This window comes from Platichthys flesus, chromosome 13 (genome assembly GCF_949316205.1).
Source record: "Platichthys flesus chromosome 13, fPlaFle2.1, whole genome shotgun sequence".
NCBI classification, from domain to species: domain Eukaryota; kingdom Metazoa; phylum Chordata; class Actinopteri; order Pleuronectiformes; family Pleuronectidae; genus Platichthys; species Platichthys flesus.
The window spans coordinates 23,131,893-23,276,071 of NC_084957.1; the positions used below are offsets into that span (position 1 = coordinate 23,131,893).

Below are 144,179 nucleotides of genomic sequence, written 5' to 3' on the forward strand. Positions count from 1 at the left end.
ACAAAGCAACTCAGAGGGCCTCACTGAACAACATATAATAGATAGGTAATCAGGGACAATAACAAGACTAAGCTAAAATAAAAATAAACTTTTAGAAGGGGGCAACAGTACAGTATATACAGTATATTCACTAAGAAATGTCACCAAGCCTGATTAATGCTTTCTCTCCCCCTTTCAACCTATTCAGCTTCTCTCCATCTATGCATTTTTCTATTACCCATGCCAGCTACCTATCCTGTGCCTCAGGCTTCCTTTTTATTTGTCCTCCTATCCAATCATTCATCTCCCCATCCTCCCTATCCATCCTGGTAAGCATGCATCCATACATACAATGGTTTACCCAATCCCTCAATCATTTTCTAGCCTACAACACTGCCATCTAACCGTCCGTCCATCAATCCAAAAACCTTGGTGTCTATAATTCAAACAATCATCTCTGGCACAATTTTTTAACGTATTTGCTTTAAATACAACTGCTAAAAAAATTAGGGAAATACTTAATGTCACAGTATAATAAAAAGTTAGTTAAATTTCAGGGATATCGATCTTTCCATTTAGGAAGAACAAGGGAATGGTTTTGCATGTGATGGCCGCAGGCAGCTGCTCTTTTTTTCCCTTTCAGACTAATTCCTCTTTAGTTTTGTGTTCTGCTAGTCTAGTTGACACTACTGCTAGCATGAAGCGGTACTTGCAGCCCAATGAGGATTCACAGGTAGTCCAGCTCCTCAAGGATGGCACATCCATACGGGCGGTCGCAAGAAGGTTTGCCCTCTCCCAGTGCAGTCTCAAGAGCATGGAGGAGATACCAGGACAGCAGGAGCAGCACAGCCAGCCCAGGCTACTGGTGTTAAATTTTCTGACCAAACTGTCAGAAACAGACTCTATGATGATGGCATGAGGGCCCCACAATCTCTAGTAGGACCTGTGCTCACAGCCCAACACTGTGCAGCTCGATTGGCATTTGCCAGAGAACCCCGAAATTGGCAGGTCTGCCACTGGCGCCCCATTCTCCCTGATTAGAGCAGGTTCACACTGAGCACATATTAAAGGCGTGAACGAGTCTGGAGATGCCGTGGTGAATGTTATGCTGCCTGTAACATCATCCAGCATCACTCATTTGGCAGTGAGTCAGTGATGGACTGCGGAGGCATAGCCAACGGTACCCTGACTGCTGTTAGGGACCGGTATGAAATCCTCAGAGAGACCTTACCCTGCTGAAGCAGGCCCTGGGTTCCTCCTGGTGAAGGACAATGCCTGGCCTCATGCGGACAGAGTGTGTAGGCAGTTCCTGGTTGACGGCTGGCCCTCACTTTTCTCACTATCCGCCAACTCATCAGGAGCATGCCCAGAAGTTGTCAGTTGAGCATACAGGCACGTGGAGGCCATACACAGTACTGAGGCACATTATGAGTTGTTTTGATGAAGTCAAGCAACTTGCATTGTAGTTTTTGTCTTTGATTTTCAGTATGATTTTGAATCATAAATAATAATTAGACTGATGGGAAATAACACCTAAGTTTCTTAGAATTATTTTTAAAGAAAAGAAAAACATCTGTCTATTAGTCTTGAAATATGGCATATTACAATTATCACTTTTGTCTTCTAATTATTTAGGCACTATAGTTCGATTATGATCTATACAGTAAAGGACCTAAATATTCAGAAAAAAAAAAAACAGAAGTTCTTTTACACAAAATAAAAATGGTATGGAGATGAAATCATTGCATGATTATACCTCAACTGTCATTTGCTTTTGAGGTGATTTGGAGTCAGAGTCTGTGCAGTAAAGACCCTGGTGTGGGGCTTGGCCATTAACTGAATTTCTATTACGATTCATATAATATTTTCCAATGATTATGAAAACAAAGTCATCGACATAAAACAATTATAATCAGTGTTTTTTTTGCAATGAATTTGATTCACTGTAGAGTTTGTGACATGTATTTAAACCTGAAGTCCCACATTTTGCGCTCACGCGGTTCAACTATCGCAAAACATGAGAAGAGACAGGACATGCTAAATGGTCTGCATATATTAAGTCACTTTTCTACTCAAAGCACTTTACAGTACAGCTTATTGCCATTCACGGTCTTCAGTCTGGGTAATAATACTGAAGTCAGTTTTTGCTACACTTTAGCTGTACACATTCTTAAACAACTTTTTAGTTAATGAAATTACAACACATTTCACAGTTGCCAGCTTTGCAGAGTTAGTGAGCTTGAAGTAATTAAAATAAATTATAGCCTGTTCCTGTTTCAGGAACAGCCCAATAAGATTCAAATTCAGTATCATAACAGTAATTTTCTTCTTTCCTCATTGTATGGCTTTCATCCCCTTGGGTCATTGCAAATGACCGGAGTTACATGCGATCACTTGTTTAAGTTTGGTACCAATGACAATTTCACTTTGCCGTCTTTCTTCACCCTGTTTGAAATCTGTCGGGAATGAATGCATCCTTGTTGTGTATGGTAATATAAAAGAGGATTTAACCAGCAGTGAATACAGAGTTTGAGTAGGGTAGAGAATCGAACAGACGGTAATACTGACTGACACAGAGGGAGGTTACAAATGAATAAAGAAAAGAAAAGAATGAGTGCATAGTCTTGTGAACAGAAGTAGAGTGTGTGAGGGTTGAAAGAGGCAGACACAGAGACAGAGGACGCCATATGAGGGCTCAGACTGAGCTGACAGGTGTAATTGGAATCTAAATAGCGGGGACTGACGTTGACTGACAGCAGCTTAAACCCTTCTAGAGACGAGCCTCCCTCCAAGTCTGCCACAGTTTCCTAGATACACAGCGCTCTTATTTTATCCCACCGCAGAGAGACACAACAACGCCCCTCCTTTTCAGGCTTTGACACTTTGCACTTCTCTTCTTCACCCTGTGCCCTGACATTAACAACGCAGAGGATGTTTTGTGCTTTGCTAAAGCTGAGTGTGAGTTTATAAAATAAAACCAATGTATAGTGTTGTCCACTTTCCCTGTTTATGAGACCTCTGATTAACCTGCTTTTACTTGTTTTCTTCACGACTGTTCATCATGTTCTCTCTTTCATTTCAATAGTACACCTGGAGCCTACAAAAATCTAGCTATAGATGCAATAACATGTAGCACAGTGGACACTCTAATGTGGGTGTACAGGTGGCAAGTTGCTAGAGCACTGTTAGTGGGGTAACGGAGCAGGAATATTGCCATGGCAACTGCATTTACACACATGCAAACCACAAGCACAGACGCCAATGGGTGTAATTAGCCCAAAAAAGCTGACAAGGAGATGCTAACGCTGGTAATTGCTAGGAACAGACGGTTTGGAGATGGCAAAGTTTCATGCTCTTGATCTACGTCCTGTTTTCTCTCTCATCGCTGTCTCTCCCACCTCCTTCTCTTTCACTGTCAGTGGAGGCCCTTCACTTCGGTAAACATGGACATTATTAAAGCCCTTTGAAAAGACTCAAGAGCTGTAATATTAATTGAGGATGTGTGTTGATGCGTGCTAGCCCCACAGAAAGAGCTATCGAACATAGCACAGGAAGCACCCACAGTACAGAAGCAGAACCTGTAATGTCCATTAGTATCAGGAGGGACAGAAAAAAAATTTAAGAATAAGCTGGTATGAATAGATATTTTCTGTTGTGCATTTGGTTCGATAATAAATCCATGAAAAATAAAATTGTTCTTGTAATATGAATGATGATGACAACCGTAAAAGATAAACATCTATCTATCTAGCTACATATATATATATGTGTGTGTGTGTGTGTGTGTGTGTGTATATTATTCAGTAAAATCCAGGCAGGAGCATATGGTTTTAATGTACCCCTACAGAGCAAAGGGCAGTAACCATCATTTTGGACCCTCCATTTTGCACCCAAATAGTCACAGGCAGTTTGCAGGACCCAACACTTCTCCAATCAATGTTCTGTTCTGTTATGAATTATGTTGTCCAAACTGCCTCACCTCTGACATTTTCTTTCTTTAGTCCCTCCGGAGAAGAGTAACATCTCATTTTCTTGGAACAGTCTTCATACAGTAATAACCATAATTAACATGCCATTGCTGGTTATTTGGGCTTGATTGCCATGGCAACTGATTCACCTAAGCTGGTTGGAGTAGGTAGTTCTCAAGACCCCTAAGCTGCCACACAGTAATCTATGTGAAGGAGAAGGAGAATAAAAGACAAAGAATGTATGAGGGAGGGAGAGCATGTGACAGGCATAGAGAGCGAGTTAGATTAATATGGTGGAAAATAGAGAGAGATATATGAAGAAAGGGTCGACCATAGCAGAGCGAGAAATAAAGAATTATACATGATGTACAACCTATAACAGAAATGTTAGATATATTGATATATCAAATTGCTCAGAATGGGAATTTGCGTACATATACAATGAAACACAATCTTATCCATTTTATCCTGCCGGAAACACACACTAGCTTTGTTTACACTTGCGTTTGTTGCCAGATATTAGAAGAGACGGTTAGAAAGAAAGTGGATAGAAGGAGATAACTGTGGCGTCTAGCCTTTCAATCAATGAGAGCTCTGTGTTTGCTTCTGAGGAAAGTTGTAAGAGTAGTCAGAAGGTTGGATGAAAGGTTTTCTATTCAGATCTTTGATATGGTGTCCGTAGCACCGCTGTCCTGGGGCCACTGTCCGTCTGTAACGGATAACGGAGTGTGATCTACGAGGCATAGTGGGAGCAGCACATTGGCAGAGTAGGAGTAATTCTCCTTTTGTTTGATTTCACAGTATCTACTAAGACGCAGTAGTGAGTGTAGATCATCTGTGCTTTAACAATCCTAATATCTTATTGGATCTAAGCAGGGTCACATTTATGTCTATATTCCAGATTGTCTTGAATACTAGACCAGCTTAATGGCAAAGGAATATCGCAGAAATGAAATACCCAAGCAATGTCAAAAGTGAATTAATCATAAAAGTCACAGCTAAGGGCATTGGAACAGGGATCAATCAATCAATCAAATTGTATTTGTATAGCCCATATTCACAAATCACAATTTGTCTAATAGAGCTTTAACATGATGTGATTTCTAACTTCTAAAAGGGACAGCACACTGTTGTGAATTCTCATAGAGAAAGTGCTGCACTGTATGAATGTCTGTGAGAATGGATAAATGGCAAAAAACTGTACTGTAAAGCACGTTGCGTGGTCATCAAGACTAGAAAAGTGCTATATAAATACAGACCAATTGCCATTAATTCTGGAACATCCAGCTGAACAAACCATTTCAAATGAACAAAGCGTATCTGAAATCTTGAAAAGTCCCCAGTTTGACTGCACTGGCCTGGCCTGCTTAATTCTGCCTCCCTGCTTTTAGTGCAGCTTGGATCACCCGGGAGAAAAATGCTCCCGCGAAAACATGCATTTCAATTTACAGACAAAACTGATCTCGTTGGTTGGATTACCCTCATAGTCACAAGCATATGCAAACCCATGCAAATGGGTCACCCATACAATACAGTGGCCATAGAAAATACAGAAACATCAGACTTCAGAAACTGTGCTGTATTCAGGAGGATTAGTAATAATATTAAATATGTAGTGAGACATTGTGTGCTGAAATTAATTGCAGCATTTAAACCAAGACCATCAGAAATAATTCAGAAACCCAAATTAATTCAAATGAATAAAATATAAAGTTATGTGGTATACTTGTGGATATTTTCCTAGAATTTTCAATTAATTCATAGTGTTTTGTTTTTGTGTCATGAACACAATTATACACCATATGTAGTACACTCTGCTTTTTGTATGCTTTGTAATATTTATGTGGTTTACAGTATGTAGGAACTGATATCAGTTTAGATTTATTTAGTCCAGAAGTTTGCTGCTTTGATCCACTTCTATTTTTCTCCTAGCTAGTTATATGTTGATGCCTTTTTGACCAAAATAGTGCATATCTTTGTGTGTGTGCGCGCATGTCTTTCTAGGGCTATAAACTTTTAACACTGAATATATTAGTCTATTATTTTATTCAATTTTTTTTCTCTCCCAATGTATTTTTCTGAATTTCCCTCGGGATTAATAAAGTATCCATCTATCTATCTATCTATCTATCTATCTATCTATCTATCTATTGCATGCTACTTATTACTTTACCGATGTCTACCTTTGACTGGCCTCTTGCTGCTGTAATGTTGCAAATGTCCCCACCATGGGACTAATAAAGGATTGTTATATCTTATTTTATATAATCATTGGCAACACAATTTGGCTCATCCCCACAATTCCAAAGGGCCTATTGGGGGTTGTGCCTTGTTTTCTTAAAATAATAAAAAAAAAAGAAAAAAGGCTGGGATGGTATGGGTTAAGGTTCATGTCATTTATTGTTCTCACTACTATAGAGAAACAATAGTCTAGGGTTTTTTTCAGAAATGACCTGCGTATGAAGTCCAGAGAATTGGCTATGGAGTTTACTCGCCGTTTGCGTTTCACACATGCACAACGCAACGGGAGGTTCCCTGCACAGACGCCTTCAAATCAGCAACAAATCCTCTACATCGTTCAGGTGGAAGCTGGGTGCAGCAGACAGAGACTGGTGTCAAGTCTTATCACCACACACTCTCTATACATCATCGTCTGTGTCTTTTGCTGTCTGGTATCACTTATCATTTATCTTCCCTTTTTTTCTTTTTCAATTATGTGTCTGTTGCATGTTAGAAGCGGCCTAAACCCCTGCACTTGTTGCCCTGAATCCAGCGGGGGATCCCCTGCCGTGTTCTCACATCAGACCTCCTGGCTTTCTGTGGACTTTATAGTAGCAGAGAAAGTCTGCAGATAATTCAGAGGCTCTCACTCGAAATTGTCTGAAAGCAGTTTGTGTGTTTTTTCAGTGAATAAAAGCCAAATCTGATGGAAAAAATGACAATTTAGGCGGTTCATTTTTTTTAATGCTACTGTTATTGTTAGCTAACAAGTGATAAAAATAAGGAGAAGATAAATTGAAGATGCATTAACGTGTATTTGATTGTTCTATTTTCACTTCATGAATATATTTTGAATAGAGTGAGGTCTGAGAGGAGGACTGCTTCCTGTGTCCTTGAGCCTCACTGGAGATGCTTGGTAAGATCACAATCTGTCCTCAATGTGTATGTACATCTGTAATGTGGTCAAACTCTGTTCCAATGCAATCACCCAGAACGCATTTTAATGCAGTGTAGTCACACTGGTGACATCTAAATCTTCCCCTGTATTTCTTAAAGAAATATTACTCTGCAACAATGTTGCTCTTTGAGCTGCGGTTAAATCAGTAGGCTATCTCTTCTGCATTTTTTTGTCTGACAGAACAAAGAAAAGGACATTATTAATAAAAAAAAAACCATCATGAGGATTGCTTCCTTAAAGCAAGATCTAAATCTGCATCACCATTTGCAAATCTGCATAATTGGAAAATAATAACAGGCAACTTTTATTAATGACATCCATTTACATGCACAAGTGAATTTCAGGCGTCACCATCCTAGATGCGAGCCTTGCAGAAATAGACCTGGCACATAGAGAGGTGATAGACAGGGACGCAGTGGGACTCATTTTCAGCCAAGCTTTATGTACATGCCTCAGACCACACCAATTATTTCACATCTGATCATTCCGGCGTATTGCACCATTCTTGACAACCACTGTGTGTTTCTGGAGATTACTTCAGCAATTAGCATTGGCAAAGTTGCTAGCATGGATAATTCCCCATAGGCCAAGGAATAGCTATTATTGATTTGACTTGTCATACAGATCTCACTCAGAATATGTTTTACTGATTTCTGTTATGACAATATCAATTATGTCTGTGCTGTGGGTTGGCAGCTAACATAGGATACAAAATGTAGAGTGATTAATAAAGATGGTTAATCTTTTCATGTGTAAATACGATGATTTATACATGAAAAAACAGCATGAACAGCATTTCACAAACAAAAGGCTAAATAAGACCATGTTAATTTGCCAGGGCTGAGCAATTAGATGGAACACAACGCTAATTTCATATCTCTAATCCTCTGGGATATGATAATGTACTATGCAGAGAAGCATAACATGGGTAGGCACTACACGTTCATGCTTTCAAGTGACTGTTAATTATTCATTTAAAAAAAAAAAATTCTAACAATGTCCAACAAGGATTTCAGCCAACAGCAATTACCCTAAATTGCACCACTATCTCTGACAGAGATCTAGAGACATGAGACAAAAGTACAAACAAATAAATGTGTTGTTTAATCAGACGATATCTCCGATACCACTATATTTGTGTCTGCTTTCATCTGGTATTTGCACATGTGTGTCATCCTGACCACCCAGCCTGTCCAAAATCACTCCAGCTGAATGAAAAAGCTGGCTCCATGACATATATAGGCAGAGCAGGATTGTCACTCAGAAGTGGCTCAGTACAAAAGCTATGATGGACACATACAAAATAGGGGAAAGGCCAGTGAACATCACTGGTTAATGCGACATGACCTTGTCAGAAAATAGCCATGATGATGGAGCGGTGTGCACACTCTCAGCCAATGGAAGGGCTCCGTTCCTTGGCTGCATAGCTGAGGCCCCAAAAAGTCCTTAGGCCCTTTGGCTTGAACTTCTTCATTTATCTCAGATAGAAGAACGTTTGGAAAAGGGGGTGGGGGTGAGAGGTGAGGAGGTGGGGGTAACATAGCTGTAGAGAGAACCTTCTTGGGAGAGTAATGAGAGGCACTATGGAGCTAAGTGTGTGAAATGGAAGGGGAAGGTAAAGCAATTCCAGCTGGGAGGTTCCTTAGGATCAGGACCCAGTGGCTGATCCCTTAACCTTTGGTCATGCAGATTAGTCTCAGGGGCTTGGAGCTTGATATGGACACTAAAAAGGGGGCTAGACTGCTCAAAGACAACCGAGAGATTTCTAAAAGGGGAGACATAATTTGGAGAGAGTTATGCATTTTAAGGAATATGTGCGTTTGACTTTCGACACCAGACAGAAACTGCTAAATTTCAGGACTAGACTAAAGCTGTTTTGTTTTGCTCTCCAGGCTATTGAAGCACATTTTATGCCCCACACCCATGGTCAGCACATCGAGATATAGATAGGCAATACATTTAAAAAAGTACAACTCTTGACCCCACAGCTCACAGAAATCTGATGGATCCCAACAAGTATCTGAGCTTTTTTATTGTGTTGTTTGACCATTTGGGCTGAGGGTTAATTTAAAAAGCTGGTGGCACACATCAGTTGCCTTGCATATTTACATTTCTTATTTATTTAAATCAAAGGGCTTGTCACTGAGTAACTTCAAATTGAAGAAACACAGACAACATCCAGTTAGAGATTGCACATAACGGCCTGGTACCAGTCTGTGGACTAAAAATTTAAAATCACTGCATTGGGATTTTCAGAGATATCTTGTCACCGTACAAAGATAAACAGACAATAAAGATGAATGCACTACAGGTCCAGAATGTCCAGAAGGCCGTTTCATGAATAACCCATGCAGATACAACCACACCTGTATTTATTCACAACACCCACATTACTTATTATCAATGAATCAATGAACAGGAATAACACAAGGCCCATCAGTGTTTCTGTGGAGCCCCCAGAGGTGATGCGCGCACAGGATTTTTTTACCGTTCAAATATCTGGTTGATGTGAACAGGAATCCCATTCATTTCCCATTCCCGTTTCCGCTACCCCTCTGATGCTGCAACAGCCTACAATTGGGAATGATGCTTTACAGGAGCTATAGCAGGGAGTCAGTGACAGCAAAGAGAATGGCAGTCAACAGCCAAAGGAACATAACCAGTGGAGTCGATGAAGCTGAAACAGCCTCACATCACATCAGTCTAGTAATAAGCAAATGCCACCCCTTCTCCTTTTTCTTGTGTATCAACAGCATTAATGATGACGTGCACCGCTACGGCCTGACAAGTGACATTATTAAGTGACAATGGAGTTTAAAGGTCAAGTAGCATATGGTCAAATGCAGTATAATCTGGTAATCTTGTATTGAAGTCTACCTCCACTCTGCTGCATATGACTACTTATCATTTGAAAATGCATCACCTCTGCTTCAAATTTGCCTGAGTCCAAACTATCCCAGAGTTTTAAAGGTACTAAACATGAGAAGTTAAGAACCACTACTGCCTATTTATAGTTGCTAAAAAAGCTGTGTCTTAGTCTGAACAACCGGGAACTGAGAAGATTGGAAACAATGAGGATCAATGATGACACTCAACTGCTTCTTGTTTACACTGGCACACACATGCCCAGTGTACATGAGGGATCTGATCATATGAGTTTACAGGCATATAAGTATGGACGGGAATGGGATGAAAACTGATGCAGAGCCATCATGCTTGTGTGCACAAAGACAATGTAGTTTAATAATGCTGCTTTGAGAAGCAAGCCTCTATCACCCTGCTTCACCAAAGGGACGTTATTAGCAAGGTGACAAGAAGTTCTTGATGTTCCTTAAAATGTTGTTAGGCAGAAACTGTACACTGCATCTTTTGAATTATTGCTTTTTGTTCACAATAAATATATGTATGGGCAAATGTGTGTGACAGAGAAGGGAGGAATTGAGAGGGAAGGCAATATGAATCAATATACTGTATCTCCATAGCTGTTGAAAAACATGATAGAGAGGGGAAGGGATGAATGGAAGAGGACATGCAGGGGACTGCGGGGCAGGAGGTAGAAGGACAAATACTGGATAATTCCATCAGATTTTTCATGCAACCCATGGAAAAAGAGGCAGAGTGTGAGCAGTAGCAGGAAATGACAGCCGATAAACAGGCTCGGCTGTTGCCTCCATTAGTTTTTCATTTCAATGCCTACCGTGGGACAGGATACCATTTTCAAATGCTGCTGAAATCCACAGAGAATAAGAGGCCCACAATTATTATAGACATCTCATAAAGAGACATGTCATATCTTTCCAATCACTGTCTGGAGGGAATTTATGAATTACCTCTGACCATTTGCAGGCAAAAACCTCTGAATGGTACCTTCCTTTTTATTTATTTTGATTGCGCAAAAATAGATTGCGTAAGATGTCATGTGTGTTCGTGGAGGTGCTGCATTTTCAGGGGGAAAAAACAGGAATACAGTGTATCTCATGTACACAGATGTGTACTTTTTTGAAGTAACAGATATAGTGATTTATTTAGCAGCTCCTCACTTGGAAATGAAAAGAGATGAATCCATCAGGTGCTTTTATATGCCTGGGAGAGGCCTGGAGGATGATCTCAAAGGAGGTAGGGAATCTGACAAGATAAAAACTAACTGAAAATAAACATCAAACTTTATTTGAACAGAGCAGCTGTCAACCGTTTGACCTCTATATTAGGCTGTGTGTGTGTGTGGTTGTTTGGGGGGGGGGGGTCCTCAGGATGGAAATTGCCTCTCATTTTTCACTGTAACGTTGTTTTGCTGAAGCCGTGGTGGGGATATGACTGTGCACTCCTTTATCGTGCTGTAGAGGAAGAAGAAAAATCACCCCTCAGAAAACAATGCATGCTGCAAAGTGATAGAGAGAAGGGGGCAGAGAGTGAGAGACAGTGTGTTGAAATGGCAGTCCCTGAGATGGATGACGATAAATTCCCTCAGCTTGCTTTTTCTATTTATTGCTTTTTTTCATACATCTTTTGGAAAAATATGACCCAGCAAAGGCATTGCATATGCTCTGCTCCTCAGCTCTTTGTTGGTGTAATTGCTTAAGTGCAGTCCATTACCGTATGCTAAGAAAAGCAGGAACAAATCCACAATACATGGAAGTACACCCAGACAGGAAGGGATTATAAGTACTTTTTTTCATTTGGAGGCAATTCTTGTGGAAAATAGTGCAATCGGAACCAAAGAGTAATACTTTTTGTAGGGGTCATAGGGATTATAGCAGTGAGTTTGGTGCATTTTGGACATAGTGCATGTTTAACATTAATAACAAATGAATAAAGAACCAACCACGCTTTGTAACTAGCAGTCTGTGTGTGTGTGTGTGTGTGTGTTTGTGTGTCTGAGCAGGTATTAACAGTTAGTCTCTCTTAGTTGAATCTTCTTTTACATCCTCTGATAAACTACAGCAGTGGTCGGTAAATGGCTCAAACTGCAGATTAAAATTGTAGCTATATTGCTTTGATGATTTGTATTTATTTATTTCACCATATCCAACTGACACATGGGCGTAGTGACTGCTGAACTCCGCCATGGCAACAACATTCAGAGAATCCCTTCCTGTTTGGCAAGTTTTCTTCAAGGTAAATGAGTAATGTTCATTTTGGTTAAATAAAGCTGAATCACAAAGCTTTTATGAAGACTGTGTCAATTGCTTAACAGACCTCTGATATAGCTGAAATGTAATGTATAAACACATTTTTTATTCATGTATGTGTATTTACACAAACAAAAATTATATTTAATTTACTACAAAATCCTCATTGTAGATGAACTAGATAAAACCAAACAATGAAAAAGTGACAGTATATTGTAGAACTGCTTTTGGAGGACTCACTAATGACCATGAATAATTGTGATAGCTCTATAGCATTACCACAGGCCTGGCATACAGCCCACTTCAAATAGGCAGGTTTAGAACAGGCTAGTTTTATTAAATTCATAAAACTAGTCCATGAAATACTATTTTGGAAAATCTCTAGGGTGTTTCTGTTCATAACAATTTGAGTGAAAACCAAAATACTTCTCTACCAATTCAATGGTAAATAGAGCAAAGTGGTGAGATCAATGTTATCAACTAGGAATTAAAGTTAAAGAAAATGTTCATATTGGAAAAAGTGCATGTTTGGATACTTTCTGAATCACCAGAGCTCTCATCACTCACTCATCGTCATCCGCTTATCCGGGGTCGGGTCGCGGGGGGAGCAGCTCAAACAGGGGGCCCCAGACTTCCCTTTCCCGGGCCACATTGACCAGCTCTGACGGGGGGATCCCGAGGCGTTCCCAGGCCAGTGTTGAGATATAATCTCTCCACCTAGTCCTGGGTCTTCCCCGAGGTCTCCTCCCCACTGGACGTGCCTGAAAAACCTCCCAAGGGAGGCGCCAAGTGAGCATCCTTACCTTTCTAAGTAAAGGAGCAGCGGCTCTAATCCGAGTTCCTCACGGATGACTGAGCTTCTCACCCTATCCCTAAGGGAGACGCCAGCCACCCTTCTGAGAAAACTCATCTCGGCCGCTTGTACCCACAATCTCGTCCTTTCGGTCATCACCCAGCCCTCATGACCATAGGTGAGGATAGGAACGAAGATCGACCGGTAGATCGAGAGCTTTGCCTTGCGGCTCAGCTCTCTTTTCGTTACAACGGTGCGGTAAAGCGAACGCAATACCGCCCCCGCTGCTCCGATTCTCCGGCCAATCTCACGCTCCATGGTACCCTCACTCGCGAACAAGACCCTGAGGTACTTGAACTCCTTCACTTGGGCTAAGGACTCATTTCCTACCCGGAGTAAGCAATCCATCGGTTTCCTGCTAAGAGTCATGGCCTCAGATTTAGCGGTGCTGATCTTCATCCCAGCCGCTTCACACTCGGCCGCCAGCCGATCCTTTGAGTGCTGAAGGTCACAAGCCGATGATCCAATGAGGACCACATCATCCGCAAAAAGCAGTGACGAGATCCTCAGACCACCAAACTGCAACCCCTCCCCACCATGACTACGCCTCGATATCCTGTCCATGTATATCACAAACAGGATTGGTGACAAGGCGCAGCCCTGGCGGAGACCAGCACCCACTGAGAACGAAACTGACTGGCTGCCGAGGACCCGAACACAGCTCTCGCTTTGGGAGTACAGAGATTGGATGGCCCTGAGGAGAGACCCCCTTACCCCATACTCCCGCAGTTTCTCCCGGGGGACCCGGTCATATGCCTTCTCCAGATCCACAAAACACAAGTGGACCGGATGGGCATACTCCCAGGCCCCCTCCAGGATCCTTGCGAGAGTGAAGAGCTGGTCCGTAGTTCCACGTCCGGGGCGAAAACCGCATTGTTCCTCTTCAATCTGAGGTTCGTCCATGACTAGCACAGAAGTCCAATAACAAACGACCGCTCGGGTTTAGATCAGGGAGGCCGTTCCTCCCCACCACGCCTCTCCAGGTGTCTCCATCGTTGCCCACGTGGGCGTTGAAGTCACCCAGCAGAACTACGGAGTCCCCTACTGGAGCCCCATACAGGACTCCATTCAGGGTCTCCAAGAAGGCCGAGTACTCTGAGCTGCTGTTTGTGCATACGCACAAACAACAGTCAGAGTTTTCCCCCCTACAACCCTTAGGCGCAGGGAGGCGACCCTCTCGTCTACCGGGGTAAACTCCAACACCGCAGCGCTCAGCCGGGGATTTATGAGTATCCCCACACCCGCCCGGCGCCTCACGCCCTCGGCAACTCCGGAGAAGAATAGAGTCCAACCCTTATCCAGGAGTACGGTACCAGAGCTGAGACTGTGCGTGGAGGTAAGCCCCACCAGATCTAACTGATAGCGCTCCACCTCCCTCACAAGCTCCGGTTCCTTTCCTCACAGCGAGGTGACGTTCCACGTCCCCAGAGCCAGCTTCTGCAGCCCGGGTCTGGTCCGTCGAGACCCCTGACCTTCGCTAGGGACACGCAAACCTCTCCACCACGATAAGGTGACGGTTCCAGGAGAGGGGAATTACACATATGACGTGGTTGTGAGCTTTTCCATGTGTAAATTTAAGCAAAACGGTGACATTTTTGTTTTTGCAGAAGAATACATTAAGGATGATAACATACACCAGGGGTGCCCTAACTTTATAGGCTTGTGAGCTACTATTGAAATGACCAGCTCAACATGATCTACCAACCAAATAAAACATATTGGCATTGCTGCCAACACAAAAATGTACTGAAATAAGAATAAATTAAGGTTACGCTACATTGTTTTGAAATCTAATAAGAGATTTATTCATAAACTAAAGGTAACATGGAGCTATAGTTGTAACTCTTACTTAAATTACTATGTACAGTAGGCTCTCTCTCAAAGTTCTTTGCTTTTAGCTGTAAAACTGTTTGTAGTTCCAGTCCATTTGTAGAAAACGCAGGTGTGATCTCCCTAACCCTCTCTCATAGATTCAGAATGTCCATTCACTTCCCTGCAGGTAAAAGGCACAAGAAGCAATCGAGCTAAGAAACCAAACTAACCAATAGAGCCGTACATATTCTGTGTTGAGCACACAGCAACACAGCACAATAGCCTACATTTCCACAGATTTAGCACAGCAGCACATGCACCCTTACACCGGGTTCACACTGGAGCACCGGTCAGCCTGCGATTCTGCTTTCTTGGTTTGTTATTGTTTGTAACCCCTTCAATGTACTGGTTTGGGGGTAAATGATGATGATCTTAATTGCCGGATCGTCCACTGACTGCCTCTTGTCCAATCGTGCATTCGTGATGCGATCTGCCCACACTACCTTTGTGATCGACCTGTAGATCGTGATCGATGTATTGGGCCCCCCTGCTATACACTTTACTACTGTACACACCTTATGGGAAGACATCAGACTGGAAGGTCTCTGGTTCGACTCCACGGAGTAACAACAAAAAAAAACGTACCTGGACGGAGTAACAACAAAAAACGAACCTGGATCTGTCCAAAAATCCAAGAGGATTCTCCCTACCCCACTGTCTAGTGCCCCTGAGCAAGGCACCTAACTCCCCCAACATCTGCTCTCCGGGCACCAAACATGGCTGCCCACTGCTCTGTGTGTCCTGCACCAGATGGGTTAAAAGCAGAGGACCAATTTCCCTCAATTGCATGAGACTGTCTGTGCATGTGTTTGGGATAAATAAATGTATCTTGTTTCTTGTATCTTGTATCTTATGTAAAAAACAAAAGGTATTTAGATGTGTATATGTGAACAAGTGTTTGGGCCAATGATGTAATCCAAATAAAGTCATTATAATCACGTCTGAAATATGAGTTGGGGACAGCTTCCTGATCCAACAGTTTTTGCCAAGATGCTTTGTAATGTTGAAACTCTGTGCTGATCAGGCAATGACTGTGGACTATGGTGGCATGTGATCTTGATGGTGGATCCTGATAGTGCTGGCTGCTGACCATGGACTATGATTGAAACAAGACTGCTTGATATACAATATTTCTATTCAGATACTCGACCATTACTGATAATAATTCAACAATTCATGTTCCTTACATTATGCTACAAACTGTCTTTTCTAATCAATGCTGTGAATACCCTTATCTTTCCGATGTTCTTTATTACATGTGGCACTTCTGTCCGTCATGGGAGCGGCATCCCTCACATGTGGCTCTCTCTGAGGTTTCTAGTTTTTCTTTTAACCTGTTAAAGGGTTTTCAGTTGTCTTTCCTTACTCTTGTTGAGGGTAAGGTAAGGTGTGATTTGTATTCCCCTTTGAACAATTCCCCCGAAGAGACACTCTGAGAACAAAGAAATTTGACTCTTAATACTGCAAATTCTGAACCGTATTTTTCATGACGGTGCAATGGTGACATTAAATCACACATTTTTAACCAATAACAGATACTGATCTCATGAATAATTAATCAAATTTGGTCATTATTAATGGTTGGAATTAAGATTAAGATTTGTTTATTTATACCAAACACATGCACAGACATGCACAACACACTCATGCAATGGTAGGTAAATTTATCCTCTGCATTTAACCCATCTGGTGCAGGACACACAGAGCAGTGAGCAGCCATGTACAGCTCCCGGGGAGCAGATGTTGGGGGAGTAAGGTGCCTTGCTCAGGGGCACTAGACAGGGTAGGGAGACTCTTGGATTTTTGGACAGATCAATCCAGGTTCGTCTTTTGTTGTCTCTCCTTGGAGTCGAACCAGAGAAGTCATCAACTGTGTTGCCAGACGAAGGCCTTGAGAGCTGCGTCGAGGCGAAAGGGACATAGCTGAAGATGAAAAATCCTTGCACGCTGGAGAACACTGGAAGATATATAGCAAAAGTTTGTTTAAAAAAAATCTTATGGATAGAATTCCTGCCTTGCAAGCCATCATAAAAGTCTTCTCCAATAACTCAGGTGTGGCCTTTTCTTAAGCCTGAGAATAACTGTACACCATAAAAGAGAAACATGGCTTCTTCTCTTGCAGGCTTTGTTTACCTCGTTTCCTCTGTGGCTCTGAAGCACAGAGAGAGTGATGTATCTGTCAATGCTCTGATGGTATGTTGGGGAATGTGGCGGATGGAGGTGAGGGAAAACACATCACAACAACAAATAGGAAGTGACACGCATGTGTGCAGACGAGGATGTACCAACAAACACCCACTCGCACAGACACTTAGAAACATGCTCGAGGTCCCAAAGACACATTTACTTTCTTGTTCCATCACACCCTAGGAACATTCGAGAATTTCAGGAGTGTGTGTGCCGTCTGTCAGCGTAGCAAGACGGCCGGCTTAGTGTGCTCCGTGGTGTGTGACTACGACTGCCTGAGCCTCTTCCAAGTGTGTTTGCATTTCTTATCTCAGTCAGGGGCCAGGTTAGGAGGGGTCACAGCTCTTATTTGCCATGCTGATAGACTGGGTAATGAAAAAGCCTCCCAGCAAAGAAACCACATACTGGGAATAATTCCACAATCGCATGCTACAATGCATTTCTATTTGACTTCATCCTCATTCACATCTCCCAAAAGCTGGTTACTTCCGATTTTCAAAGTCAACTAAACCTCATTAAGAACAAAAGAGGAAATAAAGTGGACCACTCCAGTCACACCAAATAGGTTACGAAACATTGGGGTAATTTTTTAAAAAGTGCTTTGAAGTCAAATATAACTGAACAGAGTTACTGTCTGTTAAAGATCGGTGATGTTATTGTTAGATTCAAATTTGAATTACTATTGTTTGTCAGACAGGTGTGAAGGGATAGTAGGCTCGACTTATTTTTGAAATGGACATTTCTGCAAAGTTAACACATATCTTGTCATTTGGTGGCAGAAGAAAAATGAACACAATAGGCGTACTGAGATGAAATAACATCCAGCCGAAATGTCAGTCTACTATTCACTCTAATTCACAACTATATTTTCATTTTATACTATAAGAAAATAACATCTAATCATCTTACATCTAAGCCCCCAAAGAACATTAAATATCTCCCGGTGAAGTTGTGTAATACACATAGAAGAGACACTGACGATGTCAAGAGAGTATGTGATGATAAGAGCCGACAACGGTGTCGGGGTGATGTCAACTCACATGATCTCAGCAGCAGAGTTATATGTCACTTCCTGCCTCTGTCTGCTGCACCCGGCTGCTCCACCTCTAACCTAAATGTTTGTGCAGTGAACATTTTGCTGTGGTGTGCATGTGTGAAAGGTAAACTCTGGGTAAACTCCATATAGCCCATTCTCTGGGTTTCACTGTAGTTCATGTCTGAAATGGTTTATGATTGATGGATGATGGAGAAGAGAGAGAGCTGCACAAACATGCACTAAATGATTGTGAGTGTGATGGCATTTTGCATCACTGTAAGGTGCCTTGAGTGGTCATCAAGACCAGAAAAGCGCTTTATAAATACAGACCACATATGTTATAATAATATAATATAATAATTAAATAATTAATGCACTATAACCCGTTCCCAAAATTAAATCACTTGCTATTTAATTAACCTCTTCTCCGGCCTCTGCTCTTCTTTCTCCATATTCCCTCTCTTGCTCTTCCTTTGGGGAGATTTTGGCCTCTCTATCCATCACTGCAACTATAGTGTGACCTTCTGCCCTTGTGTAAGCAATAATAGCACCGACAGAGCTAACACTAGCCAACCAAAGCCCAGCTCATTCAATCAATCCCGATATGAATCTGCTTAAAAACTCAGCCATCGAACACTCAGCCAAATCCATCAGTGCAGGCTTAAGATCGGTGGCACACGCGGTGCTGATAAGACGTTCTCTGTGGTCAGAGCCTTGTGATGAGGAGAATGGTAAAAGCTGAAAAGCTCGGAGAGTTAAACAGTGGTAAAGAACAGGGGACCATTTGAGGAATGCTTGTGGTCATGGCTTTGGTTTGTTTTGCTGCTGTGGGAGCCAAATACTTAGTTTTTATGTAATTGGAACGGAGGATCTTTTTTGTCAGAGATCGTATATATGATATTTTTCTTAATTTGTTTGAGGACTGAGAGCTAAATTGGATGCCTGCCCTTGATCCCTGCTGTTGTCTTTGTTATTTCTGTCTTTCGCACTTTTAGTCCCCTTGACCATTTCAGCGCACAAGATGGAGAGTTGTTGCTTTCTCCTCAGCGCTACATGCTTGGAGAGCATACCAATTATTTGTGTGCGTGTATGAGGTATATATTCTGTGGATTAGCAATGTCAGCTAAACCCATACAGCTTTATAAACGGGAGGAAGCTCAAGGACAGGTAGCTTATAATAGAGCACTGGGTTCTATGAACTCAAGCCTCTGCAGATGGTGAGGGTCAGGGTGCACAGGCCTGCTGGGAATCCAAGTCAGGGGCTTGATTAAACACTGCCCCACTGCAGGGGATCCCCAGAGGGGTCACATTAAGGAGCCTTGCTTGCCCTGTTTCTGCTCTATAGCCTCCTGGCTCAATTTGGAAAGTTTGCATTAACAGGTTCGGGAAAGAAGAGATAAAAAAAGAGAACAGGAGCAAACAGCTTTTGAGATACTGGTCTTAAGTCTATGTATTTTAATGAGAAACAGGATATTCTGGAAAAAGATCCAGGGAAGATGGAGATGAAGAGGCAAGAAAAAGAGGACAAAGGTCAGATAAAAATAATACAAGATAAAAAGGGCAAAGATGACAAGGGGAAAGGCATTAACAGAGTAATAACCTTCTGAGTTTTTGCAAAGGCGTGATTATGGTCCTTCTCTGTGTCTTTGCAGGTTAGCAGGACTCAGGCAGAGTGGACGTAGCTGCAGCAGCGTGGAAATGGAACTCTAAAATTATATTCCGTTTGTCTTCCTCAATACTTCGATCCTTGCCATATCTCTCTGATGCATCTGCCGATTGCCACATCTCCACTTCACTCTTGTAAATACATAATTTCCTCTCTTGTCCTCTGCTGCATAGCCTAAAAGAAGATTAGAAATTATTCAGCCGCTCATCTATCTTTCACTGCCAAAATGAATAAAACAGGGGGGCTGTTATCTGCTTGCCGTCTACCCTGAGACATCGCCACCCTATCGCATGGTTTTAGTTTTCCTAATCTCTCTGCTCCAATTTCTTTATGGCAAAGCACTGCTGCTCGCATTTTTCCACTGTGATAGGGCAATCTGCTTTATTTAATTATTCATAAAGCAATCTACCCAAGGTGCAGATTGTGGACAAACATATGCAGCTGAATTGAGGGAATAAATACACTGCACTCAGGGGAGGGCAAGAGACATTTTTAGGACAGGCAGATATCTATTTCTGTGTGGTATGGCACATCACCCTAAGGATTATGAGATCTACTTTACTTTAAGACATCCATTATGGACACAGTTAAACAAAACGGGAAGCTTTTTATCCAAAGCAAGTAGTTTAGAAGGTAAATAGACGAAGCATTGCACAATCTTGTGCTTTCTGCTCATTTCTAAGCAGCATAGTAAAATTCTCCCAGCATGGGACATTTCTTAACCTAGCTAACAAAGTGTAAATGGGGAAGGGATTAAGCACAAAATAAATTAGAGACAAAAATGGTCTTTGGGTGTCGGTTTGTTGACCAGTCCACTACCTGGGATAAAGGACAGCAAATGCAAAGGCTCCTTATGTTTACAGTGTTGAGTGAGGTAGGCTACAACTAGCATGCCTCATCTTGAGGACCCGAAGGGCCTGACAGACTGCATCATCACTTCTCTGATATACTCAGGAGCAAGATTATTAAAGACTGTATAAATTAAACAAAATTAAATCCTCAATTTGATCAGAGTCCAATGCAGGGACATCATATCTTGCAGCAGAGATTTGGGCTGACTCTAAGCGGGTAACAGCAGCTTGGCAAAACTAAAGAGCACCACAGTGGTCTAAGCAAGAGGACACAAAACCAATTACTAAAACTTCTTCCAACTACTCCAAATTTCCCTGAGGTGCAAGTAGCGGGACTGAATGACTAGAAGTGTTTATCAAATTTCAACTGGTCATCAAAAATTATGTCTAGGTTTTTGAAAAACAGAAATAAAAATCTATTAGTAGGTAATGAGCTGAGGTGTTGGAATATGTTTGCATGCGGAGTGAATCCCATAATCTGATTTTAATGTGATTTAGTTGAAGTAAGTAGTCAAAGTTGAGTGGCTTAACAGATATATAGAGCTGTTTGTCATCAGTATAGCAATGTCAATGTCAATTTTATTTATACAGCACATTAAAAACAACTTGGTTCACCAAAGTGGTAGGTATAAGGTACAACAAGAAAACAGCAATATGCAATAAATCATATACCATTACTAAAAATAGAACAAGTTAAAAATAGAATCAAATGAAAAATATATGCTGGGATAAAAGCTTTCTCAACTCGAAAAGAAGGCCAAGGAGAAGAGATTGTTGATTTATCGATTATTTGAAGTGTGCTATAGAGGCGGCAGATCTATTTTACAGTGGTGAGCTGTTCTATAAGTTTTGGTGGGCAAATGCAAAGGCTCAGTTGCCTCTGGTTATGAGCCTCGTTGTAGGTAAGTCCAGGAGCTGATGAGTGGCTGACCTCAGGTCTCTAACTGAATTGTGAACATGTGCCATTCCATTAAGATATTTAAAAGTTAAAAATACAATTTTAAAATCGATCCGGTGACGAACAGGAAGCCAGTGGAGAGACCGCAACCAAGGAGTGAAGGTCTCGCTAGCGCGGGCGCTAGCGCTCCCAATCTGGGGTCTTTAAAGATCCCATATCACTTAACAAGAGTCAATTTTAGGCAGACCACTTCTGTAACGGGACGAGAAAAAGTATTTTTAGTTCTGTCCTTGGAGACCTCAACCTTTACTCTGAGAAATAGTCCGTCCCTGCCTGGAAAAGTCCATGTGATGATGGCCATGGGCCATTCGTTTCTCCTAGCCTGATAGTCCCCGTCTTGAATGTTTGACCTTTGCGACTGCCACTTGTGATGAAACTGCAGGGTCTTGAGATATGCACATCTCCACCTACTCCAAAAGGTGTCGGCCAGGTTTTGAACTTGCTTCCACTGCTCTTTAAAGAGGTCCGCTCCTCTAAAGCTACCTGGTGGAGGTGGTGTAGAGACTGGTTTGAAGGTCAGAAGCATTGCTGGGGTAAGGATGAGAGGTGATCTGGATCCGATGATACTGGAATGAGTGGTCTTGCGTTCATTATTGCTGCCATCTCGGCCATGAGTGGTACCAGGACTTAACTAGTCAGACACTTTTTGTGATCAGGGACGCATGTGGCGGGTTGAACACCCAGGTGCAGTTCTGCGTACTTCTCCACATTTTTGAAGCTCAGACATGTGGTGTTCATCTCTAACTCTCGAGAGGCGCCTACAAAGTTTGTGCCACAGTCTTTGTTTCGCTGGAACCCTGACTGCGAAGAATCTCCCTAAGGCATTGATGACGCTGCTGGCACTCATTGCTTCAATAACTTCGATATACACTGCCCTTGACCACATGCATGAGAACAATACTGCCCATCTTTTAGAATTGGAATGTCTGACTCTTGTGCGTCGTGAGACAACTCTCCATGGTCCGAAGACATCAACACCAATGTATGTGGAGGGAGGTGCTACCTGCAATCGTTCCGCTGGTAGGTCAGACATCTGTTGATGCTCTGTCTTTCCCCTTAACTTCCTGCAAGTGACGCATTTGAAGAGCAGACTGCTGATGCAGCGATTTGTGCCTACCAACCAGAATCCCGCAGCTCGTATTGCATCCTCGGTACAGCCGCACATTGTTCTAGACTCGGGATTGTAAATCCAGGCTGGGGAGCAAACTTGGTTTTCCCCAAAACAAAGCCGACTTTACTGTGTCCTGCATGGCTAGTGACCTTAATGTAGGCCACAGCTGCAAGTACTTTCACTGACGAATCTGCAAAGACACATAGTTCTTTTGATGTTGCACCTGCAGTAGAAAAATATGCATAGGGACGTGGTATCTGGAGTTCTTGTAAATCTTGCAGTGACTTTCTCCACCTAATCCAGTCCATTTCCGTATCTTTGGGGAGTGGCGTGTCCCAGTCTTCTGCTTGCATGGTTAGGTCTCTGAGTATCAGCCTTCCACGCACTGAGAATGGTGCAAAGAATCCAAGGGGGTTGTAAAGACTGTTTACCATAGACAATACTCCTCTGCGAGTGAACGGCTTCTGAGCATCTGCGATCTGAAACGTGAAAGCATCTGTGCGCATGTTCAAAGACAACCCAAGGCTACGTTGAGTGCAATCTTGTGCAACCTGAGGTTAGAAGCTGCAATAATTTTCTGTGCTCGCCCGAGTACACTGATGGCCTTTTCCTCAATATCGAAAGACTTTAGAGCATCATCAACATGAAATGGGTCTTCAACTGCGGCCCTTTTTCGAGTGTGCGCCGCAGTGACACAAGGCGGTTGTGTGCCTGTTTTTTATTATTGGGCAGTCTCTTTCTTGGTGACCTGAAGGGAAGTGGTCCCACCCAGCTGTTCGAGCTGTCTTGATGGAGCTCAGCTTCCATGATCTGGAGAAACATCATGTCCTCCACTGATGGAGCAAGTTTATGGTCATCAGCAGTTCGAGTGAAGATCGTCTGTCCTAAGCTGTCATCACAATGTGTCGTCGAGCAGTATGTGGCGGTCAGTGCAGCCTGATGTGAATGCTTAGGTGCTTGACTAAGGATCTCTTTTACCCTGATTTGGCTGTTGCATGGTTGCAGATGACTGGCCCGATCATTATCTAAAATGGACGTCTTGTAGTTGCTCACTTCTGCTGGTCTGTGGGTTCCTCCAAGGCACACGACACCGATGACAACCCATCCAAGGTCCAGCCTTTGAGCGAACGGAACGTTATCTGGACTACTTATCTGTTCCCGGACCTTGTGGACCCTGAGAATGCCTCTGCCCAGTAGGAGGAGTATGTCGGCGTCCGGATTGAGGGGTGGTATCACGTCGGCGATGTGCTTCAGGTGAGCGGGACAAGACAGATGTGGTATGGCTCAGTATTGGAGCAGGGCAGGCTGAAGGGCACAGCAGATGTTCTTATTCTGTTGATTTTATCTGCAAAACGAGATAACAAACTTTTCACAATCTTCCACCAAAGGTCAGAATGTCGATGGATAGAAAAACTAGGATCGTTTTTTGTGGTGGACGGTTATCATTGACATAAACAGTATGTACATTTCTTGTCTGATTCAGTAAGTCTTTCATTTGAATGAAGTGTAACAAAAGTCATGTGATTTTGCACATACACTCTGCTTGTCCAATTTCTCTTTATACATGTCATAATGTATCTAGTGAGAAGAAGATTTAGAAACAGATTTGGTCCTCAGAGGGGCAGCAGCTCCCTGAGGAGACGCACATATATCAATGCAATGGTTCACTAAGTAATCAAAATGTAAAGATGATGACCCACACAAACAGGAGATGAAAGGAGCAGTCAGGGATTGGAATCGAGAGCTGTCGTGGAGTTAGTTCAGTTGCGCAGGGATTTAAACATGTGAGTCAGTTGAAAATAATTGTTCAGGTCTGATATTTACCATTTACTAATAAATATGCAGATTTGTTCATTGGTTTTTGGGAAGACGTATATAAATTCAGTCACCCCTTTGCTACACATCTGTTATTTTTTAAGGAGTGTGACATCTTTTATTGGGTTTAAAGATTCTAAAGATTACATTGCACATTTAGTGACTTTATAACAAGACTTATTACACTCAGCAACTATGGAACACAGTTGTTAAAAATAATCACTTTTGATCACTAAAATGTTTACTAATGAAAATTGAAAATAAAATATTACACCTACTTATTGAAAAGAAACTGGACTATTAAACAAAATCTAAAGAAATGTCTCAGAATTTTAGACAAAGGAAATGATAATTGATTGAGCTTTTGAAAAAGCCAACAGAAGAGATGGTTTAGAAGTATTGAAGCCTTCCCCTAAAAAAAATTCTAAATAAGAACAACCCTTGTACCTGGGCATTGAATGTTATCTGGATAAATTCAACGCATCAAAAGTAAACATCAGAAAATCCCAGGATCTGACCTGAGATGAGTCATAATGATTTGTTATGACCAGTCACAAACTGCCTCAGCACTGTTCACGGGTAGAGTAAACACAATGGAACAAAGCCAGAGGGATTTAGGAAGGGTTCGTAGAAGTTTGAAGGCGGCCATCTCCAACAAAGTTAGCTGTGGACATGAATTGGATCTGGTGCAAACCCCTGGATCATATGGTACCATTGAGGTGACCATCTTGCAGAATACAAGTGGCAGAGACTGCTTCCCCCGTAGCTGCCCACTATCTCACCAGTGTAGTGCCAGACAAGGAAGCATGGCAGGGAAGTTCATCATGTACAGAAGCAGGACTGCACACAGCAACAGACTTAAAGGGGACATATTATGAAAATGCCACTTTTGTAGTGCTTCTACACATTGATTTGGGTATCTGGCATGTCTACCGTCCCAAAAACTCTGGAAAAAACAACTCCTGTTGTGGTTCCTCTATGTCAGAAACGTTAGCTAGAGTGCGTCGAATGGGATTACGACCGAAATAAACATCATAGTCACACTATGCCCATGTAGGGCATGTTGGCCTTGGACGCATAAACAAGGGACCCCCCCACATAAACAAGGGACCCCCGGGACACCTCTAAACGTTGACTCAACAGTGTGGAAGGATGCTGCTGCTGCGCCAGCTCAAGCTCCCACTGCTCCCACTGCGGGGCTGCGCAGGGGAGCTGGGGCTCTCGCAGCTAGGCTCACTGAGAAATCGTATGTAGTACTTATGCATACACATTCCATACAGTTAAATTATCATTACATTTGCATCCTTAAGTATCACACTGGACCTTTGAATAGTTATTAGTTTTGTATTGTATAAGACTTTTTTGTGTTCAAACTTTACACTGCTGAGCTGATCTGTTTCTTCTTGTTCAGCACCACTCATTCTACTGTTGTGTTAACACTTGGAACTTGGCTGCAGAATTCAAAACCATCAGGAAGGTGGGTGATCAGGGAGTGGAAACAGAGCAAGTGGAAGACAGCCAGGGCAGCAATTATGACGATAAAACAATTGTGAAGATATAAAGCAATTATGGAGAAAAAAAAGATGACCAATTAAAAGTAAGGGTTAGGGTTTGCCTTACCCTTACATAGACCTGGGGCTTCTAGGAAAAAAGCAAATACAACTACCTACATAGCACACTGTGGTAAGAACCAAGGATATTAGTACTTGATTGTTACAAGACTCAGTCTTCAATAACTGAAAACTTTTTTCAAACCTTTTGTCTCATTCAGAAAAAACGCTGTCACATACATCTATTAAAAGTCAAACAATACTCTGTATGTTATCAGTATTGGCTAAATGTATATTATTCAAAATCTTCTCATTGGCAGCACTATGGACAGTTAATTACAATATGAATTCAAACAGGCATCATCAGATAATTTTTTTGCCTGTTCCCGATGTTTAAGACACTGTTCTGAGATAAGATGTAAGGGGAGATATTGGTTACACTTTGGCACCGTCTAATTGATGTCTCATTTGAACAGGTTGAGCACTGCTTGCGTTGCTTGCCCTGACGGCATGTCACTGCTGTGAGGCCATTTTATTCATCCAAACTGTTTACATTTGCTGCCTTTGAAGATTCAATAAAGAGTAGCAAGCCTCAGGTTTAACATGTTTTAACCAGGTTTAATCATCCACATCATACTGTGGATATTTTGTTAAATGGTTTGTCCTTGTTTAACATTGGAAATGACCTACAATTTACAACCATTTAGTTTTTATAAATCATTAATTTGAATATGAATAGCCATTCTTCTGATTATCATTTCATGCCCTGGTCCACTCAGTTATTTACTGCTATTGGTTTTAATAGTTGCCTCAGTCTAACTAGTCTAAGAGAGTGCAGATGGCATATATTTGCATCATATTTCATAAATGTTCAGTTGTTTAAGCAATAACTTAATAAACATATATTCCTGGAATGTGGCAACAGACACTCAACTTCTAAAACTGCAAATATACATTGCAATAATGTCACTAATATCACTGGGCTATAGGCTCAACCCCCATTGTTTGTATTATAGAATTAAAGAGGCATTACCTAAGCAGCTTTTTTATAGATATTGTTTTCGGGCATAAACCTCTTAAAGTAGCCTTTTTCCAACCTGCCAACAACCAATACAACTCAAATACCAGGAAAGACACATAACAAAGACATTTAAAAAGTGCTTGTGCTGCTCAGTGGCCAGCAGCATCAGCAGCACCAGGTGCTCTGGGCAGGTGAAACTACCTGAAAACGAAGTAGGCCGGAGCTAAAACAGGAGCATGCATGATCAGCAAAAACCTACAATAGAAAAAAGTGCAAAAAGGGCCAAACACAAAGTCTCTCTTCGTCTTTACATGTAAGTCACATCTCAGTGCTTCTTCACATTTGCTTCAGACTCCACGCAAGTTTTGATTGACACATATCTGACTCATCTGCATCACGTGACAATCACAGCTTTCAGATGGCTTCATTATTAGCTTTCAGAATGAGTTTTCCCACTCCCACAGGGCAGCAAAACGACAGCAGATGAGACGGGGTTTACTACCACTGGAAGAGGCTGGCAAGTGGGATTATGAAGGGGCGGACAGTTCTCCCCAAAATCTCTTTGTGAAGCAATTTTTACCCTTACACCTGCTCGCATCATCCCTGTTAATTAGGGATTTGTGTGTTTGGTGTGATTGTGTGTGAGAGGGCAAAGTATTTCAGTTTTCAGTGGTTGGATTACAGATACTGAAAAAAAAAACAATTTGTGATTGCTTTGGAACAATAACATGATAAAAAGAAGATCGTGAGGAGAAATGAAAAAAGGAACCCAACCTGTGTGGATGTGGGATGGGGGTTTGTAAACCGCAGTGGGGCCAAAAGTGCAGGTAGGGTGGGGCTACAGCGTGTGTGTGTGTGTGCAAGCAGGTGTATTCATGCCGGTATGCGTGGGTGCATATTTTATGCGTGCATGAGTGAGCATGCTGATGTGTTTGACTGATACTGTGTATTCATGCATTTTAATAAGACTCTTTTTGGTTCTGTGTTTCTTAAGATCTCACAACTTCACCCGCTTGCACCCAAGGGGGAAGCCTCGCCCTCAAATCCAGGAATGCTGGGAATTCTGTCTCTATCTCCAACCTCTCAAAATTAAGTGCTATACACACACCCCAGAAAATGGAGTTCATGTGATTGTAACATTCGACTCAAACCAGCACAGAGGTAAAAAGTACAATTTGCTGTAAGACCTCCTCCTACACAACTCCACACACACATACACATGTTCACCCACACAGGGCCAAGGCCCTCTACTTTGACACATTACGTTTTTCAGGGACATGAATATACATTTCATTGCAACATGAATAACTAGGGTGAGTCGAGTGGCACAGTGATGAAGCCTAGTGCCTACTGTGGCCTCCCCTTTAGTTAAACAGCATTCAGCATAACTTATGCGAGTGCCAATCACTCCAAATGAAAAGTGCAAATTAAACTCTCACGCTCAAATGCATAATTAGACCTCTGACTTGGCAGTGGAGCATAAACGATAGAGGGTGGAGAGATGAGTGGCCTTGCAGTTTTTCCCCCCTAGTAGAGTTAGGTACACACGCTTATTAAACTGTGCTGGGAAAGTGTCAGTCTCTCTCTCTCTATATATATATGTGTATATACATATATATATATACACATATAGGGCGGCTGTGGCTGAGAGGTAGAGTGGTCGTCCTCCAACCTGAAGGTCGGCAGTTCGATCCCCAGTCTGACCCATCTGCATGCCGAAGTGTCCTTGGGCAAGAAGCTGAACTCTGAATGTCCCCCCATAGAATAACAAAGTGCTCTTAATAGATGCACTGTGTGAATGTGTGTGTGAATGGGTGAATGTAAAAACTGTACTGTAAAGCCCTTTGAGTAGTCATCAAGACTAGTAAAGCACTATATAAATATATATATGTATAAATATATATATGTATAAACACATATATATATATATTCTCGGGCAGATGAGGGGCAACATTTTCTTAGGCCTGTAGAAACTTTTCCAAAATTCAAATTGTACATTTTGAAAGTTTTGACTTACCAATTCACTGCAGATATGACTACTGCATTTTTAATAGAATGACCTTCGGTAGCAAACAGTTCTCTGCTAGCATACTTCTTGTCATGTTTCTATGATGAAATGATACAACGATGCAGGTTATTAATGTATTAACATTCTTTGCATTCTTCACAATCACTCGTCTGAAATCTGATCACCAATAATAGGAACATATATTTCAAAAATATATTTGATTGCAAAAATAATTTTTAATAATTAGTTTTTCACCCAAAAATAAGCAATATGAGTACTGTACAAATTATAATACATTTTTAACCAAAATACATATAAATTTAAGTAAATAATAAAAATAGTACTTTAGGTATAAACTGTATCTACATATGTTTTGACCATCAGCTTTCACACTTATTCTGGTATAATAATACACATTATCAAACAAAAACACATTCTGACCAGACACCGGTGCTCTGTTGGTGGACAATTGTTCCAATAAAAGCTGCCATGTGAAAAGCAGCTGATGTTTCTCAGAATACACAATGCACAATAAATAAATAATAATAAAAGAGCTCATGCATTACCATCCTGCTGCAACCGATAGATCAGTGGGTGCATTAATACTGATTGCTGAAGTAAGATGAAAACAGAGAAGAATAGATAAACTATGCTACACACACATTTTGCAAACCACTGCACAAATAGAAATATTTATTTCAATAAACACCACAAAAAGTTGTGGATATAACAACCAGACCTTGACTTGAGTTATGATCATAACTGTTTTCATATTTTTTTTCATCCCTTGCAATGTTCCCAGAGACTCTCTGTCTCAACCTCCCTGCTGAGGTTTAGACTTTGGAAAGTCTCGAAAAGCCATAAGATTAAATCACTTTTATTACATTCAATTTTTGGAAGGAGCCATCAGGAAGTCAGCTGGCTTGGACAGTTGCGCATATGTTCACAACTGGCTTGGCTGGAGAAGAAGTCTAGTGTGCAGGCTCTGTGGGCCCAAAAACGCTGAAGCATGAAGAGGCAAGTAGCAAATGCATTCAGTCAGCAATTTTCCTAAGAATGACTGTTGTATCCAATTTTCTGTCATAATACACCCATGGGTACAACACACCAAAATATTAGGATTTATGGAATGAAATTCATGTACTGTATCATCCTAAATTTCATGGCGAGTAGTTCTTGAGATATTGCCACAATAGGAAATCATTGAAATGCTATTATGCATGTAATTTGATATAATTTACAGACGCAATTCTAATTTTAAAGACAAACCCACACTGTCTCTGCTTAACACTGACAATATTACTTTGCATATTTCTGCAGCAGAGTGAAACTGTGAATAGCCCACTGCTGCCTTGGAAACAAAGGCTCTGAAGAGAATAGGAGCTGATTAGAGAGAGGGAGCTTGTCTCCCATCAAACACAGTGTCTTGTCTGCTACAGAGAGTTCTCTGCTCTGACAGTGAGGGTGTGAGGTGTCTAGTCCACATTTGCAACTGGTGCAACAATCCAAAGCCAGTTTAGATGTAGACGTTTATGAGATAGTGTTCTGTGTAGTAGGTCCTACACAGACTCTGTGGATCAAATTGTGCTTGAATATTATGCTTTACCATTGTTTTAACTGGTTTACAACATTTGACTGAAATACCAAATATGTCAAATTCATATTGTATGATTTATTTTTTGATTGGCATATTTAAAGGAAGTGTTGTCACCTGAAATCCCCTCAGCCATGTTGTAAAGCGAGCCGGTGACAGGGTCAAAAACCCAATTACAGTTCCCGCACTGCGGTTGTCTGACTCTGCCAAACGGTGCAGTTTTTGTGTACATATTTTTACATACTTTTGTCATATAACTGTCACTGTAACCTTTATCTTTGACAGCTCAAACACAGTAACATGAAGTTATTGTGATCTTACATTTTGTCAAGGCATTCTTGAGATATCGTGTTCTGAGGAATGGGAGGTACGGATGGACGTACAGATGGACGAACCGAACACATAAAGCCTCTGGCCACTTGCAGTCACCGGTGTGGAGGCTTAAAAATGTTCTGCTCATATCGATTGCACCACAAATAAATAATTTCTGTTCCTCAACATATAATCCACTGTATATGTGCATTCTTTTGTGGATCTTCTGAAGTAGCAAATGAAAATTGATAAATAATAGCCAATGGTGAAAAAACATGTATGAACACTATAATGGTGGATCATGTATGCACTGTGAAGTGCTATCAAATAATAGCATTGTATCGTGTCAAATTAGTATATCTGGCCTCCCACCTGGAAATTGCCTATTTCTCCCTTTGAAACAGAAGTAATTCATGTACACAAACATATGTTTTTCTGCAATAAATGAAAATTACATAAAATATTACACTAACATAGCCCCTTGTCCGTGAAACTCTAGATATTCAAGGTGAACGCAACTGGCACATAGTGCTGACATGCATCTGTCCAGTTCAGTATTGCAGAATGTTGCTATTTCTGAGATAAAATGGTCGACCAACGTTTTACAGATTTTTTGTTGCTGTTGCTGTCGTTGAATTTGTAGAAAAGCCATACTGTTGCCACGGGTGACGTGTTTGTTTATTACCTCAAACACAAGTCTAATTCTGATTCAGTCCCAAAAGTAGAGTGCCTAGGAAATGTACATGCACAGTGGAGACTGTTGTGCTTGGGGCCACACAAGGGACGTCAGAAAGAACATTGTTACTAGTGATCTTTGCAATACAGTTGTTGACAATAGGGCAAATTTAGAATAGCCCTAGTAATTGTGGTTCAGTGACGAGGGATATCTCAAATGTAATAATTGAATGTAAACCCATGCAATGGTGATTACCTCCCCTCACAGGGTGAAAACCTCCTGCACAGGAAACACACACTGGCAGTATTTGAGATACGATGAGATTAAGATTCATCCTGTTAAAAAAGTGAATGCCACAGGTACAGCCATTCGTTTCTACATTAAAACGTGAACTCATAGATTCTACTACACACATTTACTGTGCTCTGGGAAATACAAACCTAATACACATAAATACACACACACACATGTCGGCTTGACTTTATTTTGGCATGCTGCTCTGCGGTGAGTGGTGCAAGGGTTTAGAGGGATTGGACGCCGTTGACTTTGCCGTGAACCTGCAGAGCCTCCGCACTTTCACAGCTGCCTCACTCATCATTTGGTGAGGGCCTCCAATCACTGTGGAAAATCAGGGCTGGGAAGGGCAGAAGATATATCACTCCTCTCCTCCTACCCCATTTCTCTCCTTCCCTCCCTCCACCTCCTGTTATACTGCACTCTCCAAATGTGAGGGGGTTTTATTACCTCTCATCCAAGGCAGCTGTCATAACTCACATTTCTTTGAGTTTATCTAATATTCCAATTATACAGCTGCATATTTGACGACCGCTTTTTTTAAGAGCACTTCTCAAGGGCACAGTTGCAGCGCAGGCATTTATTAGCAAGCAGACTATCTCAGGTTGGCTGGCTGCCTCCTCAACAATGGAAAAGTCAAATAATTTCCACCTAAGTTATTTTAACCATTTTACCCACAGCCAATACATTTTATTGTTAAAAAATATGTATTTTGAAATCGCTCCTAACGATTAACAGGTCTGCAGGGATTTTTTTTTTTAAATCATGGACTAAATCATATGAGGATGGAGAATAACTCTTTTGTTTCATCTTTTGCCTTCTCATTCAGAGTTAAAAATACTCAACTTATTCATACAAAATTAAAGATACATTGAATATCAACCCATTTGTCAGTAAAACAATATCTAACAATATTAGAACGGATTTAACATGACTGTTGAGAATAAAATACATGTACAGCTTCCTCCTCTGGTGGGCAAATTGAACATCCCCCCCGAGACAATACCAAATCACCAAATGTCCAGAGCCTTAACGTTGGCTGGAATCAACCACACCACAACACAGCTGTTTGCAGGACACAAAGTGTTGAGGTAATGTATCGTAATTCTCAAACTTATCTCATCCATTTTAGAAACATGTAGTTGGTGAGGACATGGGAGCGCGGGTCTGTACAGGTTAGCCTATAATCTAGTCTGTAGCCTAACGCGTAGCCCGGCTCACTTCCTCTGCTTCTGTTTCCTCTTCCGCCTAAATCTAGACATTTCCAGCTCGACAGCCGTAAAACATTTCTCTGACCTTGTGGGTAATCAGTCTTGACCACAGACATCGATAATAGTTCAAATAAAAAGCCAATTTTTCCCCGGATTGTCTCATTTGCTTTTGTAGGTCATAAAGAGTCAGCAATATAAAAATAAGACCAGTTTCATTACCAGTTAAAACTCATTGTAGGGGCTTTGAGAAAGTTCCTTTGAAAAACTGTCAAAAAAGAAGGAAAGGCGTTATCTGGTCTGGATCAGCACATCATTGGAAACAAAGCACTGCAGGTGAACCCTGAGCATCTGTTGTTACCCAACCCCAGCTTGACAGGACCCGTTGGGACCGGACATTTCAGACTGGGTTAAAAATGTGTTTTCTCTCAATAATATTCAGGTTCAGATCAGTCTCATTTACTATGCTGGAGTCTATAAATAGGGAAAGCATACAATAACCACCTGTTACAGGGACACAGTAACACAATCAGTGCAGATAGATTAACTGTGTCTGGCTCGAGCTCAGACACAAGAAAATATAATGGCTGTCAGGTTCCGGTCGGTTCACATCTCCTGGGTCATCTCTCATCTCGGGAATCAGAAATGAACAGGATGCAGAGCTGTTGTGGCTCAGAGGGGAGAGCGGTCGACATCTAACCAGAAGGTCCGCGGTTCCATCCCAAGTGTCTTTAGGCAAGATACCGAACTGCATGAATGTGTGTCTGTATTGATGAAAGGCAAAAATTGTGCTGTGATTGTTGATGAATGTTAGAGAAAAACATAAAGAATTATCACTTAATGCTGTTTTACAGTGAAGCATTTTAGCATGTTTCAGCTCATCCTTTTGGTTTGGGGGGCAACACTCTCTCATAGCTCTTATCAACCTCCTTTCATCAGCAGCATGCACCTGTTTTCAGTTCACCACTTTACTACATCTCACTGTACACTGACTACACAGCACCAATCAGTTAGTTATTGCAACTACCGTATTTACTTGACCATCCCAGATTCAAAATCACAATATCAGTACAATGACTTATGATAAAGAGAATGGTCCCTCTTTTATTCACATTACACTGTTCTCACATTACAAAAATTTGGTGGGCAGGTACATTTGATCAGAAGAAGGCATAAATGGTCGGCAGCATAACCCTCAGTAAATCCTGCAGAGACAGCGCGAAAATAAAGCCAGACAGTACGATCAGTTCAAACGACAAACAAGTCATTAATACCTAAACTTTGTCTCTTATATTCACCATAGAAACTGTAAAACTGTCACGAATTTCAGACATTTGTGTCTGTTACTGTGACAGCATATTCTGGAGGCTCTCCTCTAAACTAGGGATAACAGTTCAGCTGCGTTTAAGTTAAGGATGGTCCTGTGCAATCAAATCTCTGATGGAGCGACTGCTTTTATACATAATTTGCCAAACCACTTGGACTATCTTAAATCAAGAGTTCATTATGGTTTTTGACTGCAGAAGCCACTTTTTCTCAGCAAACACACATAACTTAGGATCATTGCGTTATGTGCGATGGTCTGGGGCGTCAATTGTAAAGTGGGGTATGATGAAAATATCTGCTTTTCCCCAAACTTGGCCCAACAACTCATACAGTAAGTGGTATGTATTTATGCACGTCATTTTTTCTCAGATACACAGCATATATATATATAAATATATAGTGTAATATATATTATATTATACCAATATATCTATAGATTGTATTATACTCTGTAATCATCACAATATTACATTTAGCCTAAATGTTGTATTTGAAGGGATAGCTCATAGTAAAACTAAAATTCACTCATTATATACTCAGCACTCTGCCGATGGAGGGGTGGGGGGGAGACACTATAGGAGCAGTATGGAGGCATGTTGTGTTTCTTTTCCGTTTTTTTTATTTTACATTTGAGGGAGTACCCAGTGAAACACCAAAAGTGTTTTGTGGACTCAAACACTCCCCCCAACCCTTTTGGCATAGTGAGTAGATAATGAGGGAAGTTTTTGGTGAACCATCCCTTAAATTTACGCACCACCACTAAATACACACCACTTTTTAAAAACGTTTTACAGCTAAATATACACTTTACACTGGCGCCCCTTACAATGGAGGGTGTCGCAAAGCAGCCTCTGCAGAGACAAACTGTCCTCTCCTCTGCATCCCACACAAAGACCGTCACAAAAACTATTTCGTTTTTCTCTAAAAGGCTCCTTTTCTTAAAGTGTTCTAAAAAAAAAACATAGACGAAAGAAGCACCTGTGATAGGACCAACAATACCAGCAGAAGCATTTATTTTTATTTTCAACCCCTTAATCTGTCAATGATACTTTTATTTGCGGTAGTATTGTATTTATTGTTGTTCCAGTTCATTGACTGGAGAGACACTGGACTACTTGGAGACTCCTTGTTTGTCTTTTACGTCTATTTCTGTCTATTTCAAGTAGCAGCTTTCATCTCTGTCTCTACCCAGATGTTGGCTCTAGGCTCCCTGTCTGCAGTCGAGAGCTGTAGTGAGGTTGAAGAGGGGAGAAGTGATGAGACACAGTCTGGTGGAAGTTAGAGAGCAGACTCACACATGGTGTTTAAGCCAATCACAGACAGTCACAGGATCCTCTCTGGGTTTTGTGTTAAGGTTGGACGTAGCAGGTGGGGGAAGCCTTGGATCCGGTCAAGCAGGGAGAAGTGACTCATAGCTGAATGACTGATTTACCTTACAGTTCTGGTAGCTTCATGCACACGTGCTCCTCTTCTGTAGCTAGAAAGATAAGTATCATCACAACCACAACATATGCAGAGTGCTGGGTTCATCCACAGGCAGAGATGCCATATGTCCGTAGCCTGGCTAATTAAGATTATTCTCAGCAATAAAAATGTAGGAATTCTGCTCCTCTGCTATAGTGTAAAGCTTATGCGGTGCTTATGGATGAGATGGTTAAGAGCAACACTTCTACAACAATGATGTTAAAGACCAGCGCCTATTGTTATTTGTGTGCGTGTGTGCGCTTAATTCTCTCAGTACGTCATTTGAAAACACAATCACAGCAGTGATACTCCTAATACATATAGGGCATATTTTGAAATTTCATCATGTGGGAGGAAACGTGGAGGGAATTGTAACTCCAGGAAACAGCAGGGAGAGCAACAGGAAACTCACAATCATCCAGTGATGAAAACAGATAAATGGACTTGTGTTGTGTGTGTGGGCGGGACATGGGGGAACATTACTTACTGATTTGTTGAGTGAGTATCTCCATGGCATTAGCTGAAAGGAACTCCAGGTGCAGATGGAGATGATGGAAATCAAAACGTGAAGACATTCTGTTGATTTGTATCCAAATTAAGCCTTGCTCTGTATTTTTCTTATTGTTCCACAAACATTGTTGTGATACGATCTGAAGAAATTGTTTTGATGCAAAGCTAGCCATATTATTTCAGTTTCATAAGCAGAGGACCTGAACTGTTTAATGGTTTATGGACTGATAAAAACAAAAATCACCCACATGGTTTACCAGGTTTTATGTCTGAAATTGGAATGATGGAGTAACCATCATGCCTAACAGCACCCACCATATGTAAAGACCACTGACGATACTGTATTTACTGGACTGTCTGGCATTGATACATGACTCATGACTCACAAGTTACTGACTCTAAAGCTCTCTGAAAAGGCGTTGCTCATTCACTGCCTGAAATCTCAGTAGACACTGAATAGAAGCATAATCTATTTCAATTCATAAGGAAACCCAGGGCGCAATTTTTTTCAATTGTGGTTTTGGCCAGATCAGTGAAATTCAAGCTCCTTCATTCATTCCCTGAGAACAAGCAGCACATACCAAAAAACAGCAACAGCAGAGGCTCTGGAAGCAACAGGGTGCGTTACAGAGAAGGAAGAAAAGACAGAGAATATGGGATTTATTTTTACATGTGCTTGTGGCCAAAGAAAATGGGCACCTATTTCCATTTCAGATTCTTTCGCTCTGGACTACAGCAGCGTGACTTGCTGACCTTCTCTGGTAGCCATTGGCTGCAGGCAGACAAGATATTCTAGTAGATTGGTGAGAAGCATGTCTGGTATAGAGAAACCGTTTCTTTGCTTCTCTCATTTACTTTCATACCTACAATATGACTTATAAGCCACTCCGACCACAGGGCCAATTTCAGGAGCAATTTCCTGGCTGGCCAAAAGCAGCTGTGCACAGAACCTGGAGCCGAGCGATGTAATATAAAAGCAAATGGAGCAAGGCTTGAACTCTTGTCCATTTAGGCTCACATATGGTCACATTTCATGTGAAAATGAGTATATGGAACACCACAGATTTTTCAGAGAAATTTATTCTACACACAGGTATGGCTGCGATTGAGCCAAAGTGCAGTCTTTTGTTAACCCATCACCTTCGACTTTAAAAGTTAAGCTATTTAAAACCATAAAGTCCCAGAAACCTCACTACAGTTTGTTGTTTCTGGCACATGTGCATTTATTTTGCACGAGTGGGCTGGATCCCTTTCCTGTCCTTATGGTCAGTGTCTGTGGTAAAATCATGCAAATGATATGCAGGGGCGGTTCACTTAACATATTTGGTACAAACTGTTTCATCTCACATTTAATATGCTCTGACACATCCGCCAGTTGAGGTATTTTGTCATCAAAGTCAGGTCTCGTGACAGGGGCTGGTCTTGGATGCTGCTGGCGTGCCCAGGGGTTGTTTAGCTGACCTACTAATCAGCCAGCTCTTCCTTAAATAGAAATCAGTCATTCTGCAGTTTGGTAAAGAGGAGGAATGTCCTATCTTTGCATATCAAAAAGAGAAAAGTAACAAATATTCCTGTGATCAAAGAATGCAGCTCAACACAGCATCTCATGTCAAATCACTCCAAATGACTATGATAATAATAATAATGATATACAGCTGCATTGTGTATATCATCGGAAAATCACAAACAATAATGACAGGCATCTGAATCCAATGCATCTACATATACACAATGCAATATGGCTTCAACGTTGCCTCATGGCCTTACTCCTGCTCGAATGACTCTTGGAAATGATTACTTACTTAAATTTTTTTCTTAGCTAATAAGTGTGGAGACTTCTATTCAATTCTATTCTGTAACACTTGAATGTATGTAAATAGCTTTCACTTAATAATGAATCAATCAGGATTACTGAACAAGAGGAAATGAGGTCAGTAAATTAAAACTTAGATCCAGTCAACAACTGTTTCTTTTTTTTTAACTTCTTTTTATTTCCTTTTATCAAATGCAGTCATACAGTACATCACATCATTTTTAACATGAAATTAGGGGCCACAGGTACAATTTAATCCAACCTCCCAGGAGCTGGGGACTTGTGAGTGAGTTGTTGTTATTGCCATACACACTTACATTTACATTTACTTACATACATTTCATTGAATTATAAAGTTGTAAAATGGCCTGTCTCTCTATAGTACTTTTATATTTTGATGACCACTGCATCTCACACATTCAGAAACACACTCTTACAGTGCATTACTCACACAGCCCTGGCACAGCTGTTAGGGGGAATTTGAAGTTCTTGCCCAAAGACACTTCGGCACAGGTTCGATAGACTGGGATCTAACCACTGACCTTCTTGAGAGTGAACAACCTGTTTTACCTCCTGAGCCACAGGCATCTTTGTGTTGTAATCTAGTCAGAGTGGATTCTAACAACACATGCTGGAAGGTGTTATAATGAAGAAGTGGAAAGCTTGTGTTAGTGTGATGAGACAGTACCGTGGGGACCACTGAGAAGTTTTCGTTTCCTCTTTGCTGTTTCATTTTGAGGGAACACTACTCAGATTCAGACGTGCTGGAAGAACCCTGTCAAGCTGCCCATACGCCAATGCACTGACCTACACTTTCTTTTGTTGAGCAGCACAGTTTGTGACTTCCCCTCAGGACACCTCTATCATCCGGGTTACGGCTGCACGTGGTTCTGCTACATGGTGTAATTGTCTGATGTTCGCAGAGGCAGCGTGTTCGCTGCGACTCTGCAGCAGAGCTACTTTGTGAGGTTTCTGGTATAACTACTGTATTTGCTTGAATAAAGTTGGTTTATGTACTCAAATCCAGTCAAATACTTAAAACAAATTAATTGATTCAGTCAACAGAAAGATGGGGGGGGGCTATTTTGAAACAGGTACAGGTGATGCAAATATTTAAGTCTGTATCATATTCGAAAGGTCAACTTTGAAACTGTGGTGAAGATCATTTTCACTGTGTACTTAACAGTATGAGAAAAAGGGCAAGACCTCAAATCTCTAGATGGGCAGCGTGGCTACTGCGGCTTAACCGCGTTGCTCAGGCAGTAGAAGGAAACTCAACTATATGCCTCTACTGCTGAGAACATGCAGATCAACAAACCCATTAAAAAAATGCTGACAGACAGACAGACACACAATCAGACAGACAGACAGACAGACAGACAGATAGACAGATAGATAGCTTTAGAAACTAATTAATTAAAGCTTGCACTATCAAAGGAAGCAATCACATAGAAATCAGGAAAGGCCTGTGAGAGTATAAATGTTTTAAACTAGCTTTTTCTGTGCTCTGACATTTACTCACTCATTATCCTGTGGAGATTAATCCTGAGGCTTTGGAGAGGCTCTCAGCTGCAGGTTGATTAAGTAACACTTATTCTAGTGTCAGATAGTATTAGTTATTGTATTCATAAGGTATTAGGTGAAACACCTAATACTTGAACATTTCAAAAACTCAATACGTTTAATGGCTGTGATTAATGGACTGTTTGCAGGGATAAAATAACACTTAAAACACCACACTAGTGTGCACGTTTGTCCATATACAAGTTCACATTGCAATAGAGGTGTCTGAGAAAGAAATTACAACTGGTAGTTTGTAAATCCTTCAGCAACTACAGACTAAACACTAGAGCACCTTACTCTCATCTCTGAACAATACAGGCCAACAAAATCTGTAATACATTTGTTTACCAGTGCTGCATCACAGGTAAATGCTATTGCACAGTAAAATATTTAAAATTTTAACCATACGGTTGAGATTTATATAACATCTAATATGGGTTACCCTGTGATTGGCCAATTGTATGCATTAAATCAGCTAATTATTTGCTGTCAGATGGACAATTATAATTTTTTTTGCCTTGTGTAAACTGTCAATAAATCATTTACAATTAAAGATGGATCCTGACTGTATCTGTTCTCCTGCAATCACTAGTCAATCGTTGCTGGTACTTTTAATAGAAATTCGTTTTTGAATATTCACCATAAAACAGTGTTGACTGATGTGATACAGACTCAACCACTATTACAAATTTACTTGCTGTATGTAATGTCCACATGGAAATATTGTGGCCATGTACTGTTCTACCATAAAATACAACAGAATTTCAGAGCCTGCCATGTGTTAGCTCTGGTTGTGTGTTGAGATACACACATCTGGAATAATTTGCTAGTATTCAGTGCTATTAGGTGAATGATATAATGACGTAATAAAGCAACCCCATATAGGAGGAAAGATCTCACCATATTAATTGATTATTTATAAATACATTTTTTGTCATACTTTCTGAAAAAATTGCAAATTACTAAATTATAATGTACGTTGGGCTGCTGAGGTAAGGGTCAGGGTGAATGCAGTGCACACATTACAGCAACATGTCATCATTGATAAGCAACATAGCGTAAAGAAAATAATATTAGATGTGGGATCTTGTTGTGAGATATGCACTAACTGCTGCTGTGGGAAGTGAATAACATGCCAGTGTGCAAATTTACTAGTTTGGAGTGATGAAACACACCAACCCCAGCATCAGCTCACCTGAAAGCATGCAGCTATGAAGGGTGAGGTCCAGAACAAATGGTCTTGGATAAAGCTGACATTGCCGGTTGAGTTTGGGGCCCACGAGCAGCTTTCTCTGACACATTCTGACAGAGAAGCATGATGCAGTTTTAAGTTACGTGATGCAACGGTGCATCAAGTCTTACCACTTGTGCGTGAGTGGCTCCAGCTGCTTGTTGGAGTGGCACACCTTCCCACTTCCTGTGTCCCTCCCAGGCTCCTGGTCCAGCTCTCTAATCCACAACATCTAATCCGACTCCAGAAATCTCCAGAAAGAGCCTGGTGAGCCTGACATTCGGTCATTCACCTGCTATGTGCGGCCTCCGTGACACTTGTAACTTTTGAGTATAGACCTTTTGAGATGCTCGGAAAATGACCTGGGGACTAATTTATAGAGAGATATATTTTAAGGCAATCTTTTTTGGGATGCTGATATAGATGTTTTTAGATTATGCAAAATAGAAAAGATAGGTTTCGTTTTCATTTTGTATTTCCTAAATGAGTCAGAGATTTGATAAATCTGTTTTCTAGAGACCTCTCTTTGTTATTTTTATGTCTTGATTTATATCCTAGCTGTTAATAAACTATTAGGTGATATTAAAATTGAGTTTGACCTGGATAGTAAAGCAGGTTCTCCAACCTTGCCCTGTGATGTCTTCTAATAGAAACAACTTCTGCTTTTCAACCAACAGTTAACCTAGTTTTACCACCTCAGCATGCATGCTACAGTAATGCTACGCACACATAAAGGAGGATGGATCTGAATCTAAAATCCAGGGATCATTTTTGATTTTGTGGATGACAAGTAAAAGAGAGAGGGAGGGAAGTGGTATGGCATGCATTACACAGACAGAGCCCTGCCATATCTTATGCATGGAAAATAAAATGTGCTCATGCAGGTTGAGTCTTCCAGCATCACTGGTATTACTTCTGCTCCTCCACTCCCACATTTTCTCACAGTCATCTGTCTGCTGCTGAATATAAATGGAGAATTTGGATGGTGCAGTTGCAGCTGCCACAACTACAACTACTACTGTGAGGTACTTGTGCAGTTAGACTCTCAGTCTTTGCAAGTAATTCTGTCTGCTCTCAGCACAATATTTGTCATCTTCAGGGTCTGCATAATCTTGTCAGCTTCCTGGTTTATAGAGTGGGTGCCTGCAGAGCGGATGCAGTCTATTGTGAATATTGGGGCGTGGTGTGGTGGCCAGAAATGACAATTGCCGCGGTGACCCCAGCTCCATTGTGCCAGCCTCCCTCTTGTTTCCTGTGTCGCCATCTCTGCAATAACAGCCTGGCTCTCCCCTCCACACTCAGTTCTTATTTCATTTATTAACATTGCCACTGATCGCAGCAAAGGGAAGCTGTTTTTGCTATAAAGTACTTTATATGGTGTCCATTCCTACACTGTTCTTGTCCCACTTCCTGCAGTGTCCAAAGCTCGGTCACAGGGTCACCAGTGTCTTGTGATTGGCAGGTCAGATCCTCCCCCCACCTCCCCGACGCACACATCCGCTTCTTACTCCCAGCCTCCGCGCTGAGTAAACACAGTCTCACGGTTGACATCAAAATAGCAGGAAATGTGTTGTAAAAGTTGTGGAACACTGGAAGTGAAAAACTGCACTTACAGATGGAAAAAAAGACAAATTCCTCTGTATGGAGGTGAAAAGGAGACAGTTGGTTTGTGTCCAAGTTTAAAGAAAGACAGCAGACTCCATATGGTGCTGTAGAGTGTCAGACCATAAGTGAACCATTGATTCTGAATCATGCTGTTATTGTTCTGTTCACTCTGGTGTCCTGTGAAACCTGATATAATCACATCTGGCTAAGTGGAATACGTGCTGTCTTTATGAGGAACAGTTTGGGTTCTAGACCTGAGAGTGAGGACATAGGAACGTGCAGATGCTTTAGCCAGTCCCTACTTCTTCACAGGGTTGGCAGGTAAGACTTTTTAAGTTTATAGAATTTTAAAGTTGTATGTTGTTAAAATATGTTATTTTATATTTTTCTTATTTTTGACAAATCCCAATCCCATTATTATCGCTGTACCTTTAAATTGAAGAATCATATTTAAGTTTAGGGAGCGTGTTGACTTTATTAATTGTGCTGGACTATGTCAAGTGTTCAATAGAAGTACAGATATGTATGTCAACATTGTAAGATGAGGGTGTTTTTTTTATGTAGAGATTCAGCACAATGGTCATTCAAGCTAAAACAGAAACAAACTGGCCAGAGTTTGTGTTTCATGCGTGTTTCACCAGACAAGAGCATGTGATGTGGTGATTCATAAGTTACACAGGCCTGGCTGAGCAACACAAGTACAATGTTGTCACAGGTCTGCAGGTTGTTTATATTTGGCCCCTCACTGCAAACCTCTACCACTTTTACAACTTGTACAGTCCAAGTGTTGTCTCATTACTTTTGTGGCTCAAAGGGAACTCTGTTAAATCTGATGATGGTGATGGCATCAGGATAATCTCAGCCTCAGTTCAGAGCATACAAATCTGAAATGTAAAGCTCAGACTGGAAAAGAGATATAACACACTTAATGGGATTTAATATGCTGATGCCTTATTATGTATTATTGCATCAGGAGAAATGCATGATTTCAGCCTTTCCTATTTAAATTTTGACTTCTATTTCTTAATCAATCAATCAATGGCATTTTATTTGTATAGCCCATATTCACAAACCACAATTTGGCTAATGCAACAAGGTGCAATATGCTCTTTTCTTAACCCTCAACAAGAGTGAGGACAAACATAAAAGAAACTGAACAGGGGGAAAACCCTGGAGTATCCTTTTAATGAAAAATGGTGGTAACAAAGTCCAAATGATTTAAAATATTTATGAAGTTATTATCTCACTATAATTAATTCATTAGACATTCAACAAACATGACAGAACATATTCCATGGGGATGAACTGCACAGTTTTGTATGTGTCTCCTTGTGCACATTCATTTGTCTTGACATTTCCAGACTTGAAAACTAAAGCAAATATGTTTACATGCCAATAACAAGAGCAACTCGCTGGCTCAGGCCTTCCAACAACGCCCAACAACTGCTGTTTGATGCCACACATTCAGTCTAACCACAGACGCAGCCTTACATTTTTACCGACTGCTTTGAGGATCACAGCAGCTCAATCAGAGAACACAAACAAAACAAACCTTCAGGCAAAAGAACACCACACCTGACAACATCGGGCTGGAGACGCAGAGCCTTTAATAGTTTATTGCATAATTACTGCTTTGATGTCGACAGCATGCTCAGAACGAAAGGAGAGCAAACACCTGAGACGCATGTAAAAACACACACAAGTGCAAATGACTATGCTGTGTTATTGACAGGGATAGTATGTACAGCAGCTTAAACAATAAAACGTAAATAAAGGAATATACACTGGTGCATTCATTTAATGAGAGGGAAGAACATGTGAAAGAATGTGACGCTGCATTCCTCCATCTCCCTGTAGAGGGTGGTCAGAGCTGCGTTCACAGAGAACACTGTCATCTTTGTAACCTGAAACTGTTTATTTGCATTGGTTAGAGGAAAGAAGGCTAGACTGTTGTCTCCTGGCAGCTCGTCTTCATAGGCACGGCTGATTGACTAATGTGTTTTGAGACCAAATAAAAAAGTAGTTGAACAGGGCCTTCGTCGCCCTTTTGGGAAGCGCCGCCTGAAACGAGACACATTGCCGGCTTTATTGGGAAATATTTCACGTCAGTGAATGTAATTATTTATTATGTCTCGTTCCTCAGATTCTTCCTTTCCTTTGTTTGCTTTTACTGCACGAGACTTAATAAGTCATGAAACACATATTTGTACAAATACACAGTGGAAGTGGCATTCACAGAATGTGATTACTTGTATGGATATTTTCATATGAGCTTGAAAACATTCAGTGTTTTAACTGAATGCTTGAATGACTGCACAAACAATATTTTCCAAAAACATGTCTTGGTGATTAGGCTCACATTTTAGTCTTGTCTACTGCTCTTGTCTTCCTGGCAATTTGACACAGGAGTGTGTGTGTGTGTGTGTGTGTGTGTGTGTGTGTGTGTGTGTGTGTGCCAGGCAAGAGTGAGTGTGTGTGTGTGTTGTCCCCTGAACTCTGCAATGACGAATGTGCTTGTCAAACAATGATCAAGCCGCAATTTGCCAGCCGAAACAAACATAACATCATTGGTGAAGTGCTCGGACGGCTCTGTGCTTCATATCTGCTATAAAGACTACCTGGACAACTATGATTTTTTTATTTTCAAATCCTAAGTACAACCCATGTATCCACATGTATCACTTGACATCACTGGACATCCTTAAGAGTCAGTGGTAAACAAAACAAAATTATAATTTTCCACAGGGCCTCATGGCGTCAGGACTCAATACCCTGTTTTTGAAGATACGCACAAATGTCACTCCAATGCGTAACAAAAATCCATAACTTGCAATTTACACTTCTCTGCAAAATGCAGTGCCGTTCAACCACAGACCCATCCTCCAAAATGATTTCGCAATTGAATCCGTTCCACTATGGAGCCTTTAACATTGTTGACCTTATAACCCTCATGAAGGGAGGATTTTTTGTTTTTGCAGGAATGCTTTATTAGACTGCAGTGGTTTGAGATAGGTGTACCTGGTAAACTGACTAATGACAGTTTATAGTCTATTCAGTTGTTGAATATACAGCAGGATTGAGTGATAACAGACACGGCTGACGGTCGATCTTGGTGACAAAAAAAACCTTATGCACATTAGAAATAATCAAATCTAACAAAAAATAAATGTTTTAATATAAGTCGTAGAGACCTGAAGAAATCATGTTATTCAAAGATTTTTTTTGGTGAAGGTGATTTTGGTGTTATCCAAATCTACAACCTACAAAGCACAATTGTTGGCATCATATGGCCCAACCCCCTTGTCTGAGTAGTAAGTAAGTCACTAAAGCGCAAGGCAGTAATTTGATGCTCTGCACATAAGTGTATTCATAACATTTTTTTTTTTTTTCTTACACAAAAGTGATGTTTTTATTTTTTTAATTTTCATTGCAAAACACATACAAACATCCCAACATGCAGGCAACAGCAAACCCCACAACATCCCATGAAATCCTAGAGAGACTGATAGAGAAACTTCTAATCCTCTAAAATGAGGCCTCTGGTTCCCACAGAAGAAATAGCGACTCATTTAATATTAATTACAGAGAAGCAGTCTTGATCTCTGATTGTGCATACCTATACTTGCCAACAAGAATAATTTCCCAGGTTTGGAATAAACAAATTCATCTTTCAAATTAATTGTATAGGTGAGTTTGGCCTGGCCCACACAACTTGTCTGTTGTGGTCAGAAAACAAATGCTGCATGACAACAAATGCCTTCTGACCATGCACTGACTATATAACAGTTCGGGTACAAAGTGTTAAATTGAATCTTAAAATGTCATGGTCATAAACTGATACTGAAGTCTGTATCCATACTTCACTCAGGGTCAGTGTTGAACATTGTCCACTAGAGAGGGCTTCTAAAGGAGAGTGGTAGGTTCAATTTACTATAGATTTTTACATTAAATGTTATTTTTACCAAATGTTGGAGAAAACAACTATATAAAAATCGATATCATGATAATCGGTGGAGGGTGGTGGGAGGAGAAATTGGATGCGGAACCAAAGTGTTACTGGCTGGAATCGTGGCCATAACCACTTGCCTGTGGTCTTCTGCCATGATTGAAACCATTAATCATACGTAGCCTCTTGTAAGTTTGCAAAAGTCAATAATTCCTCTCGGGTAGAAAATAACACTGTAGCAGTTATGCCATTTCCATGTTAATGGTTAGGGGGTCAGTTTCTATGGCTAGAGGTCAATGACCTCTGGACACTGACACTCCAAATATCAAAACAAAAACCTGTTTCTTCAGGCGAACAAATAGCTGAGTTGGTAGTTTACATAGCACATGGGCATAGGCAGTTACTTCCAGCCTGTTATTCTCTTTTTTTCCTGTTTGTCTTTACTATCCAAATTACATAAGTCCCCCCCCCCCCCCCCCAAGAAAAAAGTATATTTTTATATACACTGACAATGAATAACTGATCTAAATATCAACTTCATTAATTTACTCCCAGCATGGTTCTTTGCTCTTCTCATGTTTTCTGTGGTTCCTCTGCTGTCAGCCAAACAATCATGACACGAACTGCAGACTGAGAGGAGGAGTCCGCTTAGTCCCCTCGGCTAATGTCTGCCTCTTAATGGCACTTCACAGCAGTAATGGTGCTCGGGTTAATGTTAATGTGGAAATGACTATATGTGTGTGTGTGTGTGTGTTTGTGTGCGTGTGTGTGTGTAGCCCACAGTTGGCCCGTCCACCATTCCTGGAGCTGTAGCTCTTTATCAGCGGAGAGAGTCTCTCCCTTTCTTAAAAGGTTTATGGGTCAGTGCCTGCAACCCTGGCTTGTTCCACGAGGCTGACACAAGCCTGTGGCATCACCCTCTTTTCCTGTTGTCTGCCCCGGAGCAGATACACACACATCGTGATTTACAGGCCTGACGGTCCACAAGCATAAGCCCAGAAAGACGAGGGCTGAGCTGCTATCGATCTACCGTTTGATTGCTTTGGTTTACAAGCTGCTACAGTTTAATTGAAGTAAACTAAAGGTCCTGTGATTTCACCTTCTCAGCATGAGCTGATGTGTGATTAGTGTAATGGGTCTAGACAGTTGTTCTTGTATCATACATCAAGTTTGTATCCAACACTTTCGACACATTTCATTTGCTTTGTTAAAGCGAGCAAAGATCTAAGGCGGGCGAAACTAGGTGCATCGATTGTCAGCTGCAGCAAGCGAATAAATGTTGCTCACACAATTTCCAGTGACAGTCTGGTTTGCGTTTTTTATCACTTCAAGATAAAATGCAGCCACACACAATTCCGATCTAAACTTTATTTAGTAATAAATACCTGAGCTGTACATCTACTTATAGTTTACCCCATATGCCTTGAACTGAGATCCTGTAGCCATCTGGCTCCTTCTTTATTCCCACAAATTGATCTACAACTAAGCTAACCCTCCCCACACGCAATATATATGACTTCACCCTCCATTCCCCAGTTAACCCGCAGCAAAGCAGCCATTTAAGTGTGGGAGCTTGGCCAAGGCTATATCTCAGAAGTGAAAAAGAGGGAGTGAGGTGAAGATTTGGGTCTATGACTAAAAGTGCTGGCTCGCACCCAGGTGAATAGTCAGGGTTAGGGTAGATGGAGCAAACTGCTTAGAGCTGACATTAGTGTGTGTGTGTGTGTGTCTATGTGTGTGTGTGTGTTTCCCAGCTTCCTGGTGTTATGTTTCGGTTTTCATGCTGATGGTAGGAAACGCTGATTTAATTTCAGCCTGCTTTGAGTGCCTCTGGAACTCTGATTTACAGCCTGCGATACGTTGAGATAATACATTGTGGCCGGAGCAAATTAGCTATAAGAGCAGGGAAAAGTTACCATTAATACTGTACTGTAAATACAAGTGTCATAAACAGGGCTGATCCTGATCTGAGTCTTAGATGTTTTATGAAAAGTAAAAATCGCAGCAACGGAAAGTACTTTCTTAGCAGTTATATTTAGGCAGAATTATTCTCCTTTAGCTTTGCAAATGCATTGCAGTCTCTTGGTTTGCACAGTCTCATGCATATGAAAGACAGGGAAACAGACAAACAGGGAGAGAGATGAGAGTCCAACTCTTGACCACACATGCATGTCTCTTTTTTCACCATGGATCTCCTAGATGAGCTCCAGCAGTTTTATGGCCTATAACCATTCTGGGCTATAACAGAAGATGTCATTATACATTCCGTGGCAGAGAGGCTCTCCTCGTCCGTTCTGTCCCATTGAACAGGGCGGTGCTTTTCAAAGGGGGCGGGTCCTCCAGAAAATGAGATGCTAAGGTCATTAACTTTTATACTTCAACTAGGTTATGGATATAAGCTAGAGCCCCAAGGCTGTGCTCAAAATGTGGCCGTACACCAGTGGACTGTTGGAAGCAAGGCTAACAGAGACAACCGAGGAGTGAATTCTGGTTGATTTGGATGCTTTTCTTAATTGTCCTGGATTTACTTGAGTGTGCTTCTCTTACCTACCGTAGCCTAACTGAAAATTGGAATGAGGCAGCATAGTGTCTTGGATAGTAGCTATTCCATTAACCTCTAAGAAAAGAGTTAAAAACGTAATGTTGATAACATGTAATGTATTTATTTTTGCATGACAATTAGTGTTGGGTTCAGCATTTAAATGGTTAAGTTTATACAGTGTTTGTTCAAAACGTTAGCATTTAGTTCACACAGAGGAAAAGATATAAATAATTGTACTTTAAATTTGGTAATTTTATGTTAAAATCTGTTGCTGTTTTGTCCAACACTCTCAAAATAACCAGATTATGTAGTTTGGTAAGTTACCAAACCAAAATTTAGAACAAAACTTATTTGGTCGAAACCTGTAGGTAGTTTGGTAAAGTCAAATCAGAATTGCGTTGGTGGCTATAGTTTAGATATTTTTTTAAATAAGAATGCTAATTTATCCTTTAAATTAAATTCCAGAAGAGTTGTATGACAAATAACCAAATAAAAATGATACACCAGATCTACATGCCTCAAGCTGAAACCATATAACTGGGTGTTTGAGCAGGAAACATCACTGAAGCATAATGTGAAAAAAGGGCATAAACCCACACACTGGAAAAGGGGAAAAATAAAAGTGCACCAGAACCAAAAGCACAGCAGCTGTCAGTCAGTGTCAGTCAACTCCCGGGACATTGACGACAGCGTGTATTTCGGGGGATGAAAGACTTTGCAGCACCTCACTCGCCCGGAGGGTAGAGAGAGCAGGAGACTTCATCTCTAGACCCATGTGCAATGTTTTGATTTCCATAGGCGATGGAGCTGGCAAAGAGGCGATGTGTGATTCAGAGCTCGGCGGTCCTGCTGCGTGCCTCGATGCATGTGCTTGTCTCCCTCATTCGCCTGTCACTTCCCCATTTCTTCCCCCTTCTCTCCTGTTTTTTCACTTTTCCTGGGTTGTGTCTCCTTTCAGTGAATGGAGAAGCAAAGGCACAGTGACCCTGCAAATCCAAGTGGATCATGGGAAGTGAGCACATCCCTTAGAGGAGTTCTCTGGGTAGTCAGTTCAAGGAGACACCAATGAAAAGGACTATAAAAAGATAATATTACTACATGTTGACTAACTGCTACAAGTGCATAAATGGCCTATGAGGAATACCAATTTCTAGGACAGTTTGTGATTTTCTCAGCTCCCTATTGTAAGTCAGATTCCACAGTGTGATTTCAGTTTTACCTTTTTGGTGGAGGGGTTTGATTGTGGCTTCTCTGTACAGTCCTATCTTGTGATAACGGGTGTTTTTTTCATGGGTTTGAACTCTTGGACCTAGAGTATATGAGCCTGCCGCCCTCCCTTCAGTTTGACTCCCACATAGACATTCACAGAGGCGTAAAATAAGAGATGGAGAGTGGGAAATAAAAGACGGTAGAGGGAGGGATTGTGAAACAGTACATTTTAGAGAAATTAAGTGTCTGTACTGTGTGTGAGTGTGTGTGTGTGTGTATGTGTGTGTGCATGCCAGAGTGAGCGTCAACTACAGAGAGACACGGCACAGAGTACCATAGCAGCAAATTACAATAGTTCAGGGATGAGCCCAGAGCTGTCAGCAAAAATGGAAATAAAAAGGGGTGTGAGCAGCCTCACAGCAAGTCAAAATGACAGCCATGTAAATAATATTGGCGGAATATGCTGCAATTTACCCAACCCCTCCCAAACTTGAAGAAAAAAAAATGAACAATTTGTCTTTTGAAGGTTAAAATGAGCATTTGGGGCTTCCATGAAGAAAAGGCCTGTGTTAGCTACAGTCAGGGCACTGTGAGTGGAGCCTGTGCAGGCCTGTGCACTTCCTGCATCACTACCTGGCCTTAGCTCTGAAAACCATTATGGCACCATCTGTCTGTCATGATCTTGGCATATATACACTTCACATTTATGATGTTTAAAACGGAAAACAGATGCAAAGTTCCTTTAAAGAGAAGTCTGATCCACCTCTCGGGGCTAATGGACCTAAAGTGTGAACGCTGCCTTTGAGGGGGTTAACTTAGCTTGCTGTAATATTGAGCCGACTGCCATCAAATAGAAAAAACATACAGAGCAGGCAAGCGTGCCTCATTATGGAGACTGACTAAACCACTTGAAATGACAGATTTAGCAGATTCTGTGAAGTGTGTCAAACTCTCATTGTGCTGGACAGTGGAGAATGACCAGCGCTTTCCATCATCAGCAGAGAAACAAGGAAATGACAAGTACTTTAGCACAGATATCCTCAGTGCCTTTGCAGGGAAAAGACAGGAATAAGACAACATAATGCAGTACATAACATTGATTAAAACTAATAAATAACCAAAAAGCATTTGTTTGATGATGGAAATGGCCACAGATAAAATCGACACCACTATGATTGATAAACTGTATTTTGGAGATTTTGAAGGGTGCTTTCTTTCTGCTACGTCTTTTTGTTAATAAAAACACGACAGCAGAAGCTACTATCTTATATCAGCTATAAACTAGAAACATATGCCAACATTACTTCCAAGGTACAGGCTCATTAGCTACAGTTTGTTGAGTCAAACATTTTATTATTAAAAAAGCCCCCAGGTCTTTCTGCCATTGGCACATGGACCTGGATGCTATTATAGTAATAGCAGCTTTCTGCTCTCCATGGTGTTACAGCCAAGTTCAGGGAAACAGAGGTGTAACCTGAAAATGAGACTCCTCTCTATTTGGCATCAAAGAACCAACAGCAACAATTACATTTTGAATGCATTAATTACAGCATTAAAGTATTTTTTACTAAAATTTCCAAAGGAATGTAGTAGCTTCAACTTATTGTAAATATTCAAACAAAAAGACTAAACCATAGACAAATCACTTTCTTAAACTCCAACAGAAAAACGTACATGCTGGATGCTGCCCCAGCAATTTTGTGTAAACCAGCCTGCTGAAAAAGAGAAGAACAACATACACACTTATTCAGACGGTTATTCACTTAGCCAATCAGAGACTGACCTGGAGCCTCTGACATGAAGACCCACGACAGAAGAGGGAGAGAGAGGTCACAGGCACATAGGAGGTTTAAGCATTTCGTACACAAACAACTCACACACACAGCCACTGTATATTTTCACCCCTGGTTGTGGATTTACAGTTCTTTTAGTTGTGCCATAACTGTAAATGGCTTTTTCTGATAGATGATTATTGATTGTTTTATAATCACGCTTATATAACAATCAATAATCATCTATTTTGTATACACATATGTATATGTATTATTACTGTCAAACATTTGCTATGTGTATAAGTATACAAACATCAACGTTTGCAAATCAAATTGAGAGAGAGGTTTGACAGTAATAATTGTAATGATAAAATTATAAATAATAATATGCAGTTAAACATTTAAAGAATTACTTTCAGAAACTATAATTTACAGTGTCAAAGTTCCAGAATACAAAGCTGAGATCTATTACGCTCACACTGAACCATAACCTTGGCTTCCCTCCTCACCAAACTCTCTTCATAGACAGATTAAGTCATCAGACCTTGTCCAGTAACCAGAGATCCAGTGTCCATTTTCCCAAAGCTTTCATGTGCAACACTGGGCCCAGTCTGGCCCTCAGGAGCTGATTAATCTGTTCACTATCCACAGTGTTCTGCCCTTCACTGCCTGCCGCCAACCTCAGAGAGGGAGGAGAGCAAAGGAAACCCACAAGGTGCAATCCAACACCCCTGAGGACCTCTCTCCCACTGAGTGGGAGTATTGTGAAGCTGCAAAAACAGTGGTGTGTGTGCCAGCATGGTTTCCAAAAGGAGCAGAGGAGACATAGAGGAGCACAAATACCAACTTGTGGACTGCTGCTGTTCCTCCACCACTCACCTCCCACAACCCTCATCCCGGAGACTGGGGAGGTTTTTTTGAGGAGTGAAAGTTCATGGATAAGCGGAGGCCTCTCTAGAGGCTGCAGCCACAGGATGTTAATCCTTGCGTTTAGCAATCTAGTTTGTACCTCAGTAAATATTCAAGGCTGAAAAAAGAAACACACACAAGTCGCGCATCTCAAGCAAAATAACACACAATCGCTTTTTGTTAACTGCTATGTCCCACGGGAAGCTCTCCGAAGCCTGAGCCTTCGAAAAGGTTAAAGATGAGTAGAAGTACAGTTCCCTGAATAGAAACACCGCCTCTGAGACGTGCCTCAGTTCCACTGTCAGGAAAGAAAATGCAGCTCTACATTTGTACTTTAAAAAATCCCACAAGTCTTGAGGGAGAATTATAGGAAAATTACATATTTCACTTAAGTGATGGAAAAGTAAATAGAAATTGAATATTAAAAGAGTTCAGCTGATATTAATCTGTAAACGTCAGTCTGCACTTTTCATTAAAAATGATTTAGATATCTGTTTATCCATGAACTTGTGCTTATTTATATTTACTCTCTATGTGCGCCTGCCAATTTCAATGTTTTTTCCACTATTTTTGCCTCCTTCCCTCTTCTCCCTCCTGTGTATTATTAAGTGGTTTCTGTCCTGGTTTGATTTGGACGCAAACGATTGCTGGGTTTCTTTAATCCTCTAGATTGATGGAGGCCCGCCTTTAGCGGAGGCTGCTGTCATGTAGCGAGAGTGCAGGCAGGAAAGAGAGGATTAGGAGTAGAGAGCGGTGGAAAGGGTAGGTCTGCAGCCAGCCCCCTGCCAGTCAGGCTGCATGCTTTTATTGGCGACCATTAAAGCACTTACAGTTAGCCTGGGTAGGAGAAGCTGTTGGGCTCCACTCACCCTCATCCACTTTCAGACAACATTCTGTCAACATCCTGCTTTCTCTTAAACACTTAATAAAAACTAAAATCCCCTTCTTGTGTCACAGTCTTCCTCAGGCACCTTTTCATCCAGCTTTTCACACAGAATCATAGAAAGTCACCTGTCTAATATAAACAAAAGTTTTAATCAGGATGCAAACAAAACCTTTCTCCTCTCTTTTAAGTAAACATGTATGTATACACACACGTTCATTGGTTGACCACATTGGTGAATTGAGCGACTTTTCATGACTCCGTACGCCAGTGTAATACCTCTGTCTTTGTGCTTGTCATGTTTTGTCTTGCCCACTATGTGAGAAAGCATGACTGGAGGATTCCTGCGATGACAGGCCCAATCAATCACAATGGCCACTAGAGTGCAGAGTTCAAGAGCCATTTTGGCAGAGGGCTTCCCTGTGGACCCGCCAAGGCAAAGAGACTGAACTGGAGTAATGATTGCCATTAGGCAGCTTTATGAATATTTATGACAAACATCTGCACTGAAAACATTGCATGAATGCTACACAGGAAGGTGGGTTAGTGGAGCTATCCCTCATCTATCCGACCATGGAATCAGGAGCCAGACAAACAGGAGCTGGACAGCTGATGTCAGACAAACCTCCAGCAAGTTTCGACATCACAGGTGAGGAGGCACCAGCAGGTAAACCAGGTGTCTGGGGTCATTCTCAGTGCCTGATGTCTTTATGGCCTGCTGGACCAAAACCACATGCTTAACTGGATTTAAATGGATGTGTTTCTGCTGCAGATGTTCACACTGCCTACTATTAGAAATGAATACTCAGAAAACATGATTGGAAAAGGAGGCACAATGAAAGCTAATAGGATGAAGTGGGGAAATGGATATAAAGAATACAGATTTGCTATATTTGCCAAATGAACAGTCTACGTCGCCTGGCCAAGGCACCATGCAGAAAACGTACAGATTACTTGTTCCTGTCCTTTGTGGTTGCCCGATTTGCTCAAATGTTGTGGAGATCCTTTGGTGAGCTCGCTTGACGTTCTTTAACCAGTTCATGGAAAATAAAAAAAAATTTCGTCTCTGACCTAAACTGAGCAGGGTCACTGGAGCTTAGACATCTTCATAGTAAGGGTCATTTTATTCAAGGAATCACAGGATTCGAGCATATTTATTTCTATAGTTCATAGTTTATAAAATAAAAAAAATTCTAAAAAGTCTTCTACAAATGAACTTGCAAACAAGTCTTTTACTGCACCAAGGAGATGTGCCTTTCTGTTGTTCATGTGGCCCTAAAAATGTTTGTAGGATTCTTTTGCATCCTCAATTGGTGATGTTTTAGAAGCTCAAGTCATGTGTATCAAATGGTGTACTTTTATTTGTTATCAACAAAGTTGGAATTGGCTGAAATTAATGTGTGATTTAGACAAATATTAAATAGAAGGGTTGAGAATCTTAAGTGCGACTCTAGTGAAAATTTATTAAACTAATACATTTTCCTGGCCAAAATTAAATCCCATTCAAAACTATGGAGCTGTGCCTTAGATATTCTCAAATATCTCATTAAATCAAATAGCACAGCTTATCTCAGTCAACCTGTCACATCCTATTTCTTTTACATCATATACTGTGTGCCATAGAACTACAAACAAACAAAATCCTACCCACATTTATAACAATTCTCAAATAAATGTCCTCTGCCTGATCTTCCCTGACTATTTACACATGATTATTGCTTACATTTTGGCATATGGTTAGTTACCTACTCATTGCATTTTAAATTAGTCTGTACAGCACATTTGGTTATAAATATGCTCTATAAGTAAACTCACATAACTTGACATACTAACACACACATAAATTGTTGCCTCCTTGCTCGTGGCAGCTCAAGAAGGGGGTGTTCTTTTGACAGCAACTGACACGTCGAGTAAGGAGTGTGTTTCAAGTGGTAACCACAGCCTGCCTGTCCTTGTCCCTCCTTCCACCTTTTGTCCCTGAGTGGTGCTCTTTGTCACAGACAGGCCTCCTATCAAGCATCGCTGACCACCCTCCCTACCCCTCTCCCTGTTGTTCATGGAGGAAGTGTCATCTCGGCTCTTATTATTCCAGCTGGACAGGAGCTACCTCTGCCATGCAGCCTGGACCGTAGAGTTTGGCCCAGCACTGCAGTGGAGAGAGAGGATTTTAGAGTGGTGTCTATACACATCCCTGCTTATGCCTTTCTGTCTAAGCTTAAAAATAACAAACAAGGGGAAGTAATTTAACTACAGCTCAGTAGACTTAAAAAAAGCTTGTATGACCCAAGGGAGTGTTATCAGCTACATGGCACTCTCCTGTATGTCTGAAGGAAGGTCGACCCACCAATGTGTCAGAAATTAGCCAATCAGTTCAATGCAAGGAAGTTGGAGGGTCAAACAGGGTTGGGTATGTTTTTCAAAGAGACTCTGCCAGCGCTTACCTTCCACAGAGTTAGAGGATCTTGACGCAAAGCCACTTCCTGCTCTGAGCCCTTTGTAGACGATCTGTTCCAACAAGGACTGGCTAGTCAGCAATGGCTTAGGCAACACTGGTTTTGACATGGCATCTCTCATATGCAGTAGTAACATTATTCCATCTAAGTGATGGCCCAAAGAATTGGTAGGATTTTGAAACATAAGTCATTTATGAAGTTTCTAACCAGCAATAAGTCAGAGTGGCAGAAATGCTTGCTAAAACACCTCCCCTAGCCTTAACTGTAATCATATACTGTAATGATATAGTACCCACATCAACACTGTGTGGGTTTGCCTCATTCATCTCAATTTATCCTTTACATTACATACAGACAACTCTTATACTCAACCAATTTTCAAGTGCAGTTTACCACCTTTTTTTATTTATTTTCCTACATCCGAATTTCACGGAAATCCCACAATAGAGTATATGCTATGCATAATGGGGATGGACATGGTCAGCAACAAAATCCAGATAGACTGCTACATTTAAACTATTATAGATTGGTATAAGGGACCAAAGAGTACAAGCATGAAATAAACTATAAACAAAAAGTAATAAAACTACATTTAGACACATAGCCAAAGACTAAACTACACAAACCCATTTGAATAAAAAGCACAGTTAATTCCAGTTTCGGTTTTATGACCATCATTTCTAACAGTTGTGACAATGACTTACTAAAGTCACCGAAGACATGTGGGAACATGGTGACATAAGAAGAAAGGGACAGGACAAGGACAACAAGCAAAAGAAGTTAGACAGTTACACTAAAGGAAAAAACACACAAAATTTTCACTAGATGAGCCAACATTTTATAAATGGTAAATGGCCTATATATATAATATATAGCACTTTTCTACTCTCAAAGCACTTAACATGAAGTTTTACATGAACCCATTCACAAATACATCTATATGCAGCACTTTTTTATTGCAATTTGGGGTTCAGTATCTTGCCCAAAGAAACTTCAGCATTCAGAATGGGGAAGACCGCCTACCTGCTGGTTGGAGGACGACCGCTCTAACCCCTGAGCCACAGCCGCCATTTTATGAGGAGGAAAAAGTAAATGTTTGCCCAGTGGCAATGTCACTAATAATCCCCTCTTGCAAAAGAAAAGTGTGATTAACCACAATTGCAGCAAGAGCTGTTAGTCAGATTTTAAAGAGAAATCTCATCTGTAAACTGTATTTGACTAACCCATGAAGGTTGTTTGTTTACAACATGACTCACCTGAATCCTTGTTTTTTTGTTCCTCATAAGAGCTATTTCACTTAAGATATACCCCCCAAAATACTAATTATTCCTCAAACAAAGCAAAGTAAAACATCTAAGCAATAAAACTGATGTTCTATGAGAGCTTTTGCCTTTATTTTTCCTGATAGTTCAGGGCACCATTAAATGAAAAGGGATTTTCCCAAATAAGAAACTGTGTGTCTGTGTTAACTTTTCATATATCTTGTTATAAAACCAATGTTATTGTATTTTAAGTAAATCTCTGTCTTTTTCTGGAAAATGGATTCTAATGTTTGATGACTCATCCTGCACTGGGACATTTACAGCTTTTTTATCCAAAGATACAGCTTTTTATAGCTCCCTCCCTGTGACCATGAGTTGTGTCAGAGACCAGAGAACAGGGATTCACACTGCCCAATTCATTGGTTAAATCTGCAGGGCAAATGAGAGCTGGCTGTTGCCATGACTTTCTATGTTGAACACCAAGTTTCTGTAACCTCTATGACCACAAAGATTTCCTCAATAGCTTCATATTTTTCTGGACATGCAAACAGCTCTGATGTCTTTTTCACAAAGGATTTAGAGAAATGGGATACACAAATTAATCTGGATTTGAATCAATTTCTTGTTTCAGCCACATTGCACTTTTTGTTCTGCACCTATTTTTATACTTGTGTGTGACATGCATTTGAAATCTTACCCTATTTATTTCAGAAGCCTGTACCATGTCATTTAATGCATTGTTAAGCAAATAAAAAGCAGCAGTTTCTCAACACTTTCTGTTATTAAGATAAATAAAAAGGGCTAATGTTTGCTGTTCCTTGTATTTTTTTGTATGTATCTCTGTTATATAGATTTAAATGTCGTCCCTCAAGCCCATTTTCTCTTACAGATGGGGTGACCTTGTTTGACCCTCTTTCCCAGGTTCTTAACACTGTTTCTCTTTGTCTCTCATTACAGGTTGTTAATGATGATGACATGGGGATATGGAGAGGCAGAGAAAGAAAGTTTTTTATACAAGTGCTTCACTAATTGTGACCCTATTATTTTTGTGCTGCTATGCAAAGGGCTATTTAGCTGAAACAAAAAACAGCAGGTCCATTTATCCATCTTATTTGTCTTGCCTGTCACCGCTGATTGAGACCTCTCTACGTTCCTCTCTGTTTGTATACCTCTGCCCTGTGCTGCTGATGCTGGTGGGTGGTATGAAAATGAACAGGCCAGAAGAGACAACGTGAATACTATTATGCCATTGTAGGCTGATACCAGGGACCATTCAAATCACTTTCACCCACTTACCTGTCAGACTATCAAGTATCACTTTGACCTGAGCATCTTGGGTCATTATTCATGTATATTTGTGGATTCATACAAACTGTAAGTATGAGGAAGTGTGCATATGTGTGTGTGTGTATATGTGTGTGTGTGTGTATATATATCCATGTTTGCACATTTAAATCTGTGCATTTGTTGTGTGCAGTGTCAGTTGTTGTTTGTTTTCTGCAGTGGTGGTGTAAGCTGATTTTCATGTTCCCCACTGCTGCTTCCTATGAGACTAAAACTGTAACCAGAGGTCGATCCAGGACAAGGACATCTGCCAAGGGTGTGAATAATGCAGTTTACGGTGGCAAGTGTGTGCGTGTGTGTGTGTGTGTGTGTGCATGGATTAATGTGCTGGTGTTGCTTTGTGTGAAAGCGCTTCTAATTCAAAATATCTGGAAACATGCAATTATCCACAACAATGGGTGTTTAACATTTATCTATCTTTCTATCCATCTATCCATCCATCCATCCATCCATCCATCCATCCATCCAACAGAAAGTCAATGTTTAAATGGACCTTTGTGATGTTCTCAGGCTTTTAACTGTATCGGCCTAGTAGACATCTCTGTGACTTAAAGCTCTACTAATCAATAATTTATATTAAATGACTGTAGTTCATGTGAGAGGCGTCACAAGTGGAAAACAAATAGGATAAAGTAACGCCACAGTTTTATTTAGCTCCATGGAGCATTTTAGCCTCTTCTAGCTCGTTGTTTTCTGCAGATAATGTAGCAGTCTTGTTTTCAGTGTCTCTTTTCTCAACAGATGTTGTTTGCAGCTGTAGTCAAAAGTTATTATGGTATGTTGTATGGGTTTCTGAGTATTGCTCAGACAAATTATGACATACAAGTATCTTTACTTGGGCTTCAGGGATGAACGATACTTTCTTCACCGTTTTCTGACATTTCTTGGACAAAACATGCAATTATAACTACAAACAAATCCAAGTCTTATAGATCAGTCCTACTATGGACATTTGATGAAATCATATTACGATTGAATTCCCTGAAGATAAATAGACTGAGCACATTCTGAGTCTTTTTTCAGTAGTACAAATTTTAGCAGAGGCAAATGTCAACAAAAATTAAGATTACAATTGATCTTGTGTGGTACAAGTATCTGCAACATGCCCATGCCCCCATAGATCTATGCACTCCCCCACTACCACTCGACCCACCCATGGATGGACCCACCCACTTTTTAGACAGTCTATCGGTGTCCGGCAGCCATTCCATTCTTGCAAGCCTTGGAAACACTTGGATAAGCTAACTAGCAGCATGAATCGAATTCTACAACCGAGATGCTCAGTGGTCGGCTGCACAAATGTCTTCATGTGACTCCAGCTTCAGAAGACACAAGATTGGGATGGATTGAGTTCATATATGATGGCGTTCCAGCCACCACTTTGATTCAGACTTTTTTATCAACCTGGGCCAATATAACAACGGATTCTTTAAAAAGGTTGTTATTGAAAGAGGGGTCGGTGCCATCTTTCCATCCAAATACTGAAGATGAGGGAAATGTAAGTATTTTTTTTTTACAATTCTGGTATATGCTTCTTTTAGACATTTTGTGTGGAGGCTAGTGCCGTTAGCATGTTGTGCCGTGTGTGAGGGGGTGGGAGCTAGTATGTAGTGGTGGGGGATAGGGAGAGACTTTACAGGAGTTTTCATGTTCGACTATTAATAACGTTATTGAACAATTAATCGAGGACGGCTGGCGAGTCTTAGCGAGAAGACGGCGTTGGAGTCCACGGTGATCGCACGGCAGGTTCGTGAGTGTTGTGCTCTCCACGCTCCCCCCCCCTCCGCTCGAGGGGCCGTAGCAGCTACTACTAGCCCCTTAGCAGCTACTATGAACCCCGGTAGTAGCTGCTATGAGCGTCGGTAGTAGCTGCTGTAGCTTGAAGCAGCTGCTACAAGCTCCGGTTGTAGCTGCTGTAGCTTGAAGTTAGCTACGGATGCTTGTAGTAGCTGCTACGAGCTCCGGCCGTAGCTAACTTCCAGCCCAGTGCTGCCGTGGGAAAAAATCAGCGGCACAGCGGGAGGACACGCGAGCGGAGGGGGGGAAAGAGCGTGGAGAGCACAACACTCACGAACCTAACTTCCAGCTACAGCTGCTGCTACGGCCGCTCGTTCAAGATACAAGAGGATGTTGTTGTCATAATGTGCGGGACTAGAACGATTATTCATTACCAGCCCTAGTTAGGGAAAATGTGTCCTTGTATCCTTGTATGCATGACAGTAGTACAAACATGAATAACATTGCTGCTTTTGGTGTTCAGGCAAGCACATCTGTTCACGGTGCTAGGCTACATCACGTAGCATGCCAGACGGACCCACCACAGATGCGCACACATGGAACGCAGCTCTCTATGAAAACACTGCGACCTCACAACAAAAGTACAGGTTAGTTTACCCTCAGTTACTTCGTCATGTCATTGATTATGTCTCTGTGTTAAAGTTGTAACAGCATCTCTTTGGTTGTGACTCCATGGATACTGAATGTCTGTTTTATCATAGGCACACAGAAAACTGTGCTGCACTGATGCCGGTGTTGGGACCTCAGCTGTAAGAGGCCTCGCTTGGAGGAGGGAGAGAACAACCCAAGTTGTTCAAGTATGGACTTCGGAGAGCCACAAGATGCTACCTATGATCCAGATGACTCGATCACAGTCTTGACTGAGTCAGCAGATGTGACGTGAGTGACTCAATATTTAATCTAAACATTTTAATAATCAGATGGATTACCATCCTACACTTTTTTAGCTGTTGCAGCCTTTTGGTGAAATCTTTGTCTTTCTAATAGAATGGAATCGTCCAACCCTGTTCATAAGACACCGACATATATTGTCTATGAAAACTGCCTCCTGCAGCTGTTTGAGGTGTGTCCTGTGTGTCGGCGGGGGACAGATGTAATATATAAGAAGGGCGAGTGCACAGCAAAGCCGGTGAAAGCAGATGCAGCCAGGCTCTATTTAAAAGCCAAACAATGTACAAACAGTATGTGAAACATAAATAACATATCAATTAACTGCTGTCTTTAAATGGTCTTCACCATTTAAAGACCATTTATTTATCGTCTGCACGATAAATAGAATAATATAATTATAAAAAGAAAATAGTAAATACAAAAAAGTGCAAAATGTCCAACTTTTCCCCCAATTTGTATTACAGATTACGTGGATAACCTGTTGGACCTCATCTTTCACGAGGTTTTTCAGGACCCGGCCCCATATGTGAATGAGGTGCTGAAGATCTCAAAACCTGAGGATCTCTCTGCGTATGAGAAACCTGACAAGCAGGAAGTTATAGCCAGCTATGTGAGCATCAGGGAACACTCTGCGTATCTGGAGCACCGAGCAGGAGGGCAGGACCACCCTGATTCTCCGACCCAGATGGCCTCAACACCAGCTCACAAAGCTTCTGTACGCCAAATACCTGTAACGGCTGAGCAAAGTTCACATTGTATATAGAGAATAAAAGGTGTCACACAAATATAAAGTGTTCCTTTGTTTACAGTTTGGCTACTGATGGCACAAAGTGTATTTTTGTAATCAATGTTTTTATTATACTTGGTATTTTTTGTATTTAATACCTCTTTCCCAGCCATTACATTTAATAACTATGATTAAAAAGCTCTGTGGCAATCTTTCTGACAATAAAAGTTTATAGAAACAGTTGTGTGCTTATAATGTTTGATATGTAACATGTCAACAATGGACACGTGTAAGATGAGCAGTTAGCAAAGTAATACAGAGAGAAGAGTAATTTATGTATTTTATTCCTCAGTCATATCTGAATTGCAGAAATGACTGATATCTCATGCATACAAAAAAATGCTCTATTCCTTTTAGACATAAAGGCCCATAATCTGCCCTATAGATGTTGAATGCATTCTGTAGTGAGAACACATTCAAACACACAGGCTAATTAATGGAGGTAAAAACGTTATGTCCTACACCTCCATGAGAGGGGGAGGGGTGAGAAGGGGGAGGGATGACAGGGGTGAAAGGGGGTGGGGTGAGAGGGGGGCTGGGCCCTCAAAACGGGTCAATCTGTTTCTGAGTAAAAGGTGCTGTTTTAAATTATCCTTGTGGTATTTTTTACCAAATTTTTTTACAGATATTTCATTAAGACCCCAAGGAACCATATCAACTGTGGTGAAATGGGCATAATATGTCCCCTTTAAGAATATTTTTAAGCTGCAGGTCACTCCTTTAAACTAGACACATGCAGCACAAGTGTGTGACTCTTGAAAATAAGGTATTTTAGGTATAAGGTATAAAAGCTGCTTTATACCATCATACCATTGGCTGACCTTAGGAACCCGGTTGGAGCATCAGCCTGAGGATTAAGCATCACAGTCTGGAATGGGTGATTTTTATTGTAATGGTTGAAAAATTAAGAGACTGATAGAAGGGTGAAAGATTACAAACTCACTTTTTTCTGATGCTTGAAAGACGAAGGCATAACAGTTTTTGTGAATGTCAGAAAGTAGGATTGGTCACACAGTTGGGACTTTTCAGGCTGAATTAGACACTAATTGCTACCCTGAGGTAGAACTCTACACTTGGAAAACAGATTTCCCTGCAGTCTAATGTTCATTAACAGCTGACCAACAACAAATTAATATTTACCCAGAGGCCAATTTCCTCATTAGCGGTCAAATGTAACATATCTTCATCCAGATTACATTTTTCTGCTGCAGGAACCAATGACCTTTACCAGAAGCACCACCTTGAACTTGCTGTGGCTGCTGTTTAAACCTATTTTGCAGGTGGTAACTTTATATTGTGTCATTACATACATATTGTATACCAACGTCCTTGACCATGAACAGCAGAGGGTAGCTTTCTCTCTATTCACCCATGTTTCATTATCTGCACATCACACTTCAACCCTAAGGTGTATTTCTGGGAAGGACAATGCGGTTTTATTTAGCATATTTCTGCCATATGTAGAGGGGATGGCCGGCAATCTGATGCTATGTACAGCCACATGAGACACGTTTATGGGCAAGGAAAAGGGGGATGTCTGATGGATAAAGGTATCAAAGGGCATTTGAGTGTGGATTTTTTATTATTTGCAGCCTAGGCGTCTCTTGTTTCTTTCATGGGGCAATAGAACTATAATTTATAACATACAAATATTCTAATATGAATTAGTATAAGTAAATTGCTTCTATGTCTGCAAATGCCTACAGCAATGGTGAACAGACTCCTGGGCATGGACGAATAAAAACTGTCCCGCCACCTCTCCTCCATAGGAGTTGAGTGGCCCCTCTGGTTGTTTTGCATCCCTTTGTTTTCGTGTTTGGTCTCTTTGTGGTTGCTGGTTTGAGGTGATTGTTTGCTTCTTTGAAGTCCTTATGAGAATTTGTGTGTTCTTTTTTGTCTCTATGTAGATGTTTACTTTTTAATTTAATGTTGGCACTTACTCTATGAAGTGGTTGTTTTCCTGGGTCTTTGTTTTCTCCAGTCTGATGAAAAGGTGAACAGCATGATGGGAATGTGTATAGACACAGCAGGGTTGTAGCGTCAGTGGCTGATCTACTGGTTAACCTTGACTAATACAAAACAATCTCACATATGATGAGAGGTTGAGAGGTTGAGAGAGCTTGAACCCAACGTGTTATTGAGTTGTAAGTGAGCTCTCCTACATTATGTGCACAGGATGTGAGCAAACAAGGAAATGGTTGTGTTTGCACAGGAATGTAAGGAGCTTTTTTGTAATAAGGTGACGCATGGTGTTGTTTGCATTCAAGTGAAGACTCAAGCATCTAAAGGTCAGTATTTACATCCTACCTGGTTTATCTGTTATAAAATGTTTACAGTCAATTTTGTACATTATTGTTCATGTGTGTGGTTTATATATAAATGTGGACATTGATTTAACTACTGAATTTGTCATACAGCTATTTCAGAGATCTGTTAGGCAATCGATACAATCTTCAAAACCAAGTTCCCAACTTTTCAAAATAACATCCGTCTATGGCCAAACAGGAAGTGGTTCAATGAATGTCGTTGTGACGGTTTCAGTCCAAAATGGTGAAAAAAATGAAAGAAGATCAGAATGATCTCGATCAGCTCAACAGCTTGGGTTTGACACGGAATCTTGATTGCCACGTTAACTATGACTTCAAAGGAACATTTCAGTAAGAAACATCCAATCAATGAGCCTAAATCTCTCTCACAGCTGCTGTTGATCGACCAGCTGCCTTTATAAGCTCCAACCGTGCTCTCACTCTTCTCAAGACTATAGACTAAGTTACCGTTAGTAGTACTGCCAGCCACAACCTTTAGTAAAGATATTAGAGGATTCTAAACTTCCTGTTTTGCTGTGTCTTGACTTTCCCTGTCTCCCTGCCCAGGATCAACAGCTGGACATAAGCCCCCACCCCAGCCTCAGATTTCTACCTGCCTGCATTTTGAGTTTAAAATAGTATGTAAGATGACATTCAGCATTTACCACAGCTCAAAGCCGCATTTAATATCAAGGTAATTTGTTAAAAGCCATTTTTATGATTTTGTTCAACCTTGTAGGTAAGTCTAGCCTATTTGAATGTTTTCTTATTGCAGGTTATATTACCTGTGCCTCATGAATATACAATTCATTAAAAAAAAATCCCATATCAATTAATGAATCCAGACATTTCCTGATCCTTTAAAGCTGTTTTTAATTATATGGACTTTGAAATACACAAAATACAGTATAACACAGTAAATGTGCTACAATTTAAAATGGTGATAAATCCAGAGAAGTGGTTTCTTGGACGGAGACAACTCAGCATGTGTGGTCTCACTGTGATGGGGTTGTTTGTAACTGAGCATTTTTTTGTCTGGTAAGCTGCAAGAGTTGCATTACAAGCTGAAAATGTACAGTTTTTTTAACTGGATCAGCATTTCTTAATACACAAAAGTAACATATGTTGCCTCAGGTATAATGTTAAATACGCTGAACAAGGTAACTTGTTTTCTATAATCATGGATCACTGCCAGTATTTGAATGATTTTAATAGAACAATCTGGGTTGGCTTTATTCACCAGTACAGAAAATGATGATGAGAATGCTTAACTTGAACTCTAATAGCCAGTTCCCTCTGGCAGGAGGCTGCAGGCCATCAGGGCCAAAACCTTGTGCCACAAAAACAGTTTTTCCCGTCTGCTGCTGTCCTCATCAAAAGGACCGGGGCCCTATCACTGGACTGCACTGATGTCCCCACCTGTGACTGTGACACTTCAACTTCCCGTTGCTAATTACAGACAAACTGTACTTTGCACAATCCATTCTCTAGTGTTTATTTAGAGTGTAATGCACTATCTCTTTCCGGGTGTTCATTTTGTAATAATCTTTGAAATATTTTGGTTATTTATATTTACAGCAAATTCCTTGTACATGTAAACCTACTTGGCAATAAATATTGATTCTGATTCTGATGTGGAAACGCACCGTCATATGAAATGGAGGGTGAAATACTTAAAATTTCTGAGGTTGGCTTTTCGAAACCTCACACAAACCCTGCTGTGCTGTCTGTTCAGTCATTGCCAGTCAACACTTAACAATACAGCCTTTCCTGGGCTACAGTTATGGTCATGCATTGGTAAATTTCAGTTAAATTATGTTATTTATCCCACCTAGAATTCAATATATTTCAGAATGAGGACAAACAAATCGAGAATGCAGGCAATTTACAATCAGTTCAAAACACTAGCACCCCTTAAATTATTTTAGCGCACACATCTTTGGAAAGGAGGCGTACAGCCCTTTCACAAATAGTTAGATTTTCAGACTGACTCCTGTAATTGCAACAGCACACAATTATCACTGCTGCAATCAGGCGAACTAAAGTTATGAATGAATAAATCTGGAGTTTGGTAAGAAATACACTGGATAACCAGGTGTTGGGGAGAAAGAGAAACAGTCAGACAGATAAACACATCATCTGTGCTGTTGTAAAAATGCCATAACTACAGCTGCTCTGAGCTGTGGTTTTCTGGCAGTGACACCCTGCCCTTCACACTGACTGTACTGCAGAGTTACAGTGGCACAAAAGCTATCTAAGATCCATACACCAGAGGTTATGTCAAATTTCCCCCAGAATATAGAAAGGAAAGACCTTCAAATGCAATATCAAACCATATCTTGGAATGTCTCGATTGAGATCTTAACTTAATTATAGTGAAGTTTAAAGATATGAATTACTGCACATTTGACTTTGAAAAAGGGACATTTAATTAGATGTCTAGTACACTGTCAGGTCGCAGCCAGAGGCCAATAATGAGATTTAACCTTGCATTAATAATCAGCTGATAAGCCTGGCTCGAAATAAGTCTTAGGGGCACGAAAATGCTGCTGATGCATGGTTCATTAGAAACTATTATTGACTGTACTCTTAGTCCTGGAATAAGTGATCAGTTCCACAAATAAGTCAATTATTTCAGCAGGTTCTTGGCTGAGACCAATATTTCTACAAAAACAGCAGCATCAAGTGCATCAAACACTGGCTGTGTTTTGGAGCATTGCCTCATTTAACATCCATATGGACAAGGACACTGAGCCATGACCAACTCTGATGATTAATGTTGTGCTGATACATATTTTCTCTCCTATTTTTTATATTTATACCTGCACAAACTCAACACAGCAAATTCGTTCTATGTGTAAACCGACATTGCAATAAACCCTGAATCCAATTAAGTAGAAACCAAAGCACTGAGTCCAGCTAAACTCCCAACCATTGACATTCAGTCAGAGTTTACCCTTGTTTACCCTACTGGTGCAGTGCAAGAAATAGCCTGAGTTAAGGGAGGGGGTGATCCAGATTTCCCCCATTCAACCACAATGCCAAGCAAATGCAGTTAAGTTGGCACAGTTTCTCACTGCTTTAAAGCCGCAGTAAATTAGTATGCATTCAAGGCTCAACATCTCAGTGTATGTTGCATGCTATAGCAAGCCCATGACCTTTAGTGTTTCCCTGTGTGCATGTATAGCAACCAAGCAGGGCATTGCTTTAATCTCTGTCTGTGTAAATCTCTGAGTGTAGAAAATAACTCAAGACAGATTTTTAACCTACTTGATATAATTATTACTTTGCAGGCTGACAATAGCTGATAGGTCAAGCTCAACAAAATGAGAAAACAATTTCATGTTTGCAAATAATAAGAACATTCTACAGTTCATATTATCCCTCCAAAAATTCACCATTATATGAAGTCATATTTTAAGTGACATCATGAATGTGTTTTTTTTTTGTGGCAGGATAATGACATTTTACTGTCATTTTGTATTATTGTTATTATTATAATTATTATTAAAAGTAATAGAAGTAGTATGAAATGCAATAATTCTAGTATAAAGAAATTAGCATTGCCTGATGGTATACAGCGCATAGGGAATAGGCATTTCCCCCAATGCTTTTCAGCTTAGGTTGATTTTTTTACTGCTGTTTCTCTGAAAATGTTTCTTGTACTGTCCAGGCACCATAGTCTAAATCAGTGGTTTTTCAAATGTTTTCTGCCAAACCCTAAGGCACACTGAATGGTAATCAAAAATCTCAAGGCATGCCTCTTTTTTTATTTATGCAAAACCCAATCATTTTATCTTTCTTTAAGTTGCTCTCCTTCACACTGACTGATAATCAAGGTCTTCGAAGTGTCATACACTAATACGTACCACCATCTGAAAAGAATGCTTGAGAAATTAGTACATACAAATCAATCTAATTAATTTGTATAGCTTGTATTCACATATCACAATTTGTATCAAAGGGCTTATTAGGTGTGACATCCTCTGCCCTTAACCCTCAACAAGAGTAAGGAAAAATTACCTAAAACCCTTTTAAGAGGGGAGAAAACGTGAGTGAAAGTCTTGTTTTAAATAAGGATCAAGGGACAAATCGGGATCAGAGATGACTCCCAAATAATGTTTTCATTGGAAGCAAGGGCAATGTCATCTAGAATAGCTATATCGTTAGATAATGCAACCTGTACCGTGTTGGCATCTCATAGTGGTGGTCGACCACGATCGAGGTGGCAGCTGATGGTGGATCCTGATGGACAATGACTGTGAACTATAGTGGCATCTGATTGTGACCGTGATTCCTTATCATGGTGGCTGCTGATTTTGGAATACGATTACAACAAGACTGCTTGATATACAATATTTCTACTCAGATAATCTAGCATTACTGACAATAATCCATCAATTAATTTACCTTCCATTATGCTACAAACTGTTTATTCTAATCAGCTAAACCCTGACTTAAAGTCTTCATATACATTACTTTCCTAGAGAAATTCACACAGCTGATTGGCTACAACTTTTAGAGAATTTTAGACGGGAAGGGGAGGTTGGATATCAGTCTGTAGTTGGCTAACACCTCCGGGCCCAGGGTGAGTTTGAGGGGGTTTGATAACAGCTATCTTAAGAGACTGTGGTACATAACCTGATGGTAACGATAGATTGATTATTATTATTCTTTTTACTATTTATTAAGAGCAGAATTCCAGGTTGCACAATGGAGCCCTGTAGTAGTATAAAAGTATCGCAATCTTAATTTTGTACATTTCTCTTAAAATCCCAGGTCACACCTAGACTTGGACACCAGTCGGAACCACTGGACTAGATGACAGAAGATCGCATTTTGAAAAACTCATCTCAATTTTCTTTAGCAACGAGCATACTGACAGAAGTGATTTGAAGTGGAGAAAGGACAGCCCATCCTATGATGAGGTGTCATTTGACGTTAAAAGCTGTCCTGTTATTCGGGGCGAGAGCTGACGGTGTTATTGCGTTTTTTCTTTCCATGCAACTAATTCCGTTCCAACTTCACTCCTTTGTTCCTCTTTCTACTCATCTGTTAGTCTCCCTTACTCTGACTTTCTGTTATGATTGGACCTGATAAGTAGGAGTATTTGCCTTTTTGGCAGGCAGAGTTTTGGAGGCTTGAGGTCTCTGCCAGGGGACATAGTTTATCTAACTCAACATTGTGACCCTCCTGTTAGTTCTCTCCAGCCCTCTGACACTAGGACACAACTTCCTCAGTCGCAGTTTGCATCATTAGCTGGCTAATTAGCCACATTGGTTATTTATCAAAGCACTAGTAAAGCTATAGCCTGGATGCCAGACGAACTTAGCCCCGCCCACAACATTTGAGGTCGGGAAGTTCGGTCTGGAGTCGCTCCGTTAGAAATTATGCGGTAGAAATTATGCCCGAACAGAAACTGTTCGGACCAATCAGATTGTCAGGGCGGCTTTATACGATGATGGACAGATGATCAACGGTAATGTAATCAACCACGTCATAAAAGTGTGCTTGGGTTGAATTTGTTTTCAACAAACTTGCCTGCCGCTGGAGAGCTGAGCTGTGTAGATGCTGCCATTGAGTCTGTTTTAGAAGACATCGACAGCGCATTCATTTTGACAGAGGAACAGAGAACGCAGAGGGGAAGCCAAAGCACCGCGCTAATCCCTATCGCGCCGGCGCTTGGCTGTTCACACCAGACGCTGAAGCAGGGATTAAAGCAAAAAAAAATCATCTGACTGAAAAAAAAAATCGGCACTCACTTTGGGTCGTGGCTGCTTACCGCCTCGATATTTGAACTTCACGTGGTCCATTATCACTTACTAGTTTAAAGCTAGGGCATAAAACCAATATTTTTTTGCAAGACTTCACCATTCGTGTTAATGGGCTATAAATGACAAAACGTCTGCACAAGTTGTCAGAGCAAGCATTTATTTCCACAATGCTTTCAAGAACAATTATATTAAAGAGAACAATGTTTGAACAAAACGGTGTAACACAAAAAGATAACTTAAAACTTAAAGGTAACAGTACTAAATAAGTTAAAACACTGAGACCCAAGAAGAGAAAATGAAAAGGTCTACTTCTTTGGCCTTTTAGTGGTGAATCCAAAGTCATCTAACTTCAGGACACCTGATGCCCGTTTCTGGGGAGGTTTTTTTGGCCCAGGAGGAGAGGAAAAGGGTTTTCCTGCAGGTGTGGCTTTAAATGAGCCAGAGGAGGAGGAGGAAGAGGGAGTTCCAACAGAAGTGCCTTTTGAGGAGGAGGTTCCTGCAGGAGTTCCTTTTGAAGAGAGGGTTTTTCCTGCAGGGGTAGAGGAGGAGGAGGAGGTGGAGGGGGTTCTAGCAGGCGTGCTTTTTGAGGAGAGGGGTTTTCCTGCAGGGGTAGAGGTAGAGGAGGAGGAGGAAGTTCTTGCAGTAGTGCCTTTTAAGGATTTTCCTGCAGGGGTAGCTTTTCCAGATGATGAAGATGGGAAGTGGCCTGCAGGGGTAGCTTTTCTGGATGTGAAAGATGGGAGGTGGCCTGCAGGGGTAGCTTTTCCAGATGAGGGAGATGAGGAAGAGGAGGAGGGGGGGTGGCCTGCAGGGGTAGCTCCTCTGGTTTTGGAGGATAAAGGGTGGGAAGATTTGGTTGCACACATGGCTCTTCTTGAGCTGTATGAGTGGGAGGCTCTAGTGGAGGAGGAGGAGTGTCTGGCAGCAGAAGTAGATGAAGATGATGAAGAGGTGGAAGCTTTTTTCAACTTCTTCGCCCTCACTGCTGAGAGGACTTTTAATGCTTCCCTGATTTTCCGATCCTTCTCTTCATTCATTTTCTCTTTCTTCTTCTCAAGATGGCATTTGTACCGGTGAAATGATGAGAGACACAAACTCCTCATTGCAGCACTAATTGTCATCTTAGAGGCTGTTTGTTCTGCTGCCTTCAGGTGTGTTTTGATCACAGCCAAGCCTTCATAGGTCTCAATGTTTAACCTGGTCCTATCCTTCTCAATGATATCATCCATTATATTGAATGAACCTTCAACGAGAGGGCCAGTAAACAAAGAGAGCAGTGCCCTCACCAATTTGCCCAAGACAGGAAATCTGATTGAGCCTTCTGGTGTCTTCATTACAAAGATTTCCCTCCACCAGTCAGCATCAATACGTGCAGAATTCTCATCAAAACCTTTGGCCTTGTCCTCCAGATCCAGGTCAGTCTGGTAGGCCCTCACCTCTTCATCCAGCTCGCCCAGTTCATTAGTGGTGATGACATTTGGCAGAGCCTTGGCCAAAGTGCTAAATGCAGTAAGCACGTTTTGGTCCTGGATCAACGAAGGTGACAGTGCAGACAAAGAGGAAATGATGACGTTGCTCAAGGGGAGGTTTTTTATCAGGAATGCAGCTGCCTTGATGTAGCCCTCTCTGAGTGAGGTGTATAACTCCTTCACCCAAGGTTTCTTCTCCACACTGGCCTTGTTGACTACACAATGGCTGAATTTCCCAACCGACAACAATTTATCTGGATACTGCAGGTCTTTGTTCTGTATATCCAGATTAATCAAGCTCTTCACATCCAAAGGGATGGCATCGGGCTTCATAAACTTGGAGAGAACGTCTCTCACCAGCAGCACCATTTCGACATGCAGAACATGAAGCATAGGCTTTTCATACTGCAGTTATTTGAGGAAGACCTGGAAGGATGGGAGTATACCTCTGTATAGGTCTATAATGGCTGTGAGCTTACTGAACTCTGTGAAAAGTACACAGATTATTGTCTTCCTGTCACTATTTACATCGGTTTGACCCTTTGTTGATTTGGCAAGTTGTTGATGTAGTACATCCATCCTAGCCTTTTCCTCAGCTGTAACCCCATGCTTCTGCAGAACCTGGTTGAGCAGCCATCTGTAAAACATTTAAATACAAACATAGGGCATACATAAGACTAAGAGGAGTAAGCAGAGTAAATACAATTATTGCATTTGATCTGACTTTAAATTTAATTTAACACATTTGATGAAGAAAATATTGAAAGGAAAGACTAGACTACTCCATCTCACCTGTATTTGCGCTGATCATGGGGTGACAGGAAGCTGAAATAGTGTGCAATCAGTGGATCCACTAGCTCCCTTATCCTGTTGCACACCTCCAGAATCTGAAGGAACCTGCTGCTGATGGGGCGGATTAGGCTCTTGTTCTTCATGTGTAGAAGAGATTGAAACTCTCTAAACAGCTCCTTCTGCTTTGGAAACTTTTCAATGTCATAATACACATCCGTACAGAATTCTTCAACACAACTCTTGAATGGATTCAAAAGGGCCTTGGCAGAATTTGACACCATATGCACCGTGTCTCCACTGAAGGACTGCATTGTTTTCTTTCCTGATCTGGGTCTCCACTCAAGATCGCTTTCCTCTCATGACGCTGCAGTTGTCAAGCAAAACAGACATGACCTGATCCCAGTTCAAATTGTATGAGTTGAGGATTTCTTCGATTGCATTTTTGAGGGTTGAGGCAACTGCAATGTTGACTTTCCTTGATCCAAAATGCTGGGTCACAACTTTACCCAAATCCTCATCAAAGAACCGTACAAGCACATTTAAAATCTTGTCCATATTAACATTAGTTGCCTCATCTGCATTCAAAGAGAACCTCTTTGTTTGTAGCTTCATGGACAACTCTGTTTTGCAATAGGCTGCAATGCCATGTGTGCACAAGTAGGAGGCGTGTGCGTTGCACAATGACAGCCTGGAGAGTGTGCTCTGGTCTTCTGCAACTGATCGAATCAGGTTGACAAGGGGCTGTGATATGGTCAGGGACAGGTCATGCTCTGCTATGAAAGAGCAAATTCGCACTTTCTGCGTGCAGACACGATCAGCCTTGGAGGGACCTACTTCTGTTGTGGTGACTGCAGCACCAGGCAATGATGATGTGTGCCGAAGAGCTCTAACATTAGCCTTATGGCTAGCTTCAGACTGATGGCGTGAAAGGACTTTCTTGCCATTGCTCCCATACACTATTTTTTTATGGCACACCACACAAAAGCAAACTCCTGTCATTTTCATTTTTTTGCACCAAGAGCTAAATGGCTTGCCATTATCACCTACTTCGCATAGCCAAGCCCATCTCCACTTATTTTTTACCGTTTTATCGATTTCCGACACATCAGTGCCTTCCTTCAGTAGAAGGGCGTCCATGCTGCCAAAACCGAAAGCAAAGTGACTGCTGCTTTGATAGCAGTGGCGGCCTTTCCTACAGGCGGTATAGGCGGCCGCCTGGAGCGCCATCTAGAGGGGGAGCGCCAAATAATGCGCCCCCCAAAAAAACAACACAATTATCATTTTTTATTTTTTTCCCGGGCACGTATTTTTCAACAAATATGCCTAGATATAGGCTCATAATGCACTGACAGTAACAACATAGATAACTCAGATTTTTACTTGCTTCTTGATTTTCATTGCACAGAATACAAATGAGAGAGAAGAAGGATAAATGGCTTTCGGATCAGTCCGCGCAATTGCGTTTTTGTAAATGTAGCCAGTGTTGGGGAGTAACGGAATACATGTACCGGCGTTACGTATTTAGAATACAAATTGTGAGTAACTGTATTCCGTTACAGTTACAAATTAAATAGATGGTATTCAGAATACAGTTACATTGTTGAAATCAGTGGATTACATGACGGTACTTCTCTGTTTCACGAGTTTATTCACTCTCTCGTAAATCCACCGGCGGAAAAGCCCCCAGGAAGCAGCTGGAGACCAGGGCTGCCGTAAGAGCGCCCCGGCCCCCGTCGGCGTGAAAAAGCCTCATCGCTACCGGCCCGGGACCGTGGCTCTGAGAGAGTTCCGTCGCTACCAGAAATCTACGGAGCTGCTGATCCGCAAGCTGCCCTTCCAGCGCCTGGTGAGAGAAGACCGACCTGCGCTCCCAGAACTCCGCTGTCATGACTCTGCAGGAGGCCAGCGAGGCTGATATCACCCGTTGACCCAGTAGTATAAAAGCATATGGTCACTTGTTGCTCCAACATTAACTGCAACAGCGTCCTAATTTAATGTCATCCATATTCAAGAACTTCTCCGCTGTTTGCTCCGTTCAATGTCGGGTGTCGAGGGTAAATCACGTACTCTCCACTCAAGACAATGGGGAGCAGAGGGGGGCATTTAATAATGTGATTGGTAAAATTGGTAAAATTAAAACTCCAGGACAACAGAAGGGGAATACAAACTATGGGATGCATACTTTATCATTTATATCATATAAAATATGTAATCAATATCGTTTAAAATCATTTTTCAGTGTGTTTACTGGCGCGATACGCTCGCGTCAAGCGCAAACAAAAATAGACTCGACGCCGAAACAATCGCCTCACGGCGCGAGGCAGCCTTGGCGCAGCGCGACCCCTCAGCCTCCGGTGGGAAAAGTGCTTTATCCGTACCGGATACTCGGCTGAAACGAGTATCCGGTACGGATAAAGCACTTTTGCCGAGCACGAGTATTTTACGAGTAATACGAGTCATTATCTGTGCTCGGACTGAATGAAAATCCTCACACAGCATCACAGCGCTCCTCCCCTTCACACACCGCTCTGCTCACTCACTCACAGAACAGCTCTCTGTCTCTCTCAGTCACTCAGGTTCGCGGGTCTTTTCGGTTAACGTTTAGGGTTTCTTCAGCTTGAAGTTTGTTTTTATTTCAGTTTGTACTTACTTATTAACCAGTAGAGTTCTGTTAAACGTGGGTTCATTCAGACGTGGTGCTGGTAGAAAGTGACTCGCGTTGCGTCTCTGCCTGTCGGAGATTTTTTTTTTTTCTTTCTTTCTTTGATTCTTTAATTGTAAGCCTTTTCTCACGCTTCTGCTCCTTTTTTCAATAATTCTCTACATCGTGTAGGTCCAGGCCAAACGAAAAGGAGAGCATTTTAAGACGTCTGTTGATTTAGAACTTTTTATTTAATTATTTCTGTATCTGCCGACGATGATTGATTCACCGGTGGTCATGACTGATCAAAGCGAAACACAAGATGGTCTATCTGTTCAAACAGTCATTTTTTGCCACAACTGAACTTAATCCGAAACACTAGCTAAATTGCCAAACACAAGAAAACCAAGCACAACGCATGGGGATTTATTTCCAATGCTCTGCCAACGCATGGATTTTTTTTTTAAATGCCGCGTCAACTTATTCATTCAAACATGAGAAACACGCAAGGCATGGTTCACCAACAAAAGGTTAAAAAAATCACAGCTGATTGGTGAAGTTATGCAAATCATATCAGTGTTACAGCCCCCCCCCCAATTTTTTTTTCTCTTCGGATCTGCATCGATCTCATTTTTAGCCTTATGCGAGCGGAGTTGACGGAAATCCGTCATAGCGACGGAAAACTTTAATCCATGCAGCGCTAATAATATCACCCGTTTGTGTTGTCTTTATACAACATGTTCCGAGGATCATACAACTCAATGTACTTCTCCACTTCAATTATTAATTTAATGTCATCCATGTTGAAGAACTTCTCCGCTGTTTGCTCCGTTAAATGTCGGGTGTCGAGGGTAAATTACGTATTCTCCACTCAAGCCTATGTGAAGAATACGTAGCTCCCCCCCCTCTCTCTCTTTATCTTTATCACTGTTTGTGTGGCTGTAGTGGATGGGCAGAGGGGGACATTTAAAAATGTCGTTGGTAAAATTAAAACTCCAGGACAACAGAAGAGGAATTCAAAGTATGGGATGCATATTTGATCATTTATATCATATAAAATATGTCATCAATATCGTTTAAAATCATTTTTCAGCGTGTTTACTGCTGCGATGCACTTGTGTCAAGCGCAAAAAAAATTCTATGCCGAAATGATCCCTGCACGGCGCTAGGCAGCCTTGGCGCGGTGCTTCAGCCTCCGGTGTGACTAGCACAAGGTTTAACATGGGAGTGGATGGGAGCCAGCTGTTATTTAAGGCTTGGCGCTGCTCTTAATCGTCGCTTTGCGACGCTTCACTGCCGGTGTGATCGCGGCGTTAGTAAATATCTCACAATGCGTCGCTTAACATACGTCACATACTACGTTGCTCTGATTGGTTGTAGGTCTATCCAATTGAGACAAGAGGCATTTTTTTATCTGGTTCAGTTGAAACACGCCCCATAATCACAGCCCAATGGAGCGGTGTCAGACTCACATTCTGATTAGAATTGTGAGTATGACAACGTCAATCTAGTAGAGCTAATCTTCGGAGTGGAAATGATACCTCTTGTTGCTACAACTAATTAATAATTTGAATGTCTCAATAGGTTCAAGGAAGTTGTCTCATGTTCTGTAACAAAAGAATAGGATTACTCTGCATGTTTTCATACATTTGTAAGAGGTCGGTCAGTCTGCTTATAAAATGCATCTCAGCTTGTGAGACCATGTAGTTTGCATGCTATATACAAACAGTGGAAATGGATCATCTATTACCTGTGTGTGTTCTGTGTGTGTGTTGACTTATCTGGGGCAAACACCTTGTGACAAGAAACACGTAACTTAGACTTGAGTAATAGTTTTGTAGTAAAATGACACCTCCAACTGCAAAAGATACATCTTTTAGGAATGTCAAGATGAAACACTGTGACAAAGCGATGTAGTGAAAGGTGAGTTACTGTATTTTTCTCCAGCTCCAGCAGATTAATTGGATGGCGACAACGTCTCTCCTTGGTTTCCCTAAGAAGTGACTGACGTTTATGGGGATGGATCTCTTAAACGGTAGCTTTTTATTCCATTAAAGGTACCCGCCTAACGACTTTCAGGAAGCAAAACCGATGACAAGTTAAAATAGATTAATTAAGGTGCCTCAGCGTTGAAGCAGCCACTTAATCATAGATCGTGCTTGTCATGGGGATTTCTGATCTGATTGACTTGAACAGATTATGCCTCTCTTCTTTTTCTGCCTTTGTGCAAAAGAAAATTAATTGTCAGTGACATTTGGTTGTAATCCCCCGCCACTCTCTATCTCTGCTTCCTCAATTAATTGGCAGTCTTTTATATTCTCGTTCTAAAGGGTTTCTTCTGGAGATACACATGGCAGACTCATTTCCTCAACTGCGGAGGACAACATCCGCCTTTTAACGGAGTCTAGGCAATCTAATCATCAGCTGTTGCTGAGGCAATATTCTCATACTTAGACTGCTCTGTCAGTGCTAATAGCCACCATCTTAATCACACACTCTCATACACACACACAGCCAGTGAGGAAGGTCCCATTCACCTCGACCGTCAATCATCTGCGGCTTTGACAGCTCATTTTACTGGACAGGAGACAATGGGTAGATATGTGAAAAGAGGTTTGACAGAAAGGGCAGTTGGGGCAAAATGAGAGATGGTGGACAGAGAGGAAGAGAAGGAGAGGTGAAGAAAGATGTGGCAAGTGAAGGCGGGAATAGGAGAGGTATTGATAGGGGAGATGATAAAGAAGCATGAACTGAGAAAAGAAGAGGAAGTGACGGAGGGGAGTGATGAAGGGAATCTTCTCCACTAGTACAATACCAGACGGAAAAGGACAGAGAAGATAGCTGGAGTAATTGTGAGATACAACATCTGATGGAAAGAAAGCTTGGTGAGAGAGGAGATAGCATTGTAGCAAGATGAAACTTAGGTCAAATGTGTGTGTGTGTGTGTTGTGTTTGTTTACTGCTCTTCAAATGAAACCACAGAGGCGGGGAGACATTTCATTTCCCAGATATGATTGATGGATAATGTTTGTGTCCCAGAGAGGGAGAGATTAGCCTGGATGCCAGACGAATTTAGCCCCTCCCACAAGATTTGAGGTCGGGAAGTTCGGTCTGGAGTCGCTCCGTTGGGGAGAAATTATGCCCGACCGGGCCAATCAGATTGTCAGGGCGGGCTTTATACGATGATGGACAGATGATCAACGCTAACGTAATCAACCACGTCATCAGAGTGCCCTTGGGTTGAATTCATTTTCAACAAACATGCCTGCCGCTGGCGAGCTGAGATGTGTAGATGCTGCCATTGAGTCTGTTTTGAAGACATCGACAGCGCATTCATTTTGAAAGAGGAACAGAGAACGTGGAGGCGACGCAAAAGCACCACGCTAATCCCTATCGCGCCGGCGCTTGGCTGTTCACTGCAGACACTGAAGCGACGCTGAACCGCCGGGCAGTGCTAATAATATCACCCGTTGATCCAGTAGATTAAAAGCATATACTTACTTGTTGCTCCAACATTAAGCAACAGCGTCCCAACATTTGTCTTTCTTGGTGTTGTCTTTATACAACATGTTCCGAGGATCATACAACTCACTGTACTTCTCCACTTCAATTATTAATTTTATGTCATCCATGTTGAAGAACTTCGCTGTTTGCGCCGTTAAATGTCGGGTGTCGAGGGTAAATTACGTATTCTCCACTTAAGCCTATGTAGAGAATACGTAGTCCCCCCTCTCTCTCTCTTTTTATCTGTATCACTGCTTGTGTGGCTGTAGTGGATGGGCAGAGGGGGAAATTTAACAATGTCATTGGTCAAATTAAAACGCCAGGACAACAGAAGGGGACTTCAAAGTATGGGATGCATATTTGATCATTTATATCATATAAAATATGTCATCAATATAGTTTAAAATCATTTTTCAGTGTGTTTCCTGGTGCGATACACTCGCGTCAAGCGCAAAAAATAGACTAGACGCCGAAACGATCGCTGCACGGCGCGAGGCAGCCTTGGCGCAGTGCGCGTTTCAGCCTCCGGTGTGACCAGCACAAAGTTTTAACATGGGAGGCATCGCTTCAGCTCCGGTGTGAACCCGACGTTAGTTAATACATATAGATATATATATATATATATCTGTTTTGATATATTTACTCATAGATATATATATATATATATATATATATCTATGAGTAAATAACTCACAATGCGTCGCTTAACATACGGCACATACCACGTTGCTCTGATTGGTTTTAGGTCTATCCAATTGAGCGAAGAGGAATTTTATATCCTGGTTCGGTTGAAACGCCCCATAATCACAGCCCAATGGAGCGGTCTCAGACTCACATTCTGACTAGAACTGTGAGTCTGACAACGTCAGGCTAGTGTCAGATTGTATGTCATGACTTCACACACACATACGCATGGATGTACACATAAATTATGCAGTGGCCTATGGCAGGCAAAAAGTAAAACAAAAAAATCCCGCAGAAAAAAAAGATAGAAAAATGAATCTAGATTGAATGTATATCTGAGTTATTTTAAACTTAACTTTTAAATGCTTACAAATACAGACAAAGGCATTGAGATGGAAATTATTTCCCTGTGCTCAAAAGGTCAACATTTCCTGCATTTAACTTCTCTATCTTTACAATCAGTAATATCATTGTCACCATTCTACTGCTGAGTTGGAATTAATTAAATCTACGAAAACTATGATACAATATATTTTTCCCAACAATAAGATGAAACAGTAACTGTATAAACATGTAGTATCCTCAATAAAATCTCTAAAATGTATTATTAGTTAACCTATTTAAAATAAAACATTTATCTAAATCTCCTTCCTCTGTCTGCCTGCTCTAATAATCTTTCTGGTGATTCAGCAAGATAATAATGCAAAATGGAGACACTGACAAACAATGTAGACTTGAACTATGGACTTAAACGCTATTGCTGTAGGAGATCAGACAAAATACAGCGAGGAGAAAAGAACATGACTTCAACCAAACAGGTTGATATTTGGACCCACTTCAAATATAACACTGCAAAGAGAAAAAGAGAGTGTGAAGTGTTGTCAGGACAAAAACCCTGCAGCAACAAAACCAAAAAAAAAAAAACAAAGAAAAAGCCCAAACCTGAGGGGACACCTTGGGCTGTACCACACAGAAACTGAGCAAACCCTTGTTAAGATTAAATAATGTGATGTTACTCTTTAACCCACATTAGGAAATCTACAAGACTACTAGTGTGCTCAAATTAATAAGTAAATCTAAAACTAAATGACAATTAACACAAATTATGGTCTCTTTTTAACAGAAGTATTTATTTCTAAGCTGTCATTATGCTAAAGTCAGTGACTGTCTTCACGTTCAAAATATGCATGCATCTCAAGAACTTGAGACAATGGGTTGTGCAATCTGGTGTTTTCTGTTTAAATGAATGTTGCAGTTTGGGTGTAGGTTTATCTGCAACACTTGGAATGCTAATAATCTTGATATCTATTCCCTGATATGCTTAACTGTCCAGCCTTCTTTATAATAAAACAAACAGGGAATGGCTGCAGAGGAAATGCCTACATGCCCCTCACCTCACTGCTGCCAGGAAGCTCAGTCCATTAGTTGTCATTATAACATTGCATGGAAGAGTCAAGTTTTCCCCACCACTCTCTGACCTTCCGTACTCTAGCAAGCTTTGGTTTGCATCACCATCATCATCTTCATCATTACCATCATCATACCACTGTGGTAACAGAGGTCTCTACAGTAACATCTATTACAGCTAATAGATTTTGTCAGTTCAGACTGCACTGTTTTCCTGCACATTACAGGCCTTCGGGGTGAGGTATCCCTGCATTGTTCATGCAAATTTCTTGTTGCTGATGCATAAACCAGACATCATGCTGATTTTAATGGTCTCAGACCTGAGTGGCTGTGTTCCCCACTAAAACGCCCCATCTGCTCAGGAAAAGAGGGCTGTTTTATTGATGAGGTGATCCCCATCGGGGATGGTGAAATAAGAATAAGAAGTTGTTTAACCCTTTGATACACAAGATATGCAAACCCCTTAAAATGCACAACATGGGTCAACAAAGACCTCAACGACATACAGACTATCATTGTTGCCGTCAGGTGGATGTTTCAAATCCATTAACTTCTTTATAAATACCTTTTTAGTAGTTTTAACGAAAAAATAAGTTGTTACCTGAATTTTGAAAATTGGAAGCACATGCTATCAAATTCATTTGTTAAAGAGAGGCTACCATCGCGGTCCAACTACAACAACATACAACTCCTAACTTCGACCCGACATTGTGCTAGTTTGCTTCATATTTAGTGTATATATATGAAAATAGGGTTCATACCTTCTCCAGCCAAAAATTTAAATTCAGCCTTAGCTTTGTGACACATGTCTCCTCTTAGTCAGTTGGTTAGGCTTGACCTTATAACTGTGCATATACCAACAAGCCAATTTACTCAACCAACAAATTCATTGAACTAATCATGACCTTTTTGTACAACTAGAACTACAATTGACCTGCTCACACACTATGTCCATAAGGCAAGAGAAGCATTGGGGTTAATCACAGAATGTCCTTCACTGCTAATGTCCACTATAGCTTTGCCATTTCTGGTGGACTTTTAGGCTTAAAACACGGTGTAAATGACCTCATTTCGAGTCATATAGAAATGTTGGGGCTAGCATTTGCCGTCGGTCCCTGTATGCATCTCGTTGGCATACTTGTCGGCTAAATAACCCAGAGGTGAGTACTTTGTAGAGGGATTTCCGTCAGACGGTCTGTGTAATACTGGACTCAGTTCAGCGCAAAGATCCAAGATCACAGCGCTAAAGAATCAGCTGATGATTCAGTCATCATCATGGGCCAGGAAATCACCATGGTGGCTAAACACTCATTTCCTCCTTATCCTTCTTTCCACATACTCCTCTATCAGTGCCAATGCATCAATCATGCAGCATTTCACAAGAGACTCCCAGCAGTATTTATATTTACAGCAATCTGACCAATTACTTCATACATCAGTGGGATCCTAACCTTCAATCTCGGACAACATATGTAAATAGAGGTTGAACACATTTATGGTCTGAAAGATGCTAACGCAATTGTTATAAATGAGGCCCCTGGACTATTGGTCAGACAGAACATCACATTTTTTGAGATTTCAACATTTTATCTTCATAGATCAATTATTCAAGAAAATAATGTACAGATTTATTGAAAGTGAAAATTTTGCTATTTCTCACCACAACATAATTCCAATAAAACATAAAATATCGTCAATATTAAAATGTTAAAAAATTGGTGATGCGTGAAGACCCGGAGAACATTTTGAAGAACCATCCTTTTTCTGAGAGTAGGGTCTTTCATACACTTCCATGTAACCCAAGACATACAGGGAGTTACACGTTCTTTCAAAACAAACAATCCAACTTTAGTTTGATCTCATTTCAATACATGTTTCTTGTAAATGCACCATTCCTCCCTTTAATAGAGTAATGTTTGGTAAATACTGCATACAGTAAATTATATTATTAATAGTATTATTATACTGCATACAGTAAATTATATTATTAATAGTATTATTATATAGTATTATTATATTATTAATAGAAATGTTATATTATTAATAGTATTGCTGATTTAGGTTGATTTCTCCTTTAAGCTATATATAAAATGAGGAAAACTCTTAAACCCACAACTTACCAGCCCTCTGCAGAACAGCCTCTCCACAAGAGGCACCCAGGGGGGATTGGTGAACGGGACAGGGAGCTGTACAAAGCCTTCACTCTGTTTTAATAGGACATTAACTCTTACCATAAATAACTGGACCACGGGTATGTGTTATGTGCATTGGGTTTGGATTGGGGTGGGACTATAGGAGGGTTACACATCATGCACCCCTGCAGTGAGCTTAAGCACAAAGAAATTTGAGAAAGGCTGTCACGGTGCTGCTGTAAATATCCAGCAAGCTAACTGATTTGTCTTTGGCCATAAACACGACATAAAGAGCTAATATACAGGTCAGCACCAGCGTAAATTACACCCCCAAGAGGGTAAAAACTTCAAAGCATTTCATTTCCTTGCTCTTGATTCCCATGCACATACTGCGGAAAAAAAATAATTGTTGTTGAACTTAATCCAATTTTGGAAAAAGGTTTTCAGATCTTTTCGATTAAACAATTTATATTGAAATTAGAACAAACCTTTTGCATTCTTTAAAGTCAACACAGGCTGTTAATAGATCTTTCAAAAATTGGCAGATTATCTTTTTTAATGTTTTGGTGCTAAACTCCAGGGATTGAAAGAGTCCAAGATCAAAATCAATGTATTAAAGACAAAACGTCTTTTCACTTGTTTGTAAGCTGGGACTCAGAAATCAATTTATCTGTCGTCACTCAGTTTAACACTGCAACACACCGAGATGAGAGGGAGGAGGAAGACAAACCCTGCTCGGATAAGACAGCAGACTGAGGAAAACATCAAAGTGTCTTTAGGAGAAACCTTTGATTGCCGAAATAACTCACTCCATAGACTGCAGGGGGAAGCAGGAGGTTTGAAAGTGTTAGGGTTCTAAGGTTAACCCTAACCATATCTTCACAACCATATGCCAATAATAATGATTTCAAAATGACCATTCAAGCATTCCAAAATAATATCTATTAGTTTTCTCTCTGGGATCAATAAAATATTTTAGATAATTCCAGGTTAGAAAATGTGCTATAATTTCAGTAGCTGGGCTGTTGATAGTTGTTGATTGAACCTAAACTGCTCCAGAGCAGGTCATGCAGCATAAGTTACCAAGGTGATTAACGTAACGGTAAAATGTGGGCAAGCTTTAAACTGATGAACACAGATTCTGCTACACAATACAGGTCAGACCCACAAATGGCAAACCAGATACAACTTGGGAATCCAAACAGTGAGGAAAGACTTGCGGATCATGCAACAAGATTTAGGCTGAAGAGTAACAGAGAGCATGTGAATCTCTTTTGTGAACATCCTTGTGACCTTACGTGTCCATGTCTGCTGTTGTTGCTGATGTGAAACAACAAATTCTGAGTGGATCGCTATTTCCCAGGAGATCTGCAAATAACAAATTCAGTCATGGACAGCAAGGTCAAGGAAAACTTTTTAGAGAAATAGTCTGACCCTGTACCCGTTTATTTGCAAGTCATATTATCAACACAATGTTTGAGGCATGGAAATTAATTTATCATTACATTTTTTTATTAGAAATTGTCATAAAAGCAAAATAGACAGGAGACATGAAATCAGCTAATTCATAATTTATATCCACTTTGTCTAACATATGCAACAAAACAGAGTAAAATGACAAATCCCTGTGTAGTGCCTGATGCGCTGAAGTATTTTTGTTTTGTCGAATAACTTCCTGAAGCCTCTGCTGGCCTTGAGTACTGGTGGAGCATGAATGAAGAATTTGATCAGCCGATACAAGAAATATCATAGAAGTTTCTCTTTTTTTTTTATCATTTGTACATTGATTTTATTTAAATGTGCATAAAATGTTTTCTCAGCCCATTTCATAAAAAAAAGGAACTTACATTTGATAGTCTTATTCACTTTTAGCAAATACACAACTGTAAGTGCTTAATGCAACAATTGGCATGAGCTTATAAAAAATAAAATTGGAGAAAATTCAACACTGTAGAACATGCACGCACTAAAGGAAACTGAAAAAGTGAACAACCATTTCACTGATGAACCACACACATAAACACACTTACACTCGGAAATGAATTGAATCTATTTAGTACAGTGGCTTACACTGATAACATTAAGTAGGCACTGAAAGGGGGAGGATCAAACTGAAAAAAATGCACTAGGCGCTGATGGAGCACAGACAGGACTTGCAGACACTATGTTTCCTGTATCACCAAGCTTCCAGATCCATGTGCCAACACATTCTGCTGCAAACATACATGATTTAATGTCAAATACATTTTTTTCAGTGCAGTATCAAATGAGTGGCAGTTTTTCTTCTGGAATTATGGGTTATTGTTTCCTCTGGTAAGCACTTCACATACACCAAGATATTAAGATCATGTGTTTTTCAGACCTACAGTGCATACATGTACAATCAAAAGCCCCAGAATTTACAGATTTCTTATAATTTATTGGAAGTCAATTCAATTTATCTTCCAAGTTTGCCCTTGGAAACCTAAAACTTCTCCCTTTGTGCTTAGAAATGTTCAGGAGATAAGATGTAGAATATAAAACTCTATCATCATCAACAAGCCCTTTTTTCCTCCCTATGCACAGACCCTAACAGTCTGTTTCTCCTTGTGTGTGTTCCTCACACAAGATGTCCATCTATAACTTGTAGAAGGTAGGACTCCGGCCCCGGGCCAACCATCTGTCACCTAAGCACCTTGAGGGACTACATGCTTGTGCAGCTTAAAAGGCAAAATCATTTAGATGTTAAAATAACAAATGTCTGGATATGTTGGACACTCAATAATGCAGACTAGGTCCAGGTTCATACCCTTTCAAGGTGAAGAATATTGCTGAATTGCTAACTTTGGCTGAGCTAAATGAGATGACAGACACATCGCTGAAGAGACGGTTTACTTCTCCTCGCCTTTGGACGGTCCTGTTCTTTGGCTTGAATCCTGACACCGGATGTTTTTTTATGTGTGCGTGCCTTCCTGCTGAGATGCCATACAAGCACAAAAATTAAAACGCCACCAAAGTAAACAATTGAACACATTCCAGCACTCTTTAGAAACTCCTTCTTCCCTTCATTTTCTCCTTCTCTCACAGAAACACAGGCAGACCCAAGGTCAGTGGAGGTCTGGAGGGGTGCTGATGAATGAATGTGAAGGGTGTCATCCTGGACAAACACAGCCAGGGCCCACATGCTGCTACATCCTGAAAAATATGCCTGTTACACCAACAGCTGAGGGAAACTGGAGGTCTCTCACATCCTCTGCATCGCTCACTTTGACTTTCTCTCCCGCTTACTTTCTCACTTCGTGGACTGTACATACTTTTTCATTCCTTGTGTATGTTTTACTACACGGACAGAGCCATCCGTGACAAATCATCTACAATGCATTGGTTTGTGTCATCTATCAGGCCATTATCTGATACATGACCCAACACACACACACTTTACTTCACACTAAATCAATGTTTTTGACAAATGATGGTGCATCAACACTTCTGCTTCCCTGATGTTGTTATAGCCTAATAAATATGTCTCCCTCTGCCGCCCTACCTCGCTCCTCCACGGCTCTGCAGCCCAACAGCTGAGTGTAAATGGCCTCTTAAAATATGACTTTGCCAGTGGAGTTAACAGGAGAGAGAAGGGGAGAACTAGACGTTGTGGAATGTGATGGATGGGGCTATGATGGACAAAGAAAAGAAAAGACCCACATCTGACTTTCAAATTCATGCATGAACCACAGCGGTCAAATTATAAAATACATACAGCTTTTTTCCCTACACACAAGAGAAGCAAAGTAAAATTTCATGTCGGTCAGATTTAAAAATTCATTAACTTTAAACAATAGCATAAATCAAACCATTGAAATCCTTAGAAAATGTGATGTCAAATGTATATTGCACATAAAGTATAAAATATTAAAGGGATCAAAACTGTTCCAAATTAAATGTTTTGCTCTTCATAAATTAAATAAAGTGTGCTGTCTTGAGGGCTAACCCCAAATCTTCTAAATTACCCTATGTGACATAAACGTAGATCTTTATTGATGTTTCTGCATTTTGTTTAACCAGGTTAAAACCCAAATCCCTTAATAATACGTGTGTCAACTAAAGGATAAAACATGAGAGTATTATGTTATTACCTGGAATAATTTCTGTGTTTCTTAATCCAAAGGAGATACAAAAGGTTGCAGCTTTCGTTTGAACATATTCAGAGGTTTTTCTAGGCCAATTCACCATATCAGAAAACGTCTTAATCCTAATAGCATTTCTACACAGTGGAGTATCAAATTCCCATGAATGACAAGGATTTAATTTATTTCCTAGTTGGTTAGTTAACAGCACTGCATTCATGTAACAGGAAGGTCAGGTACTTAATAGTCATGAAACAATACAAAAGCAGTAACATAGAATGATTTACAGTTATTGTCAGGTTTAGTTTAGCAGGTGAAACCAAGTTGCAGAGACAAAGGGTTCTAACAAGTGTCCTTTCATACAGGCAAAATCCATAAACTAGAAAACAATAGGGAGGGTGACAAAATCCCCGAACATGAAAAGAAGAACAAATTAAATCCAAAAGTTCATAAACACGGATAGCACTGGCCAAAGAAATCCCCCAAAAGGCTAAAAAGGAAAAACAAGGGAGAACACTAGAAACGTATAGGCAGGATGTAGGAGCAGAAACAGCAGGGTGGTGAGATGAGACACGTAAGACGACAAACCTACTGAGACAAAAGGAATCTCAGAGACTTATATACAGAGGGAGGCAGAGATAATTGGATACAGGTGAAACAAATGAGGAACTGGTCCATTCAACCACAGGAGCAGGAAACAGGACCAAGACAGGAAGTAAATGTGAGAAAAACACAAGGGGCAGAAACTACAAAATAAAACAGAAAATATAACTCAGGGAGAAAACATACATCAGAACAAAACAGACAAGGAATCTATAATCTAAATGAAAACACTCTTCATTAAGGAGGCTAAAGTCCAAAGAGGAGAGTACAGAGTCACAATTGAGATGAAATACCAAACAATGTGGTGAGAAGTTGTGCCTTTGACTCGATGGTAAAATGGTAATGATGCATATAGTCTCAGTGACTCATTAAAGCATCACATTCACAAATTCACACATTATTTCACACAGTGGAAGTTAAGTTATGTTTATAGTTCAGTGTCACTTTATTAGCCACTGTGAACATGTGAGAAATGCAAGAAAGTATTCTTTATTTTTCTTTAAAGTTTAAGTAGTTGGGAGAATAGGAGGGAAATAATTGAATTGATCAAAAGAAAATACTCGACATTGTACAAAAATCATTTCACTGGGTGACGTCTTCCATCATTCCATGAACACATACTGTATTTTGACTAAATCCCATGTAGATCATCTGCTCCCACATACACTCATTTTGCATTAATACAGATACACATAGTCCCCAACAAATGCTCAGTTTTCTCATGCACACCTTTTTGAGGAAATCCCTGCTTTTTTTTTCAAGAAAACTGTGGAAAGACCTTTAATGCTTTGTTGAACTTGGTCTCAGTGATATAAAAACAGTTGTATATACTGTATACGTAATTTATGTGCTGTTTGTTATAATTGCTATGAGTTATTAAGCTATGCAAAATATAATTTATATATTACTATTGATCAAAATATTTCATGAAATATTTACGTTAGTTAAGTTATGAACGATAAGTCAGAGTGAGGCTTTACAGTGAAACAAAATATCACTACATCACAGCTCATTAAATATGTTTTACAATGAAACTAAATATCGCTACCTCACAGCTCATTTCATATTACTTGTTCTGTTTGGGTGACAGAATCACAGTCATCATCCATGTGAGACAAATTCAGAAAGGCATGACAGGAATGATGTGGACCTCCTCTGATCTGGGTCTCGAGAAGATGAAGAATGTGGTTGGGATTGGAGCAGAGGACGAGGGGGGTAGGAAATGAGCAGGAGTAAAGGGAGGAGCAAGGGGAGGGGAGGTAAGATTTGTGATGTGGTGTGTAAATGGGATGGGGTGTGTTGTGGGGGTGTTTCCATACATTGCACAGGGTTGGGGAGATATATGAAGGCTTGTCACATTGCAAATGTTGAGGTATGGTCTCTATTGGTCCAGACAGTGACCTCCAGCGCAGGGCCAAAACATTTCCAGATGTCTGCCAACAGTGTTACTTGAGCTGCTTGCATGTGCAGCTCACTGCGGGGTGAAGAGGCGGAGGAGGAGGAGGGACGGGAACTTGGCTTGCAAATCAAATGATGAGTATAGACATAAAAGTCTTTAAAGAGGGCAGGGGGGACGGAGAGAGTGTGGAATAAGGCAAAAGACATGTGTGTGTGTGCGTGCACATGTGCATGTGTTCATATCTAGATATTAGTGAAAAACAGAGACAGGGACATTAAAGTGCTTTAGTTTTCCTACTTCCTCTGGGCTTCTGCTAAAAAAGGGAATCTCTGATGGCCGTGTATTCCTCTCCTCAGTGTGCCAGTTTGTTGAGGATCCTACATCTTTAAATTTTTTATGTTCATTTTGTATCGTCATTTTGCATTTTGGTCATTAGTTGTGATAAATAGACAAATCCATTGTCTGGGCAATGATTAAATTAGAAATGATACACTGGTAAGTCTATGCAGGCTCTAATAATGACAGGATTTGGCTTGTCTGGGAAATGTTCTTGTTAAAGTTGAATTTTAGAGTTCAAGCTCAGGGGAGGAACTTGAACAAGAATTCTCTGCAACGCTGAGGCACAAGGGAATACAAGTAGGTATTAAAACGGAACAAAATTTCAAACTATATAATTCATATTTTGCGTCAGTTGTCAGAAGCAATTCCACTGGCTTCTGTATAGTACATGTGTTGTCTTAACTGTGCTAAGAACAGAGCTGATATTTGATGATATTTCATAGCGTTCCCTCCACAGCAGAACATCATGTCAAACAATATTCACCAAAACTGCCACAATGTAGCTGCAGTTAGATTTAGTTTATACATAGGACACTCCCTTAGATTCCCAGGATATTGAAGACAAATCATTGCATCTCTTGTTGCAAAGCAATAACAGAATAAGGAAAAGACAGATAAAATGTTGAATCATTTCAAAGTTGATACCTTTTCCATTCCCCACCAGCTCGGATCCGGGCCTGTAGCGTTGAGGAATGCTGGTGAGCCTGGGGCTGTGTCTCTGCAGGCTCTCAGTTTCCCGTTCCATCTCACTTCCACCTGTTGAATGTCCTGTCTGCTTGCTACGCCCTTTATATATAAAGAGGTTTCCAGACAAAAGGGAAACACGCAGTCAGATATAAAATCAAACCATGGAGCAGGACATAAATCAGCAGTTTTCAACTTTATGCTATAGTATGGCCTGGTCTAGACTGAAAGCTTGAAGCAGGTCTGATGCTAGAAATGTAGACACTAATGGAATAAAAGGTGGCTTCGATAAAAGCCTTCACAAAATTAAGTATGTCAAAGAGACAAAGATGAACTGATCCCTATGGAGAAATTAGGCCGTGATTAACTGGATCAACACAAATACAAAAATAGAAAAAGATTACGAAAATCTGGTTTGGAAACACATTGTGTGGGCCACATTTACAACTAAACACAACAAATTAAGAATGTTGTAAAATGTTTTACTTTATCTTTGGTTATTAAAATATTTCTTTCGAAAACCTTGTGGCAGCAGACATCAAAAAGAATGCTAAAATGTTAACACCTGATAACTGCAAACTAGTGTTAAGAAAATGATTTAGCCAGATATGTTTGAGTATTTGAGTTTTGTACGTAAGTAATTTGGCCTCCACTTTATTATGAGAAGAACTCTATCTGTGGGTCTAAAGTTGTCTTGACATATGTCACGTATCTCTATCTGTGTATATCTTCTGTTGTTAAAGTGCAGCCTAATTGCATATAAGTTAGTTTTAACAAACAGTTCCCTCATAACACAAATCCACTTAACACTGAGCATCTACAACTTCATACGGAGTCACTCTTATTCTGTTTAATCTTAGTTGTCAGTTTAACACATGGAATTAGGCGCAATTCCATTTCACCCACTACCCATTGAAATGGAGTTACATAGGGAAGTGGTTGAAATCCTCAACTAGGAATTTGGAGAGCACTTCAGGAAGCTGTTAGATCATCAGTAGTCATTGCTAAACCCGACACATCAGTCGGCGTCGATGTAAACAGATGAGACAGTTTTGCCGGGGATGTCATTGTAATAAGACTGTTGAAATTTTAAATAAATCAAAGCTATTGCTTGAGGTTACTAAGGTGACAAACCTGTAATTATCCTAACAGCAACTATGCTAATGCAGGTGAATCAATGTCTGGAATCACTGAGCAGTTCTGTTCAGTAACCTCGCTGCTATACGCTAGTTAAATCAAGTCCGTGTATCTTCAAAGAGGGAGGGGGAGGCGACATACAGAATTGACATGCAAAAAAAAAACGCTAGCATGCTTGTGATTTTTTTTTTGAAGGTTTCGAGAAAATGCAGATAATACAATGAAACAATGTTTGCCACCATGATACTACAATTATTATTGGAATTTTAAAATCTTTATTAATGGAGAAAATACTACATGTGTGGGTCTCTCTCCCAGCTTGCTGGTGAATTGCAAGGCATTCTAGAAAATTCTCATAGCCCTCGGTTTGAATTAGTCTGAAAAATCTTCGTTTCGAGGGCTGTACACAAGCGGTAAACATAAGATGCAACATCATCCAACATTATGAAACTATTTTACATTAGATGACTGATTCAAAACAATTTAGAATTTGTTATATAACTGCTCTTCAATATATGTAACCTGAGTTAAACTGCAAGAAGTTTGTAATTGCCGCTTATACTTGCAGATACAGGCCATGTAAGCTTTAAAATAAAGCTGAATTGTAGATTAATCATAAATACTTTAAAATAAGAAGAACCAGCGTACACGTCTGATCAGATTTGATCAGTGAAGAACATACACTAAATTATAAATGAAATTTGGCATGTTGTAGTTCCAGTGTTTGGAAAGCTGGGGATCAGGAATATATCTATGGTGTCACATCAAGCACAGCAACAGCATTGTAACAGATAATGAAGGGTTAATTTCTTCTTGTGGTAGACCTCTGACCCAATGTGATTAATATGAGTTGCTCAGCCATGGACAGGAACATCTGCCCTAGCCGCCTGCATAACAATTTGAGTTAATACAGCCATATGGAGACCCAGCTCAATGCTGGGCTTCTAAACAGTAGAACAGGTTACCAATTTTGTCGTAAATCTCACCCCAGAGACAAAGTTGATCAGGAAATTAAAAATTCAGTGGGAAAAACAAGATAGCAGGCCCACCTTGCCTTCCCATGTGTCTCAGAGCACACATGGGCTCATAATAGCTCGGCTGAAATTTTGTCCATTTCCTTTCCAGGCTAGTCAAATGTTGAGTTTTAATGACAGCGATTAGCCTCGCTGATAAATGCTACAGCCTCACAGAGTAGCTTGGGCATTTTCTTCCTTATCTTTCTTTGGCTGTCACGCAACGGACTCAGGCCCAAATTCCAAGGCCATGACCCTTCCAGTGTTGTGTCATACAAAGAAGTAATCTTGTTCACTGTGTGACCTTGGTGGCAGCTTTTCATTCCTACTTTCCTTTTTCCAAAACATTCGCCATGACATGCAACTGGATGTTTAAAAATAACATTTTAAAGCTAATCTGTTAAAAGGCCACAGCATGAGAAGCATATACAAGCATGAAAAGCAATACTCAGGAAAATGTGAGGAATCTTCACAACTACAAGGTAGACGGTGTTGGTAGAAATAAACAGGAGCTGGATAAACACCAAACTATATAGTTGCTGGAAGGCCTAAATCTAACTCTCGTCATTTTAATTATTCCAAAAGATGTGTTCTGAAAAACACTGCTGTGCAAGATCACACATAGAAAGAGCTTGCTTAAAGTTTAGTTTATGAAGATTAAAAGGAACTAGTTCACTTACATACCTAATGCCATAGTCCAAAGAAATGAGATAGTTAATCCCCAAATCTTACATTGTTTTTCATCTCATGAAACCTACTCCGTCGCCAGATGACGTTACAAATGTAATGTAAGGTAACGTAAGGTAATATTTATGATATGAAGTTTTGTCAAAACTGACATTCTTTACCTCGTAAGAACAGATAGAAACTTGGCTTAACAGACATGGCAACCATTTTTACTGAAGCCAAACAAATTTTAAACAGATCAGCATATCAACAAAACACAGAAACTAAAAAAGGCCATGAAGCCTTTACCGGCGATCAAGCCACTTCATGCTAACAACACAAGCCCAGTATATTTCTTTTCTTTCTATGACCTACACTAACTGAAAGCAGCTGAAGAAAAGAGCAAAAAATAAAGTTCAGTTATACAGTGGCATACATAAGTTACGTCTTACCTCTGAAGTTGTATTTTAGTCCATAACTCTGTGTCACTTTGAAATAACTCCAAGGTGCTTACCACCACCCACTGTTGTTGTTCTGTTCTCACTTACAGGCGGTCCCAAATAAACCATCTAACTTTGCTCTGCTTAACTTTATTAAAAAAAAATGGCAAGAGATAATGTTCAGATGTTTCGTTATAAATTGCTAGAGGTTTTGGACTACAAGTGAATGATTTAACAGCAAATATTCCCTCAAAAGTGTAACTCTGTTATTTTACAGTACTGTAAATCATGAGCATTGATCAGTCCTGCAAGTGATCTGTGCAGTTCACTAAAAATCCATAATATGAGCACTTTCAATGAAATGTCTCACGAACAAAACAACACTAACACCACTTAGCTTTAGATTTTTATCTGTGATAACCTAATTAACTTTAGGGGACAAAGTGTTCATACCACATAGTGATCTCTTTGATCAGACCAGAAACCTACATGACACAATAAGTGTGTGTGAATGGGTGAATGTAAGTATAATTGTAAAGGATTTTTTGCTAAGGTACAGAAGTGCAGTCCGTTAAACATTCTTAGAGATTTAGGAAGACTGCACAACTGTTTAATCATGCAGCTTAAAAATCAACCAGAAATGAGGTTGCACTGCAATGCAGTGCAAAGTATCCAATATATACAGGTTGTTGGTTTGAATATGGAGACCACTTGTGATATTCCATTTTCCCATTGAATCCATGCAAACCATTACTCTATGGTGTGGGTGATGATTTGTTAACACACTACTTGATTCCTAATACCAATCAATCATGGTGTGAATACTGCACACACTGTGCAGTATTCACAATGTTGCTGTTTTGATCCCTTTATTTATACAGTTTACCATTTTCTAAAGACATTATAGTAAATGCACCATGTCACAGAGCAAAAGTATCAAAAGGGTTTCATGAACATAACAGTAGATTCAGTGAACTTCCAAAGTCTCAAGATGTGAATCCAGTAGAACATGTGATTTGGGAGAACAGGAGATTGACAGCATGAATGTGCATCTGACAGATCTGTAAAAAATGATATGATGTATTCATGTCTACATTAAGCAAAAGTGTTGGTAATGTGTCCCAGATAACTTGCCTAGTGTCTATATGATCACTAAAATGAGCAGCAGACCTTTATTTTGTATTAAAACATATTTATACCAAAATATCTGTTCTAGTTTCTAATTAAGAAGGGTCCAGTGCAGTGAAATAGATAACGCTGACAGGTGGTAGTTGTTAACAAGTATGTCAGGTATCGGAGGTTACTGTATAGTAAGCTATCGGGGGTGAATATGAACTTCGGGGCTCAGTCCTACAGCAGTACATGTCGGCCAAACAGATGCTAATTCTGACTGACAGCTGAGCCTTAACACCTGAAGCTGAGATGGTTTTAGTGAAGCATGACCAGAGCCACTCCTTAAGATGGTCTTCGGCCCTGTCCCAATTCTTCGAAAATAACCACACATTTTATTTTTTTTAATCCAGTGGAATACTTTATTTTAATTCAGCAATTAAAAATGTAATTTAATAGCATGAGTATCAGGAAAAATCACTGTACACTGTGTGAAAACAAGCATGCTAACAGCCTATGACGGGGTTTTGAGTAACGTTCATTCCTCCTATTAACTTTATATGAAGTTTGAAAAAAACGTCCCTGCTCATATTAAAATGTTTACAGTGCGGGGCATAAGTTTCTATGGAAGGGACCAAATAACAGATATGCTGATTGACTGTGTACTGATCAATAGATCCATTTGTCACTGTTATAATGTTGGTTGGCTGCTGATGATGTAGCGAGTGGTGTCCTATTCCCAGGGAACGATTTTCTATCCCTACTCCTTGTGGCTCCGTTTGGAGAGGTGTAGTACCAGAGAGAGCAATTGGAACAGGGTATTCATATCCTTATATGAAAAAAACATCACACTTATATTCCATTGTACCTTCATTTTGTACCCACAGAACCTTTGGAAATGTTCCACATTGAAAAAAGGAATATCCAAGCAGCACTGACAGTCAGCATGCAGGGATGGTGCTGCTGATGCATCGAGACTTGGCAATGCTCCTCTGAAGAAGTGCCCTTAACAAGTGGTAGTCATTACAGCTAGTTATCGCTCATTTAAAAAAGATTAATGTCTTGGCCCGAAATATTGTGGGGAGGCTGTGTTGCACTTTGATTTTGTAAGTGTGTGTAATTAAGTCTATTGGAGACTTGCATATATGAAAGCACAATGAAAAAAAGAGAAACCATAAAATCTTTCCATATGGACATTTTGAGTGAACTGACAAGGGTTTGAAATCCATCCAATATAGAAAACAGTTTTAGTATACATTCCTTACCCTGTTTCTAAAGAGGGACAGGAGGGTTTGGCATCAAACTTGTCTATCAGTCAGTCACAGACTCATCGCGGCAGGCAGCCTTGTTATTGACCCTGTCTCTACAGTGAAGGGATGACGCCTTGCTGTCCAGATTAAATGTAATTGAAGTGTAATGCTTTGTACAAACAGTGAGACAGCTTCCCTTCTTTAAAGGATTAACAATGCATGTCCTCAGTGTGGTTCTTTCACTTTCATCACATCTCCTCTTGCCACTGGCTTGCTCTGTCATGCTCTCTGTTGATCGAACAAATACTCTAACAGGAGTAATGAAACAGCTTGTTCAAAGAGCACCACAGAAACCATTCAACAGGTCATGTTGACAGACACAAAAAAATGTATAGTTGTCCCTCATATCTCTTAGATATATCCAGTAACTTTGTGTACGATCATTTTAAGGAATCCAGCAGGCTAGCTGAAACTGTACTTTTGTGTATCGTTTGCCTTTTTGTGACAGTCTCAATTGAATTTACTCCCTAATGCTTTGATAGATAAGCACCTCACTCATTAGCATGGATCCAAGAGCTCTGGAAGGAATGAAGCAATCAAACAGTAATTCCACACACAAACACAGCCATAAATCACTTGCTCCCACACACTGAGGGCATCGGCACGGTGACCGCCCCAACAAATACCAACCCACAACCAGCCAAGCAGGCGAAACGACCTTTAACAACTTCACATGTCTCCCAATGACATGCAACTTCCAGTATGCACTAAGGAGACTTGAGGACAAAACAAGTGGGTACATAGTTTGGTGTGGATTTGCTTAACAGGTTGAAAAACACTTTTATCCAATTACAATACAATATACCTCCCCTTAAATGGTGGAGAAGGCAAAGACACATATTGAGATGAGGTGGGCGAACCTTCACCTTAGAACAGAAGATAATTTTGAAAGGGAGTAGCAATGGAAAAGGCCCTGTCAGCCATGGTTCGGTGCTGTGGAGGAGATATGGTGAGAGCCTGGCCTCATTAACCTGAGGATTCGACCGATCAACAGCATATACATTTACACTAACCCTAACCCTAACCCTATACATTTTTTTTTACAAGTTTAGAAAATCATGGACAAATTGTCTGTATTATGGAATGTCTTAGATCGATATTTTTATTTTTATTTAAAGTGACTTGTTGCAAATGTTATGACATTTCATCGGACCAAGCTCGTCAAGTGAATATCAACTTGCAAGATGGCTGCTAGAATTAAGCAGTGCAGTTTATGTCAACCGTGTGCAGTAACCTCTAACCATGCAAACATTAATATCGTGTGTGAAACTTCTCAAACTTACTTCAGATCTTGCACAGAGACCTAAAATGTCATTAACAGAAATATATTAATATAATAATAACAAAACAGAATTGAAATGCTTGGGTGCAATGAATTATGTAACCTACTGATTACACATTAGTCCCCGGAATGTGCAATCACATGCATGGTAGCTATACAGTCTGTTCCACCTCTGCAGTAATGTATCGACATCAGATATTCAAAGACAATGTGTTCGAATTTCAGTGCAATGCACAACACTTTCCCACCTACTGTGCAATGCAGAGAGATAAAAATGTGACATCTCCAGAGGCCAGTGTAAATCAAGGTACCATAAATAAACCGAATTATTTGACTCTTTTCAACATGATCAAAGGCAGATGAGGCCGTCATCGCCCCTTCATCTTCCCCACAGAATGTCACAATGTCTTGTTAGCTTTGTGATGTACCCTTTTCCACATTATTTATTGTAGCATGGCCTCTTTGACCCTACTCTCCTTTCGGATTCAAATATACACATGCTGCGTATTATCTGAGGAGGCTAATGATTGAAGCTCAGTGCCGAAAAACCATGATACATTTGTACCACAAGGTATGTGGAAACAGATTAATTATTTTATAAGGTAATCTTAGCTCTGAGCACTGCAGAATCTCAATTTTTTGTTCTAGTAAAATGACTTTAGCTTGGGTAAAATGACAGGATAGCTACAGTATATGTGCTTTGCTAAGAGTAAATTGAACACAAATATTTTCTAATCTCAAAAACACTCAACACTCAAATACTCAGCATTTTATACTATGCTGCACATACACTCATTCACACACGTATTCATACAACACTTCTATCACTCATCCCCAATTCTGGGTTAATTGTGTGTTCCAAGGTCACTTGGAGATTGGATCACATTACTAACCTTTTGATCAGTAAATGGCCCAATCTACAGCCGATCAATAGTACATTGTATTTGTATTAGTAGATGATTTAGAAAATTATCTCCTGGGAGCAGGTCATCACAAAATAACGTATCAGTTTAGAGATAAAAAGAGAGATTTTAATATAGAAAAAATTAAAAAGAATAATTACACTAGGGCACAGGTCTAGAATTTGAAATATGTAAAATGTTATTTATAATTTCAGTGTCTTCATGGTTTTGTCACAACTGTGTTAAAAACGAGTCAAGTCGGTGGAATTACTCTGATTCTGATCACTTGCGGGGTTGAAGTGAATAAATACGATTCAATTTGCACCATTGGTCAGTTGCAAACCGTCTAGACCAGTGGTAACCAACTTTTTGAGCCCAACATCACTTTTTAATTCCACATGTAAGCTGAGATCTATAACCCCTGTTCCATTCACTACTTTTATACAAGGAAAAACATTGTGCTGCAGTAGCAGAGCTTATCTTTGAAATGAGAAGCTAATTATTGAACAACTGCAGTACATATGAATTGATATTAATGTAAATATTGTGCATTGAATAGACAATGTTGCACAACTGCCTTATTTTGTCTATATTTCTGCTCGTACATTGAGCCTTTTACAGAAATTGTCAAAACAATGAATATGACCCTCCTCAGTGTTTTTTTTGGAAGATATCGGTGGTTGTATTTCCTGGCTTACGTTTGGAATTAAAAAGTGATCCTGGGCTTGAAAAGGTTAATAACCTTATACAGCTTCATCTCACAGGTTTCAACCCCCAGATTTAAGCATCACTGCTTGCATCACTAATTTTAAATTGACCCCTGTGGCTCTGGAATGCCTCTAGCTCAGAAGGTAGAGCAATGACATCTACACATTAGAAAGTTGGTCATGTTTGTTCACACCATTGAACTGTCCATAGGTAAGATTCCAATGGAATGCTTCAGATGAAATACCATTGATGTCAGAATGTAAACAGGGGCTGGTTGACTGTGTGTACATGTAGAAGCATTGAGTGGTTGGTAAAACTAGAAAGGCACTATATAAATGCAGGCTATTTTTAATGTGAGGTAGAAAAAAGGAACATTCCTACCTGGTGGTCTATTGTGTTACCACGCTTGTCACAAGGAGAACTAAATGAATCTTCACTCAGCACACTGTTAAGCATACAGTAAATCTATATGCAGCAGGTCAGTAATAAGATTACACCTTGCTCTGGAAACTTGGCTTTTTTACTTTTACTATACAAATGTGTTTACAATTAGTTTCTCTCGGTAAAAATGACACTTTTTTACCTTCTTCTTTTCCCAAAGGAGTGAGAGAAGTGACACTGGTCAGCTCAGTGTCAGTCTGTCTGTGTTTAACAGTGGTAGTGAAATCTGTTCAAGATGACTTTCTAGGTTAAGGGACAGAAGAATTTGCTGGAGAGGAAAGTCATAAATGAGGGCAAATCGCAGACTTTGATGAAAGACGCAGGCCATCCCTGGGCTGTGGTTTGATGGGTCTGTCCAGGTGTGAGGAAGATTGGTGATGACAGGGCTGGTCAGAGTTATTTTCTCCTGCTTGATGTGTGCATGTGGTGGCAAAGGTAGCATATGGATGCTTGTGTATCTGCGAGAGGGAGCTGGGACCCAGCATGCTTGATCACTTCAAAGACTGTGAAGACTGAAAAGAGGGCCCAGCTGAAAGCTTTTAGTCACACAGAGCACAAAGTGACCTGACACTTGCAGGTTATGGGAAAGAAGGTACAAAGCAGAGCAGGTTGAGAACACAACAGTGGCATTTGTCTGAGGATGTTGACTAGTGCAGATTAGGTCATGACACTAGAAAGAACATAACTAAATATCATTGGAGTTTCCCTGAGGGACAAAATCATATCTCAGTAGGGTTAGGTATGGGACTTTTCCATGACTACGTTCAGATATTCTGTTGAGGCAAAGGGAGTGAAAGGGAGTAAGGTTCTGCAAATCATGGAAATAAAGACTCCAAGGTTACACAACTGAGTGAGCACTGAACAGATCACAGCAGCTGGGTGGAGGAGGATTAGGATAAAAAAGATGGGAGGCGAGAGTGAGAGAGGTGAGTTGAACAACAGTATGTTCCTCCTTTCCTCTGGCCTCCTTTTCTGCACTGTCAACCAGAAGGAATTCATGGAGGATGAAGATGCAGGGAGTGGCTACATTGAAAAGAGTAAACAGGAGGAATGGTGAGCTGACAGTGACAGAAGAGTCAAATGATTTGTAATTCGTTTGGCATGGTTGCAACAAAAATAAATGTTTATGGGGGTTCTTTTAAACTGATTATAAACATGATGCATCATCCTTCATTCAGCATGTGGACGATAAAGATACGCCTACACACTTCCTCCTGTTGAAACTGAAAACTTGCAAGCATCCCACTGTTTTAACACAATTGATAACCAGTGAGGCCGAGAGAAGAAATATCACAAAACTTCAAAATACTTAAACTGGCTTCTTTTTTGTCAAAGGTATAAAATCCAATTGGATCAGCATCATGGCTCCTCTTTCAGAGTTATTATAAACCTTGAACGCCGTGAATGTTGAGGGGTGACACCAGTGGTGTAGTGCAGGGTACGTATATGCAGGTATATGACGTATACGGAGCAGCTTGATTGAATTTAAGGTGACCGTTGGCCATGGCAGCTGTAAGGACTCTACTTAGTTCCATAGTTTTGATAAAACTTTAGGTGTTTGAAAAAAAGCTTTGGCTACATTTCAACAAAAAATCCACCAAACTTTTCAAAGGCCATTCAGCAATCTCAAGCTACTTGCCAAAAATCCAGAGACGATCAGCAAGACCAAACAGCAGCATCACTGGCCTAACCAGACATACCATGTTTGTCTGCCAACTTCGCCTTAACTGCATTTCTCTATTAAAAGCATCAACAAATTTCCATAAAGCTGTTCAGATAAAGATAGTATCAATACCAGGAAAGGGAAGACTCGTCCTAATGACCAGCCAGAGCAGTCATTAGACCTATTGTTACACTGTTTTGTTTTGTTTTTATGTCAGAAACACAGGTACAAGTCAGGGTGCACAACAATTACCAATCATAGAATACAATATTTCATTTGACAAGGACAAAGCTATAGCTCAAAGGGATGAGGATTACATTTTGTGACTGAAACCAAACTTCATGGCTCCAACATCCAAGTCTATGTCACTGTTAATGGGAAGATGACAAAATAGATTAGAGTAAAATGTTTTCTTGTTGATAACAATACATTGTTCTCCCTTTAAGGAGGTGGCTTTCTACAGAGAATGGCTTTTGAGCCCTCGCTTCATCTCCTAGACCAGCGGTCGGCAACCCAAGGCTCCGGAGCCGCATGCGGCTCTTCAGCCCCTCTGCAGTGGCTCCCTGTACAGTGCATGCTGCGCATATTTTTCGCGAAAGGTGAACTTAACGAATCAGTTCTTTCATATGATGAACGTGAGTGAACGTAGTGTTCACGCTCATTTTTTAAATAATCATCGTATCAGGCCATCATGAAATACCAGGAGCGGATGAATGTGTGTGTGTGTGTGTGTGTGCGCGCTCCCAGAATGCCGACAAACACACAGAGCTGGGGCTCCGCCCCCCGCCCTGAACCCCGCTCACTCGCTCAGAGAGACACAGTGAGTGAGATCGGACCTCGTTCACGTGGAGCAGCCTCTCAGTGACTGACCGGCTGCTTCTCAACAGTGGAAACAGTGAAAACAACGAGTTTCTCTGGTCATCAGCTGATCAGAAATCAGCTCCTAAGCTTCTCGATCAGAGCAGAAGCTGCAGGTGGTTTGTACCGAGCTTCAGTTTCTGTGTCCGCCTCCAGTCTGACCTGCTCTCACGTTTTGTTTTAATATTTCAGCAACTAAAATATGCGTCACATCCGTTTAATTCTTTAAGAAAGTTTAATTCTTTAAGAAAGTTGAATTCTTTAAGAAATGTAATGTTGAAGATATTTCCAGAGCAAGCACACAGCATTTGCTGAAAAGTACCAAGCTGGAGATGAGCAAAAAAAGCTGAGTTCTGTGTTTAATTTATTCCAAACTAGGCCCACACGTGTATTTTGTTCTCCAATCCATACGAGTTTGGTGTTTTCTATTTTGTAACAGGTAAAAATAGCAGTTAAATGTCAACAGTTTTTTTTATTGTCGTTCTATTATTTAATAAATGCAACAAACTATAGTTTTTATATATATTGTATAACTATGTATATATATATAACTTTATAACCTGTGTTATCAAATATGTTGTGCGGCTCCAGAAAGATTTAATTTGGGGGAAGAGGGGGCGAAATGGCTCTTTCGATAGTAAAGGTTGCCTACCCCTGTCCTAGACCCACCCCGGCAGCTGCCACCTTTGCCACTTACTAAAGGTGAATGCTGAAGATGCTTCATTTATTCTGTTTTCTCTTTATCCTTAATGTCCTCACTCCCTTTCCACCTCACTTATTTGTGCAACTTCACCCTGTGTGTATTCCTCAGTCATGGCAGCTCTGGTTGGGAACAGGTTTTGGTAAACACATGGTGATGTCCAGTTCAATTTTCCCTCTCAATGAGTGCTGGCACACTGGACTCTTTCCTTTACTGCATCACTGTGCTCTTGTAGCAAAACAGATTAGCTATGGCTGAGGCTCTCTACCTTTCCGTCACATTAGCTCTTTACGTCTCTGTAGTCTCCGTAACCTTTCTAGTAATCTAAGTTATTCCTGACAGGACAGAGCAGAAACAGTATATTACTTCATAAGTGTGTGTGCACAAACACACGCATGTGTATTGGCAGGTTTCCATGTCTCTTAATATGTATCAATAGTTGCCTTGTTTTGTGTGTGTGGGTGTACCTCCAAGTTCATGTTTTTATGTGTACTTTGCTCATGAAACCTAGGTCTCTTCTTCACTTGTAATGTTACGGCTATCTGTCATTTTGTCTCCTCTCCTTGTTATAGCCCTTACTTGCTTGCTGTGTTTTTGGACATGAATCCATCAACTCCGATTGGATCGCAGCGTAGAGGTGTGCCAAGCCTTCAGTTCCTACCTCTTGTCTGGCCAGCCTCGGCTTGTGATTGGAGGAGTCCCAGTGCAGCGCCCTGATCAACAACCACCACATGGACGGATCCTTCAAAAGCCTGTGAAGCTCATCAGTCCTGGCGACTGATTGTTCAGGCTCTGCCTATAGGCAACAACGTTAGAATTGAGGCACTTGTTATTGTAGAAATGGTCCAGATAGTAATTACTGATTTACACAGACAGACACACCTACACACAAAAACTAACATAAAATTAGGAGTGCTGTTCCTGACAGTATTTAGGGTTTACTAGAAATGTAAAGATTGAATTTGTTTTGTTCCATTTCTAGTTTTCATTTTTTTTTCATAGTTTAAGCAACTCCCACTTGCCCTTTGTTTCCAGATTTGCCTCACTTCCTTTTGTCAAAGAAGTAATTGAAAATTATTTTTGATAAATAACTTTTGGCCTTTTTACCAAAAACAACTGGTTCATGTTGCTACTCTTCCCTTTCACGAGTGGGGTCATAACAGCTTTCTCAGCATTGTAGTGTAAAATTCGACTTTAGGGGAGGTTTGTTCATTTGGGATGCTCTGTGTGCAAGCAAACAGCATCTGTTACAACACATTGTTTCAAATGGAACTGTGGGAAAAATCTAAATGATAGTTTGGCAAAATTTAATTTGCAAATTTTTGAAAGGCAACACTTGAACAGACTTGAGTCTACAAACATTTGTATGCAAAACCTTATGTAACATATTCTTCCAAATAGCTGCATTGTTGTTCATAAACTATAAAACCTTCTCCATGAACCAAAATGAAGCACTGGGGACTTGTACCTTGATTATAATGAACATTGGCACAGTAGGTTATTTTTAATCAATTGCACACTGTCCCTCTGGAAATTCTAATGACATCACCAAATGACCATTGTTTCATGGATTAAAATAGTCTCCAACAAATGTTCTTTGAACTCGTGTTTGATAAAAAATGTCGGCACTCAGCTATTGTAGGGGAATACTTTCTGCATTTAAAAGGTGAAACTTGTTTGTGACCTGTTTTAAAAGAAGTCTTCACTGTAACTGAAGGACATAATTGTGTCTCACAAGATTTATTTTTTCAGTAAGGAAAAGTAGGAGTAATGATAGCATGGTCATTAAATGACTCATTAAATTCACTAAACAGAGAAAGATATGAAAAGGATACAGTTGCTATGGTAGTCATCCTGAATACTAGCTCCCAAAAGGTCCACCCCCTTTGGCCCCAATGACTTCAAACCAGTGGCTGGCTTGTCTTGGACAACAGGTTACATCTTCTCTACCAGTTACATAGTTGGTTTGCTTGCCTAAGTTAACCTCCTGTTCAGTGTGCTTATTATCACCTGAATGGTAGTTGTGGTTCCAGGGCTTTAAATATAATTTAAGTACTTATTTTGAGAAGCTGCTGAGAATGGGCGTCAGAGGGCCCACTGTCTCATGAATCTTAGATTATCTGTTGGATAAGAGCTCCATGTCTGCTGTGGTGGTTAGTAACATAGGAGCATCACTATGTACACCTCAGGTTACCAGTATGACTCAGACATGACGATGCTCTCTGCAACATTGTGTTAGAGATGACTTTAATAGGATGAGAATGGCAACCAAGTCCCTTCTCATAATGGGAGAGGAGATTGGAGTTGTGGAGCAATACAAATACATTGATGTCCATTTGACTGGACCTCAAGGGCCCAAACTGACACTAAATACGAGTAGGGGAGGAGGAGACTTGAAAGTGCCATCAACTGTGCTGTGGTGTGCTAGCGGACCAGCACCTATGCCAGAGATACCACAAGATGAACAAACTCATTCACAAGGCTGGAACCATCACTGGTCACTGAATAAACTGCTCTCCATCGTGGAAAATCCATCCCAGAATGAACAAGCTCATTTTCTAACAAACTCACTCAACTCAACTCTAACATAGATTCAGGAACTTTTCCTTTACTATAAAACAGCTAAACTTTTTCATTTATTTGCAGCATTCCCCACAGCTAATAATCAATAATTCAATCTATGGCAGTTGCAGGGACGCACATGCACAAAGGTCTGTCACCCCCTTAACAGATTCCAAGTGCCAGGTACAAAGACTGAAGAGTGAAAGGGAAGGTCTCACGTGAGAGAGGAATCTGAATTGCATGCCACTTCAGATACTCCCACAACTCATCAAATGCAGCATGCTTGTTTTTTCTCAAGCTTTACTGTCAGGGGGAACTGACCGTTTAAAAAGCTGCGGGGGTGAAATGCTGTATACTGGCCTGATTCTGTCTATTACGATATACAGTAAAACTACCTGTGCTGAGGATAAATGCCTCGGTACTCTGTATATAAATGCAGTATAAGGGCCGGCTGGTATTTCCCAGCAGGCGAGTTGGTCAGCTTGACCTCTGTTAAAGCTTCCGTTTCTGTCACCAGGAGCCTGACGGAAATAAATTGGCTCTGGTCTCTATGGAGGACTTTGCTGTTGCTGCAGACCTGAGGCCTTATTGGTAGAGCAGCAGTCTCACGAGGGCAGGTCTTTGTGTGTCCGCATGTGCCTACGTGTGTGCGTAACCCTGACCCCAGAAAAAGGTTTATGTGAATGGCTGTGACCTGAGAGACTGCCCCAGAGTGTAGAAGTGTGTGTGTGTGTGTTGAGTTGATGTTTGTGTGTAACCCTAACCTCAGTGAAAGGATAACCTGAGAACCTGAGAATGATCATGACCTCTATACCTGAAGTACTCTAGCATGTGTGTGCGTGTGTGTGAGACAGAGCATGTGTGTACTTGACCTTGGAATGCTTTCTGTGGGAGTGAAGAAGGGGAAATATCCTGTCCCCAAATATGAAAACATTTTGGAAGAAGACTAAGGCTGTGTTTTTCAGCGGGACCTTGATACCATGGCTACACTCCACATGAACTACTTTGCCGACTAGGATACCCAAAATGTTATCGTCGATAAGATACCATGATATTTCCACATTCTCACATTTGACCATACAAAAAACAACATCGGTTATGTAGCCTTCAACTTCCATCCTATGATTCATTTAAAGTCAACACATTGAACCAAAGTGGAGGACTGCTCCACTGACTGACTATCCAACTAAATACAACTTCAAACCAATTCCGGTTTTCCACAAACATAATCGTTTTATATTTTGTCGAGCTCTTACCTCCAGTGTACACGCATGTAAAATGTGTTATATCTGACAACAATCCTTCCAAAATTTGTCAACAAAAGCCATGATAAGCTTGTAAGTAGAAGGTATACCACAAGGTCAGGTATTTTAATACGAAATAAATGTGTGCCTGTGAACATTCACTTTCAATGTATTTGTGACTTTCCGAATATGTTCATTAACAACATATCCACATAACATTAATTAAATATTATGATTAAATATTATAATCGAAATTTTTATAATAATTTGATAGCATCTGTCTATCTACAATGTTATTTTTTTTTCCGTTGCAGTGTGTTGTGTAGAAACACACTTATAAGTTAGGAGACACAGTTGGAGCAAGAGGAGAAAAATACAGACACAGCAAATAAACATTTGAAAAGCTTCAGATTTCCTCCATCTATACTTTCAATTTCTGGGAACCACAGATGACCAACCTCCAATCATTTGGCCAGGAAATTATAAAAATGCTAAAACCAAGCTAATTAGAAGGATCTGCTTAGGGGGGGTAATTAACATAAAATCAAACTACATTATGCATAGTTAAATGAAAGAGTCCAATAAAATCCTCAGAGAGCTGCACAAAGTTGTGCAGGATGAGAGGCCGTTGATGTTCCTTGTCTTTATTCAGGACTTAAAAGTTAGGATTCTGGGGTACATTTCAACAGAGACGGGAGGCTGGGAGGTTGAGACATGCCGAGTGCCAACTGTAGACTTCAGCCATGTGACTGGAATGTAAATGAGCCAAATGTGATTCACCTCATCCTTACCCCATCTGGCAATAGTCTGGGTATGAGAGACAAAAGCTAGAGATAAATCACTGACTGTGTGTGTGTGTGTGTGTGTGTGTGTGTGTCTGTGTCTGTCTGTCCGGGGATAACAGTTTCACAAGCTTGCAAGGAAAGTTTCAAATAGTGATTTGTCTGTGGGAGCGGCAGTTGATCGTATCTTTTGCAATGCCTCATTACAATTATGTGAACTCACAGTAAGTCTCCGTACGGGTCTATAATCTATAGTCTATAATATGTGGGTGCACTGGTGTGTGTCTTGTTTCCATGGTGTTCACGCTTGTATATGCATAGGCTATTTATCAGATAGACTTTCATGGGGCAGATGGTGAAGCGCTACAGGGCCTCTCTCTAGTCATCACATGTTAGACTGTTGTGACTATAGTGCAGTGCTGTGTGGGGTCAGTTGCTGCTCAGTGTAGCTTAACCAAACCAAGTCAGCCATTTAATTTAATGAAATACACAATCAAATGAAGTTGAATTGGAATTTATACTCCAGACTAAAAAATACTAGAATGGGATTCAATAGATTGCATACCTCCACCAAGGCCAAACAGTCCCCTAGGAAACCTTATATTCATTAGCTACATCTGGATCTGCACCAAATTGCATACGCTCAAAAACATCATCTAAAGGTGCCTGATTTTTTTTGAGTGACCCATGGATTATTCTCTGGAACATCAAAACAAATTTGAATTAATCAACACCAATTGAAATGGATTTTTCTCTGGCCAATACCACATCCAGCCACCAAGTTCTACCCTAATTTTTTTAATTCTGCCTCAAACCTAGCAACAAAGAAACGGACAGGGGTGAAAGAATAATCCTTTTGGTTCCTCAGCTAAAGTTACTGACATCAAACCTTTAACTTTTTTCCTAGGTAAGAACAGTGAATAAAAATGAGTTCAGAATCAAGCACTTCACAGGTATGATGTGTTGTAATCACAATTCAGATTCATCAAATTTTATACAATCCCAAATTTCACCTGTCAGAATTAAAATATATTTAGAATATAAAATGTGCAAAAACTAAATATTGATAAACAGTGTTATTATACTACTGGTTGGTTTGATATATTTTAAAACAAAACATCACATTTACTTACAAGAGTTTTGATATGACGCTAGTCCCTGTTTTGAATGAAATAGAATAGTGCATGGAAATATTCCATACTGGTCACCTATACTATGCTGTAATTAATTCAAATTCTTGATTTGACATCTGTTTGTTTCCAGAAAAAGCTGCTGAGCTGCAGATGACATCTGGACGATCAGACATCAGAACTTCACATTCAAGAACAGATAAAAACAATTCCTTACCACATGAAGATAACCCGTAATTGCATATAAATGCATGTGAATCATGCAACAGATATAAATTGTTTTAGACATGTGGCTGCTGAGACTTGTCAGCTGCTGAACCAAAGCCATAAAGCCTTTAAAGCGTTAAAGGATTTATGCACATGAGTAAAGGACATTCATAGCTACAATATGTGGTTCTGTACAAGACTCTCTGCCAGATGCCAGGGCCTGACCTCTTATACCAAAGCAGACTTTCAAAGAATGTTCGCTATAAAAAGCTTGAATGAAATATTGATTTAGTTCAAAAGAATCTGTACTTCAGTGTGAGTGATAATTAACCCATAATTTTTTCATCCATTAAAATTGGACACTGAGGCCAGTGCAGCATTGCTCTGCTGCATCCTGAGGTTTTATGATACTACTTAAAAAGAAACAGATGGACATAAACATGAGGTTAGAGCAGCAAACACTCAGTTAGTGAATCCTTTTGTAAAATGATTGGACCAGACACAGGTTTTTTATTCTGACTTCAAATTAAATTAAAGCTTTACGTGAACACGGTGGCAATACATGATGCTTATTAGAAGAATTAAGAAGAGGTTAGTTTGGGCCAACTCATTATGAAGTTTCAGGGTTAAATCATTAGTTTTAGTCTCCTGTTTTCTCAGTTAATTAGTTAATTTATCACTCAGATTTAATAAATGACAGGACACAAAATAGTTTCCGGCTTGTAATCTATTGAATATCAACCAGTTTGAAACAGCACTCATCGTTATTTTCCTCTGCTCAGCATCCACCTTGCGGCAGTGCTACTATAAGCCATACATGCCTTTCAAATTTGAATACATTTTACCGTTGACCTTTTTTTGTGTCTCTTCACTGTACAGCCAATGAGATGACAGCTGTCTGGGATCAGTGGTGGAGGAAGTCTTCAAACAATTTGCTTAGGTAAAAGTACAAATTATTTGACAAATATGTACTCAAGTAAACATATAAGAACATTTAAAAGATTTACATTTTTACTTGAGTAAAAGTACTTATTAGTAAAAAAAATATCAAAGTCCCTTATGGGTTTCAGCGTCCTCTGAATCCATTTCAGGTTTGTCTTCATGAGTGCTGCTGCTGCTGCATGTGTGCTTTCCTCTCTTTGAAGGGGATAGGGTCTAATTCTATCTGCCGGCCCTGATTGGATCGGTGGACCAATCCTACTTTTAATATTGATTGTGGAATGCACCCTGGACTGGTCGCCAGGGCGTCATTTAGCGACAACCACCATTCAATTAAGAACAGGCCTACTCCACAGGAAAAAACCCAGGCCGAACTAGTAACCCCCCTAATGTGAGACCACAGTGCTAACCACCAAACCACTGTGCCGCCCAACTTCAATAATAGTAACATAAAAACACAAAATAAATGTGTATGCTGTAAATCATAAAAATGCAGGGGAGTAAAAAGTACAGATATTTTTTTTTATATGTAGAGGAGTAAAAGTAAAAAGTACTTTTGAGTAAAGTACAGATACATGAAAAATTTACTTAGGTACTGTAACACAGTAAATGTACTTTCTCACATCTCGCCACTGTATGTGATTGATCCTGAAAGCTTATTTTATTATTGTCAATGTCCCTCATAGAAGAGAAAAGAGGAATAGACCTTGCTCGCAGTGACTATAGGATGACATAGAAACTTGAGGTAAGACAGCAGCCCTGTTCAAAAACTAGCTTCCAGCTGATGCAGCGTCATAGCGTCTGCTAAAGATGATGGTGATGAGTGCTTGTGTGTAACTGCATTCGAAGGGGAAGGAACAATTTAATCAACATTTGTTACTGCAGCTGTGTAGTTGTCGGATGCAGGATCTTATTATTCACATGCTTTTCTGCAATGAAGACAGCATCAATAAATAAATGATGTGATTCAAAGAAAATTCAGTCCTCTTCAAAACAGGAAGCAATTTCCCAGGATTTCACTCTTTCATAGCAACATGTAAATAGATTTGAGCAATCATTTTCCCACTGCGGATTTATGCAAGGCCAAAAATGGGAGTCATTATGGGGAATGTGATTAGATAGATTGACTGATTTATTTGGGGGAGCCATTTATTGCATTTGTTTGACATCACATCTTGGTCTCATTGTCCCACCCAGTTAATAGGATACCACTTGTCCCTGACTGAAATGAAATCTACCCTTTCACTTATATCGACCACTATTCTGCTTGGCAATTCCTTTGATTATCAAGGTCAGACAGATGTTAAAAACATGTGTGAACTAGTTGTATTCAGCTGCAGCTTATTAGTGCAATTTGTACAAAAAGTGAGTTTTTTCAGCAAAGTAACTTAAATACATCACAGTGAAAAAAAGAATATCACATGAGCCATCTGTAGACATGACTTTTGGGTAAGATCTGGGAGTGAGAACAGCCGGGTGCAGAAGACCGAGACAGGAAGTGACATATTATCTCCACTGCAGAGTTCATACATGCACCTCATCTGGAGATAAATACTCAGTTTCTGCAGATTTCAGTGCATCTGAAATTGGTCCATCTAGCTATCTTAAATTTAGATTTACCCCATGTCAGTGGTTAGTGATGGTAAATAAAATCCCTCCTTTTCAGTTGGACCTCTAACCCTAACCAAGCCCTAACAACAAAGATGTCTGACAACTGGGTGACTGGATGACAAAATTATACCAATATTTTTTTTTCTCAATGGCTATTACATTTTTTTTAACTGAGACATCATCATGGAGTCCGACTTATTTGTGATATCTGCTCCGATACTCTCAGCCTTGGTGTCAGGTGTGTGTGTGTTAAGAGATTTAACTTTATATATACAAAAATAGTTAATTGTGTTCATGCATCACTATAAGCTGTTTCAAATGTTTATGACATAAATAGTATTTATTTATTCTAAATGTTTAGATTTCTGAATATGTTGGGCCATTATTTTCCTTCTCTGCCTCTCCTTCAGAAAAAGGTCACTTTGAAGCTGCATTAATACATTGTATTGTATAACATGTATTATGTTTGGCCATGAGACTCAGGAGAACACCATTAAACAACATAAACCGGAAATAAAGTTTCAACATTGACTGTTGTATCTCCCTTTAAAGTGTTGACCTTGAGGCAAAGTTTGACTTATGGCATAATAGGGAATTAAATTGATTATATTTTTCAGTGTAAAGGGTGCTCATTGAATTGAATGGTTGTGAAGGATGGGACTGTTGGCTTGTGTGAGCGTTGCTACTGGCACCAAGCGTGTCACCCGGTTGTTTCCAGCCCAGCTTCAAATCACTATCCATCATCTTCCCATCTGTCACTGTTGATGTTTTCCTATACTGTGGTCTGTATGCAGCAGATTTTAATGTCATACTTCTGTGATGCTAACATTGGTGTCTCTCATCCTGTCTAAAATGGCTGACCAGGGATGAATCACAAGCAAATTAACGTTCGGAAAGCAGATGGAGGCCCCTGGCTGATTCTACAAAACAGATGAACTTAGAAAAGAAGAAAAATAAAAGAATAAAATGGTGGTTTGGAAAAATGTATGTGTTTAGGTTTAAGTGACAGATGTTGACAAACTTTTGTGGGAGGTCATATGGTAGGAACATGTTGAAACAAAGAAACATCTGTCTTTTGTAGGTTTACCTCATAAGACTAAACAATGGCCAACTTTTGTATTATTGTTCCTGTTACTCAAATAAAGTACAAGGCGGTGTCATTGGAACTCACAGTCAGCCAGCAGAATCAAGACAGTTGGATAGGTACAGTAAGATAAAACGATTTTATTGTGGTCAATAAGTGCTGGAAGTGTCATTGTTTTGATAGTAGTTGAATGCTTATTGACGTTATTTCAGGAAGGTTAGTGGGGTTCACAAATGATTATATTAATTACAAATGCAAATCAGGATAGTTTCACTGGTGCAGAGGTTTCACCTTTTTCTAACAGGTACTAACTCCCTTTTAGGAAAATCTATCCTATATATATATATATATATATATATATATCAGGCTTAGTATAATTATAGAATCATAAATTGTAGCTTGAATATATTTGCCTTATATAAGTAAGTATGCTATAATGAGTGTTATCAGTTATACAATTGCCGGGCTACATCGGATGATCCGTTAACATTGCATGTCTCTCAAGCTCTATCAAGAAAATCTGTTGAGAGTGGATAGACTGTACAGTTATCTAAGAGAAGTCTTTCTGCTGTAACAAAACACTGTGCTGCGCATAAAGCACACAACAGTCGTTAACGTCATCACAAATTAGTGGTGTTTACAGGGGCGAGAATTGATCTTTTCGTGCAGTGATATGTCCATCAAAATGGATCCTTCTGGCTGTAGGTCTGATTATTTTTAGTTGTCATTGCTGAAAATTATCGTGGTCACTTTCAAGAACAGGTTAGTGCTTTATAAGACAAATGATAAAAAAGAAGAACCAGGAAAACTACAACCCAGTATACAAAGTTTGCATGGATGCTCTCACTGTCACGAAAAAGGCCAATCCCAAGCATCAATTCATCTGTGAACAAGCTGTTGAACTACAAAAATTGAGTGAAGTTGTAAACTTGAAGTTAAGTTGAATTGCACATCTCACAGATAAAAATCTGTGAGATCATTAATCATTACTATCATTAATAAAATAAAAACTTAATCACAAAACAAACAAATGACACAAACCAAGTAAAAATGTGCTACATTTTTTTTATATTGCCCACAAAGGATTAATTGAAATATCTCTTAGAATGAAAAATATTGGGTGCATCGCACTATCTCTAAGCTAACCTGAGTACAGACTAAATCCCCATTCATACAAGTATTTACAAAAGTTATTATGCACAAATAAGTAATACTAAGGATGTCATGAATGTTGTGTGTCATGGATGAATTAACACATGTGCATGTGCAGTGTTTTGTGTGTCCTTCCTGACAGTAATATATCTGTCCAGCAACACCCTATGCTCTACAGTACAAATGTAATTAATCTCTATCAGTGACATTCACAAGAGATCCAAGAAAGACATCGAAGAATATTTTTCTAGCACTTTGATTTACTTTGATGACACCACATGGCGTGGACGGACTGATTTTGATGGATGTTGGCGGATGTATTGAAGTGCTTAGGCTGTTACCGATGATTGAGTCTCTTGCTGCTTTTTGCAGACATTGTCCCCTGCTGAGTTGGCTTTTATACTGGCACAAACACACACACACACACACGCTGATATTCCACAGGGCTCAGAATACTGCTTCCAATCTATTTTCTGCAGATGAAGTGACCCATGAAATGGTGCCAAGTCGCTCTCTTCTCCTCAGCAGTATGTAAAAGCTGCACATTGCCTCATTCAGCCTCCAATATTAACCCTTTAGCCACCTCGTAATACCTTGGCATCCCTGCCACTATACCCCTGACTGAGCGGAAAACAGGTATTTTTCCACAGCCAATAACTCAGGTATTTGTATGAATGATGGTGTTCATGAGCACACTTTGAAGTTTGAAACACTATTTTTCTGCTAGGTGTGTTAATATGTGTGTATGGGTTAGATGATGTACATGATCTGTTTATACCACGTGTGTGCATCCCTGTCTCCTACAAATTACATTTCTAAAAAAACTAAACTGTAGCAGTTTAGAGGAGAGATACTTAAAGAGGTGCAGGTTGTCACCAGAGATAATTTATTTTCTCTATGGGATTTCACAATGCATCCAGCATCTTAAATAACAATGCATTACCAATTAATACCAAAAACGCCACAGTGGCCTTTTTGGCACACACATGATACTTTATATATATACATCAGTTACAGAGTTGGACAATTTACTTGAAATGTTGAAATAAGTTAGTCCTTTCTCTTGTGATCATTATCTATACTAGATAATACAGCAATTATACCAGTGCAAAATACCCACAGATTAATCCATTTGGACCCAACAAACTCCACACAGTAAGGCCCCAGTGGATCGTCTTGTGTATGTTCTTGAGTGAGGGAAAAATACTGACCACTGCACCACCACACTGCCCTATGGACAGAAATAAATGATCTGCCCAGGAGGTCAGGCTGTAAGCCATAGCACAAATAGTATTCACGGACACATACCCATGCGCTCATATACACTGATAAAGGGATAGTTCACAGAAAAATGGAAATTCGCTCATTAGGGGTAAACAGTCTTGCAGTCAAAGTGACCTTTTCTCCATTCGTAATAAATCAACAGAAAAAAACGTAACACATCTCTATAGTAGGGCTGAACGATTTGGGGAAATAATCTAATTGCGATTTTTCCCCCCAAAATTGCGATTGCGATTTAATATGCGATTTTTTCGCCCAAAAAAACCCCATAATAAATGATTTAAATATGACCTACACAATATTAGATACATTTACTGTACAATATTCTTTCCCACATTTTTATTTAACTGCTCATTACAGCAACAAGAAAAACAAATCAGTGTGCATTTAAGTAATTTAATCAAAGTCATTGTAAGTATAAACACAAGGATTGCACTTTTTTTTTTTTATGCAGGTGTCTTACTTGCTCCAAAGTCAGTAACATTTCCAGTGTTTGAAAACGTATTCCGTTACAGAATACATGCCCAACCAATTTGAGTAACGTATTCTGAATACTTGGATTACTTCCACATTGAATTTATTTTTATAAGTGTTGGAAAGCGGCGTTGTTATAGTCAGTGGAGCAGCAGCAGTTTAGGCTCTGTGTCCGCGGATGCGGCGGGCCAGCTGGATGCGCTGGAAGGGCAGCTTGGGGATCAGCAGCTCCGTAGATCCCCGTTCATGTCCGTGGGTCGTGCAGCAGTATGGAGGCGCCGGGCCTCAGCAGGAACACCCCCATGCTGAACACCTCCGTCTCGCAGATGTGCATGTATGTGGCTCTGGAGCCCCGCCGCCCCGGAGCACGGCTTGCTTTTCCGCGGAGTGATTTTCAGGTCCGCCGCCCGCACCTCGGTCAGCAGCGGCATGAGCTCGCTCTGTGAGTCCGCCATGTCGGCCGAAGACTTTAGGACCCTATAGGTGATGCAGGCTTGCTTCGCTATCTTCTGGATCAGAGGAGTTTTGTGGTTCCGCGGCACTCTTGCTGCGGGTGAGGACAGCAGCCCAGAGCCCTACTCTCTTTCGCACGTTTTAATCGCGCACGCTGCGATTAGAAAATCGCGTTTTTTCAAATCGCGATTTTATCGCAAATGCAATTAATCGTTCAGCCCTACTCTATAGTGGTCTTGTGGTGTCATCCAAGTGTCTGCAAGCCCCAGACATTCAAATATGATTAAAAACGGCATAATTTAAACCATGTTCTAGGCCTAAAAGGCAACTACCAAAAGTTGCGATACTTCCTGACCCCGATCGTGCTGTTGGGGAAGAGTGGTTTGACGGTGTCCTGAGAACATACACAGGTCTCAGACAGGACATTAGAGGACATCTAGGCCTAAAATACAGTGTATATGACACTGTTTCAAGTCAAACTTGAATGTCAGGGCTTCCACAATTGGATGTCACCACATAAGCAGTATGAATTTTTTTATCTTTTTCTGATGTTTCTTTTTGTCTGAGGAAGGGGTCCCTTTTAAATTAGTTGTATTGGATTTGGTTGTAAAACTGGTTACCCCTGAGAAAAGTCCAAAAAGTGTTTTGTGGACTCAAACACCTCACCCACCCCTCCTGGCATAGTGGTGAGTAGATAGTGAATTTTTATTTTTTTGTTAACTATCCCTTTAAGTACAGTCAAGACAGGCACCAAGCTAACACCAGTGGTTAATCATCATCTTAATCTTAATCTTAATGGCCAAACCAATTCAAATGATTTTTCTGGTGTTGTAGAGCCAGCTTGATTTGGGATCAAAACTACTGCTGTTTACATTTTCTGTGGTTCAAATGGAACTCCTGGTACTCAGCATCAGCAAATTACATTTACAAGAACTATATAACAGTATAGAGAAAAGCTACTGTCTGTATTACCAAGGCCACGATCAGATCAGTAGTACCTCTTCATGAAGAAAGTCTTCCATTTATTTTGCTGGAGCCAAATATAATATTCAGCTTCCCATACATTCCCTAAAGCAATACAGTACATAAGAGTTCCTTTTTGAATTAGAATGAATTACTCATGATTCATTCTGTGTCTTGACACTGAAGTTACAGCATGTGTAAATTATGTTGTGTCTTTCATCCAGTACACAGAAGAAATGCCACTTTGAGCTGTCCTGCCCTGCTCTTTTATCACATCACAATTGGTCTCTCAAAGTTTGTTCAGTAATATCAACGGTGCTGCTAATGAACAAGCTGTGAAAATCCTTACACGAACCATTCTTACATAGTTTTAAAAAGGCTGTGTGTAGGTTTTTTGTTATCCTACTTCATTTTTACTGCTAGTGTAATGCTGAATGTATCCCCAAAGCACTTTGAAATCTGAAAGTTAAACTTTTTTCAGAGACAAAAGCACAGACGTCATCCAGGTTTGTAACAATATGCACAAAGAACTCCTTCAGATGAATTGCGGAAGTAGACCAAGGCTTGTTTAGTGAAAGCCTTTGATGTCTGAGGAGATAAGGGCTTCAAAGGGGAACATGCCATAAGTATTGTCGAGAGAGGGGAAAAATAACTGATGCTGCTCCATAAGAATGAGCCAAACATAAACTCAATCAAGTCGCCCAGCCTCAGAGTGCACCCACAGCCTGCATGGATTTTTGCTTTCATGGGTTTTCGATCAGCTGAAGTGCTTTTGTGGCCCACAGCTTTAATTTAAATAATGTTTCAATTACTGTGATCTCCCTGTATATGAAGTTTTTTTTTTTTTTTTATCCATAAACCAAAACTGAAATAGTACTGAACAGCCAAAGTCCCAAGCTTAATGTAGATCATGATAAATAAATCCTCAGCATCTTAACTCTAATGTGATTATCACTTTGGGTAACTATTTCTTGGCTCACCTTTTATGAGGAAGGCTATTCTTCACCAAGAGGCTGCAAAATGCTCAATAAAGTGATGAGACAATAGTAAAATATCATGAATTAAAATTAACTTAAACTAAATGCAGGATAAGCGCATAGTCCTTTATTATCGCCTCATGAAGTCAGTAATGTTGGAGTTAAAATGAGGCCCCTGGGACATAATGCATTAACAGGAGTGTTAGCACAAGATATGGGCTACAGATGGAGGGAATGGTAAAAACAGGGCAGAGTGGACTGAGAAAATGAAAAAAAGAAGAAAACAAATACAGCAAATGAAAACAGATGGCACAGAAAGATGGAATGAAGAAGGAGCAGAGGGAACAGCTGCTGATCAGTGCATGAGCTCTTGCAGCTTCTAGAGTTTTGGCTGGATGCTTCCTGCTTCCAGTCACAGAGTTGCTGGAACAGCACTTTCTAAGAACAGAGCTACAAGAGCAGCCACAGTGTGTGTTGGTCCAGACAAGACGATGAGCGAGAGAGAAATGTGTCCGACATGCCCTTTAGTTTTGGGATGTGCAACGCTAAGCTAGAATTTGTGACAATTTCAGGGGAAAACAAGAGAGAGAGCAGACTCAACCTGCACAGAGCAAAGTAAAGCAGGGAGATGGAGCACAGGGAGGAGCACACTGCTCTGCTCTGAGACTGATGCTGCATTTCCACAACGTGCAAATTGTAGCTTAAAGATGCATTTAAATTATTCCATGACTGCCAGTGAAATGTATCATTAGACGAGTGTTAAGAGCATTTGTCATTTCATAAAATAATTTATGCCTCGGAGTGAGTGCTTCTTTTGTGCAGGGGGTTTGAAACATTAGACATTAGATCCCGAATAAAGTAATATATATATATTTATAATTGGAAAAATGTATTCATGTGGTTTTCAAATTATAAACTATGAACCCAATGAGAGGATTTTTCGGCATTGCATTTCCCCTCGAACCGACATCTCAGGACTAAATACAGTTATGTAGTTTTCTTGTTGTAAACAATCCTCAGATATGAATAGATATTGTGCTCTTTGTAGATATAAACAACATCCCAGTTCCTAATCCAACAAAAAATAAAACACCAAGATCAGCACCCACATAGATTTTTCAATTTGTGATGAGCTTTGACATGAAAATGACCACCATTAGATATTAGCATGGTGTCTTCACAGTACTGAATTATGACTGTGACATGACATGCAAGATAGTAACTGCAATTTGATTTAACCTCACTAAAGTTTGAGTTTTGTTTATAACATCAGATAAATGAATGAACTGCCTGAAAAGTCACATTAAACACCTCAATCCATCTTTACCTTCATCTTAGCAAGCTTCTATTCTAACCTCCAGTTTCAAAGAAAAACCATATTGTAAAATTCATTCTATCAAGCCTCACTACTCACTGTGCTCTTTCCACTAAGATGATCAACAATCACTCTAAATTTAGAAAATTATAATGAGAGCAATATTTACTAGTCCTATAGCTAAAAACGATTGTGATATATAATCATTGTGGTTCAGCCGGACAGGTTAAAACAAACAAACCAATTTTCCTCACTTCATTTGTCTCGTAAACTTTATCGACAGACATAAGTTGTGCAGGTCCATTCTGGCATGGTCAGTGACTGACCACCACTGAACAAATGGGGATTAGGACTTGACAAGCCATTGCACGCCCTCTGTCAGAGTCCGAGGTTTGTCAAACCTTCCTTTCCTCTCACAATTATGAGTTTACTCCCTGGTTAAGATCATCTGTACTGAAGATTATTAAAGTGAAAGGCTTTGCTCTTGCTTCATTTCATTGAGTGTCCTGGATATTTCCATGGGACAAAAAAATCTTGCTCCACATCAATATCCTACTGTGTGTACATGTGTTATAGCTTGATGTCAATTGGGAAGATATCGACAACTCAAGAGGCCTGCTGGAGGGAATCACTCAGACCAGTTTGGTCACACAGTGTAATGATTCACCGTCATGGGAGGTTGGGTTTTTTGGGTGTAAGTCTGCATTTCCATTGGTTGTATGTATTGTGTGCGTCCCACAGGAGAGTGTCTTTGCCCCTGCAAGAGCTGACTGGCATGTATTGGCAGAACCAGACCTGACCTTATATTGTCCACAGGATTTGGCCACAACTGTTTGAAAACTGTGTTCAATGTACCTCACCATTGATCCAGAGTCAGACTGTGACTTTCCCAATCAATGTCTTACTCTTAGCCACCTCAAACTGCCATAAGGTTGTGCAGGAAAGTCAGTCAATATCTCACAAAGCTCCTCCAATGCATAAACAAAGTTTGTTTATACCAGGGGACTTTTCTCCTTAATCACTAGCTCTTTAGATGGTGTGCTACCATCATTAAGTGAATTAACAGAGGAGAGGGGCCAGCGCAGGCAGAGGGAAGAAGTAAGGACGTGACAGAGGAAACATTACCTTCTGCCTGTGTGGATATGACAGGCTTCTTATGAGGCAACATTAGAGCTGATGGCGAGAGGCACAGATGGTGATGGACATAAGAGGGAGCAGGGAAGGAGAATATACCTGTGTATGAGAATTGTGTGCGTGTGCGTGTGTGCATTGATAGGTGCTATTCCTCTGCAGCCTTGTTTCTGCCGTGATGAGGTGAGGACAGGGCAGATGGCATATAGGTGATATGAAATGGGCTGAGTCCGTGCTGCGAAACAGCGAGAGGCACAAGTGAGATATGAGCATGAAGCAGAGGAGAGGACGAGTGAAAAGACCTGATGTCAACAGTCTCTGTGGAGGCGGTGGGAGTGACAGGTATTTTACGACCTGTTTCAGCAGTGAGGACACGCCGCATGGTTGGGGGCTTATGCTCAGGGGAGGAAACTGATCGAGACTGTCGGATTAAACAGGAGTCAGCATGATTCTATTTATGCAACTATCTCAGTGTGTCGAGTGCAGAACTAATACACTCACAATCTCACAGTTTAGATTTGTTCAAATGTAACAGTATCTCTCTTGTTCTCTGTCTCTACCTCTCTCCCTCTCTCTTTGAGTGTGTGTGTATGTGTGTGTGTGTGTGTGTTTCTGTTGTTCTGCCCTAAAGTTGCTGAAGGAGAAAGAAAGAATCCCAACATGTGGAAAGTACCCACATGTGGCCGATGGAAGACAAATGGTGGGAAAGTTTATTAATGATGCCCAGAGTTTGTGGGCTGTATAATATCTGTCTCTTAAGAATGGTTGACTTAGTCTTTGACTTTCATTAACTGTGTGAAGGCTAATGATTTTCTCCCATAATTGACATTGTGATGCTGTCTTTGAAAAAGAAAGAGACATCATTAAGTTCTATGGTAATGTTCCTTGTTCTCCAGCACCACTCCAAAGGGGACGTTATAATAGATCATGAGGGCCCGCTCGCCCCAGCATAGGCAGCCGTTCATTTGTCCTGCCAGGGCCCAGGTGACAGAGTAAAAGGTGTGCATTGGGGCACCAGAGACCTTGGGCTGTGGAAACTAATTACCCTCAGTTGTAATTATGAGAGCAGAGCTCAGGTCTGACCTTGGAGAGGTGATTTACTGACATAGGGGGCTAGGCCGGCATTCCAGGTTGCCTCAAACTAAAAGGGAATAGGGAACGTGAGATGATGCCGAGGGTAATGGATACCAGAATGGAGAGTGACTATGTTTTAGATTGGATTTTGAATCTGAAATGAAATTATACAATGTGAGTAACCACAGAGCAGATTAGAATATTAGATGTACTAGAAAGAGCACAACAACAGAAATTGTACAACTTAAGATCAGTTAAAACAACATGGGTCGGAACAAAATTATTGTTATTATATAAATAATATTTTCATTCTACATTTATAAAGCTTACTGTGAACTCGGCTGTGATACTCTCAAAAGCTCACTTGTAACAACAATTGAACGCAAAGTTCATACACCTCAGACCCCATTCAACAAGATGAAATTTACTTCCCGTTAAGTCATTCTTATCCAAACATTTGCACACTTAAAATCACTGTACAGTACTTACACTGTTATGAGCCAAGGCTGAGACAACTAGATTGACCCTGTGTTAACATGGCAAAGAATTGGGTTTTGAAAAAAAAAAAATATTCGAGTTTTGACAAATATCAGTGTCACAAAATGAGGCGTAGGCTAACATTGCATGTACCGTACATTTTAGACATACCACACAGAGTTTTGTACCACACTTCATCCAAATTTAACTGCTATCTCAATAAAGTGAAAGCTATAGAGGATTCACAAAGCACTAAGACTTATACGTCTTTACACGGACACACATATTCCCCTTTCCAGATTTTCCCTTCAATAATTCAAGTTACTATCACTACGTCATCTTTATTATCATCAGAATGAATGTCAGCTTTTCCTTCCGTTACATGCTTCCACACAAACACACTAACAGTGACAAAACCAAATTAATTAATCAAATTTATAACAAAATAGTAAGTGTGAAGATATTGATGTAATCAGTAGTGCGGTGCATGTATTACTGTAACAAAGTGTTGTGACAAACCAAAGCCCATTCAAGTTCCCATAGCACATGAAGGCCAGTGGGTGGCTCATCACATTTTGGCCATTAACTACTTTTAAACAAGAATTTAACTTGAAATATTTTTATTGGATTTATTGACAATAAAAACACCATTAATTTGTAAATCCTGTCCGTTAGATCATAACTTTATTGTTAGACTGGGTACAAAAGCCTTTTTTCAGCTTCCATTTGAGAATTTATGATAGAAACTTTATGTTCTTATATTTTACATATTTAACAGTGTGCATAAATGTTAACCCATAAATCGGAGAGGTGACCTTTTGTGGTTTGTGTAAGAGCTAATAAAACAACAGGAACATGCATTTTAAACCGATGTCTGACAAAAGTGGTTTTCAGATATGACCTCTGGGTAGAGTCTGGAGAATTGGTTACGGAGTTTACCCAGAGTTTGCCTTTCACACATGCACAACACAGCGGGAGGTTCTCTGCTCAGACACATTCACAGCAGCATCAAATCCTCCGAGAGGAGGAGCAGTCTGGTGTAGCAGGCAGAGGCTGGAAGTGTTGTTTAACTCAGCTGCGTGGCTCACGTTATATTGATTACATCACGCCGACACTGTAATAAGCTTTTATCACCACAAACTCTCCTGACATCTTTGTCAGTGTCTTCTAAATGTGTGACACCGCTTTTTCACCTGTTGTCATTTATTTCTTTGATGCATCATTTGCATGTTAAAAGCATCATCAACCCCCCGAGCTCATACACTGTAAACCCAACGTGGGATCCCCTGCTGTGTTCAAACATTGACCTCTCCTGGATTTCGACAGTCTTTATACTCGGAGGTCAAGCCGAGAAGGTCCATAGAAACACATGCACCTCCGATCTGTAGAGCCCAGTGCATGTCTGAAAGCAGCTTAAGAGGTTTAGTTTTTGAGTCTCTGTCTATGTATGCTGAAGGCCACATCTGTCTGAAATGAGACTCTCTTCACTCTTTTTTTAAGTAAGGGACACTGAGAGTGTCACAAGTCATTATAAAACCTGAACTATTTCATTAAAAGCCGGGTCTCTCCTTCCTTGAACAACCAATTTAAGGAAAACAACACCCCCCTCTCTTTCTGGTCCCCGCTCTTTCTTCTCTCCCCGTATTTCCACCCACCTCTCCTCTCTCCCCAATTTTTCTTTCTTCACCCCTACCAAACAGATGGCCGCCCACATTGAGTCTGCTTCCGTTGGAGGTTTCTTTCTGTTAAAAGGGATTTTCCCTCTCAACAATCACCAAAGCTTGGTCATTGTGTGAATTGCTTGGTTTGTCTCTATTTTTGTTTAAAACTGAAGTGATCTAAACTTTCCATTTTTGACATTATTGGAAATCAGCTAGTAGCAGTAGTTACCTCCTAAAACTGTAGGCTTCTGAACTCAGGCCTTATTATTACAAAATAAAATAAAAATATGCTTAGGTGAACATTCATAGATATGCTCCATTTCCCTTTCCATGTTACTTTCACCTGCATAGACAAGCATTGAACAATGGCTGATCATGAACCTAGTTAATATCACGATTCTTTTTCTCCCATATTTCTTAATCAAGCTCAAAGTATCCCCTGTGTCAGCACTGTACAGGAGTGAATACTTACGGTGCGTAATACCACAAGATTTAAAAAAATAATATAATCTCAATTTGACCTGTTGGCAATCAAAATAAATGGATATTCCATTAATACAACATATATCATATAATATCATATAGTCACAAGTCTTCTGCGCCTTGTTTCACACTGTGTCTACTTTGGATCCTCAACTGTTACTGAGCCAGTGACAATAAAACTCAACAATTCCTGCCTCTGCAGGAGGTTTAACGATAAAAGCCTTCCAGCCCATTCATGGGCCTGATTTTCCTTTTGGCTTGTAGAATTTTTATGTGAAACGTCTTCAGGAGGTGTTGAGTTTCACACACAAAATGGCAACGTAGAGCCTTTTCAGAATTTATATTGTGTTGTGCCCTGATGATATACTAAGGGACTTACTGTCGTGGAATTTACTTTGTGCAGTTAGTCATCACAGGAGCCCCAACCATCCGGCAGAGGATTCACAACCCATATTGTATCTGGATTTCTGTACTGATTTATTAGCCTCCTTTTTGTTATTAAGAGCATGAATGTCGTCCTATAATATGATCTTGAAGGTAAACTGATTGACATCACAGACTTAATATATTTGGAGAAATATATGATGGATCTCTAGATCACACTATTTAATTTCCCATAGTTTGTCCAAGGTTAAAAACATGGGAACCTCAGTCTTTCTGGATACGCAGTGCTGCATTTTATCCATCCAGAGTTCACTGTGTAACCTCTGATCAGGACGTTAGACTGGGCTGTGCAACTTATAATCAAAATATTCACAAGTGATTGTGAAAGCATTCAGTTTCACAATGCCAGGTTGCAGGAACAATCAGACAGAGCTTCTAATCAGAAGTCATTGTGCTGCTCAATAATGGTCCGAGCAGTTTTTGCCGGGGAGGTATTTGACCCCTTAACTGTGGATATTTGCTATTAAGTGTCACAAGAGAAAAGCATAGGACGCTTAGATGAATCTGATACAGTGATTTGTTTTTCATTTCTCTCCTTCTAATATAACCGCAGGCCATTGTAGTTTCCTGTCACATACTGTAACTGCCCATCAAAAAGTTCTTGACTCGAAGGTGAAATCTGAACTTTTGTGTGAGAGTAAGTTATGGTCTGAATGAATTATGAAAATCATAGTTTAACGGCAGAACTGCATGAAGCCCTTGAAATTCTATCAAGCTGAAAATGAATAAGTCGTTCCAGGTTTAACTTTCTCCCATTTGTTCCAGTTTTGTTCCGTCTTCTCTCTACAGGAAAGTTTGGGCAAAGTGAGTCTTTTTTTCCAAAACATCCCTAACAGCCCTCTGTTTCAAATCCTTTGACTTGAAAATATACTTTTTAGTGGTAAGATAAGACAGAGCAGCACTTTAAGTCAAAATCAGCATTTTTTCCAAATCATTCTACAAACAGAGTGCTTGTGTTGTAATACATTATCCCATGATTGCAATCTGCAATCCGTCCTTTATATCACAATCCATAGATTTAGATTCAATTTCAAATGATACAGTGCAAAGCTAACACAGGACTGCTTTCATTTACATTTACTGTTCTTAGTGTATTTATTTCTTTAACTTTTCAGGAAGTCTTGGTTTCTGTCCTGATGCAAGTCTTTTAGAAATTGTTTGGGTTCTTTTAACTCTTTCTTTTCAACAGAATTTGCTTCCTCTTTATACCAAGGCCATATGGTCTGACAAAGGCCAGGCGTGCCTGCTACAGCCGAGCAGGGAGAGTCAGCGGGACACTACAGTCTCTGCTGTCTACAGCTGCCCTGTCCCCCTGTGTTTGGTCCTCAGGGCCCATGGTGCATGGCTAAGACTCCAAAGCCTGTCTTTAACATAAAGGCAGCGGTTAGCAGGGAGAATGGTAAGCTGGCCTGCTTTGTGTTTCGCCCTGGCGATAATGTGCTCCGACGTGCTAACACAATCCAGCTGCCACCCATACATGGGGATACAGACACTGCCTCTGCTGCTCTCTTTCACTTTTTTTTCCTTCTTCACACTCCTTTTATGTTAAGCCCTCTTTCTTGAAATACAGTCAACCTGTTCCATGTGAAGTGAATGTCAGGCCTGCCAGAGATGCTGTTTTTAGCTTCAAAGATAACTCAAAGTTTTCTGGTACTTTTCTGGATGTTTCCCACTGCAAAGATTTAGTGCACATGGGATCCTCTCTGACAGTGCAGCTGCACGTTAAAACCAAGGCGCTGCCACATAGTATGAGGACATTTCATCCAGACTGAATTTGGAGCAGCGGGGGGTAAAACCCACGGCCTGTGTGGACAGCTCTGCTCAACAGTGATACAGTGTGGAACAATGTTATGATCCAAAGGGGAAGAGAGTCTTAATTCAGGAAGTGAATGGGCAGATCGAACACAAACTATGGCAGGATGCTATTTCCTTTTGTGGGGTCTATGTTGGAGTGTTTCTTCTCTGTCAGTATCTGAGGCCAACCAGGGGAAGAGCAGCAGTGGCATAATGAGAGTGACTCAGCTCCTCTTAATTATCCAATAAAGTCTGCTTTTTACCTCAGTGTGCCCACCCAGCCAGTTCAAGAGGACTTGTACACACATACACACACACGCACACCAACCCCTCATACCTAACATCAGTTTCTCGCTGTTGCCACCTTATCCTCACACACACACACATATGAATGCATGCAGAATGGAGGAACTGTCTGTGTCTTTGTCTCTGTGCCTGTGATGTGAAAATGGTGGGTAATGGTGTGTGTCAGACCTATGTAACAACCAATTAGGCATATGAAGTGAGTTAATCTGATCTAACGTCTCTGTTCCCTTCTTTTAAAACCCCACCAGACATCCCTTGGCTCATATTTAGGGGGGGCGGGTGGGGGTCGGAGGGTACAGGAGACCCCCGAAAATAGACCAGCAATGTGTACCCACCTCGACACCTTCTTCACCCCGAACTGCTTCCATATGTCCTGTCCATCCAGTGGAATTACTCCACTCTGTACGTAATGTTGGGGACTCACATCCTGTACAGCGTCAGCAGCGTCTTTTTCAATGGGAATAGTATTTAGGGGGGAGCTCATCAGGATAATTTGAAGGTTTTAAAAATGCAGATTTTCCAGCAATGAATCACACATACAAAGCAGCAGTGCCTGTTTGATTCTGATTCTTGTGGACGCACACATACACACACACACACACACACACATTAAGGAAGCCCAAGTACTTACCAGTGAAGAGGCCACAACACTATCTGCCATTATGTAGCTGTATGCAGGCTGAATCTCTGACAGCAGACCAATTCCCTGGCCAACCTTCGAGGGTTAAATGCTTTCAGACAACTGGATTTAGTTTCATTACAACTGATGTTTATTTTGAAGGGGGCCAAGCTCTGGACACACTGGTGCAGATACTGTAAATGGTGTTCCTGAAAAAGTCAAAAGATGTAATCATCTTTATTATAAGTGGGTTCATTATTTGTGGAAAGAAGACACAAGGCCACTGAAAACAGTGAGGGGAGAGAGATAAATAATGAAAGAGTATTAACTGATTTTATGTGACACTGGAGAATTCACCACAGTCTTTACCTAAATGTAATTGACAAGAAAACACAATACAGTCGACCAAAAAGTTGAAGGTAGGGGAGAGCGGGGTAATGTGAAACATCGGGTCATGTGAGACACCCCCTGTATCTAGGCAACAGAACACATTTGTGGTCATTTGACCATTATGTTTTCAAGCCCCTCCCATTCCCCCCTTGCCATGAAGGAGAAGTTGGTGCTGGTGCTGTGGAAAGTATGTTTCTTCACAAAAATGTGTTTTTTACATGTAAAAGTAAATTTTCTTGCTTTGAACTTAATCAACTGTTGTGTCAAAACTAATTGAATCAGGTAGAAAATCTTATATCATACATGTTGATGAACTTCCAACATATAAAACCATGTGATTGATGCTAGCTGAAGATTAGCCTGAATTGCTAAGAGATGTTCTTTTTCTAAAACGGTGACTGTGGGGTAAAGTGGGACAAATGCTGTGGGGTAAAGTGGGACAGTGTCTCACTTTACCCCACCATGAAGCCCAAGTTAAGTTTAGTCTTAAATATATTTTACCATTGTATTACATTATATATGTTTTATTTTTTATGTCAGAAACATTGTAGAAAAGCCATCATGCCAAGAAACTACACCAGGATGACAACCTGGGGCCAAACACCCCTCGCAGAGATGGAGAGTGCAGCCGCTGAGGTCATGCAAGGAAAGAAGTCCTTAAGAAAAGCTGGAAGGGATAGAAATATTGATAAGACAACCCTCAATAGATTAATAAAGAAAAAAGAGAAAGGGGAAGTAAAATCAGTAGCCTGGGGTGCAGTAGCTGAGGTAAAGAGAATATTCACAGATGAGATGGAGGAGGAGCTTGCCAGACACTTGAAACAACTAGCTGACCAGTTCCATGGCCTTGCTCCAGTTAAGTGCCGTGAACTGGCATTTGAATAAGCAGAAAAAAAACATATCCCTGTCCCTGCCAATTGGACAGAGAAACAATGTGCCAGTTAAGCTAGGGTGTGCAAGAGATCACATGAATCATAATAATCATAAATGTGCTTAATTGACCAATCCCCATGATTCTGTTACTAGTCCGATATTAGTGGTTGTCAATCTAGCTGTCGGGATTTTAACTATTACAACATGTGTTGTTATGGTAGTTTTAAAGTGGAAAAAGTAAGTGTCCCACTTTACCACGTAGCCACATTAAGTTAACATTGTACATCTGAGATTTGGATGGTTCCATTGCTCCCTCACTCAAACAGTGCCGGAAACAGGAACAGCCTGACAAGCTGTGGACAAGCCAGCAGTATAGCCCCACCTTCTAACCTTCTGTTCTAGAGGTAAGAGCAACAGGGCAGCCATGCAAACCTTTAAATGTGCAGGAATCAGTTAATTTTAATTAAGCCAAAACTTGAGCCAGCCTGTAATGTATAGCATAGATATATATAGATGGCTCATCCGCCTTTCCGGTCAACGGAGTCGAGCGTCTGCACATGGCGGCCATCTTTCCACAGGCAGCTCGCCCACCCATAACATTGTGTTGGTGGTGGTACATGTACTTTTTAAATAAAAAAATAAATTAATCTTGATGTATATTTGTAAAGGGAAATCTTGTACCTATATAGAACATTATTCTATTTTTTAGAAAATAACATAATTATTCATAAGTATGCAGTGTCATAACTACATCTCTGACGTTTGTAACAAACCTAACCCTTTAAAAATCGGTTGAGAATTTAGCAAGTTATGGTTATTTAAAAAGTACGTACCACTACAACACAATGTTATGGGTGAGCGAGCTGCCTGTGGCAAGATGGCCGCCATGTGTGGACGTTCGACTCCGTTGGCCGAGACATCTAGACTTTATATATATCTATGATGTATAGAGCCAGGAAAGGGGATCCATGTCTTTTGATATACCTACATAATCCAGCTACAGCTCGGACCGGACTCTGCTTTTACAGGGCAGATACAGAAGAAAAAAAATTAGCAGTACAAACTGTGTCAAGCACAGAATGTGAAAGTTGAACAAGGTTAGTTAGAAAGTTCGAAGAATAAGTTTACGGTTTGACATTTTAGTTTATTTTGCCTTAATACCCTCTTTCCAATTTGTTCAAGTTAATTATGTCATTATATTGTTATTCTTTTTTCTTTTTGTAAACAAATCTGGTGAAAAGGATTTGTCTGTGAATGAGCCTCAAGTTCATTTATTTGGATTAACACACCTTTGGTGCTCGAGTTAGTTAAAGCCAGTGCAATGGTACGGCTCACTGATAATATCTGTTTTGATCTCTATAAGACAGGGGAATAAGATATACATGGACTGGACACACACACAATACTTGTAAGCAGGATTGATTCAGGGTGGCTCGCTTGTACAGTAATAAGTACTGTCCTCTCGCAGCAAGAAGGTTCTGGTTTCAAACTTACCACCTAGCTGGGTCTCTCTGTGTGGAGACTGCATGTTCTTCTTCCTCTGATATGTCCCACAGTCAAACTCCCAGTGCACTCCCCTGACAGGGGGGGCTGGCTCGATGTTGGTTGACCTTAAAATAAAAGATTCCACAAAATAATTAAATTTATCAATTTTAATATTTTTTTAGCTCGTAAACCTACATCTCTTGTTAGTTTTACTTTTTATGCGCTGTTTGAAACTCTTACTTGATGTCAGTTTTACAAAGAAATACACAGGCAGGGATGATAACAGAGACAGAGCAAAACAGAGTGGGGAGCAACGATAAAAGAACACGGGAGAATTAAAGGAGGAGAAGAAAAAATTTCTCTGTGCCTGTGAGTCTTCTCTGCTCATTTCATCCAGATGCTGCTGGTATAATGTACAGTCAGGCTCCAGGGTAGTTGTGTTGAAGAAGTGTTCCAACTCAATTTCCCCTTCAACTGTCACAGAAATCAAAGTGCGTGTGTAGAGCGGTCATACTCCAACCAGAGGGTCGGCTGCTAGAATCTCAGCCCATGCCGAAGTGTTGTTGGGCAAATTACTAAAACACCAAATCTTAGATGTTGAATCGCTTTGGATAAAAGTGTAGGCAAAATGACATGTAATGTGTTTGTGTGTGTGCACACGTACACACTTGCAATCATACAAGAGTAGTGAATGTGTTTGCACTAATGCATATAATTACTTCACATTTACAGTCTTACCAAAACTTATGTGAGTCAGACAACTTTTAGTTGTATACACAGCAAACAAGGTAGGAATGAATCTCTCAGGCAAGCATGTGGGGAGTCAGTACAATAGGTTGGCAAGATTTTGTGTGTGTGTTTGAGGGCAGTTGTTAGATTGGTGTTGGGGTGTTTAAATGGTGGAATAATTGCTTCCAGAGCTCCCTGTGGACTAATTGCGCTTCCTCCACCCAAATAGCTGTGCCTACGTCTGAGATTTTGCTGGCCACCATTGATGCAGAGGTTGTTGGGCCAGAGTGAATAGCTCAAAAAGAGAGAGATGTTCAGGAGCAGATTCAGTTTGGCTGGTGTGACGGCTTGAATGTGCACATACAATGTGTGTTTCCCATGTGATTGAGACTGTATGGGTGTGTATTCTCACTGTTAGGATGAGTGAGTGAGGAAGAAACCCCACTCAGTGGGATTGTTAGAAAATTGGCCTCAGCTGCACATTAAGACAAAAATCAGAAGTGGCTGTGAATCAAATTCAAGACATCCACTTCAGACCATGTCCAAGCAATCTTAGACCTGTGGCAACTCAAACACATGGAGAAGACTTTCTGGTTCAACATACCATGAATATATCTTAGTCTTATACCCAGAATTCATTGCTCATAAGAAGTTGGGATTTTAACACAGTACCTCAAATAATCAATCAAGAAATGGTGTTGTTGTTGTTGGTCATTTTCTTTCAAATATAATTTTAACCATTGGGTATATACATATTTTGAGATTCTGAATTCCTATACTATGAAATAACACACTCAAATAAACAAAAAATTGACTGTTATCTAATGATAACAGAGGTTGTTCCTGGATACTTCTTATTAGAAGCAATAGTCACATTATATTTTGTAGCAACATCTAGTGGCATCACCATCAGTCTTTTTAGCAAATCCCCCGAAGCATCATGTGAACCTCTAAGTGACAAAAGCCTCTTTTGACTGCAATAATGATGAGCAAAGGGGAAAGTCAGACACTCAAGTAATTCAAGCCTCATCTCAATAGTAGATGTACCAAATCACAAACTATGAGTTCTGAGGTCTTTCAGATTTTTCTACATTTGTTTTGGCATTTCAAAATGTTTTGTTTTGGGAAATTTTGGCATAAAAATTATGATTTTGAGTAGTATTTCTTACTTTATTTTGGGTAGTAAACCACATTTTGAAACACAGATTTTTGTATTCATATATATTAACATTTTTTCAAAGACAGATTGTGCTTTTTTGACGGATACATCTCCTCAGTTAAGGAATTGGTTTTTGAAAGACATCCTTGGAAATGCTCTGTGAGAGCCGGTCAGTGGGGTGTGATGTCAGAGTCACACCCCACTGACCGGCTCTCATGATTCCAACAGAGGTCTATGTAAGTCAATTCACACCATAGAAGAAAAAAAAGAGTTTGAACACTCCGATAGACCTCTGTTGGAATCATCGAATATGGAAGACTCGATGGTCATTAAGTGATGGAGTTCTTTTTTTTCTTAATGTATAACTACATTACACATATAAACAATTAAAAAACATTAACAACTTAACAGCTTAGCTTTGCTCTTTGTTCCCACTTTCTCTAGTTTAATGGGAGAAGTAACCTCTACCGCTGTCTGCCAGGATTCACTACCGCAAAGACAGAAAAAGCTGAGCAGGTTAAAATAGAAACGCTCCCTCACAATCTAATAACAGGTCTGGGTCCGTACAGAGCGGCTTCTGGGTCTGGTTAGGTGAGTCCATGCTTTGACTGGGCGCAGCCACCTTTCATACGACGCGTCACCCCAGCCCTACTGTTCAGACATTTTTTATTGCACTTTGCAGGTTATTAACAAAGAGGAAAACCATACGATTCTGTGTGCCTTGAACTTTTCAGTTTTGCTGAGTTATAAGGGGCATTGTGTATCATTGAAGTTACAAATTCATTTTTACCTTTTACTTTTATACCTAAGTGCTACCAGAACCTGCACTTTTTCTTACCTGTACAAGTTGAATCAGCAAATCTACTTTTGCCAGTCTTTTTTTCCTGTCTTTATCTGTACTTCTACTTAAAAAAAGAACGTGTATACTTTTGCCACCTCTAGTTTTTACCGTATCAGCACACTTAAATTACAATGTATGGTAGCAAGCTCAACAAGATAGCATGGTTAGTTTAGGCTAATTCAGTCATACCACACATAGTTTATTTAAAGTGGTGGGTAAAATTGTTGGCAAATACAGTTGTATGAGCTCCAAACCACTGTGAATCCTGCAGAGCAGTCAATGATTGGGTTGTGGGATAAGGCCTTACATCAGTTGGGAATTAGGTGAGGATGTGATGTAAAACTGCATTGTTTCATGGTGATTGCCAGAAAGATTGAGGTTAAAGGGAGTTGATGGCCGGAAAATTTTGGCCACAAAAAAAATGGCCATCTAGAGCATTAGCAGTTAAAGGGTTGGTCAGGGGCTAAAGGGGAAGGACAGATTAAACAGCAAAACCATGATCTCTAAAAACCTGTCCTATGCCCCCAAATCTCACCAATGCCTAAAGTAGAAAGGACAAAAAGGCTAAAACACAAGGTGCCTGGGATTTGTTATCTCTGGAGAGACTGGGGTGGGGAAAAAGACAGGTTGCCAGATCCCCCACTTCAATGGGTCTTTTAAACGTAAAGGAGAAGTGAAAAAAGTGACCAACTGACTACAAAGATTAAGAAGGCGGTAAGATTATGTGATCAAACATATTCCAGATTTTATCCATAAATTCTTCCCATGTAAAGGATGTGACAACTTGAGATAATATCTCCTCTGCTCAATGCAGAGCTCTTCCCTGTAATCAGAGGAGCAGAAGTGGATGCAGGTGAGTAAAACATGTAGACGGCTGGACAGGCATAGTTAGACAGCAAAAAAACTCGAAAGGGCTTCAAGAATAAATTTACAGAGTTACTATTAAGTTTGGCCGAAGCATTAGTATCCATGGGGGTGAACTGATGAACTGCCAGATAATAGATGGCAGTGCTGCGTATACAAACTGCTGGAGTGGATTGTATGATGATTCACACGTGTGAGGTGGGAAAATGCGAATAAATTTGTGAAGCATGCTGATGTCTGAAACTTATTAATGACATTGAATGACAATGTGCGACAACAACAATGTTTGTGTGTCATATTGCAAGTGTATTTAACTTTGTCATTATTACCATACATGAGCTTTTATTTGTGTGTGAGAACGGTGTGTTTCATTTAATTAAGGATGTATTTTGAGTTTTCAGGCTGGAGGAGCTTACCTTTCCCTGTAACTAGTAGAGTAATGAAGAAGCAAAGACTCGACAACACACAAAGGTCAGACCAACTCCTACATAGAAATGATTGAGGGGTTTGGTTGGGGCTTGTTTATTGGAGGCCTCAAGCTTGCTGGGCTTTGCTGATTCTTCTTTTCACTTTTTTTTTTCAGTTTATAGCTCCCAAGATACCAATTGACTGACAATGTTTTATTAAATTTCTGGCCTGATATGATTTACTGTGATTATCTTGATCAAATTATTATGACTGTTGTTGTTTTTTTGTACATTATGGCATGTGGGAAGCTTGTTGTCCAAGGGCCTAGTTTCTCTCTCCAGCAAATCAACATTTGGGTTCTTCATGAAGGAGAAAATGGTCCTGGATGAGAACAGCTTCTCAATTTATTGAACTACATCAAGGGCCACTTGCAATGGCGAACACAGCACACCTGGTTTAAATTCATTCAGCTTCAGTGAAATACTGAGAACTATTATCATTGTGCTGAATGGAGCGTTGTTATTCATCACAAACATCGGTTGCATGTTCTCCTTTACACTTGACATCTATTGCACTTCTGTCCGTCCTAGGAGAGGGATTCCTCACATGTGGCTCTCACTGAGGTTTCTACGTTCTTTTTACCGTGTTAAAAGTTTTTTTAGTAGTTTTTCCTTACTCTTGTTGAGGGTTAAGGGCAGAGGATGTCACACCTTTTTAAAGCCCTATGACACAAGTTGTGATTAGTGAATATGAGCTTTACAAATTAATTTGATTGATGGATTGATTGATATCTTATAACTTTAATATTAATGTCCCCTTTAAGGTGGAGGTGAAAGCAACAGTCTTTTTGTGAGATCAGGAGCAGCTGTGTGCTCCGTCAGCTCCTCTAGTCTCAGGCTGTGGCTAGGAAATGTCTCCTCTGATTCCAGGAAGCCTGCCAAAGGCATTACGACAGCTTCCTGTTTTCACTGTCGCAAGAAACTGGCCGACTGATATTGATCCGAGTGCCTGGTGAAATCTGGACTCCAGTATGCAGCTGACTGCATACCCCATCGAGACCCGCTTTGGTAAGCCTGCTGATCAACACAAATGTGTCCCCAGGCCCGCATGTCTTGAATCATTAAATTGTAGATGTTGCCATCACAGTTCCAGTTTGCACAGGCTTTTAGCTACCTAGGGCGACAAGAGTTGGATCTTGTCCTGGATGGCTATTCCTCCACCATATGTAATATATGGAGATAGGACTTGATGTTACACCAATGATGGTTTGGTGAAATGGGGGTCATTGTTCCAGCTCTACAATGTCTTCTGCCCTGCACTAGTTACCTTGCTGATAACATTCATGGCCCAGCTTGTCAAAATGATTTGGCTGAAATACCTTGCTTGACATATTCAGGGCAATTTACAACAGCATCCCCTCTTGAAATTCCCCCAAATTTTTCCCTGCACCAATCACAACGTAATTGGAGGACAGGTTCTTTGTCTCTTTTTCCGCTGTATCTGGGGGGATGGTAAATGTCTGTCCACTAACTAAGGCACTATCGAAGTTTTTCACCGGATGTGGGACGTCAGGCATGAAGTAAAAGCATCTCATCTGGACCTCCAAACCGATGGCCAAAGCAATTTCAAATCAGTTTTTCAGAAGGCTTTCACGGTCGGCACAGCAGCTGACAAGGAGCAAAGTCAGAGCGTAGCATGCATTTCAGCACCGCAGAGAGCTAAAAGATTGCTCCCCATGGGCAGCTAGTGGAAAAACAATGAACTCAGAAGATTGAGACATAAGAAGCAGTTGTGTATTGGCGCAAAAGTATCTAGTAGTTGTGTGCTGGTTTTGATTGTTGTTGTTCCTTCTTGTCTGACAAACTGTTGTCCTCCTGTCATTTTGTCCGAACTCTGCTTCTCCTCTGATTGATACTCTGACGAGGATTATGTGATGCCATCGGTCTACTCAACATCGATGACTTTTTGCTTACCAGTCTTGCCAGGCCCAACCCCCAGCAGCCCACCTGGAAAGCAGCGCAGATGCCCAGCCTGGTTCCCTTGGTGCTGCCCAGTGAGGAGGAGGAGAATTAGGCTTTTGCAATCTTGTTATCGTGAGCCACCCAGTGCTGCGATGGTGTCAAACAGGAAGTGGGCCTCATTGTCTTTGCATTATTCTCCTCTTGAGATTCTGCTGCCCTAGCAGACCACACTAAACAAGATGGTATTATCAGTCCAGTCCAATTATTTATAAATATTATTCCAAAGATCATTATTTATTTTCTCTGTCCATCTTAATTTCCACTAAATGTTCTCAGTATACAGATTTTATTTCGCAGGAATTATTTCACATTTCTACTTGTTATTGAAGAGCTTTTGTTAATTAATACTTTGATTCATACACAAAATATGAGTACTAATCTGCTGGCTGCAGGTTTGAGGCAAGATTAAAGAAAGTTGCAACTCTCTTTCTATGGCACTGGTACACAACAAAGAAAATAAAGGAGGAAATATGATAAGCGTTAGAGAAAGAACAAAAGAGAGATGCTGAAAAATGATTTGTTTGGCTGTCTTGAGTCATACAGCTGCTAGCACAGATGTTGGTTGGATTCACAAGAAAGTTCTGAAAATCATGAACAGGTCTTCTTCAGTAGTTCCAAACATTAAATAGAATAGCAGTGGTTTGGTTAAAATCAGCTAGAATATGAAATTTGACACAACATTACATAGGTGGTCTCTGGACATGTAGAAACTATTTTATTTGAGGAATTAATCTTTGTTAGTATTTATGAGGGCTGGAGGCAGTGAGATTGTAAGCCCCATATTAAACTTCTTTAAAGTTGCTATAACCTCTTGTTTTTGTCTTAAAAAAAATAGCAGTAGTGCATTTGTCTGAATAGGGTTTCAAGTAGTGATGCAGTTTTCAGTCTCACCATCTAGTCTATTATTTTCAGGAATAAAGCTGAGATAAAACAGCCGACAGACAGATCTAGCAGGAAGCTTGTGAAAAGAGTGGATCACTCTGTGGTTAGAGAAACAATTTTTTTAAGAGCTAAAAAAGACTAAATATCTGACCTTTTTAGTTGTGTAAACAGGCAAAGGTTTATAACATATCAGCCATATCAACTAAATCTCAATAATGTGTTTAGAAATTGATAACTCCACACATGCTAGCACAAGTGTAGTTGGAACTCTAGCACAACATGGTGTGAATTGAAACAGCTACATAAGCGACTTTCAGACATGAAATGCAGGTAATCCGGGGAATTGGCTACAGAGTTTACCCAGACGCATCAAATCCACCGCATTATTCAGGCAAGAAGGTGGAGCAGCCGGGAGCAGCAGGCAGACAGGAAGTGACGCCTCCATCACCTCCTTCTGATTTCTATCAACATTATAGTAGGAGGCCAGGTGGAGAAAATCAGAGAGCCACACATGCACCTCCTCTAGAGAATACATGGAGGAGCTGCAGAGTTCAGCTCATGGCTGAAAGGAGCTGTAGAGTGGGCTCAAATGTTTGGATTCACCTGCTGCAGTGGGGAGATGTAGCTGTCTCCATCTAAACTGTGGTTCAAACATGAATGCTTATTCTTGCTAAACTTCAGCATGAAAACCCACCAAAGTCTTGATTCCTAACTCTAACCCTAATCTCAAAAAGGAACATGTACTCTTTTTTTTCAGGGATTAATTATATTATAATGCATCCAACAGTATCATTGCAGCTTAGTTGTTCTTTCTGCAATATGCATATAAAACACTTGCCTATTAAAGTGATTCTAATTTAGAAGACAAATTTATTCTTGTTTTTCAACGCTCATGCACAAAGCAGACTTTGAACCCTCTGAAGGCCACATAACAAATGTAGAGGGGCTTTAGTGGTGCCTTAGCCAAGATCTGTGGTTACAAGGGACCTAATTAACCATCTTTTGTTGTTTCTTTCTTATTTTGTTCACTTTTATGAATGTACTTGGTGGGCGACTTAAACTAGTATTTGCTCTTATGAGGATAACCAGTTGGCTGTTTCAAACTACCAACAGGAGATAACATCTTGTGTATCCTTATTTCTACATCTGACCTTCCTCAATTAAAATGATTGGTACTTTCATTATTGGAAAGTTATAACTGCCCACTAAGGACCCTATATTTCAATTTCTTCCTCTTAATCATGCAGATTTAGGTATATTATACCTGTCTTCAACCCTGTCATGACAAATTTTTTTCAACTTAGTGTGATACATTTCCTATTGGTATCATATTTGTCAGCTGTTAAATTTTAAATAGTAAATACATTGTGTAGTCTTTGGTAAAACCCTTGTTTCTGTCCATCATTACAGCTGTATTATTACAGTATCTGTGGTGTCTTAATGGTTTGCATGTTCAAGGTCAGAGTGACCTTAATAAATATTATTTATTTTCTAACAGGGCCAGGCCTTTGATAGACGACAGATAAACAGACAGACAGGGAGACATTTCATGTGCTGAGGTGTCCTTGGTCGAGGCACTGAACCCCAAATTACCCTAGATGGTGAATAATGCGTGATAGAGAGAATGCATAGAGAGATGCACTGCATGAATGTGTGTGGAAGGGTGAAAACTGTAATGTATATTGCTGTAAGTGGTCATCAGACCTTGACAAGTACTATATAAATACAGACCATTTACCATATAAAAGGACGATGTCCCTGTCAATGTAATATAGAAACAGACAATTAAACTCTATTCTTAAGGGTAAATTGTGGAACATAAAGTGAAAATCCTTACATCATACCGTTTTAATACATATACGCATCGTAACAGCCCCTCAAGATTTCTGTGCACATCCCTGCAGACAGCCGGTAACAAAATACTGACGAGTCAAGGTAGTGGCATGAAGACCGAAAAGGGACATGAGACATGAGTCTGATGACTCACCGTGGAAAACACGCTGGTATAAGAAAACGAGGAACAGGTGTGTAGGTAGGTTGAGGAAGTTCCAGTGATTGGAAGCAGGAAACAGGTGAGCAAGTGGATCTGGAAACAGGAAGGAAAGTTCAGGGGCAGGTGGATTACAACCGGAAACACATTGCAAACATAAACAGACCTCATGCAGAAACCATTAGGTGTGTTCGACTTATGCAGCTCTGTGCAGCATTGACTTAAAGGTATATTTCACCCAGAAATAAAAATATACTCATTATCTACTCACCACTATGCTGATCAAGGGCTAGGTGCAGTATTTTTGAGTCCACACAACACTTTTGGAGTTTCAGGGTTACCACAGTGTACCAGCCAAATACAATACATTTGAAGAAATTAGTGACATATCTTCAGAAGCCCCAAAATTAAAATTTGACTCTAAACAAGGTTATTTACACCAAGTTTTAAGGTTCAGCTGAATGAAAGTACATATATACAATACATTCTTGTATGGTGAACTTTGTTTCATTAACTAAAAGAAAGGATGATGTTGTATGTCACAATTACATGTGCACTAGTTTTCATTCTCTTCCAGGAGAACATAGGGAGTATTTCAGACAGTGAAAGCTCACAAGACCTACCAAATGACAATCATTTGTCCAACTGAAGAATCAGTATGTCAACACCTTACACTTTCAAGACTGTAAGCACATTTCCAAAAAAAACATTTTGGAGGTGGGTCTGGCTCAGACCCTTTGTAGGGAAGAGTGGAGGTGCAGAGCTGGTTCAGTTGATCGGTACAGCTACTTTGATTTGTCTAATCACATTGGGCCTCATTTACTAACATGTGCGCAGAATTGTTGTAACTCTCCGGCGAAAATAAGCTTGTGCGCAAAATTTTCGCTGGATTCATGACACATGCGCACCAGTTACTTTTGCACATCCCAGATCCTGTCCCAGCTGTGCTTGTTTTTCTTATGGAGCTGAGTGGTGATAAAGAAAGGACAAAGCTACCAGTGCCCCCACTTTACATCTAATTAGCCAAAAGACAAAAACAAGTATAGTTAACTTGTGTCTTGCTAATGTACAAACGAGTTACTAGCTAATGTAATAAGTTATGGTATACAGTTTAATGTATTGAACCTAAGAGGAGACACTACAGGTGAATACAGTCAATTATAGGCTAATCAATAATTTGATTAAAGCCAGAACTGTTGCATTTCTATATGAACATTCTTATATACTCTATTTTAAACTAAATAAATGATCTCAAGATTTTAATTCTGACAATAAGTGATGAGGATGAAAGGGCGTCAATCTCATGATTATATGATGCCTTAGTAAATAAATTATTTTTGTTTATTAGAGACTTTTTTTTAGAGTTTAAACATATAATGCATTTAGTTAATAGTGTGTTTACATTTTCCAGGACAGCTGGTCCTTCGTCATTTGTGCGTATGCATGGTCTGAGGAAGTTCGTACTCTCCTAACAAATGTAAGCGCATATTGATGAATCCCAGATTTGTGCTTCAAATTCCTAAGCACGGTTTAAGCACAGATTTGTGCTTCCGCACTGTTTGTGAGTGAGGCACATTGACCTTTAAATGCAGTAGCAGAGTGACAGAGACATACCTGTAAGGCGCCAATCGTGGCTGAGATCGCAGGCTGACGAAAAGCTCAGGGGAGTGCAGACAAGGACGGAATGCCTCTGATCTTGTTTTGCAGTAAAGAAGCCGTAAACTGAAGCTGTTTGTCCTTTGTGTGTCATTTGAGAGAACCCACCTTGGTATCAGCAGATGTTACATTCTTCTTTATGGCAGCCAATGGCATCAGGTCAAAAGTGTTCAGTGATGTATAATGGATGTGATGTGTGACCCATGCTTGCTCATTATTACGATGACAGTAAGTAAACATATGTTTGGAGCCAACACAGGCAACTCATTATAAAGCCATACACTTTCACTCTTTGCTCTCTTCATCCTGCATTCCACCTCCATCTTTGCTGTGTTAAGTGTCTTTTATTATTGCTCTCCGTTAGCCAAATTAAGTTATCCTTCCACTTTATTTTGCCAAGAGGGAAATGGGATGTGTCAGCAGAAAGTAAAAATATCATCAGCAGCCTTGTGCTATGACAGATTAATTGGATTATAGTTGCATTTAGCCTAGATTAGGTCCTGCATGGGGACCTTGATGGTGACACAGATGGATTAAGTTACAGAGCTCTACACTGATGGGAAGAGCTCTTAATTGTGTAAGGTAAATGCTGTGACACATGGGTGACATCAAAGTCCAAGTATTTCGTCCCCCTTGATAGTTGTATTCAGTGATGCTTTCCACTGGCTTCTTTTTAAAAGTAATGTGGTCTGAAAAATATTACACAGATGCTGTGTTCACAGTTTCCCCTGCAGTGACCAATAAATGTAATATCATTGCAAAAATGTTAATTTTAAAGGTCGGGATAACACTAACCCTAACCCATTTTTTAGTCAAGGTTGAGATTTGTTACCTTTTGTCCACACCTTACAGCAACAGTATAGAAAGATCCACAGCCTAGTTATAGGCCTACTCAGTAATTTAATTACAACATAGACCTCATTTTGGTTTGTTTTGTCAACAGCCCAACAGTAAGGCAAACTACAATATTTTGACCCACAGTGAAAATGTCCAACAATACATACTGTACCATACATGCTCACAGTGTCCTGTGCAATGGATGATACCCCCCACTCCACAGATGTGTTTTGTTTCAGTTTAACTTCAACGTAAATCTCTGTAATCTGGCTAAACAGTTGGCTTGTTTACAACCTGTCTCATGAACATGTGAACAATCACGTTTCCTGTCCTATCTCACTTCATCTTCTTGATACCATCGTTTTCCCAGATGTCAGCAATTACTTTGGTGGCTACAGTGTTATCATAACAGTATGTCCTGAGCTTCAAAGATAAGTAGCAATAAATCTGAGTTATTTTTTGAGAGAGTGAATTTGTTGTGGTAGGATGGAGAGGAAGTATGAACAGATAAACAGGGTATAAAATTAATTCTAACCAGTCTGCTGGCTTTGAGCTGCAGTTTAACAGATATGGCCTGACAAGCCACGACTCACTGATCTCAATTTCTACGTGTACAGCCCGTCCACCCACTCTAAATATGCCATTGTGTGTCCGTGTTTTCTTTAATGATCCGAAACCACACAGATAGAAGTAATAATAATTTCAGAAGCTTGAAATAGATGCCTCGGTTAGTTGATTTATTTAATTGTCCGACTGAATGTCAATCACAGAAAATGTCCCAAAAAAGAAAGTGTGTTATCATCCACACTATCTACCTTGATGCAGGCAGCTGTTACCAGTCCTCAACTCCGACCCTGCTGCCGGCTGCCAGACATAACTCAACCCTCGTGCATTCTTTAAATGTAGTTTCATGGTGTCTACCAGATGTTCACACTAAATCCAAAAACAGAGATATCATCCAGTTTGACTGCAGCAAGTCAGTCGTGGTTATAGCCGGTGTTCCATATACAGATGTTTGTCATCTCATCATCATTTTTATGTGGAGTTTAGTGTCAGTGTCAGAGGTGGCTCTGCTCTGTGTGCCCCATAGGGAAACAGAACAGGTCATAGCAGTGAACCAGCAAGGCATGTGATAGCAGCACAGCTGGTGGGAACACATGTAAGGGGCTTGCACATATGTTAAGTATTTAACCTATCAAAGAGATTGTAATCCAGTGAATTGAGAGGATCACCATTACAAGTGTCCTTTGAACTAAGTTTTAATAAAGCTAACACCCCACTGTGACCTTTTCTATCAAGCAATCTCATCAAATCCAGATGCCATAAAATGGGAGCTCATTAAATCTAGGTTTGTCAAATTTTCATTCATCTTCTTTTCTTTTTTCTTTTTTTTTCTGAGCCCCAATTGATATTGTGAAGATGCTCTTGTTAAATTATTAAGGCACTCAATGACAGTACATTCATCTAACCTTACTCAAAATCTCATCCAGTGCCACAGCCATTAATTATTAAGCAAACCGTTGTTATAATGTCAGGAAATTTACATGGGAGAGAATCCAGAGTCTTAAGCTTAGGCTGAGAAAAATAAAAGAAAGAAAGTGAAGGTCGACAGAGTACTGAAGGCAAGCTGAAATAAGCATGGAGAGAAGCTGCAAAGGCACTGGAGCCCATCTGATTTGTGCATTAGAAATGAGATGGGAATTAAAGCATGCTACAGTAGCTGCCACCATATTCAGGGTTGCTGCTGTGTGTTCTGTCAGATCCATCTAACTGCCAAGAGTTGCTATGCACTACACTCATATAAAAGCATGACTGATGCTCTGAGCTCACTTACTGACTCCAAACTGTTTTAACAAGGGTATTATAGTAAATGGAATTACAAGATTATAATGTCATGCAATGTGAAATGTGTGCAGGGGAAGGGTTTAAAATGAAAACAGGAGCCATTAAATGAGTTTAATAATATAAGAATATTGCTATAATATAATAAGTCACTCTATGTCTGGAAGTGTCCAAAACAATGTTCAAAATAATAACAAAATACTTCCCTTTTTCTGTAAGGAGCTGTTACATCTCCTGCATATCTAGTTAGCTGAACACACACACACGCTCGTTATTATGTGATCATGATAAACAAGCTACAACTTGAGTCAACAGATACTCCTCTTCACAAACCATTCTCTTCTCATATTCCTCATTTATTGGGTTAAATTATGCAGTCCAAACTCTGTTTTTAAATAATTTACTGTGTGCTGCTCAGTGTCTCTGGGGAGCGCTAAATTAGATCCAATTTCAGGCCCATGTCAGGCAAATCTAAGGCAGTCATGCAAATGCTGCCTGAATGCACAGGCTGAATTGTTGCTGGACTCTGTTCATGCATACAAGCCTTTCTGTGTGTGCCATTATGAATCAGTATATCCGGATGCATGACTATCTACAGTGTCAAGATAACCCCTTGGAATAGCCTGGTCTTTTGCATGAATTTGTATTAAAATACGTGATTTGATCCTCATCTAGGTCAAAGATATTAAACACAAGGCGTCAAAGCTAATGACTCTCAAACGATTCTAATCTTTGTCATTTAAATACACACATAAGCATTTATTATCCTCGTTGAAAGAATAAGTGAACTATGTGGTTGAACCACAGCTGCTGATCAGGCCAGGACATTCTTCTCTTGAGCTAATTTCACAGCATCTCTGTTGGGTTGAGGGCTCTGATCTGATCTCAACCAATCCAGTAGGCAAATCTTCTTAGTTTTAAGTTGCTTAAACAGCTTGAAGACCCCAAGCACAGACTAGAGCAGACACCACAAAATAATATGGATTTTGAAGTGGCTTCCGTTGGAAGCAGGACAAGTGGGCGGAGTTAAAACAGCACAAAATGAGTTTTGCCAATTGAATGCATAGGAGGGGATTAGCTGAACCATTAGCTGATGTGGGCTTGTATCAAGACCTGCTGCTAACAGATGATGTACTAGATTGTGGTGGAGCTAGACTTCCTGACCTGCTTGAACTAATGTTATGCTCAATGAGATGGAGTGCTTCACTGGAAATGAATTTTCCCCTTGTTGATGTTGAGCTGTCCCAGCCCAGAGGCAGCAAAGCCCCAAATCATGATGATCCCTCCATCGTACTTTACATTTGTAACTATGTTTTCCTGTTGGTGTATGATTTACCTAAACGATTGTAGTGTCAAGGTGATCTGAAGCTAACTTCTTTTTTTCAAGGAGCAGCGGCTT

The 144,179-nt window shown here is 40.4% G+C and overlaps 1 pseudogene; it reads left to right on the top strand.

The window, feature by feature from the left end:
• The first annotated feature begins 72,585 nt into the window (after positions 1 to 72,585).
• On the top strand, positions 72,586 to 74,842 carry LOC133967135 (histone H3, embryonic-like; annotated as a pseudogene).
• Positions 74,843 to 144,179: the final 69,337 nt, after the last annotated feature.